We start from the raw sequence: 144,179 nt of genomic DNA, 5'->3' as shown, positions 1-144,179 counted from the left end.
CTGATGATTTATTCCCCATAAGATGGCAAGTGCAGGGCAGAGAAAAGTGTTGAACTTCATTTAAGTGAAACTGAGGAAAGGCCAAATTTGGGGGCATAAAATTTCCACATTCCCATCAGGTAGGGTGATGGGATCCTCCAAAAATAGTTGCCGTATGAATGCAAATACCAATCAGGATATGACTCAAGGAGCTTTCACATATAATCAAAGCATAGACCGTAAACTGACACTGAGAGTAAAGCTCAGTGATAGTGTGTCACTCTATAGGCAACCAATGGAAAGAGCACAAAGTGGGCATAGCATACTCAGTTTCTTAGACCACTGAAAAGGACATATGGCTGCATTCTGAACAAGCTGCTGAAAAATAGAGGAGTCCTCTGACAAGAGGATACTATATAATGCAAAACACACAGCAGCCTAGGATAATAATTTGTCATCTTCTTCCTGAGAAAAATACAGGGCTTAGGGCCAATACATGTGAGTGACACAAAAGACACACTATGAATTCCATACATGTACAAGAAGATATATATTCAACCACACTGCACTTTTCATAAGTCTGTTTGTTATGCAGAACTGAACAACAAGGACAGAAAATTCAATAGAGTGTGAGGGTCACCTGAATTCCCTTTATCATAATCCATAGCCTGTGAATTGTGAGGTTAACAGTCTTTATCTAACCTTTTAGGAGAGACAGCTTGGATAGGTTCCTCCTGTTAAAATACAGACATTTGCACTTAGGTTAGGTCAAGCCCTAATTAACTGTCAAATAAGCAGTCTAATAAATACATAGTAATTTGATCTTTGACCTTCAAATAAACATTTCCTCATTAGTGGTAGCTTGTTTGCTATCTACAACTATTAGCTATGTTTGATAAGCTTGATTATGTAATGTTCAGATGTTGTAGAGGAAAATAACACTGACAAATATTGTTAAGATATTTATTTTACCTGTGTCACTTCCCCCGATCTATAGAATAGTGTATTACATTATATTTTGTAAGTATATACATATATTACAGCAATTGTATTAACATAATGAATTATAACCTTTGTCAATTCTCTCTGCAGAGTCTTAATTTTATGCTATAGCTAAGAAAAAACACCAAGGGATGACTTTGGACAAGGTCTCTGGTTCCCGGTCTGACACATTTTGCCACCCTTGTGATGTAAAAGGGTCACAAACCTCACCTCATACGGCAGTCAGGGATACCTGTAATAAAGGGGAATCTTTGCCTTCTGTAAAGCTATCATAGCCAGCTGTGAGCCACTCCCTACAATGGAGGGTCACCAAATGAAATTAATAGGCAGCTGGTTTAAAACAAACAAAGAGAAGTATTTCTTCACACAATGCACAGTCAACCTGTGAAACTCTTTCCCAGAGGATGTTATGAAGGCCAAGACTATAATAGGGTTCAAAAAAGAGCTAGATAAATTCATGGAGGATAGGTCCATTAATGGCTATTAACCAGAATGGGAAAGGATGGTGACAGCAGATAGATCACTTGATGATTACTTGTTCTGTTTAGTCCCTCTGAAGCACCTGGCATTGGCCACTGTGGGAAGACAGGATACTTGGCTAGATGGACCTTTCATCTGACCCAGTATGGCTGTTCTTATGTTAGGAATGGGAAGGAATGTATCTTGGTCATGTTGGGAATGAAGCTGGAATGCCTTGCATTTCAGCAGTCCTCAGACAGAAAATTGGCCACTTGGGGGTTGTTGCAACTGGCATAGGTTTGGAGCAGCCTTGAGGCCGCTCTAATTCATAGCAGTCATCTATCTCCTTCCTTACTTGCATCTAGGTCAGCCAGATACAAGGAACTGGCCCATTAAAAGTTTATCAGCACTATACCTTATTTATTCCTTGCTCATAACTGCTGTGTTTGAATTTGAGACAAACTTAAAAAAAAAAGAATGTGGATAGCAATAAATCTAGTGCATCAGAACCTTGGAGATGTTTTTATTTACCTGCTGTGACCTATTAAAATTCAGTAACCCCCAGCCAAACAGGCTGTAATATCAGCATCCTCTTTTTATGAACTAAATATAGAGGATATAGTTGATGAATGATCCTCATTTGCCACAAACATAAAATTTAAACACAGGAAAAAAGGAGACAGATTTCACAGACACTTCTGGTTGTGAGCATGTAGCTTGTGCTTTTAATGGGAACCTGGGGAAAACCTGAAAGCAATTTGTTACGCTTTCATGCATATAAAGCATTTGATTTATGTTGCTGGCGAATGTTGCCCACAGGAGAGTCACTCACTGGTGCAACAAGTCTAACAGAGACTCTAAGTGCTTATAAATGACATGCCGGGGGCTAAAGGAGAGCAATGTAGAAGGAAAGCAATTAACAAGAGGGTATGAGGTGGGCATAAGTGAAAGCAGCATCCTCCACTTTCATTCTGAATTCCTCTAAGTCCCTTAGGATTGAAGTTACAGTAACTGAAATCGCTTACCCTCATTGTCTCCCTACCAACCCTGCAAAACACCTGCTGCTTTCCTTTTCCACAGAGTACCAGCTATGCTCACCATGCTGGCATACAGAGGCAGAGAGGCACATCTCCAGGTGGTGGATGGGGAAGTCCATCTTGGGGAAACCCAAAAAGGTTGCTGTGAAGGTTCCTTCCCCACTCTGAACATTAGGCTACAGATGTGGGGACCTGAAAGACCCCCTAAGCTTATTCTTACCAGTTTAGGTTAAAACTTCCCCAAGGCACAAATCCTTCTTGCCTTGGGAACCAGCTTAGGTTAAAAACCTGATACGCTGCCACCACCAAGCTATTTAAACAAAGAACAGGGAAAGAGCCCACTTGGAGACGTCTTCCCTCAAAATATCCCCCCAAGCCCGACACCCCCTTTCCTGGGGAAGGCTTGATGATAATATCCTCACCAATTGGTACAGGTGAACACAGACCCAAACCCTTGGATCTTAAGAACAATGAAAAATCAATCAGGTTCTTAAAAGAAGATTTTTATTTAAAGAAGAGGTAAAAGAATCACCTCTGTAAAATCAGGATGGTAAATACCTTACAGGGTAATCAGATTCAAAACACAGAGAATCCCTCTAGGCAAAACCTTAAATTAAAAAAAGACACAAAAAAAGGAATACACATTCCCTCCAGCACAGTGAATTTCACAAGCCAAAAAACCAAAAGAAAATCTAATGCATTTTCTAGCTAGATTACTTACTAACTTTACAGGAGTTGGAAGGCTTGCATCCTTGATCTGTTCCCTGAAAAGGTATCACACAGACAGACAAAACCCTTTCCCCCCCTCCAGATTTGAAAGTGTCTTGTCCCCTCCTTGGTTATTTTGGGTCAGGTGCCAGCGAGGTTACCTTAGCTTCTTAACCCTTTATAGATGAAAGGATTTTGCCTCTGACCAGGAGGGATTTTGAAGCACTGTATACAGAAAGGTGGTTACCTCCCCTTTATATTTATGACAGTTGTACTGAATATTGCAGAATAAGGTGCCTGGAACCAACAGTATGAAAAGGAAAACTTGGATTTCAAATCCAAGCAGTTTAAGCTCATTAGCTTTGGAAGGCAAACAGAATAGAATGGAACCGCTGATACCTGTTCCTAGCAGGCCAACAGGTTATGACATGGCATAAGCGGGAAATGTCCCTTTACTCCAGACAGTGAAATGGACAAATGAAGCATAGAGATGGGATTGCTATAGCTGTGAATAAGAACAATTATTCACAAAAAGGTTAAGTTGCATGGAAACCCAATCCGGCCAATGATGCAAGCAGTAAAAAAGGCTACCAGTGAAATGACAACAAATGTCAATGAAGTGCTTGAAGTATGAAAAGACCATTTTGATAGAGTGCAGAAACCTTGCAGTTCATCCAGATGCAAGCACTCTACACATACTAGATGAACAAAGCAGCTTGCAAGGCAGAATGGATATCAACACTGAACCACCATCAGAAGAAGAAATAGAAAGAACAGTGAAGCAGCCAAAAATTAGAGAATTGCAGAAATAGCAATGTAACGGGTGAGCTGCTAAAAGCTGGCAGGACAAGTGCTATCAAAATTCTAAGGTATGGGAGTAAGAGGAGGTACCAGATGGCTAGCTAAAGGCAACAGTTGTACCAATCTTGAAAGATTCTGCTGATCCGAATAATTAAAGGGGTATAAGCTTATTGTCAATACTAGGAAAAATCATGATGAAAGTAAGTGTCAACACAATAAGGCAAGTTTAGAGGAAGTAGGTGAGGAACAGTGTGGCTTCAGGCCAGACCAAAGTTGTATTGATCAGATATTCACGCTTTGACAGTTGACGGTAGGTTTACTTACTTCAGCAATAGTTAGTGGGGGGCTCCATTCACTAAATTAATTGGAACATTCTGAGGCCTGATTTGCCACTGCATTTTGGTGGGTTAGTGGGTCTCAAACTTTTCTACACTCTATCCCCATATTACAACAGAAATAATCTAGCCATATGAAAGAGGGAGTGGATCTGACCTTCTGAAACCTGTTCACAACCCCCTAGGGATTGTAACCCCTAGATTGAGAACCTGTAACGTAATGTTGGATTGGTATAACTCCACTGCACACAGTTGATTTACACCAGCATAAAACTAGAATAGTGAAGTTTAAATTAGACCTTAAAAGTTTACTTTTTTTTTCTTTTTAGGTCCCCAAAGTTGTAAGTTGCTAGCTTCAACAATGCTCACCTATGCGATGGTGTCCTCAGCACTGATGCCAGTGTACCCATGCACACATAGATTATAGAGCTCCTACAGTCTGATAATGTCCCATAATGTCCATGTAGTCATTGCATGTCATCCAAGCATTTCTAATACTATAATACCATTAAATAGTGAAGTAATGCTTTCTTGGAACGTGCCATAGTAAAGACATCAGAATATGGTAGCACTTAGTGCCTCAAAATTCAAAGGTACAATAAAGTGCTGGACAAAATACGTCCTACCAGTGGGCATCCAAACACTGATATTTGGAAATAATCCCATTGTTATTAGTCACTTTTCTGTTTTGTGTAGATCTGTCATAGATTAAAAATAGTAGGTATTTTGCCTTTAAAATTAGAAAGGGAGGGAATTTCCTTCTTTGTAGTGCATGAAGGAAATAGAAGAGGGAAGCAGAAAGCTAGGAGTCATCATGGGAGGTATTTGGGGTTGTAATCATGAAGAAAAGAGTCCCTTTATGCTGTGGGATGTTTCTCATTCATTAAAATGGGATTGGGCTGTTGTGGGTTTTAGGAAATGCTATTGTGAGTAGAGTGGGGCAGGAACCAATATTCTCATCCAAGAAAACTGTCAATATTTTGAAATTTTTCTATCCTGAATAAGGACAAAATGTCAAAATCTCAAATATTTTCACAAACCAAAAAAATCTCCCCAAAATTTTCAGTGTGGATCAGCCAAAATGTTTCATTTTGATTTCAACTTTTTTTTTTACTATAATTAAGTTAAATTTCAAGAAGAAAAGTTTCAAGCTGAAAAATTTATTTTGTGATTTAGAAAATGTCAGAACAAAATGCTTCAATAATTCTGAATCTCTTTTCAAAAGTTTTTTGACTTGAAAAATGTAGCAAAAGAAATCCTTTCCTGCTAAACATTTCTGTTTTGGCAAACTGGCACTTTCCAATAGAAAAATATTTGGATGGGGGTTGGACTAGATGACCTTCTGGGGTCCCTTCCAACCCTGATATTCTATGATATTCTATGATTCTTGACCAGTTCCAACTGTGAGCCTAACCAAGCACAGTACTTCACAGTAGCATATACTTGAATTGTACCATCCAGTGTGGGAATCCGGAAGGGAATTTTGCTCTTGATCCTGAAGATGTGGAGGTCTGTGGTCACTCTTACATCCTTCAGAGAGTCAAGATTCATAGAAGTCCAGGACTGGAAGGGACCTCAATAGATCACCTAGTCCAGTTCCCTAGTCTTGAGCCGATTGCTGAGAAAGCTCCATCCCCTGCTCTCATGAATTTGCTTGACCATTTCATCATTCCTGTGGAATGTAATTGGCAAGGGAGGTTGTGGCCCCTGACTCTCTTGGATAGCTTGTTCCTGTGCCATAGCTGATCTTAACAATGAGGACAAATATCTTGAAATTAATCCAGTATACTATGGGAAGCCAAGGTAGAGAGTGGAGCAGTGGCGTACACTTATCTCAGCTATTGATGTTGCTTAGGAGGAGAGTTGCCGTGTTTTGAACCAGTTGGAGGTTTATGAAAGTCAGTCCACTTATTCTCAGCTGCACTCACATGCAATAATTCAGCTAAGTGCTGGAGCTCTCAGATTAAAAATTTGCCAGGTTGGCAGACATAAAACCTAGCCCATTATGCAGGCAAACATGATTTTATCAAAAGGTGAAAAGCCATTCTTGATGAATACCCTACAAAATGAGCTATTGAGAAACTGTCATAGTAAAAAGTAGCCTGCACCTTTTTATCAACTACGGTTGTGAGTAAGGGGAGAGGTTGTGCTTAATGATGTGGAAAGTAGTTCTTAGCCTCTCAGCATCGCTGCCTCGCCTGTCAAAACAACTATTTATTCCCAGGGCTTGAGGTGGACGATATACAGCTGTTCTACAAAAATGCTTTCTAGGCTGGTCGAGGTCGTCAGGGGGGTTATGGAACTTACATGGTAGCTTCAGAAAATAGAATAGTATGGATTTGAACTGAATGGAGCCCAGAAATGGAGGATTTATTTTTCTTCTATCCTTATATACAAACCAGCCATTGCACAAATAAATTATCCAATAAAATTAGCAAGGAATATCTATTCTCTGAGTGTTTTTGTGAAACAAGTTTTTATTTCAAACACAGCTCTAGATTAATACCAACGATTTGGCTATGATTGCAGTGTACTCATCTTTCATCTTTGATGCTGTAATTGTCCTGTGGTACTCTGCAGGATCCTGGCAGTGAAAAAGATGATAAAGGATAAAACCCCTTTCAAAACTCAGTAGCTTACACCTGCTGTGCTGGATGCTGCTCCCATGGAAAAATGTCAAAACTTAAAATGGCTTCGGTGAAACAGGATCACACCTACTGTATTTAACAGATCTGAAAATAAGATTTAAAGAAAAAAATCGCATGCAAAGTAGGCCTTTCATTATGGGATTGTTTTTTTTACAAAAAGGTTGTTGACAACTCAGAAGCTGATGAATGGGAGACTTTAAGAATGAAGTTTAATCTGGATTATGTGATTGTCAAGGTTCCTTCCCCACTCTGAACTCTAGGGTACAGATGTGGGGACCTGCATGAAAGACCCCCTAAGATTATTCTTACCAACTTAGGTTAAAAACTTCCTCAAGGTACAAACTTTGCCTTGTTCTTGAACCCTATGCTGCCACCACCAAGCGTGTTAAACAAAGAACAGGGAAAGAGCCTGCTTGGAAATGTCTTTCCCCCCACAAAATCCTTCCAAACCCTATACCCCCTTTCCTGGGGAAGGCTTGATAAAAATCCTCACCAATTTGCATAGGTGAACACAGACCCAAACCCTTGGATCTTAAGAACAATACAAAACAGTCATGTTCTTAAAAGAAGAATTTTAATTAAAGTAAAAGAATCACCTCTGTAAAATCAGGATGTTAAATACCTTACAGGGTAATCAGATTCAGAACATAGAGAATCCCTCTAGGCAAAATCTTAAGTTACAAACAGACACAAAAATAGGAATATACATTCCATTCAGCACAGCTATTTTACCAGCCATTTAAACAAAACAGAAATCTAACGCATATCTAGCTAGAGTACTTACTAAGTTCTAAGACTCCCTTCCTTTTCTGTTCCCAGCAAAAGCATCACACAGACAGACAGACCCTTTGTTTCCCCCCACCCTCCAACTTTGAAAGTATCTTGTCTCCTCATTGGTCATTTTGGTCAGGTGCCAGCAAGGTTATCCTAGCTTCTTAACCTTTTACAGGTGAAAGAGTTTTGCCTCTGGCCAGGAGGGATTTTATAGTTCTGTATACAGAAAGGTGGTTACCCTTCCCTTTATATTTATGACAGTGATAAAATAGCATCCTCACCAATTTAGTTTCTTTACAAATATATACTGTTGGCCAGATCCTCAGCTGGTGATGATCTGTATAGCCCCACTGACTTGAAAGTGGCTGCATTGGTTGACACCAGCTCAGGATCACCCCTTAGTCTTTAACTAGCAATCACAAAGCTTAACTCAACAATAAATATTTATTATTTTGCAATAAATTCCACAGCATGGTGACTGGGAGAGTTAGTGACTGGAAGAATTAACAGAGAGCTAGGTGGATGTGTGATTAATGGCATGCTTAATGTATACAGAACAAGAGGCGTTATATAAGCAATTGGACTAGGCACTAATGTCCCTAAGCAGCAGGCGATGCAAGGTCCTGTAGACCCACTACTTTAAGAGTAAGTGCTTGCAGGCACATTCCATCGCACCCAAGGGTGTCAAGTTTAGAAAAATGTGGTGGCAGGGAGGAGTTTGTACTTTTCTCAGGCCAGCTAGCATGATGTTCCTGCTAAATCTTCCTGACTAGCAGCACATTTTGTTCTTAGTACCATACGATTAAAAATTAAAACAATTTGTGAACCCTACTGCCTAGATTCTCTCTCTCATAAAACAGGAAATTTTATTTTCAAAATTACTTGTAATCACCTTTTAGACAAAAATTACTGGAGCTTCCATTTGTTGACATGGTGTGCTTGATTATGTAAAATAACATCATGTACAAAATATGAGATGCTGAGAAACGTGAATGAATATGAGAATTTTGAACTGATATGATTTTCAAAATTCTGATGTGTCAGACTGAAAAGAGTAACTCAAAATGAATAGTCTGTGGGCTCACAAATCATAAGGGATACTATTTTAACTTTATTACTTTCATAGCTGTTCAAGTCCTCCTGGATATTTTACCACATTTGTATTTTCTATTACTAACAAATAACTGAAATACTAGTAAAGTAAAAAGCATTATTTTATTCTTAGCATAATACACAAATTAAAGATTGCAGGCTTAAGAACATATTAGATATAAAATATGGGACATCATAGAATAAAATAATAGAAGTGTAGGTCTAGAAGGGACCTTGAGAGGTCATCTAGTCCTGTCCCCTGCACTTAAGGCATGTTTTAGAAAAGGCTGAGGTAATAATGAATTTTACTCTATTCTTTTCTTCCATGACAGATTTCTAAATTGTTGTGACATAACCTTTATTTAAACTAGATACTGCCTTGTGAGTAATTCAAATAACTTTCTTTTTTCATTTCCATAGCCTGATAAGTGCTTGTTAAGCCTCCATTACAAAACTGTGACCTGATTTTAGGTTTCTTTAGTAAATTAAGAATAAATACCGCTTTGGGTAGGATTCAACCTCATTGAAACTGGTGGGCTTAACCACCACCCTTCATTTGGGATAAATGTAAGAAACAGCTAAGTGCTTTTATAGAGACAGATAGCTGAAGCAACAGTAGCCTCCACCCAAAACACAGGCACATGTGTGGAGAAAGAACCTTAAAGTGCCACAAGTACTCCTTTTCTTTTTGCGAATACAGACTAACATGGCTGCTACTCTGAAATGTGTGGAGAAGTTTCTATAGATGTTTTTTGGTGATGGTTTGTGTGTCTGTGACAGTGAGGCAGAAAGACCAGCGAGAAGGATGCAAGGAAACACTTGACACACCCACAGAATCACTGGTAGCTTATTCTTGAGAAAAAGCTAAGAGAGCTTTTGGGCAGAGTATTAGCTACAAAGTGGCTTGGAGCTATGAGCAAAGAAACTCTCTCCTGCTGCGTTCAGGAGACAGGACATTGCTGCAATCTTGTTTATTTAGGAAGAATGTACAAAGATACCTTGCTCCATTATCAATTTCACCTTCTAACTGAAACAATTCACTAGACCCTGAATTTTGGGTAGCTGCTCAGATCAAAAGGGACTTAAAATACATTAAATTAAAGATAAATGCATTAAAACTGAGATGTGCCCAGATACTATGGTAATGGGGGGTGTGCACAGGAATACCTCAGATAGAAATTGAAATTCAGGGCAGGGCTGCTAGCAAAGTTGCTAAGAACACCACATCATTCAGTGAACCTGTATTGAGATTCCAGTGATATTTCTCTGATTTATATTTTGAGGGGGAAACAAATGAAAATCAGAGATCAGACTAAAACCAACTGAACCACAGCTGTTTTCAGATGAGTTTTGTTCTGAGGTGTGTGATTCAGTTCAACATGAAACTCAAAGCAAAATTCAAAGGTAGCAAAAGCTCACCAACTGAAATGGCTAAATCTCAAACTGCACTGAGGCACAGGGTAAATTCCGGCTTATCATATTCAGAAAAATAGGCCTGCTGACTTCAATGGGGTGAAGCATTCAATGGGATTAATTGTATGAGGAACTCAAGCACGATTTAGCCCATACAGTCTATTTTTTTCAAAATGAAAGAGTCATTCTTCTCTCTCTGTTTGGGACCAAAAAAACCAATGATAGCTTTAATCATATCTAACCAAATATGACTCCACTCACATAATGTATGATGGATAAGAGATTCACAGATAGAATAGACTGCTTCAGAAAAGTGTTTTGATTGTTAAAAAACACTTCTTGCTTCATTACCGTAGTTTTACCAGATAAACTACATCAGGGAAGAAAGCCTTTAACCTTTTCAAATTTTAATGACATTTTATTTCTAATGGGAACAGGAAAAAATATGAACCAGACTGTCATTTATAAGAACATTTCAGCCTTTTATTTGCAAGAATGGTGGCCACATTTTTTCTCACAAATAAAATTGCAAAAAGCTATAATGGTAGGGGGAAATCCATGAACTTGAAATTGATTTTTTTTTTTGGAGCAGATGTAAAGGGCTAGATTCACAAAATGGATGCAGGAGGAGCAGCCCTTCTTTTAACTTTTAGGCTAGAGGCAGTGAGAGATTCACATTCAGTTTCCTCCTCTGGCTGATGTGGAGACAGGAGGTGAACTTGGATCTCCCACACTGGAAGAAAATATCTTAGCTCCTGGGCTAGGGCATATTTGGGGTGGGAAAGGGGCTCTCTCAGCCCTGTTGAAGCCTTTCCACTTTGTTACAATAATGAAGTAGTCATTCCTAGTGGTAAATCATAGTCATTCATAATGACAAGGATTAGTCTTTGGGCCAGGGTAAGGGATCGAAAAATGGCTCTACGGTGTGGTGGTTATGATGCTCACTTAAGCAGTAGGAAACCCAAGTTCCTTCAAATCATTATTTAATGTCTCATTTGTTTAGTAACGCAGCCTGCAAGAAGCAGATTACGTCTGTAATCTGGGATAATTCCTAGTTTATGGGTGCACTTAGAGATAACTATTATCTAGAACATGCGAATGCTTTGAGACCTGGTTACCTGACACACCACCATCTAGAACAGCGGTGGCCAACCTGAGCCTGAGAAGGAGCCAGAAATTTACCAATGTACATTGCCAAAGAGCCACAGTAGTACGTTAGCAGCCCTCCATCAGTTTACCCCATCCCGCTCCTAGGACCTTCCGCCCACCGGCAGCCCCGCCGATCAGCGCCTCCTTCTCTCTCCCCGCACCTCCCAATCAGCTGTTTCATGGGTGCAGGAGGCTCTGCATCCCCCGGCAGACTGGAAAGTTGGCACCTGTAGCTCCAGCCCCAGAGTCGGTGCCTATGCAAGGAGCTGCATCTTAACTTCTGAAGAGCCAGATGTGGCTCCAGAGCCACAGGTTGGCCGCCCCTGATCTAGAAGCTGTAGGAGCCTACCTCCTAAGTAGAGGGCACAATCTCCCTATCAAGCCGCACTCTTTACTGGCTTATTATCCATATCTGATTTATTTCAAGATGCTAGTCTGATCAAAGCTATTCTTATGGATCTCATGAGATTACTGAACAGTGCCTTTCATGTAAAAAAATTTTTTTTTAATTCTCTAGAAAAATGACCCCAGTGAACTTGGTTCTGTGTGTTTCATAACCACACAAGTGTTTGGGTAATGTGTATGTTTCTGGTGTTCAGGGGCTAATCACAGCAATTTATGTCAGTCATATAAAGCTGTCTAGAGTGGATTCCAAACACCCTCTGTCCACCCACTCATCATGTAAGTTTACTGTTTGCTGTACACAAGAGTACAAAATAAATGGGAATTAAGTTGGCATTGTAAGGACTGTGGCATCTTTAACAGTTTGAAAGAACAGCGGAATCACTCATTTCCTACACATATCCTGTATACATCAAACAAAGAGGTTCCTGAGAGTTTGTGAATATGGCCACTTGCATGTTCCTTGCTTTTAGTGTGATTGAATGAAGTATTCTAGGGTAAGTCCCTCAAGCGTATTGTTTAGGACATGTCATTCATTGTTGAGTGAAAATATGGGAAGCTGTAAAATTATAGGAGAGTGAAGATTCTATACTCACAGTATTAATCATCCACTAAGGGACCTGATTATAAGCCCAAGGATGTCAACAGCTCCTATTGACTTACAAGGGCTGTACTATAGACAATAGTGCAAATCTTGAGGTAATGGCATTTGGTTACCAATGGCAACTGAAACACTTTTAAGGGTGTAGACTGTTCTTGATGGAAATTAATTGTTGATACATCAGAAAAGAAGGGTGGGATCAGAAAATGGAAGCATAGTTAGAGTGAAGTGACCACTGTCAGCAGCATGGTTGGTTCTAGGGAGTTGGACATAATAAAGAGAGATCACTCTACTATCAATGCAATACTGTAGAATATTTGGTTTGTATACTGCTCAGCATAAGAGTTGAAATGCAACACATTATACCTATTTCAACTAACTCCATCAGTATTCAGGCAATGAGGCATTCTGGCCAAGATCCATTCTTTCTCAAGAGGCCTTGAATCAAAACCCCAATCTGAATATCACTGCAGTTTGGCCGAGAAAATTATATATATATATATATATATATTTTCTCTTCTGTGAATAGTTGTACCTTTCTTTTCTTTTCGGAATTGTCTTTCCTGTCTTCAATTAGTTTAATTAGCTCTTGCAAACTTAAGTAAAATGGGCTTGCAGAGCACCGCAAGAAGGACCACCACTCAATTTAGATCGTTAAGACCCTATCAAACTCATACAGCATAACTGTTTTATGAGGAAAGGATTTTTCACTTAGCTGAGCCTTGTAAAGAATAAACACTTAACAGAGGTTTATTTGCCCAACAGGGGGCTTAAGGGGAAAATTTCAAGTCAGAAATGGAGTAAAATAAACTTATTGGAAATTATAATATCTTTGCATCTCCCGTATCTTAGGTATTACAAATATATAAGAAAATATATCAAGAAATAAAGACCAGGCCCTATTGTTCCTACTTAAATTAGAAAAGATATGCATATTGGCAATTCAGATGGACTAGGAGATACCACACTAGAAAGTCTGACTTCATTTATTATGGGCATCTTGGCAATGGAAGAGATCATAGCACAAAATATACATGAATAAGAGAGGAAGCATAGTCCAACAGATAGGGCACTAGCTTGAAAGTCAGGAAAGGAGAATGCCGCTGCTTAAATCTACCTAAATTAACATATTAGCAGGACCTCAAATAGAGGTTTGAAAAGGTCTTTAAAACCAGAAATTGCTGGCTGTCGGAGAATAACAGAGTTTTCCACTTCCTAGCCACAGATCCTCAGCTATTTCAGTTTTGTCATGTTAAAGGTTTCTAGGGCAGGCCAGGTGTTTGAACATGCTAGTAGCCCATTGAGCAAACCTCTCGCACCTTCTGAAGCTTTCATGGCTTGCATGTATGTTGTCTATGTTACACTTCAGACTTCTGTTTTTCAGGGTTGATTAATTTCATTTTTCAGGGTTAATGTTTAGCAATTCGTGAGTTCTACTTAGATGTCAAAAAATCTCAATGGTTTTCAGATCTCTTTTTGTAGATACATTTGTACTGTTTCAAACAGCACTATGTTAGAATACTATAGGGAGCCTTTAATATAGACCAGCAGGGTTTACCCAGATCCATTAGGTCTAGATCTGTACTACAGACCCATGTGGGTATAACTGTGTTGCTCAGGGGTATGAAAAATCCACAGCCCTGAGCAACTAGTTATACGGACCTCACACCCTGTGTAGACAGTGCTATGTCAACGGGAGAGCTCTCTCATTGACGTAGCTACCGCCTCTCAGGGAGGTGGATTAATGACACTCACAGGAGAAGCTCTGCCATTGGCACAGTGGTGCAGCTGCAGCTCTGAACATGTAGAAAAGCCCCAATATATGCTTTAGAAATCACACCCCTGTAGTCCATATTACTACTCCATGTAGACAAGCCTTAGATACAAACCAGAGACAAGATACATTGCCTAAACAAACAAAGTACACTGGGAAAGGTAAGAAATCAATATGAATGAGTAACCATTTCTGGTGTTTATTCAATACATTTTTTTTTTAGTCAGGGGTGTTCTATTGATTAAAACCTAAAATCAGAAGCCCTAGTTGTACTTTATTGAGCCCTGTGAGATCACAAATGACATCCAGAAGCAGCTTAATGCTCAGTTTAAGAATGTATGTCTATCAAAGAACGATGACTAATGGAGAAAAGTACAACCTTGTGGACAGCTTAAAAATTAAAAACCGCTAATATTAGACTAATATATTTTGCTTACAGGGGAGTGACATATATATTGCATATTGGGGGGAAGAATCATAGAATATCAGGGATGGAAGGGACCTCAGGAAGTCATCTAGTCCAACCCCCTGCTCAAAGCAGGAACAATCCCCAACTAAATCATCACAGCCAGGGCTTTGTAACGCATTCCAGTGTTTCACCACCCTCCTAGTGAAAAAGTTTTTCCTAATATCCAACCTAAACCTCCCCCACTGCAACTTGAGACCATTACTCCTTGTTCTGTCATCAGCTACCACTGAGAACAGTCTAGATCCATCCTCTTTGGAACCCCCTTTCAGGTAGTTGAAAGCAGCTATCAAATCCCCCCTCATTCTTCTCTTCCGCAGACTAAACAATCCCAGTTCCTTCAGCCTCTCTTCATAAGTCATGTGTTCCAGTCCCCTAATCATTTTTGTTGCCCTCCGCTGGACTCTTTCCAATTTTTCCACATCCTTCTTGTAGTGTGGGACTCAAAACTGGACACAGTACTCCAGATGAGGCCTCACCAATGTCGAATAGAGGGGAACGATCACGTCTCTCGATCTGCTGGCAATGCCCCTACATATTCATTCCAAAATGCCATTGGCCTTCTTGGCTACAAGGGCACACTGTTGACTCATATCCAGCTTCTTGTCCACTGTAACCCCTAGGTCCTTTTCTGCAGAACTGCTGCTGAGCCATTCGGTCCCTAGTCTGTAACGGTGTATGGGATTCTTCCGTCCTAAGTGCAGGACTCTGCACTTGTCCTTGTTGAACCTCATCAGATTTCTTTTGGCCCAATCCTCCAATTTGTCTAGGGCCCTCTGTATCCTATCCCTACCCTCCAGCACATCTACCTCTCCTCCCAGTTTAGTGTCATCTGCAAACTTGCTGAGGGTGCAATGCACACCATCCTCCAGATCATTTATGAAGATATTGAACAAAACCAGCCCCAGGACTGACCCTTGGAGCACTCCACTTGATACTGGCTGCCAACTAGACATGGAGCCATTGATCACTACCCTTTGAGCCCGACAGTCTAGCCAACTTTCTATCCACCTTGTAATCCATTCATCCATCCCATACTTCTTTAACTTGCTGGCAAGAATTCTGTGGGAGACCATGTCAAAAGCTTTGCTAAAGTCAAGGAACAACACGTCCACCACTTTCCCCTCATCCACAGAGCCAGTTATCTCGTCATAGAAGGCAATTAGATTAGTCAGGCATGACTTTCCCTTGGTGAATCCATGCTGACTGTTCCTGATCACTTTCCTCTCCTCTAAGTGCTTCAGAATTGATTCCTTGAGGACCTGCTCCATGATTTTTCCAGGGACTGAGGTGAGGCTGACTGGCCTGTAGTTCCCAGGATACTCCTTCTTCCCTTTTTTAAAGATGAGCACTACATTCACCTTTTTCCAGTCGACCGGGACTTCCCCGGATCGCCATCAGTTTTCAAAGATAATGGCCAATGGCTCTGCAATCACATCCACCAACTCCTTTAGCACTCTCAGATGCAGCGCATCCGGCCCCATGGACTTGTGCTTGTCCAGCTTTTCTAAATAGTCCCGAACCACTTCTTTCTCTACAGCATCCTTGCATTGAGAGACATTTTCTTGTGGGAAAATGAGCTGCATACTAATAGCAAAAGAGCATAATTGCATATCAAATTTTCCACTGGAAAAGCTTTTCGGTGAGGAGCAATACTTCAAGACAAGCCATTTGCACAAAACTCCCACTAGCAGTAGCATTTCATTATAATCAATAAGTCAAACATTTATTTAGCAACACTACTGCTGACAATTAGTCTTTTGTCTTTTTCACATCTGCTGCTCGTAGTGAGATACATGTAGTCAGCATGTTTATCCAGATAGTGATTTATTTCCTGGTGCATTTTTGGTTCATTTTGCCGTCTTCATTCAAGGAAAATAAATACATTAATTGTTTCATTGTTAAGTGACCTTGATAACTAGTCTGTTATAAAAACTAAATTAAAAGCACATTTACATTTATCTTAAAATAATCATCAGGAATTCATTATGGGGGTGTGATTTTAAATTCTCTTAACCACAAATAAAAGCAACACTGAAGCCAGACTTGCATGAATAAAGCACCTCATGTTTTGAGTTTGGGCCAGATTCTGTAACCTCCATTCATATTAAGCAGAATATCCCCATTGATTTTAGTGAATAAGAGTGACAGAGTTATGCAGCACTTTATCAGCAGCAATTAGCAGAATATCCCAGTCCTTGATTATATCATGTTATCAAGAATGACCTTTTTAAAATATTCCACTTTGTGTGATCTATCCAGAAATTGTTTTTGTTTTTGCCCAATCTGCACCATACACAAATCAACAGCTTATGATACGTAAATGTCAAACATGATTGACCTTTTCATATCAGCCCGGTAGTGACCATGTGTCATGACCAATAGGTAAGTGGATTTCTTGATAGGTAAGTGTTTGTTTGTTTTTTAAATTCAAGGAACTCAACTGAAAACAATTTTCCTTGCAAAAGCAATGGATAGCATGTAATAAGTGGTTACTGTTCACTGGTTGCCAACAGTTGAAACTATGGTCTAAAACAGGAAATACAATAGGAGGAACAAAGCAGTCATTTTATATATACTGCAAAAATAAACAAATAAATACCAGCCTAATAAATGAACAGCTAGTGCTTTAAATGTTGTGACCATAACAATGAAGTTCCCAGAAGCAGCACTTTTTGTTTACTTAAAGTTTTTTGATCTTATTAATTAGGATGGGCAAATTGATCCAGATAACATAACTCACACAGACTACTTTTGACGTTAAACCAATGGCTACATAAGTTAATTTTATATTCCTCTGTATTCCATGGTTTTGCCCACAACTGAAAGTGCTGAAATACTGCAAAAGAGGTTGTTATTGCATTAATTCTGGTACAACCAGAAGAAGAATGAACTGGGAAAACCTCAGGAAAGCATGACCTCATGAGAGCCAACACAGACTCACAGGTACAGATAAGCATCCAAACCAAATCTGAATTTTTGGGGTTTGTACATCACTAGGACCAAGCCGTCCTATTTGCAGATAGCTACATTTGAAGCATATTGCTCGGTATCCACATAGTACCATAAACTACAACACAAAGGTCTGGTCTGCACTAGGAATTCATAGAATATCAGGGCTGGAAGGGACCTCAGGAGGTCATCTAGTTCAACCCCCTGCTCAAAGCAGGACCAATCCCCAATTAAATCATCCCAGCCAGGGCTTTGTCAAGCCTGACCTTAAAAACTTCTAAGGAAGGAGATTCCACCACCTCCCTAGGTAACCCATTCCAGCGCTTCACCACCCTCCTAGTGAAAAAGTTTTTCCTAATATCCAACCTAAACCTCCCCCACTGCAACTTGAGACCATTACTCCTCGTTCTGTCATCTACACTCTGAGGGGTATGAAAAATCCACACCTCTGAGAGACGTAGCTGTATCGACCTAATCCCCAGAATAGACAGCACTAAGTAGATAGAAAAATTCTTCTGTTGACCTACCCTACCACTTCTTGGGGAGGCGGATTACCTATGACAACAAGAGACTCTCATTAGCATAGGTAGCGTCTACACTGAAGTGCGACAGCGGGGCAGCTGCTCCGGTGCAACTGCACTGCTGTAGTGTTTTATGTTAGACATATCCAAAGCTATATACATTGCTTGAGTCACAATACCAATTATTAAAATTAGCAAAAGCAGATCTGGAAGAGTACATAGCAGTTGTGATTCATGGTGGAAGGAACCTTCTGAAGTTTCCTCATTATATTTCACATACACACACCTCCTCCACAGTCCTTCTGCAAAAAGGTAGCCTGCAGATTAAAGGTTATGGATTCTTTAAAAAATCGTGTAAGTATCAGGAACTCTTTAGGGTAACGTTTTTGTTTATAGACAGATCTGTTAGTTTGGCACAGTGGTACCAGGAGCACTGAAACATTGTGTATGCACTCTCTCTTAGAGGGGCCTCTGAACTTAATTGGGGGTGTTTTGGTCGGGACGCTCTTCAGTGCTGCAATCCAGCCTTGAAGACTGCTACAGCCTTGGGGAAAAAGAAAAGGAGTACTTGTGGCACCTTAGAGACTAACCAATTTATTTGAGCATGAGCTTTCGTGAGCTACAGCTCACTTCATCAGATGTTTACCGTGGAAACTGCAGCAGACTTTATATACACACAGAAATCATGAAACAATACCTCCTCCCACCCCACTGTCCTGCTGGTAATAGCTTATCTAAAGTGATCAACAGGTGGGCCATTTCCAGCACAAATCCAGGTTTTCTCACCCTCCACCCCCCCCCACAAATTCACTCTCCTGCTGGTGCTAGCCCATCCAAAGTGACAACTCTTTACATAATCAAGTCGGGCTATTTCCTGCATAGATCAAGGTTTTCTCACATCCCCCCCACCCCCATACACACACAAACTCACTCTCCTGCTGGTAATAGCTCATCTAAACTGACCATTCTCCAGGTTTAAATCCAAGTTAAACCAGAACATCTGGGGGGGGGGGTAGGAAAAAACAAGAGGACACAGGCTACCTTGCATAATGACTTAGCCACTCCCAGTCTCTATTTAAGCCTAAATTAATAGTATCCAATTTGCAAATGAATTCCAATTCAGCAGTTTCTCGCTGGAGTCTGGATTTGAAGTTTTTTTGTTTTAAGATAGCGACCTTCATGTCTGTGATTGCGTGACCAGAGAGATTGAAGTGTTCTCCGACTGGTTTATGAATGTTATAATTCTTGACATCTGATTTGTGTCCATTTATTCTTTTACGTAGAGACTGTCCAGTTTGACCAATGTACATGGCAGAGGGGCATTGCTGGCACATGATGGCATAGATCACATTGGTGGATGTGCAGGTGAACGAGCCTCTGATAGTGTGGCTGATGTTATTAGGCCCTGTGATGGTGTCCCCTGAATAGATATGTGGGCACAATTGGCAACGGGCTTTGTTGCAAGGATAAGTTCCTGGGTTAGTGGTTCTGTTGTGTGGTATGTGGTTGTTGGTGAGGCTCGTTCACCTGCACATCCACCAATGTGATCTATGCCATCATGTGCCAGCAATGCCCCTCTGCCATGTACATTGGTCAAACTGGACAGTCTCTACGTAAAAGAATAAATGGACACAAATCAGATGTCAAGAATTATAACATTCATAAACCAGTCGGAGAACACTTCAATCTCTCTGGTCACGCAATCACAGACATGAAGGTCGCTATCTTAAAACAAAAAAACTTCAAATCCAGACTCCAGCGAGAAACTGCTGAATTGGAATTCATTTGCAAATTGGATACTATTAATTTAGGCTTAAATAGAGACTGGGAGTGGCTAAGTCATTATGCAAGGTAGCCTGTGTCCTCTTGTTTTTTCCTACCCCCCCCCCCCCCCCAGATGTTCTGGTTTAACTTGGATTTAAACCTGGAGAATGGTCAGTTTAGATGAGCTATTACCAGCAGGAGAGTGAGTTTGTGTGTGTATGGGGGTGGGGGGGATGTGAGAAAACCTTGATCTATGCAGGAAATAGCCCGACTTGATTATGTAAAGAGTTGTCACTTTGGATGGGCTAGCACCAGCAGGAGAGTGAATTTGGGGGGGGGGGGTGGAGGGTGAGAAAACCTGGATTTGTGCTGGAAATGGCCCACCTGTTGATCACTTTAGATAAGCTATTACCAGCAGGACAGTGGGGTGGGAGGAGGTATTGTTTCATGATTTCTGTGTGTATATAAAGTCTGCTGCAGTTTCCACGGTAAACATCTGATGAAGTGAGCTGTAGCTCACGAAAGCTCATGCTCAAATAAATTGGTTAGTCTCTAAGGTGCCACAAGTACTCCTTTTCTTTTTGCGAATACAGACTAACACGGCTGTTCCTCTGAAACCAGCCTTGGGGAAGAAAGACTTCTGCTCCCAGGAGTGAGGGGATTCTGGGTTTGGATGCAGAGGCAGCATGCATTCGGCTGAGACTGTTACCGGTCTCCTGGTCAGGGGAGGGAAGATTGCCTTTTGGAGTCCTGCTACTAGAAAACCAGAAGCTGCTGAAACGGGGAGTCACAGAGGCTATTGCTGGGCTTCACTGGAGCCAGGGCAGAGACTGTTGCTGTGACCAATGGTGCAGGAACCAGGGGGACCAGGAAGCCATGCCCTGCACCCCAACTTTTTAATCTGGGCATAGTTGAGGTGGGGGGAAGAGGCCAGCATTGCCCCCCAAACTGCAAGCCTCAGGCAGGTGCGGCACCAGCGTCAGCTCCCCGGTCGCAAAGCGCAGCCCCTGCCAGCGCCGCTCTGCACCTGCCCGAGGCTTGCAGTCTGGGGGGGCTAACGCTGCCCCCTACTTCCCAAACTATGCCCAAGTCAAAAAGTCAGGGGCATGGTCCCTGGCCTCCCCAGTTCCAGCACTGGTGTTCCCCCCCTCACAGACACTTCTACAAAGGTTCTGGCCTCCTTGGCTGGCATGCAGTGAAGTCTGTGTGAGTAAGCACAACTTTGTTAGGGAGAGTCCCTGCAGGGGATAGTGAAGAGACTTGAAGGATTCTCCTTGAGTCTAAGAAGATAAGTGGTCTTATTATCCAACCAGGATTCAGAGACAGAGTTACTTACCTCGGATTATAACTCCCGTCTTCAGCAGCTTGCAATGATCCCAAGTTAGAATCGCTCCGCCCCTTGCTGCCTTGGCTGGTCTGTATTACTGGACCAATTGAGTGCTGTCCCTGGCTTCAAGATCGTCAAGTTATAAGAGGAGCACATGCTCAGGGATGGAATAACTGGTGGCAGTATAAAAGTCTTATTTACCACTATAAACTGCATTTATTAAGTGCCCCCTGCTGATTTACAGTGGTTGTGACATTTTAATTATTCTCATTTCTTTCTAATTTGTTAAGTAAAGGTGTGTTAATTTTAGTCTAACAGTGTATTCAGGGCCAGCCCTAGACCAAATGGCGCCCCATACAAGAAGTGTCTTTGGCGCCCCACCTTCCATTTGTTAAACTTTTGAATAGCTTATTTTTATTGCATTTGTAGCCCATTTCACGACTTTGATGCACAATTTGCATGCATGATTTAACCCTGTCATATAATACGATAAATTTGCATGCTAGGATCTGTAAATCTGTGAGCCCTGGGCTCCCCAAGCCTGGCACCCCAAGTGGTCACCTGGGTCGCCTGCCCCGAGTGTATTGTCTGTACAGCGTTTATAAGTGGTACTTCTGGTTAGACACATTGCATCCATCAGCTTGGGTTGATTCCTGGAGGCTCCCATGGCACACTACTGTGTATGTGCACAAGGCTCAACCAGGTAGAGGCACCGCTAAGATTAATGTCCTTATAAGTAAAAGGACTGCAGCAGAGGGGTCAATAGAGCTTTCCCACCTATCCAACATCACTACCGGGGTACTCAGGATCTCCTTTACTGTCAACAACTTCAGATACCTGGCACACAGGTGAGTGTTGCCTGCTCCTGACTAACCAGGGAAGGAAAGGGGGGTTACAACACTCAAGAGTAAATGCTCGACTGTGGTCAGGAAAGGAATTTCCTAGCAAGGGCATTCTGCTAATCTCTCCTCACATGAATGACTTCCCATCTGTTCCCCTTACTGCACTGCTTTCTGACCTAGAAAATCTGTTTCCCGACTCTGTCCCTCACCCTTTTCTCTTTCTCCTGTTGTGTCTTCTCTCTCTCCTAATCCCCAGTTCTGACTCACCACTACTTAAGGTTCTCTTTTTGTAGCTCTGCTCCACCACAGCATTGATACTTGAGGTTTTGTGAATGGATGGCTACATAGGGGAGCCAAAAGATGCCAAATCTATGCCAGGTTTCAGAGCAATAGCCGTGTTAGTCTGTATTCGCAAAAAGAAAAGGAGTACTTGTGGCACCTTAGAGACTAACCAATTTATTTGAGCATAAGCTTTCGTGAGCTACAGCTCACTTCATCGGATGCATACTGTGGAAAGTGCAGAAGATCTTTTTATACACACAAAGCATGAAAAAATACCTCCCCCCACCCCACTCTCCTGCTGGTAATAGGACTGAAGGTAAAAAATCCATTACAATCTACATACCACACAGACTATGCTGACAGCTTGCCACATGCCCTCAAAGAAACTGCGGAATCACCTGATCAACATCCTCTACAGCAAACAGGGAAAGATTAAGAATGAGCTCTCAAAAATGGACACTCTCATAAAAAACCAACCTTCCACACAAACTTCCTCGTGGCTGGACTTTACTAAAACTAGACAAGCCATTTACAACACACACTTTGCTTCTCTACAAAAGAAAAAGGACACTAAACTTTCTAAACTACTACATGCCACAAGGGGCCACAGCAATGGTTCCCTCAACCCACCCAGCAATATTGTTAACCTATCCAACTATACTCTCAGCCCAGCAGAAGCAGCTGTCCTATCTCGGGGCCTCTCCTTCTGCCCCTCCACCCCCATGAACATGATACAGTTCTGTGGTGACCTAGAATCCTATTTTCGATGTCTCCGACTCAAGGAATATTTCCAACATACCTCTGAACAACATACTAATCCACAGAGACCTCCCTATCAACACTACAAAAAGAAGGATTCTAGGTGGACTCCTCCTGAAGGTCGAGACAGCAGATTGGACTTCTACATAGAGTGCTTCCGCCGACGTGCACGGGCTGAAATTGTGGAAAAGCAGCATCACTTGCCCCATAACCTCAGCCGTGCGGAACACAATGCCATCCACAGCCTCAGAAACAACTCTGACGTCATAAAAAAGGCTGACAAAGGAGGTGCTGTTGTCATCGTGAATAGGTCGGAATATGAACAAGAGGCTGCTCGGCAGCTCTCCAACACCACTTTCTACAAGCCATTACCCTCTGATCCCACTGAGAGTTACCAAAAGAAACTACAGCATTTGCTCAAGAAACTCCCTGAAAAAGCACAAGATCAAATCCGCACAGACACACCCCTGGAACCCCGAACTGGGATATTGTATCTACTACCCAAGATCCATAAACCTGGAAATCCTGGGCGCCCCATCATCTCAGGCATTAGCACCCTGACAGCAGGATTGTCTGGCTATGTAGACTCCCTCTTCAGGCCCTACGCTACCAGCACTCCCAGCTACCTTCGAGACACCACTGACTTCCTGAGGAAACTACAGTCTATCGGTGATCTTCCTGATAACACCATCCTGGCCACTATGGATGTAGAAGCCCTCTACACCAACATTCCACACAAAGATGGACTACAAGCTGTCAAGAACACTATCCCCAATAATGTCACGGCTAACCTGGCGGCTGAACTTTGTGACTTTATCCTTACCCATAACTATTTTACATTTGGGGACAATGTATACCTTCAGATCAGCGGCACTGCTATGGGTACCCGCATGGCCCCACAGTATGCCAACATTTTTATGGCTGACTTCGAACAACGCTTCCTCAGCTCTCGTCCCCTAACACCCCTACTCTACTTGCGCTATATTGATGACATCTTCATCATCTGGACCCATGGAAAAGAAGCCCTTGAGGAATTCCACCATGATTTCAACAATTTCTATCCCACCATCAACCTCAGCCTGGTCCAGTCCACACAAGAGATCCACTTCCTGGACACTACAGTGCTAATAAACAATAGTCACATAAACACCACCCTATACCGGAAACCTACTGACCGCTATTCCTACCTACATGCCTCCAGCTTTCACCCGGACCACACCACATGATCCATCGTCTACAGCCAAGCTCTGCGATACAACCGCATTTGCTCCAACCCCTCAGACAGAGACAAACACCTACAAGATCTCTATCAAGCATTCTTACAACTACAATACCCACCTGCAGAAGTGAAGAAACAGATTGATAGAGCCAGAAGAGTTCCCAGAAGTCATCTACTACAGGACAGGCCTAACAAAGAAAATAACAGAACGCCACTAGCCGTCACCTTCAGTCCCCAACTAAAACCCCTCCAACGCATTATTAAGGATCTACAACCTATCCTGAAGGATGACACAACACTCTCACAAATCTTGGGAGACAGGCCAGTCCTTGCCTACAGACAGCCCCCCAACCTGAAGCAAATACTCACCAGCAACCACATACCACACAACAGAACCACTAACCCAGGAACCTATCCTTGCAACAAAGCCCGTTGCCAACTGTGCCCACATATCTATTCAGAGGACACCATCACAGGGCCTAATAACATCAGCCACACTATCAGAGGCTCGTTCACCTGCACATCCACCAATGTGATATATGCCATCATGTGCCAGCAATGCCCCTCTGCCATGTACATTGGTCAAACTGGACAGTCTCTACGTAAAAGAATAAATGGACACAAATCAGATGTCAAGAATTATAACATTCATAAACCAGTTGGAGAACACTTCAATCTCTCTGGTCACGCGATTACAGACATGAAAGTTGCAGATATTACAACAAAAAAACCTTCAAATCCAGACTCCAGCGAGAAACTGTTGAATCGGAATTCATTTGCAAATTGGATACAATTAACTTAGGCTTGAATAGAGACTGGGAGTGGCTAAGTCATTATGCAAGGTAACCTATTTCCCCTTGTTTTTTCCTACCCCTCCCAGATGTTCTTGTTAAACCTTGGATTTGTGCTGGAAATGGCCCACCTTGATTATCATACACATTGTAAGGAGAGTGATCACTTTAGATAAGTTATTACGAGCAGGAGAGTGGGGTGGGGGGAGGTATTTTTTCATGCTTTGTGTGTATAAAAAGATCTTCTACACTTTCCACAGTATGCATCCGATGAAGTGAGCTGTAGCTCACGAAAGCTTATGCTCAAATAAATTGGTTAGTCTCTAAGGTGCCACAAGTACTCCTTTTCTTTTTGCAAATCTATGCCCTTACTGTATTGTACCACACCTGCCCCTCTTACTCCATGGTAAAACCCACACAGAAGGGGGTTGGAGAGAAAGAAATCTCCACAAATTTCCCCATTGTTGTGTCCCCCTCCAGTTATTCCATTGAGGAGGCAAAGTTTGCACTATCATGGAGAGAGCCTTGGGGTCTGCCCCCATCCCTGGAAGATCTCCAGGGATCAATAATATGCCTAAACCAACTGCATCAAGGCTTAGGTACTTTTGCACAAGTTTTAACCCCTGGTGACTCTCCTCCCACTAGGTCCCTGGCAGTGTGGCTCCAAAGGAGGGGGTTTTACCAGTGACTGTATCTTGGTTGCTGCTGCCACATGGGCCTGTGGTTGGGGGAGGAGCTTCTCAGCAAATTTAATGTAGCCTCTTGCTCTATCTCCATGAACTGGAGGAGAGATGGTGTACCTCCATCCCCATTCCATCTCACCTGCTCCTCAACCTGTCCCCCACCTCATCCCACCTACTGCCTACTACTCAAGGATTGTTACCATCTGATGGCCCTTTGGTGGACAGTGTGAAATGAATTTGTCTTCTCTCCAGTTCCTAGTATACCATAACACGTAGGTGACTACCACATTAGCACTAAATGGCATGCCCTTGTCAGCAGTCTCAGCAATAGACCTGGTTAGAAAATGGAGAATATAAAGTGACAAATATTTTTGCAAATTTTCATGAAAATTTTCTTACCAGTTCAACTCAGCAGGGAGGCCAAGGATTCATGGAACATCAAAATGGAATGGTCCAAACATCCCTATAGATTTGGTCCTTTTAGGCTAAGAAAGAGTAGTGCTGGCAAAGAATCTGCTCTGGTCTTGCCCACTATGTGAATAAAGAGAGGACTCCAGGGCTGCCAATTTGGCATGTTGCATGAGCACTATATTCCCTATTTGTAAAGAATAAAACATTACCAAGTGAAAAAGTCATTGTGCCCCTTTTAAATTAGGTAAGATCCACAATTTAAGCGTGCACCTAAGAAGGGAATTTCAAAAACCCAGGCTACAAAGGCAAAGATATTATAAACTATAACATTCCTACTCCTGTACATGCACCCCAAGACCAAATGATCTGCTCTCTCCAACTTAAGAGGATAGGATGGCACAAAGAGTATTAGCAGAGAAAGATATAGCTCATCCAGTGCCCACTGAAATCAGAGGAAGCATTTCCATTAACTTCAGTTGGCTTTGGATTGAGTACTCAGAAAACATTCCAACTGGTGTTTTAAATGTTGAAAGAAAACCCAAAACTAAAACTTACATTTTTAGCATACTTCTTTCAGTAACACTTTATTCCATTCATATCATGTTTTATCTAAAAACTGTTCCTTTCGGACCAGTTAGCCTTTAACTGCTTATTTTAATAACATGGGGAAGAAGTAGTAGATTAGTTAATGTTTCTCAAAATTACTGGCATTTTAAAGAAATAGTTCAGTATTTAGTCATTTATATTTTTGTACTGACAATTCTAATTCTGCAAGACTGGAAACCCTCTTTCCATAGTTCAGATTTCATGTTATCACTTCAAATGCTTTGAGAAGAACGTAGAAGGAATTATAGATAGCTTTCTAATGCAGAGATTCATTTCAACAAGTGAAAATTTCCATCTACTTGGGTTTTCATATCGTTGAGCTGAAACGAAATGATAGTGAATACTGAACTCTACAGGCAGGATTGTACAGCAGGAGGAAAAACAAGTCACCCCACTATTTTAGTTGGCTAGACTTCTGAATCTTACTCATGTTTACAAAGCATTCAGCTGCTTATATAAAACCTAAATAGATTATGCAGATAGTCCACAAACATGCAAGCACAGCAAACAGGGTGACCATATTTCCTAAAGTAAAAATGGGAAGGCTCGGGGCTATCCTAAGCCACTCTCCCTACCTGCAGGGCTCATCAGAGATGATCACCCTCCCTGGCCGGCACTGCCCATGGCTGGGGCTGACCCCCAAAACCCTGTGCTGCCCACAACTGGGAATGACCCCCCGCCCCAAGCTCCACACTGCTCATGTCTGGGGCTGAGCACCTGAGCCCCGTGCTGTCCGGGGCTGGGGCTGATCCCCACTGAGATCCGTGCTGCCTGGGGCTGGGGCTGACCTGAGCTCTGTGCCCCCTGCAGCTGGGGCTGGGGCTGAGCACCTGAGCCCAATGTTGCTCACAGCTGGGACTGGGGCTGAGTGCCTAAGCCCCGTGCCACCCTATACATTTGTAATTTTGAATTTGTCCTCCATACATACACCAACAATAATATAACTGATCAGCATGCTATTAGCTTTCTATTGATCTCTTACATGACAACCTACATCCTGTGATGTTAGTGAGTTGGGGTACACTGAACTCATCAGGCGGGCTGAAACTCACAGCCAGATATCAGTGAGCCCCTTGCCTTCTTGCATTGGGATGCCATTAGGATTACAGGGGCCCATTGCATTTCAGTTCAGACAGCACCTGTGTAATCCAGGGACTCTGTGCTTGATTTTAGTGGGGGAAAAACAGTCTTATTTTTGTCCCCACAAATAACTTTGGGTTCAAATGCCAGCATACAGGTAGCTAGATACCTCATTGCTCCTGCAAGTCAAGTACTGTACTTAGCCACCTAGATGCTGATGTCTGCATCAATAATTAGTCACAGGTACAAAACTGCAAACTCAAAAGGGAGACTGGCCTGAGTTCCATTTAAAAATATGGCCCTTTGTTATCACTTCAGATAGTTTTGTTGCTGACTGGAATACAGGCCTATGATATGTGCAAAGACTCAAGGGATAAAAAAGTTAACACAATTTATCAGTTTTTGCTGAAATACTGGAATGATGCCATACATGTCATAGAGCTAGTTATGTGGTCTTCAGATAGCGAGGAAAAACAGATGTTCATGATCCTCTTTTTGGGCTTGGTTCACTACTGAAAGTATGTGTTATTCCAGTTCAATGCCTGTGTATCTCTGTTGAGCCATGGGCCAGCATAACATAAGTGGAGTTTGTTTTATAGCAGCTGAGGATCTAGCCCAGCTTAGTTATTGCTTACACCATTTTTATGGCAGTGTAAGTAGTATCTGCAACTTTGTCTATGCTTGGAAGCAGTTTTAGTATGTTTAGTAGTAATTGTTCTGTATTGTTATTTTATAATATGCACTTTTAATATATGTTAAATCTAATATTTTAAATTATTGTGATAATCTTATCTTGAATCACCCCACGTGGGAATACACAGCATTATAGCCTCTTTGCCTTGCTCTCCTCCTTGGACACACACACCTTCTGGGTTACTCAAACTGCACACTAAAATTAAAAGAACAAACTCTTCCACCCTTTCTTAGCTCAGTCCCCACCAGGTTCTCCACCCTCTCCCAGGCTCTACAGAGCTTTTTCCAAGGACTTCTTTCCAAGTTACTGATCTTCAGGACTTCTTTCCTGGAGTCTTTTCCCTGGTTCAGTTTATTTGCATTGTTTTGTTAAATATTTGAGAGTGTAAATTTTTGTAACTTAAAATTGGTTTGAAAGAAAAACTATCCTTTAGTGACCTTGTTTTGCTGCTTTCTTGTATGAATAAGTCTTCAAGAGATATTAGTTGTGTTGATTAATGGAATTATCCCTTTGTCTTTTTTTTAATTTACTAAAATTAGTTTATTGTGTCCTTCCTTTTGAGGCACAATTTCTACCTGTTTTGCCTGTACTAAAATATTGGCACAAATTGAAGTTTTTATTGTGGATGGAAACCAGGCAGTTTAAAGTTCTCTAGCCGGAGAGAACGTTTAAGATATGGGTTTACTTGAAAACGATAAAGTTTAAGAGCCTGATTCTGACCTCACTTACACCAATGCAAATCTGAAGAAACAGCAGTAAAGTTTGTTTTGATTAACCTCTTAAAGCAAGGACTGCCTTTTATTCTGTCTTTATAGTGCCTCGTCCAATGAGGCCCAGGCTTGATGTAGGCTGTTAGGTGTTATAATACATTATATACAATATATATAATACAATATATAAATAATACATTATAGTTAAGTGTAAACAGAATAAATATAAACACATTAAAATAATAAGTGTAAAACCAGAATAAAAGAGATTAGAACACGGCACTGAAGACTTAGAATATACTTAGAAGGAAACATCTGTCCGATATCTGAGTTTCCTGATATGCTGTACTTTCAGCTCCCCCTCCATTTATTTTAATGGAAATTCTTTCTCTGTTTGCTCCCATGGTAGAAATTCTGGTTGAGAATTTTTACCTGATTTCAGATGGTCAATTAGGTTTTAAGAAAGAAACAAAAGTTGTTTAGTCTACTGGTTTCTGGGACTCCTGGTCCTACAAGAGTCATCAAACAAAGAGACTAATGGAGAAGTCCTGACTCCACTGAGATCAATGACAAACTCCCATTGATACCAGTGGGGCCAGGATTTCACCCCAAGATTATAATGGAGACTACTAGAATATCCACTAGCATCTGTTTGAAATTTTTATTTAAGGGATTTGACGTAGAAAATCAAAGGCCTGCATGTCCTCTCAGAATAGTGTAAAACAGGAGTAATTCTATTACATTAAATGGATTTACATTGGTAATACCAGTATAAACAAACAGTGAATGAAGTCTCCAAAAATTGAGTATCAATGTTGTAGTTTAAGCAGACATTGGCTAGTGTAGGTAGCTCCCTGCCTAGCATTCTGGCTTTGTGGATCACATTCTAAGGTACCTGTCTCTCCCCATTCATTGTAGAGGAAGTCTAGATGCCTAGTTCAGACTTAATGAATCAGAGTGTTTCTGTGATTTTCTAGGCACTTCAAAGTTAGGTTTTGCAATGCTCAGTGTTACAACACTTAAGTAAAATTTGTAGATCTGGGCCATAGTTTAAGGCCAAAAGATTAAGGCCAGTAATTTCTCAATCAAGTCCATAACTTCTGTTTGAGCTAGTGTTGATTTAGCATCCAGTCTTGATTTAAAAGCTTCAAGTGATGGAGAACTCAACCTATTCCTAGGGAAGTTGTTCTAACGATTAATTACCTCACCTGATAAAAACTTGCACCTTACTTTTAGTCTGAAATTGTCTAGCTTCAGCTTCCAACCATTAGATCATTATGCCCTTTTCTACTAGATTAAAGAGTTGACTATTATATCAGACCCTCTTCCCCAGGCCGGTAGATGTAAATTGTGATCAAGCCTCCTCCTAATCTCTTGGTAAGTTAAATGGATGAGGCACCTTTAGTTTCTCACTGTAAGGCATGTTTTCCAGACCTTCTCATTCTTGTAGCTCTTTTCTGAACCCCTTCTAGTATTTCAACATGCTTTAGGAATTAGTGGCAACAGAACTACACACAGTATTCCAGTTATGGTCTCACTAATGCCATTGTAACAGGGTCAGCTCCCACCTCTCATGAGTGCCCCCTTTCTCTGGCCAATTTGCCTGCAATTATAGTCTTTTCACAAGGTGGCATCCACCTTTCATGGGCAGCCCCTCCTTGGTTAGTTGGGTGTGAGCTTGCTTTTAGTTTTTGTTCTTTCAATGGAGTGGCAGCTGCCTCTTGCAGGCAACCCCCCGGCCGATGGTTCTCTCAGCTGGTCTTCAGCAACTCAGCCCTCTAGCTGCATACACTATCCCCCCTTCCAGGGTATACAGTCCCAAGTTCTTATCACAGCCCTGGTATGGGGCTGTAGTTCTTAGGCTTCTTCCCAGAGGCACTGCCTTCTTCCACCACCCAGCTGGGGCCCATCTTGGTACCTGCAGCTGGTGGTGTTTCAGCAGGCGTCCCTGAGCTCAGTTTGCAACCAGACCAGCATGGCCCATCTCAATACCCTCACCTGGTCTGGCCAGGTTCTGTGCTCAGTCCCCTGGGCTCAGCCTGCCCTCGCTGCCCTTTTGATGCTCCTGCTGCTCATCCAGCTAGCCGATCTTTGGCAGCTTTTCCTGGTGAGAGCTCTGCAGTGAGCTGTCTGCAGACCTGCTGCTCATCTTACCAGCCAGACACTCAGGTGTCCTTCATTGAGCTCCACACAGCAACTGAAGACTCTGTTTTGCTGCTTGCCTTTTATCTGGCCCTGCTGGCCCCTATTGGTTGCTCCAGCAGCCCCTCTGATTGGCTTCTCCCTCTGCAGGCACCCTAGGCTATCTGGAGGACTTCTCGATGCTCTATTATGGGGCAGGGTGACACAGGGCCATGAGACCTCCAGCAGGGGGCCTCTGGACCTAGTCCACCCTGCCACAGCCATATACAGAGGTAATGTCATGTCCCTACCCTACTTGTTATTCCCCCTGCTTATACATCCCAGATTACGTTAGCCCTTGTAGCTACAATATCACACAAGGAACTCATATGCAACTGGTTATCTATGACAAGCTCCTAAACCCTTTTCAGTGTCACACGTATTGCTTACACAAGCCCACCTTACAAAGTGATCCAGAATAGTTTATATAACTGAGCTGTCCCAATCACTATTTACTGTTCCTCAATTTTTGCATTAACAGCAAATAGTTACCAGCAATAAATGTATGTTTTCTTCCAGATCATTGATGAAGATATTGAATAGCATTGGGCTAAGAATAGATCCCTACAGGACTCCACTAAAAATATCCCCATTGGATTCTCTTACATTAGAATGATAACTTCTATCTGATATGATCTCTTCAGTTAATCTGTAGGCAGTGCTCAATACTCTCAGCAGCAGAAGTACTGCTTATGGTCTTTACCTATTCCAAACTGTCCAGAAATATCAACCACAACTATGTACATTTTCTAAAAATTTCTGCAGAATCAGTGGTATAGTTATGACAAAGAGACTCCTTGGCAAAGGGCCCCCTGTTCTTTGTAAACAGCTCTCACTTCAGACATGACAAACTCATTACACCAAACACATCTTGCAGGGTATTTATCAATAAGGGATATCATGTGAGGTATCTGAAGAAAGCTCAAAACTTGTCAGGACTCAATCATTGTGAGATGTACATAAGGGTAATATTTAAGGAATAATGTGTTTTTATTGAAAAACTGCTTTATGGACTTGGAGTAGAAATTAATCACCAAGAGGGATGACCCATCCAAGCACGCAAAACTTAAGAGCCTACAAGTCCACTCAGTTCTACTTCTTGTTCAGCCAATCTCTAAGACAAACAAGTGAATTTACATTTACAGGAGATAATGCTGCCCACTTCTTATTTACAATGTGACCAGAAAGTGAGCACAGGCATTCACATGGGATTTTTGTAGCTGGCATTGCAAGGTATCTATGTGCCAGATATGCTAAACATTCCTATGCCCCTTCATGCTTCAGTCACCATTCCAGAGGACATGCTTCCATGCTGATGATGCTCATTAAAAAATAATGTGTTAATTAATTTGCGACTGAATTCTTTGGGGGAGAATTGTATGTCTCCAGTTCCAATTTACCTGCATTCTGACATATGTTTCATGTTATAGTAGTCTTGAATGATGGCTCAGTATATGGTGTTCATTTTAAGAATGCTTTCGCTGCAGATTGGACAAAATGCAAAAAGAAGGTACCAATGTGAGATTTCTAAAGATAGCTATAGCACTCAATCCAAGGTTTAAGAATCTGAAGTGCCTTCCAAAATCTGAGAGGGATGAAGTATGAAGCATGCTTTCAGAAGTCTTAAAAGAGCAACACTCCGATGCAGAAACTACAGAACCTGAACCACCAAAACCTTCTGCTGGTGGCATTTGACTCAGATGATGAAAATGAACATGCATTGGTCCAACTGCTTTGGATTGTTATCGAGCAGAACCCATCATCAGCATGGACGCATGTCTTTTGGAATGGTGATTGAAGCATGAAGGGACATATGACTCTTTAGCACATCTGGCATGTAAATATCTTGCAACACTAACTACAACAATGCCATGCGAATACCTGTTCTTAATTTCAGGTGACATTGTGGACAAGAAGAGGCCAGCATTATCTCCTGCAAATGTAAACAAATTTGTTTATCTGAGTGATTAGTTGAACAAGAAATAGGACTGAGTGGACTTGTAGGCTCTAAAGTTTTACATTGTTTTATTTTTGAATACAGTTATTTTTTGTACATAATTCTACATTTCTGAGTTCAACTTTCATGATAAAAAGATTGCACTACAGTACTTGTATGTGATGAATTGAAAAGTACTATTTCTTTTGTTTCTTTTTTTACAGTGCAAATATTTGTAATCAAAATAATATGCAGTGAGCACTGTATACTTTGTATTTTATAATTGAAATCAATATATTTGAAAATGTGGAAAACATTCAAAATATTTAAATAAATGGCTATTATTGTTTAACAGTGCGATTAACCGCAAGATTAATCACAATTAACTTTTTAAATCCATGATTAATTTTTTAATCGCTTGACTGCCCTAATGATTTTCTTTTGTGTTGTAATCACTTGTTTCCACCACTCTCTCATTTCTAGAAATATCTTTGTTCTTACTTTAATAAGCCTTATTTTGTTTTATTGTAAGTGCTCACAAGTGCTGTGTGGCTGACAAGAGCTGTTGTATATGGTAAAATTGGCAAATTGGGGTATCTTGCACCTTTGGGCGCAGAGGATCTGGAAATTCTGTTAGTAGCTAGTGTCAGGGGCTGGATATCACAGGAGTATGATTCAAAGGGACGTGGGGAATGGGGTGCCCCTACTGCTAACCTGCGAGGCAAAGTTAGGGCTGGCAGAGCCCAGAAGAGAATGCTTGAAGGGGTGGCGGTGTCAGGGAGCTGACAGCCAGCTACTACAAGAAAGACTCCCTCTTGTTACAGGCAGCGGGTAACAAGGTGACTCACAGTCCTGGGTACCCTGACAACCATCAGACTAATGGCCCATTTTCATGGATGACAAAGAGCGGCTTGTGGCAAGTTTTTGTGGTTACCAAGTAATTGAGAGTGATGGATGTTCCATTTCTTTGTCTGGATTTACATATGGCCACCAAAAATAACTTCCTGCCACACTTTTCATTGTGCTTTGATACCATTCATGTATTCCAACCAACACTCTTGTCTGTAAAATGTTTGGTATGACCTCTTTACCTCATGGTAAACAATAATTCTCTACTTACAGCAACATATGTCTAGATAAATAAGGACAAAGACTCTCATTTGCTATGTGATTGGGCTCTCTCAAAAAAGTACACTTTAATCAAAACATAGCCAACATTTTAAAAACAGGCATTCCATCTTTTCTCTCCTGGAGCAACTGATGCTTTATTTGCTGAAATTCTGCAAGCATTTTAGCAATACCACAAAGGAATGTTCCAGACTTGCACAGCTCTTTGTGAGTGTGTACAGTATGGCATGTTTTGAATCTGATTCTAACACTTAGTCTTGACAGGCTTAGGTCATATACAGTTTTGCAAAGTTCACACCTCTGGCCAGCTTGGCAGATAAATCTTACGGTTTTGAAAATGGGTACAGAGCTACCTGCAACTGGGATGCAAATGGGTACAGAGCCACCTGCAACTTATTACACTACAGCCAATTTGGGGACACATACCTATTCCCCCCGTAGGTCCCATCCTCTGTATTCTTCTATGAGATGGGACAGTTTCCCTTCCCTACAGCCCCTTGTGGGTTAATTAGGTAATATTTATACACTTGAAAATGAAGACAGCTCTAGAAGCACTATTATGAAGTTAATACAAAGCTGAATTTACAACATTTTAAATTAAATAACACTTCAATCGTTCTACGGAGTTTTTGCTTCTGTGTTATCACTTCTACAGTGAGTGAGTGAGTGGAAACCTGACCTCACTGAATTCAGTGGCAAAACCCCAAAGATGCAAGGTTTCACCCCATATGTCCACCAAAAAATGGCACATATCATGTTTAAATGTATCAATACTCTAGCATTTGGCTCGCTACTGCCTGTCTTCATTAGTGTCTGAAGAAGATGAGTAAAGAGAAGAGAAAGACACTGCCTCTGAAAATCTCTCTCCTAAGTGTTATTTTCTGTGATAGGGCAGCAGATGTAACATGACTGATGACTGTTTATGATTCCTCCAGTACTGAGAAAACACACACACACACACACTCTAAATCAATATCACACTACAGCACTTACTTACAGTACATTTTAATTATTTCAGTAATTAAACCAGAGAAGTATTAAAATAACATTGAGACTGCAGCATGACTATTGGAATTTTAATGCCTTTGGATATAGAGTCTTGTTAAACAAAGATGGAAAAAAAAAGAGTGAGCTGTGAGAACTCAATGTCTTCAAGTACAAGGCATACAAGTAAAAAGTAACCAAGCATTCTACAGGGTGAAGGCTAAAAATCCACACTTTGTTTTTAAGCTTTGATTTGCTTTTTGTTATGACTAATAATCTATGTTCACTTTCCTTCAGTTTTACATATTCATGTGTTTTTTATCCTTCAGGATTCTTTGGGAATGGAGGTGTACAGTATTTAGAAAAATTCCTTACAGGTCATAAATGTAACGATGAAACCAGCGGTCATGTTCCTCGAGCTAGATGCTCTTCAGTGTATATTTATTTATGATCAGATTCTGAGTCCAAACAATTTCATGCGGACTTATTAAAGCATGACCTACCAATCAAGCCATTGTGTGTAATAAAGTAGCACACATTTTGGTATAGAGCAATGCTTTTTTAACTCTTTCTTTGGGAGGGGGAGAAGAGAGAAACCTTTGTTTGAGGCTATCCAGTCAGACATTTTTATTGCTGCTTTTTTCCTCTGTGTTCAGAGATTTTTAAAAAGAGTATACAACATTGCTTTGACTCACTTTTGTTTCATGTAATGAACAAATAATATGAGGAGGGGGTCTAAACAGGAAACAAGGAAACTAAGGAAACAAGCTCATTTTCTCTCTCTGAAACTCAGAGTTCAGAGTAACTTTTCACATACTATCCAAACATAATGAGAAATCCAAAACCACACAGTTTGATTGTGTGACATTCTATACATTGGGGGAGCATACTGTAACCCCCATATTCCTCATTTTCGTATAGTCAAGATCTTACATATAAAGCATGCCTTGTAAGGTGTCAGGGGAAAGGTTATGATCTGTTGAAAGTCATTTCTCTGTCCATATATGTGTATCATTAATGCATATGAAGTTATGAGAATTGTGTTGTATGGTGGTCACTAAAACATGTGTAAGTTGGGGAATCAGCCAGATATTAGCTCCCCAGAGGCAACAGCAAGGAAAGTAACCAACGCCCAGGTAGGGTATCAAACAACCCATCAACAGCCATTGTCCAGCAAGGGAGCTTCAATGCAATGACTCACCTGCATGAGGCCACACCAGGGGAATTGCTCTGCTTCCCTTGGAGAGACTCAGCAATGCCCCTCAGACATGCCTGAACTTGTGCTCCCCAAGCACATGGACAGAGGGTATAAAACAGTCAGAGTGGACACACACTGGTCCCTTCTCCTGCCCCTCACCTTCACTGCAAGCTGAAGACACTGAGAAGAAGACAGGACTCTAACAAAGGAGATTGTTCCTTAAACGTGGGCCAAACCTGTATATTAAGGACTGTAATATCCAGTGGGGTGAGAAAAACTGCTTAATATAGATGTTGCCCAGTCTAATAGGGTTAAGAGTTTAGACTGCATGCTTATATTTTATTTAATTTTGGTAACCACTCTGACTTTTGCCTATCACTTAAAATCTAACTTGTAGTTATTAAATGTTTGTTTATTCTACCTGAAGCAGTGTGTTTGGTTTGAAGCATGTCAGAGACTCCCCTTGGGGTAACAAGCCTAGGACATATCAGTTTCTTTGTTAAATTGACGAACTCATATAAGCTTGCAGCGTCCAGCAGGCATAACTGGATACTGCAAGACAGAGTCATTCGGTTGCACAATCCAAGGAGCAGCTTACATGCCAGAGGCTGTGTGTGAACAGCCCAGGAGTGGGGGTTCTCACAGCAGAGCAGGGTCAGGCTGGCTCCCAGAGTTGAGGATTGGAGTGGCCTAGCCGATCACTGGTCCAGCTAACACCAGGAGAATGTCACAGTGTGAGGTCATAAGTCCCTCTCATTATTTAGGTGGTCTCACCAATTTTGTTAGCTAGAAAAGGAGCATTTTGTAGAGAACACTCACAGTTACTAGGAGAGCTTTGCAGCTAATGTTGAAATTTAAGTCAGTTGAGATTCTAGGTCTCTTATTAAGTCCAGAGGCAGCAACAATTCCAGCACCCGAGCCTCTCCCTGACTAAGCTAGTAAGATGTGCTGGCTTTGCGTCAGGCAGCAGCAGCTCTTTGCATATCTTTACTGAGACAAGGTGGGTGAGGTAATATCATTTATTGGACCAACATCTGTTAGTGGGAGAGACAAGCTTTCGAGCTTAGGTAATAAAAGATATCACCTCACCTGCCTTGTGTCTTTAATATCCTGGGACCAGCACAGCTACAACACCACTGCATACAATCTTTCTTCATTTTAGTTTATTCAGCTAGTTCAGTTCCATGACTATCTTGAACGACATGGTGACTATAAACAATCAGTTCAATTCACTAACTACAGATAATACTTGCTTTGTTTAATAAATCAGTTCTAAATGCAAAAACATTTTCCTCCAGGGCAGATTGGAAGAGGCCCTGGAGGTTTTTCGCCTTCCTCTGTAGCATGGAGCTCTTGCTGGAGGATTCTCTGCTCCTTGAAGTCTTTAAACCATGATTTGAGGACTTCAGTAAGCTCAGACATAGGCGAGAGGTTTATCGCAGGAGTGGGTGGGTGAGATTCTGTGGTCTGCATTGTGCAGGAGGTCAGACTAGATGATCATAATGGTCCCTTCTGACATTAATATCTATGAACATATCTGTAGAGGTAGATTTGGAAAACCCACATGGTGAGTGAGCTCACTAATAAAAGCTATTACAGCTCACAAGCACAATTAACTAATGTTGATGAATAAATTAAAAGTAGGAAGAGAAATTAGAGCTGCAGTAACAACAAATTAACTGGAGAAGGAAAGGCCACAAGAGCAAAGCAGTGAGAAAGAAGTGTTTAATTATGCTGGAGACTTCTTAATGATATTCTCTCCCAACCTGCCCAATGAAAAGCAAATGCCATCTGGCGTGTGCTGCAGCTGCATCCGCAGAGCCACAGCACACATGCAAATGTGCATGTTAAGCACACAGGTGTTTCAGTTTGTGTTTGCGAAGTAGCCAGTAGAAGACAAATTATTTCAAATCACCCACAGAGAGCAGGGCGTGAGGGGCTTTCATGGTTGCTCTCAGGAATTTTTTTTAAAAAAACCCCACCATTTCCCTAGCTCCCACTTGAGAGTCACTTAGATTTGCTGCCATGCTTCATCAGGACAGTACGACAAGAATTTGATACAGTACAATTTTTGCCTACGACTACAGGTCTCCATGTACACTACTAGGTGTAAGTGTTTTAATTATTCTCTGCGAGAAATATAGTCATTCAAGAATTCATTTAGTGAATGACGATGAAGACACATAAGGCCTTGCTGCAAGAATGTAAAAACAGTATGTGATCATGTACTTAAAGACTATCATAATACATATGCACAATGTATTATGGCCAAACTAAGGTTGCCCAGGCAGCCGTTGGCATTTCCTAACTTTTGAATGCTTGAGTTTGCAACCTTACTGTTCTGTTTACATTTTTTGTGTTCAATTGTGTATTAAGATTAAGCTCAGAAAGGCACAGAGCAAATTCCATCTATTCTGCTGTTGTGATACATACATTTTCTGAGCAACCTACTGAGTTTTAGTTGGGAAAAACCTTCCTATCCACTCAAGTCCAAAACTTCCTAACAAAATGTGGCTTGCTGCTAGGGCTGTCAGAGTAAGCAGAGAAATCAAGCTTCTACTTTTTTAGAATTAAACTGAAGGGAAGAAAAAAAAACATAGGAAGGAAACATAGGGCTTGGATTGAAATAAATGGAAGATGAAAGGGGTTTCTTTCCCACCAGAATAAAATTAGTGAAAACAAATTGCTTGCTCTCTCTCTCTTTGCCCGCATTTTTCTGTCCCCCTAAATTGCCACCGCTTTGAAGCTTATGAAAATAAGTTGTTGGTTTTTTTTAAAAAAAATAGGCAAATATATTTTATATCCCTCTCCTCACAAAATGCATAGTATATGTTTGTGAATATTCACATTATCAGCTCAGCTCTATAACCGGGAGACAACTATAAACAGCAAGTAACAGCACGACCACTGAGGAAATTATACAATGAGATCACTCCATTGGCATTAGTCAGACTCCAAGAATGATTCTTTTCTCTCCTCCCAAGCTCAGTTCTCTTGTACTTCCCACACTAATGTAATGCCCTCCAGATAAGCCCACTCAAATTCCCCTCATGGCCATTTTCCCTAATGGCTATTTTGCTCAGAGGGAAAGTGTTAACCTTTTCCTGCCAGCCACTGAAGAGAGTCCGTCTGTGCCATCGGACTCTGACAAGGGGAAATACTTTTGAATTAACCCTGATTGATTTAGGTGATAACTTTTGTGTGCGTGCAATAATGACTCCATTCCTACCACTGCATTTCAATTTGGCTTAGCTCCTGTAAATTTATATTTCAGGCAACAGTGGCGAGAGAACAGTGTCGTTAGAGATACATGACAGAAATATCCCATCAATTCAATATTGAAAAACTGATTTGGAAAAGGGTTTGAGGGTGTTTTTTTCCCCAAATGTTAGAAGGTACAAGCTAGATCCACAAAGGGGGTTTAGAATCAGAATTTCAATGCCTAATGTTAGGCATCCTGCTGCCCAATGGAAGCCATGGCCCCGGGTTAGGTGCCCAGGGTTCCTGCACAATGCAAAGGCAGAGTAAGGCACCTAAGAATGGGATCTACAAAATCCAGCACACTGGGAGGTAAGCCACCATGGCTAGCCAACAGGAAATGCCAAGATGATGTGTGGGGCCCAAGGCCAACCCTTTAAAGGGGCTTAGGCACCTATAGCCAGGACAGAGGGAGGCACACCTCTCTGCTTTTCAGTCACAGCCTTCAACCGTCTCCTGGAGTTAGGCACTTAAGCCTTTCTCATAAACTTTCCCTTATAACTTTTAACCCACTGGTTAGAGCACTTACGTGGGATGTGGGAGACCTCTCCTGCCTGATGTGGGTTCAAATTGTTGCTCCACATATCTGGAGAATGCCCTAACCTCTGGACTATAGGATAGTGTATTGTGGGGATCTCTCAATCTCTCCAGTAGAAGACTGGACCTGAATTTGAGTCTCCCATATCCCTTGTGAGTGCCCTAAACACTAGTCTATAGAATCATTCTAACTCTCACTAGCCCAATGATGGTATTTTGTACAGGGCTCCAAATCTGTTAGATTGTCTCTGAGCACACCTGCTGGATTGAGTTCCACAGGTGAGGGTATGCTCAATTTAAGGATCCTGTTGGGGCTTAGGTTTGAGTCAGGTGCCCAGGCACCATGATTGAACCATCTGTGCTCATGCACAGTGGTAGATTTTTAAGGGCTGAAGGGACTTAACTGGCAGAAATGTAGGCACTTAGGGAGTTTAGGCACCTACAGGGTTAGGCGGCAGCTGAGCAGGTGTTTTGAGAATCTAAATTTTGGATTTAGGTACCTAAAATAACAGGTGTCTTAATTGCTTTGTGATTCTAGTCCTATAGGCCTATGAAGGGGACCTAGCTCATTATCTAAATGCTTTAATATAGAACATTCCTGCACGTCTCCTCAGCAACAAAGACTACCATGGGCACATCAAACCTGTGCTCACATAGGATACTGAATCAAGTTCAAGGCTCTGCCCTTCAAGGTGCTCAGTGGCCTTGGCCCAGCATACCTAAAAGATCACCTAAAGCTCTGGGATGAAGACTATGGTTGACAGCTTCTACCATTCATCACAAAGGAAGTCAGGGCAGGGATTTCTCAAGGCTATTTTTTCAGGCTGATGGCAGACATCACTGCATCAGTTTGGATGTTTGGGAAAACCAGGAGGGCTAGCAAGGGAACTTTTGAAAATAAAGGCTTTAAATATGTTGTGGCAACAAGTTGATTCTCTGGCAAATTATGCATCTGTAAAACCACAGAGTCCATAAAGCCATAGGAATAATGGGTCACATCACACTTTCCTCTGGCAAAGCTTATATGAGAGGTACAGATGGCCCAGGAAAATCGGGGAGGAGAAAACTCAGAGTTCCTGAGTTAGATCTTGACTACATGGCAGTGTTGTATCATTGGTCTGGAAGTATTTCTTCACACAACACACAGTCAACCTGTGGAACTCTTTGCCAGAGGATGTAGTGAAGGCCAAGACTATAACAGAGTTCAAAATAGAACTACATAAATTCATGGAGGATAGGTCCATCAATCACTATTAGCCAGGATGGGCAGGGATGGTGTCCAGAAGCTGGGAATGAGCGACAGGGAATGGATTACCTGTTCTGTTCATTCCCTCTGGGGCACCTGGCATTGGCCACTGTCAGAAGACAGGATACTGGGCTACATGGACCTTTGGTCTGACCCAGTATGGCTGTTCTTATGTTCTAAGTCACTACCATAAGGGTAAAGCCTGTCTGTGCAGGAGACAGAGCTTTCTTGGGGCCAGTCCCAGAGTGTGGAACAAACTCCTACAGGGCCATCACAAACCACACCACCTTCCACTCGCAAAATTCAAGGTGCACTTCTTTGACCTTGCCTTCTCTAACAAACATACAGCAGCAGCATGTACAGTTTTTTTTAAAGTCAAAAGATAAATCCCACCAAACAAAGCCCTACATTGCACACACAATTCTCCCCGAGGAGAAGATATCAGAAAGAACACACCACATGTGACTGATATTAATCATATGATTTAATGCAATACTGTGAGGATGGTGGTACAAAAACCTATATGGAATACAATTCTCTGAAGGGAGCAGGACAAAGATGCCAAAGCAAGGAGCTGAATGTGCCTGAAGTTTGGAATGTCAAACCTTTGCTTCACAGTGTTCTGTAGATTTATAAAGATGTATATATAGAAGTTCAGCTAGGAAAGCAGCTAACTGAGAAAAGAAAATTTAATAATCTTTACTTTCTTTCCTCCTTTCTTCCAATTTTTTTAAAATATGTGGTTTTGTTTATTTCCCATTGTTTTCATTAGGGTTAAGTTTTCTAGCCACTCAACTTAGAACTCATATAGAAATCAATAGGGTTTCATATATGGAGCAGAGTCAGGGCTTTAGTTGACTGACAGGTATCACTCTCTGCCCCCCCCCCACTGCTTCCTGTCACATCATCTATACTATTCTTATACTTTGTTGGTCCCCATAGTCTAATTTCTCTATGCTTTTTTGCTTCTTTCTACTCTTCTCACTCCCACCTGATTCCACCATTTGGAGATGGGCAATGAACAATGTGTTTCACTCAGCTTATGGTAATGCAGTGTTGCCAGCTCAAGATTTTATCATGAGTCTCATGATATTTTTCTTAAAGCCCCAGCTCCTTGAGTCAAGTGATTACATGAGAATCTCACCTTTCATTTTTTAAAAAGTACATTTGTAACTCATTTGGTTACAGAGAAAAGTTCCAAAATAACCTGAATGCTAAAGGCTAAAAAAAAAAAAAGAAAAATCCAGAAGGCCAATAAAAAGAAAATATCTATATATTTTGAGGACTGACATGATTTTTTGAAAGCTTGGGGTTGATAATACTGATTATCAGTTCTGATGCTTCAGACAGTTGTGAATATCAGTAATTGAAGAACATTGTTATTTAAGGTTATCGATCTAGAGATAATGAGGAAATCAGAGTAGATTGAAATAGTTGTGGCAGGAAAGTGACCTTCATGAGACAAAAGAAAATGTCACACACAGTCAGGCCATACATTGCCTACCATTTTTAATTTGAATAATGTGCTAAATAACAATAACCACTGGGGTCTGATCTCTGTCATGTAATAGGGTATTAACCTTTATAATCTGACCAAGTCAAGTGATGTGGGTGAGGAAAAAAAGTTTAGTTGTCTTCTGCCACCACTTGTATGTAGCACCCATATCACAGCCTCACATGCTCTTTAACTGAGGGGAGGAGGAGCGGGAATCCATGGCAAAGATACACATCTCACTTACTTTCCCAGGACAGTTCTCTTAAGATAGTATTTATGAGAATATAGAAGAAGAAAAAAATCCTTCTCAGATCAATTGATCTTCAAGCAGAGTTCCTTGATAGTGCCTGATGTTTTGTGGAGAAACACTCAGTCTTTGCACAGTCAGAGCTGATGCATGGAATTTTCTACATTGAATTCTTGCACTGCATGAGATAGCATAGCGAAGTTGTTTAAAAATAGAAGCTACTACAACTTCCCATTTGTAAAGTTGAAAGAAATTTTATGCTTTGTGGATAAATTTAAATATACTGTTAGAAAGGCAAAGGGCAACTCCCATTAAAGGCTAGACCTTTTGTGTTTTTCTTTAAAACGTCAAAAGCTTTTGAGTGATCTTTTAAAACAGTAATATTGTAAAACCGACTTTGCTCTTTTATAAATAAGCTAATTATAAGTACTGAAACAAGAGAGTGTAGCCATTGAAAAGAAACGCAGCGTAGCTGCACCTTGCAGATAATGTAACAAACAAAGAGAAGGAAACCATTATTTTTCAGGACAATGACTACTCCACATGGGGCAGACTTTCAAGAGGAAATAGGCAGCTAACTGCCTTTAGTGTGTGTGAAAGTCAATGGGAGCTGCTCTTAGTGTCTTTCACTATCTCTCCCCAGATGTCTATCAGCTTGAGGACACCCAATGTCATAGCAGCTTTATATGAATCAGTAGGTGGTGCTGTGGCAGGGAGGACTGAAGGTTTCTCGATGCTGGGAAGTGCAACATGTGGGGATAGATCCTCAAAAAGTCCCAACTGTTTAAATCAACTCTAATCTATTAGCAAAATCCTACTGTTGTGATTTAAACCACCTCCTCTTCCATAAGTTTCTAACTGCCTTGTGTCTAAAACTAATAAGGATGCAGGGTTCTGTGGAGGCCAGAGATGGGTAAGAGGCAGCAGGGGAGGAGAGTGGAGGCAGGCAGGCACTGTGAGGGTATCAGCCTGGAGGGAGGTGAGGCAGGTTTCAGAGCTCAGCAGAGGAGGCTACAGGAGAGATGGAGAGATTATGAAGTTTCATTTGGTTGAAAGGAGAAGATGCTTGAAATCACTCCATCATCTCCAGTTGCTCAAACAGAACTGAGCACAGGCATACTTGTCTTCACTGCTCTAACGCTTAAGAGGTTTGGAGGCAGAGCCTTGGATTATTATCGGCAGACCGATGGGAAAGAACTAGGCCACTGGTCATTTTCTGATTTCTGCGGTTTATCCAAGGTATCTGCACAACATTATCTTGCACAGGTGCTACTTGAATTATATTGGGTGCAGGGGGGTGGGACGGGATGGGACCAGTACTTAATGGCTGTGAACTCACTTCTGTCTGTGTGGTCATCTGTTTCTGCTAGGCTTTAATTCAGAACATGTCTGAAGACTTCCTGAGTCAGGGTATCTCCAGCCAGCTGGATTTCTACGCTACTACTGAACATACTACACAGGAAGAAACAGTTACTAGCCTTTCTGTAACTGTTGTTCAAGATGTGTTGCACATGTCCATTCCAATGTAGGTGTGTGCACGCCCTGACCACAGTTGCTGGAATTTTTCCCCTTAGTGGTATTTGTGAGGTCAGCTCATAATGCCAGTATAAAAGGTCCTGCCGACCCCATGCTCCTTTAGTTTCTTCTTACCCTCTGACAGAGGGGACAGAGGGCGGGTTTTGGAATGGACATGTGCAACACATCTTGAACAACAACAGTTACAGAAAGGTTAGTAACTGTTTTGTTTTTTCCTTCAAGTGCTTGCACTTGTCTATTCCAATATAGGTGACTCCCAAGCAGTTGAACAGGAAGTGGGATCAGAGTACAAGACTGCATGGCTAAAATTGGCATCGTCTCTCGCCCACTAGGTGATGGCATAGTGTGTTGCAAATGCGTGCACCAACAACCAGGTTACTGCACCACAGATGTCCTGAATAGGGATTTGTGCTAGGTAAGTGTCTAAAGAGGACTGCAATCTTGTGGAATGAGCAGTCAGGTTAGCTGGAGGTGGGATACTAGCAAGTTCATAACATGTCTGGATGCATGCTGTAATCCAGGACAAAATCCTCTGGGCAGAGATGGGAAGGCCTTTCATCCTCTCTGCTATCGCTATGAACAGCTGGGTTGATCTGCAATATGGTTTGGTTCTTTGTATATAGAAAGTTAGAGTGTGTCGAACACTGAAGGAACGTAAATACTGCCCCTCTTGGTTCACATGCTGTTTTGGGGAGAATACTGGCAGAAAGATTCCTGGCTGCAGTGGAATTGCTAAACCACTTTTGGGAGGAACGCCAGGTATGGAAGCAGTTTATTCTTGAAGAAAATCATATATGGAGGCTCTTATGTGAGGGAATGGATCTCCAAAACCCTTCTGGCTAAGGTGATGGTCACTAAGAAAGCCATTTTCCAGGAGATGTGAACCAATGAGCACATTGCTAGTGGCTCAAACGGGGGACCTGTAAACTTTGACAGGATCAGGTTTAGATCCCAGGGAGGAATTGGGTCTCTTACTTGGGGGTATAACCTCTCCAGACCTTTAAGAAAACGGATAACCATTTCATGTGAAAAGACAGACTGGTTGTCGACCTTGGGGTGGAAGGCCGAAATTGTCGCTAGATAGACCTTGACTGAAGAAAGGGCTGTTGTTTCAAAAAGCAGAAGGTACTCCAATATGAGTTGCAATGAGGACTGCATAGGTGGAATTCCACATTGGGAGGACCAGATGGAAAATTGTTTCAATTTTGCAAGGTAAGTGATCCTGGTGGAGGGTTTTCTACTGCCTAGCAGGATTTTATGGACTTGATCCAAGCAGCTTGCTCCTCAGGATTCAGCCATGGAGCTTCCAGGCCATCAGATGAAGAGAGCTGAGGTTTGGGTGGAGCAGCCAACCATGGTCTCAGGTGATCAGATCTGGGTGTAGCAGAAGCAGGAGGAGGGTATCCATTGAGAGGTGGAAGAAGGTGACGAACCGATGTTGCCTGGGCCATGCCGGGACTACAAGAATGACCCCTGCCCGGTCCTCCTTGATCTTCATCAGGACCTTGTGTATCATTGGGATAGGTGGAAAGGCGTAATACAGGTGATTTGTCCATGATAGCGGGAAGGAGTCTATAAGAGACCCTGGGCTGTGACCCCTTGCAGGGAGCAGAAATGGTGACATTTTCTGTTGTTGCGGGAGAAAACAGATCTATAAGGGGAGTCCCCCACTGTTGGAAAATGACTATTGTCATGTCCGGTTGAAGGCATCACTCGTGGTGAGAGGAAAAAGACCTGCTGAGGCGATCCGCCAGCTGGTTATGTACTCCCTGGAGGTATGATGCTTCTAGATGGTTTGAATGTGTTATGCAGAACTCCCACAGTTGGATTGCTTCCTGACATGGGTGGCAGGGTGAGCTCTGCTCTGCCTGTTGATGTAAAAAAAGGGCTGTGCAAGGGGTACTCCTGCTCAGACCACCTGGTGGTTCAGCCACCACATCAGTGAACCCAGGACTTGAGCGGGAATCATGAACACCAAGTCCAGATGATGCTGCAAAGGTGAGTATACCATGGCCAGCCAGGCTTGAAGAGGTCTGAGATGTAGCCTTACGTGTTGCACTACATAAGTGCATGATGCCAAGTGGCCCAGAAGACTCAGACATTTCTGAGCTGTTGCGTCCGGATGGGTCTAGAGGGACCTTATCAGGACCGTGATTGCTCAAAACTGATCTTCCAGAAGCAAGGCCCTTGCCTGTATGGAGTCAAGAACTGCCCTGATAAACTCTATCCTTTGCACTGGGATAAGGATGGATTTCTGGGTGTTTATCAGTAGGACTGGTGCCCAGAAGGTCGATTGGATGATGTGGATGTTGGATTCCAGCTGAGCTCTGGACCGACCTCTGACTAGTCAGTTGTCAAGGTATGGGAAGATGAACTCCCCTTTTTCTGAGGAAAGCCTCCACCACAGCCATACATTTGGTAAAAGGTGGTGGGGTCGCTGATAGGCCAAACAGAAGCACTGTGAACTGGTAATTACTTGGTTCAGGAAAAATCTTAGGAACTTTCTGTTGCCTTGGGAGGTGTGTGTGTGTGGGGGGAGAAATCAATATGTAGAAGGATGTGTCCTTTAAAATTGAGGGAGGCATACCAATCCCCTGGATCCAAGGAGGGAATGATGGAAGCCAAGGAGACCATGGGGAACATTAAGTTCTTCAGATAGGGGTTGAGATGATGCAGGTCTAGGATAGTTATGAGACCACCCTTAGCTTTTAGGAAGAAACAGGACCAGAACCCCTTTCCTCTTAAGTGATGCAGAAGCTCTTCTACAGCTCCCACTAAAAAGGAGGGACTGGCAAACACACACAATCTGGCGCTCTAACCCTTTGGGTGGGGCAGAGCGGGCTGTAGCCTAAGCCTCCTGGTTAAGGCAGCCATCAAACACATGTAGTCTACAGCCCTAGCCCCTGGGCCGGGGCAGAGCAGGGAGCAAGCTTTAGCCTCAGTTTGTAGGCTAAGGCAGTCAGCAAACACACAGTCTAGGGGTTCAGGCAGGGGGGAGCACCACCACAATCTAGGGGCTTCAGCAGGGGTGAGCACCAACAGAGTCTAGCTTGATGGACGGTAGACTCACACAGGCCTCCTGGCCTAGGATGGGGAGTCTGCCACCCCAGGGGTAGGGGAATGTGAGCCCACCCGACTCCACCGCATCCCACCCCAGGGCCCTAACAGTGGTGGAGTGATCCGCCACTGGGTCAGCAGGGGATCCAGCTGCAAAACACTGACCTAGAGTCAGTTAGCGAAGTAGCTGGACAGTCGTCGGCTGCCCCTGGGCTACTTCCTACCTCCCTGGGGTTTGGTACCTCTATGATCCACAGGCCCTCTGGATACACAGCAGATGGCAGTCCCGGCAACTCCTCTTCAGGGCCAGTCTCCTCCGGGGTAGGGTACTGCAGAGCCCAGATTCAGCTCCAAGGTGCCGTAGCACAGTGGAGGCGTTGTTCTCCTTCCCTGGCTCCTCCTCAACTCAGCTGCAAAGTCCTCCCTTTATACTTTCTGTCCCCACCGGTACTTTTGGCGAGGGGGACAGGGCGGGTTCAGCTCCGTCCATCAGAGGGAGTATATTGGTCCCTCATGCTATAGTCCGGAGGGAGACCACTCTATTTCATTACACATTGATTAAAAAAAAAACAAACAACTCACTGGGAAGATTGTCTGAGCAACAAGAGAAGTTTCAGCCACCATCATGGGCAGTAAGAAGGAACTGAAGGACTGTGGGGTCAGCAGGCCCCTTTATACTGGTACTATGAGTATGTGGCACCAGAGGGCGCTGGAGCCATCCCAACAGATACCACTAGGGGAATGGACATGTGCAAGTGTAACGTCAACAGACCCTGGTTGTCGGTGGGCAAGATCGAACAGGGAGCCTCTGGAGCTTAGTACATGAGCCTCTACAGCATGAGCTAAAAGCCAACTGGCTGTTAGCTAAGGCTGTAGAGGAAACTCATTAAACTCTCTCTCTAAGTGGTCTTGGTGCCACTAGATGGGACAGAACACCACACCCACGGGGTGTGTTGGTTACACAAGCACTCAAAGAACAAAGTTATTCTGACAGAATCTAACAACAACTGTTAGGATATAGATATTCAGGCCTGTCTGTAAAGGCCTAGATGCTAAGAATTTAGGTGTGTTCTTATCACTTGGCTAGTTATAGAGGTATAAAAGAAAGAATCAAAATCACTGTCTGCCAGTGTAAGAGCCTTCCCTTACTGTGGCAGACTGAGGCCCTGTTCCTAGGCTAAGGCCTTTGGTTAAGCAGCAGAGGCAGCCATAAGCTGGGAAAGGAACGGTCAAATCCTCACATTCCAAACTAGTCACTTTGAAATAAGGTGCTATTGGGCTGTTAGGAATACAATCCTGTCCTGATAATGCCTATCACCTCCAGAGAAAGGGAAGTGCCTAGAAGATGTAAAAGGAAACTTAGTTTGATAGCATCCTGTCTGGCAAGAACTCACTTATCAATAGCCGGGATGTGAAATCCTCACTTCTGTATTGTTTTGTCATTATAATTCCCACTTTGCTATTGTTTGTCTGTATAATCTCTGTCTGGTTCTGTGATTGTTTCTGTCTGCTGTATAATTAATTTTGCTGGGTGTAAACTAATTAAGGTGGTGGGATATAATTGGTTATATAATCATGTTACAATATGTTAGGATTGGTTAGTTAAATTTCAGGAAAATGATTGATTAAGGTATAGCTAAGCAGAACTCAAGTTTTACTATATAGTCTGCAGTCAATCAGGAAGTGTGTGGGTGAGGGAATGGGAACAGGGATGGGGAAATTGGAATCATGTTTGGCTAAAGGGGGAAATGGGAACAGGGAATGGGGGTAAGGAAATTGGAATCATGTTTGACTAAGGGCAGGAATAGGAACAGGGACACAGGTGTAAGGCTCTGTGGTGTCAGAGCTGGGAAGGGGGACACTAAAGAAGGAAACTAGAATCATGCTTGCTGGAAGTTCACCCCAATAAACATCAAATTGTTTGCACCTTTGGACTTTGGGTATTGTTGCTCTCTGTTCATGCGAGAAGGACCGGGGAAATAAGTGGGTGAAGGAATAAGCCCCCTAACAACAACAACAACAGAAGCAGTGCGCACAGGAATCCCTAACACCTCCATCTCAATGCACTGCCAACTTGTCATGGGCATGCACCTGAAACATAAGGGCATATCTCAAGGTTGGGTAAAGGGAGGTGCCTTACTTACCTCATATGTGATTCTCTGGGCCACATCAGCCCTGTGGTCCAAACCTGGGGTATACAATCAGCTGCACCTCCTAACAAATCCACCCCAGTGTGAACAGTCCGTGTGAAAAACAGTCCAAGCAAAAAAACAGAAAGATAGTTTCATAGCCTGAAAGGGGCCAGGCTGAACCACCGCCCCCCATACAAAGGAGAGGAATCTGTCTTTCAGATTCCCCAGGAACTCTCAGCTCCCACCAAGCCAAAACTTACTCCTGGGAGTTTCAAGAAAATAAACAAACCAGCCCATTTTTTCTCAGGTGGTTCTCTCAAGCCATTCTTCTGGACATTCTGGCTCTGCTTGTTTCAGAGTACCAGCTCAGCCAATTGGCCTGAGCGCCTCCCTTTTAAGGGCCTGCCCCAGATGTGACAAGCTACACAGGTGCAGTGGGTTGGGGCTGATTGTGACCACAAGGGTTCTTCAACCCCTTCTTGTGGCTTCTGTGGGTGGTGGTTGTTTGCCATCACAGACGCCAACTTTCCAAAGTGCTGGGGGGGTCGACCCCAAGCTCTGCCCCAGGCCCCAACTCCATTCCTTACCCCAACGCCCCACCGCTGCCCCACCTCTTCCCACCCCCTGCTCTATCCATGCCCTGCCTCTTCCCACCCAGTTCTGCCCTCTCTCCCAACCACACCACATCCTTGCTCCTCCCACCTCCCTTTCAGCATGCTACAAAACATCTGATTGCTGTGGGCAGGCGGTGTGGGAGGCACTGATCTGCAGGGCCTTCTGGCAGGTGGGAGGCACTGGAGGAGGAGATGATAGGGAGGCTGCCGATGGGTGCTCAGCACCCACTATTTTTTCCCTGTGAGTGCTCCAGCCCCAGAGCACCCACGGAGTCGGCGCCTATGTTTGCCCTACCCAGGGAGGAAAAGGATAGTTAAAGGCATTGAACTGGAACTCAGAGGGATTTGTGTTGAATCTCTGGCTCTACCACAGCTTTTCCATTAGAACCAGTTGAAAATTTTCACACATTTGGTCAAAAATGGCATTTTTAATAATAAAACTTCAAACTTGTCAAACTTTTTAAAATTTTCATTTTTTGCCAAATTTTCAGTGACATTTTTATCACTATTTACATTTTTATCAGTGTTGTTTTCAAAAGTTATTTTGATTAACAGAAAACATCTAATGATTTTAACATAGCTGAGTAAAAATTTAATAAAAGCAGTGATTACAAATATTGCAAAACCAAAAAAGCCTAAAAAAACAAAAACAAAAAAAGATTTCTAACCCCATGGAATGGAAACAACTTTGACATTTCAAAGATTTTACAAAATTACTTCCCTGTTTTTCAACCAATTTACTTCATGTGTTATACTTTGGATATGAGTTGCCTCAGTTCCTCACCCCTAAAAATGGAGATAATAATACTTCATTTATCTGTGCTGTCTATTAAAATTAGAAGCTCCTTGAGGAAGATACTTACTTCATGTCTGAACTGATTCTAGTACTCTGGGTTTTCAGTCTCAGCTAGGGTCACTTGGTGTTACTGGAATGCAAATTAGAAATAATAGTAGTGTGAGGGGTTATGATGGCTTGGCATTCACGTTGTAGTGATTTCAAGATGCACTATATGGTTGCATTATGAAAGCAGTAAGCAAGTAGTCACTCCAGGGATTAAAGTGTTTTTTCATTCAGTCCAGGGGTCTTATTTGGGGAGAATGGAAGGGGGAAGGAAGCTCTGTCCACCAAGTAAGGCTCACATACATGAGACACCATTCGCTGTAGAATGTGCAGGTGTTCAGAATATGATCATGCATGGTCTCTGGGCAACTTGTGCTTGGTTTCCTCATCAGTGAGGCCTGTGTACCATGAACTTGGCTCCCATTGGAAGGTGTTCAGATTCCCAGCCAGGCTTGTTGGGCTTTACTCCGTCTTGACTGAGGGTAGAAAAAATGGCTCCATAGCCCTGTTACACTCATTGTTGGTGCCAAAATGAGCCATCACTAGCAGTTGCTTGCATATCTTCATACCACGATCCTCCGGCTCCTTACTTTCACAGCTCGAAGCATGTGTTAACAACATTGACTTTTAAAGTTATCATTGGCATCTGCGTTAGCATCCATTGAAATGAAATGAAATGTGATCTCCCTTCTTAGGGATACTCTTTCAGGTTCTGCAAACGCAGGTAGACATCTCTGCATCAGTTAGCCTTTAAAACCTGTCACAACTATATCTCAGTAACTATAACAACTCGAGACTTTTTTAAATTAAATTTTAGATTTTGAAGGACATGATGGCAGCACTGAAAGAAGTGGGGTCACACAGTACAGTCACGTACCTGCTCAGTCAGAGCCTTACATTCAGCAAACTCACAAAGTAATAACTTCATTGTTTTGTTCTTCTCCTGACATCCTCCTTAAACATCCTCTACTGTTCTCAGTTGTGTGATAGTACTTTGACTCACTCTCTCCTGCTTTATTCAATTAGCAGTAGATACTATGATCAAGTTCTGCTTTCCTTCATGTAACCCTTCTGCCTATCAGACTTGGCAGCAACAAGGGCCGGGTTCAGTATCTAGGGGTTCCATTCCAATAACACCATGCAAAACCGGCTCGAGCCCCCACCCAGTGACCTGGGACAAATATATACCACCCCCACTGGGCGCCTCCAAGAGGCAATACTTCCCCTCTTGCAAGCACAGAGTCTGAGTGTAGCAAAAGCCTTTTAATAACAGAGAGAAACAATGTGGCATTATGTTGGGGAAACACCACCAACAGGATTCATAACACAACCCATGAGCAAAAAACCCACCCCAAGCAAATTTGGTTCTTGAGTCCCACAAAGTCACCCAAAGTCCCAAAAGTCCAACAACCCAAAAGTCTCTGTCCCTGGTCAGTGCAGCACCAGAGTTCGAAAGTTTATCTGCAGAGTTTTAGCTCCCAACCTGGGTGGAGATGTGAGGGTGGGGGGTTAAAGGGCACCTTACATGGTCCAAAGCCAATTACCCCACCTCTCCGTGGGGCTCCGCTCCGCCAGCCATCCCACAAATCGCTCTGCTCTGCCAGCCACCCCCATGAGCTGCTCCAGCTGTCCCACAAACTACTATGCTCCAAGAGCCACTCTGCTCTGCTCGCCATCCCATGAGCCACTCCAGCCAACCCACAAACTGCTCCGCAATATATCTTCAGGCTCCCCCACTACTTAACACAACACTCAGTGATTTCAACTCTTGGTAAGTTTAGCTCTTTTATGATTTCAGCTTGTAGTAGGGGAGCCCCAGTACTGGTACACCATTGGCCCAAAGTGAATTCAACTCAGCAACCTGTAACTCGACTGCTAATAGAATCAAAATTAACTCTGATATTCCACAGTAGTGAGAAAAGAAAGTGCAATTAGCATGTGGGGCCCATACCACCAGATATCAATACCTATTCCCAACTTCTCTCTCCATTTACTGAGTTTTGGAACCCATGTCCCTTGCCTAGCGAGTACTACTTAGTTGATGGCGAGTCCCTCCATCATAACAAAAGGCCAAGTACAGTTCCACTGTCCTTGATTCACATAATCAGGATAATAACAATTTATTCTTCCTGCCGCAATAACAGAGAAACTGGGGGTCCCCAGCAGCCAAAGTGACCATTTGGGCAGCTATGGGCTCATGCTAGGTGGGGTGGGTGTGCCTATGCAAATGAGATCAGCCCCTGAAGTTCTTTTCCACAACTTGCCACAACTCACCACCAGATGTCAGGGTGGAGCTCATCCATAACTGTCCCACAAAATCGGTGCCCACACATGCTTCCAAAGCAGAGCTAAGGTGGTGCATGTGTATTCTGATCCCTTAGCACTCTCCACCTCACTAGGAATACAAATAATGGGTTAGGGAAGGATAGCTGCAATTTTCAAGCCAGGCTACATACATGGACAAATGTGCAGATCTTCTGTACCAGTCTTCTGTAGCTCCTTTCGTGAGGGCTTGTGCTTCAGGTTTTGTGTGGCTTAAGTCAGGTCATTAAAGAGAGTATATAAACTATGCTTTTATACTTGACGTTTGAGATGAGTCTGAGCCAAACCCAAGGATCTCTTCCCCTTAACTTTAGTGTATTAGAACTCTGGATTCAAATGCTTGCAATTTGAGCCTTCAAACATTTTCACTTTATACTCTGTTGTGTGGAATATTTTGTTTAGAATTTGAAAAGAAGGGTAATCTAATTGTTAAAGCTAAGATGTGGCTTTTTCACTGTCTTATTGTATGACCTTGAGCAAGTCACTGGGGCCCCATCCTGTAAGCTATTCCATGTTGGCAGACCTTCTGCTTGTTTGGCACCTATGCTCCAAGTGGCACTCTGTGGGAGCAGGGCCATGAGTGTCTGTAGGAATTTGCCTAAGGCTGACAGTTTCAAAGCAGTGTAGGAGCTTTAGTCACCTCCTCCTCCCCCACTCTTCACACACATAGCTTGCATTAATTTTAAAGATCTGGGGGTGTCATTTTAATGGAAGATGGGTGTGGCCAAAGTCCCTGCACTGCATTGCAAACATCAGCTTATACTTCTTTGTTTTACCAATTTAGATTCTTCATAAAACCCTCATGAAGCTGAATTAGTATTTATAAGTCACTGAGATTTTTGGTTAAAAGGTGCTATTGAGCTGCAAATTATCAATACTCCCTCCACCCCATTTTCCCAACCTATTAAGCAACTTTTCCATCTAGAAGAAGACATGGAATTGGAGAAAATCTCGCATAAACTTCACATTAGGTTTTAAAGGAATTCATTATAGACTTTCCATTGAGATTAGAATGACTATAAAGTGTAGAAGAAATGGAAAGTCTGTAACAAAGCTTTCCCCTAGCAAGTGAGATCGTTTTCCTATTGCAGTTAAATTAATCCAATACTATATAGTGATTTTTTTTAGTCGTTTCAAAGCGATAAACCAGAGATAACCAATGTAATTTTCACATGCACTGAAATTCACTCACCAAATGTGAAGAAAAATAGGAATGGAGCAACAGAAGTCCATATGAGTTTGTTTTAAATATGAGGCAATCAAAAAATGTAAAGTGGAATTTAACTGATTCTTACTTTGCTAATGAGCATACTCAATAATTTTAGTAAAAATAGTGGCCTTACCTCACTTCTCAGCAAAGATTTTATAGAATAATGTTGTGCAGTTAGATGGTTAAGTATCAGTACAACATAGACGGCAATACATTTAGTAGTGAATAAATAAATGGAGGTTACTTGTAACTTGAGCTCTTTGAGATAGACTCAGGTTACTCACCCTCATGGAATTGGCATAATCTTTCCTACCTGTTGTTTGGAGACAGGCTAGTTCAATTTGCCAGCAACTGGAAGTTGATAGCGTCAGATAAACAGATTCTTGAAATTATAGACAAGGGGTATTCAATCCAATCTGAGAGTTTACCCTCTTCAAATACCTCCCCACCTTCCCTAATCAGTGGTCCCTCCCAGAAGAGAGTTTTAATATCAGAGGTTCAGTCTTTACTTCTGCCATATCCAGAGAGCAGGTTCTCAGAGATTTGTGGGGTCAGTGGTTTATTCAAGATACTTCTTTGTACAAAAGATGGTGGGTTTTCATCCTATCTTTGATCTAAGGAAGCTAAATACTTTTATGTGACAGTTCCAGTTTTAAATGTTGATCCTAGCTTCCATTGTATCCTCCCTTTCTACCATGGATCCAAAATAGGTGGCCATGCATTTATTAGTTAATACATTAAATTTCACTTGTAAAAATAAATAGTCAGGGTGATCCAGTGGATAGGACCCAGCCTGAGACTCAGAAGATGTCTATTTCCCTCTCTGCCACTGAGCTGCTGTATGACCTGGGTAAGTCAGTGTGGCTCTGTTTACTCTCCTGCTCTTTGTCAGTCTTACTTATTTAGACTTTAAACTCTTTAGGGCAGGGACCGTCTTTTACTATGTGTCTGAACAATGCCTAGGACAGATGGACCCTAATGTAATACAAATAAGAAAGAGCATTTCTGGCATGCAGTCTGATGTATTTGTGTGTGTTTGTTCACTTCAGTCCTGATCAGAGCCATGTGAACAGACCTCATGTGGCTCTGTTTGCAAGATGGGCCCTTATTTGACCATTTACAAACCACAATGACGTGTAATTAGACTTCCAGACATTAGTACAAATCGGTGAGGCTTTGCCGTAGTTGGGTGTTTGTCAATTTACCAGTATTTGGGCCAGATTCCTTGCTCTGTTATGGCAACTTCAGTGGTGTTTCATTGGTATAAGCAGTAGGGAATCAGACTCACTTTTTAATCTAATTCAGATAAACACCATTAACTAAACTACAGGTGTAAGTGGCAAGAGAAGGCCTGAAAACTGAAGATGGCTGGAAAGGAATCATTGCTTGATGCTACTGTTTGGAAAGGAATAGATTCCCATGAGGGTATCCATCCACTAGGGAATTTGGCAACCATCTTAACAGCAGGCAAGAAAAAGAATCCCCCAGCAGATACGTTTGTTTGCTTCTGTTTCTAAATCAAGCTGCTTGAGGAAAATAAAGATAGCTGTAAACTGGAGCCTTAAAGACAGTCCTTGAAAGCTGCTTTTAGAAAACATAAAAAAGCCTTGAAAAAATACCTTTAGAAAAACAAAGAAGAGCCTTCAAATTACACTTTTAGAGGCTCAGCTCCACAGTATTGGTTAGAGTAGAGGGAATACACTGGAAAAGAAAGTGTTTTGAACTTGACAGAAGGTAGAAAGGGCACAATGAGAGAGAAAATCAAAGGAGGGGTCCAACTCAAGGTGACAGAAATGACAAGAGAGATCTGGTGCAAATGATTGCATGAGAAATACTGTGAGGAAGCAAGGGAGAATAATAAAGAAAAGGAGAAAAAAGAGAGCAATTCACTACTGCAATCAAGTTGAAATGAATGATTAGGGGCGAGAAGAAAATGAAAAGTATAATTAAATTTATCCCTGAATTCTAAGACCTTCATTTCCATAGGCCTAAGCAGCAACTAAGTACTAGACATAAGGCCAAATTCATCCCTGGTGCAACTCCATTGTCTTCAGCAGAATGACACCTGCTTACATTGAGGTTAAATTTGTCCTGCAGTATCAAACATCAACTCTTGGAGAAGAGGAGTCAGAGTGGGTTCTCTGTCTCCTGGATCATCAACAGCAAAAAGTGATTCTGCAGGTCAAATTTTGCTCTCAGAGGCATTTGTGTAAACCTTGGAACAGAAAGATATTGAGGTTAGGAAGGCATTACTGAAGGCATAATCTAAAGACAGTGGAGTTGCATAGGTGTAGATGGGGGCATAATTTGGCCTGCAGAATTTCTAAACTTGGTGATGAACTGAGTTAAACAGAATCCAGCTTGACTGTCAGATCTCAGGGAAGGAGGGGAGTGGAGTGGAGGAAGAAGCAGGACATATAACACATACTACTTACAAATGGAGCAAGGTTAGCATGGGAATCTCACAACGAATATGGAGCCCCACAATGCCCTTCTAATAGAGGCCCTTCCTAGGACAGAAAGGCACTTTAATGATATTTACTAAATGGAAAAAATGAATTTTGTATGTAACCCTTCTGCCCGTCAGAGTTGGCAGCAACAAGGGCCGGGTTCAATATCTAGGGGATCCATTCCAATAACACAATGCAAAACCGGCTCGAGCCCCCACCCAGTGACCTGGGACAAACATATACCACCCCCGCTGGGCGCCTCCAAGAGGCAATACTTCCCCTCTCGCAAGCACATAGTCTGAGTGTAGCAAAAGCCTTTTAATAACAGAGAGAAACAATGTGGCATTATGTTGGGGAAACACCACCAACAGGATTCATAACACAACCCATGAGCAAAAAAAAACCCACCCCAAGCAAATTGGGGCATGCCCTTTTCCCTTTGGTTCTTGAGTCCAGCAACCCCAAATCACCCAAAGTCCCAAGAGTCCCAAAAGTCCAATGCCCCAAAAGTCTGTCCCTGGTCAGGGCAGCCCCAGAGTTCGAAAGTTTATCTGTAGAGCTTACCCCATCCCATTTCCACCCAGGTTGGGAGGTAAAGAGGCACCTTACATGATCTGAAGCTGACCGCTCCATAGCAGCGCTCCGCTCTGCCAGCCGCCCCACGAACTCCTTTGCTCAGCTCCACAGCCCACAAGCAGCTCCTGCCATCCACAAACTGCTCCATGTCGAACTGCTTCACCAGCTGTCCCGCAAACTGCTCCACAATATATCTTCAGGCTCCCCCACTACTTAACACAACACTCAGTGATTTCAGCTCTTAGGTGAATTCAGCTTGTAGTAGGGGAGCCCCAGTGCTGGTGCACTGTCAGCCCAAAGTGAGCTCAGCAGCCTATAACCAGACTTCTAATGAAATCAAAATTAGTTCTGATATTCCACAGTGGAGAGAGGAGGAAGTGCAATTGGCATGTAAGGCCCTCACCAAGGGGCCCATGCCACCAAGTATTAACACTTATCCCCAGCCTCTCTCCATTCACACAGTTTTGGAACCCATGACCCTTGCCTAGCGAGTGCTATTTAGTTGATGGTGAATCCCTCCATCATAACAAAAGGCCACGTACAGTTCCAAGCACAGTTCCCATAATCAGGGTAATAACAATTTATTCTTCCTGCCCCAATAACAGAGACATTGGGGATCCCACAGCAGCCAAAGTGACCATTTGGGCACCTATGGTCTCATTCTAGGCGTGGTGGGGGTGCCTATGCAAATGAGATTGGCCCCTGAAGTTCTTTTCCACAACTTGCCACACCTCACCACCAGATGTCAGGGTGGAGCTCATCCTGACACTGCTTACATCTAGGCTAGCTCCCCTGGTGTGGTTGAAGGTGTTCTGTGCCACACTGCTGGGGCATTCTGGCTATGAAACTAGCTGATCAACCCAACATAAGGAGGAGATTCTGGTGGAGCAGAAGTGGCACAGAAGCTCCTATGCAGCACCCCTTCGCTGTTGCCAGCATGTGTGGATGGAAGAAACGGGAATAGGTGGAATATCCCTACAATAATTAGGGATTATTATTATAAATTCTGCTATTTTAGCCTCTTAGGGATATTACTGGTGGTGCAAATTAGAGCTGCATTCAAGTTACTCTATCTTATGCCTGGGGACCATTCTGCATAGAGCAGCCCCAGGATGATGGTCATGCAAAAATTATCTTTATAAGAACATAAGAAAGGCCATACTAGGTCAGATCAATGGTCCATCTAGCCTCGTATCCTGTTTTGACAATGGCTGGTGCCAGATGCTTCCGAGGAAGTGAACAGAACAGGGAAATTATGAATGATCCATCCCTCTGTCATCCAGCTTCTGGCAATCAGAGGGTTAGGGACACCCAGTAGCATCCTTGACCAGCTTGGCTAATAGCCATTGGTGCACCTATCCACCATGAACTTATCTAATTCTTTTTGAACCCAGTTATACTTTTGGCCTTCGTAACATCCACTGGTAACACGGTGACTGCGTGTTGTGTGAAGTACTTCCTTTTGTTCGTTTTAAACCTGCTGCTTATTAATGTGATCAGGTGACTGCTAGTTCCTGTGTTATGTGAAGGGCCAAATACCACTTCCCTATTCACTTTCTCCACACCATTCATTATTTTATAGTCTTTCATATCCTCCCTAATCCTTTTTTTCCTCAATTGAATAGTCCCAGTCTTTTTAATCATTCCTCCTATGGAAGCTGTTCCATTAATAATTTTTGTTGCTCTTTTCAAATTCTAATATATTTTTTTGAGGTGGGGTGACCAGAACTGCATGCAATATTCCAAGTGTGGGCCATGGAACACTGAGAGCATGTTTACAGTGAACAATCCACAATGACACCAAGATCTCTTTCTATTTCTCTTTTCATTTGGTAACAGCTAATTTAGACTCCATCATTTTGTATGAATAATTGGAATTATTTTTTCCAATGTGCTATACTTTTCACTTCTCAACATTGACTTTAATCTGCCATTTTGTTGCCTAGTCATCCACTTTAGTGAGAGCCCGCTGTAATTCTTCATAATCAGCTTTGGACTTGACTATTTGGAGTAATTTTGTATTGTCTGTAAATTTTGCTTCCTCACTATTCAGCCCCTTGTCCAGATCATTTATGACTATGTTGAATGGTACACATCCTTGGGAAACCCCATTATTCACCTCTCTGCGTTGTGCTACCTCTCACCCCACCAATTATCCCAGTTTACTATTTTGTCATGGTGAAGGATCTGGTCCATTGTTTCAAATTTAAAATTTGTACTTAACGCAAATGAATTTGTTACTGTATGGTGAATTTTACTGCAGTACCAGGAGGCATAACAAGTTTCCCCACGGTACATCAAGATCTTAATGGGGGGGGGGGGGGGGAGAGAGAGAGAGAGAAGCTGTAATTCAGAAGAAGGAAAAATACTGCCATCTCCTGGAAGAAACTAAACCTGCAGCTCTTTGAATTATTACTCTGCCTGTAGTGGCGGCTCAACCTTTCTAGACTACTGTATCCCTTTCAGGAGATTGATTTGTCTTGCGTACCCCCAAGTTTCTCCTCCCTTAAAAACTACTTGCTTACAAAATCAGACATAAAAATGCACAAGTGTCACAGCACGCTATTACTGAAAAATTGCACTTTCTTATTTTTACCATATAATTATAAATTAAATCAATTAGAAAATAAATATTGTACTTGCATTTTAGTGTGTAGTATATACAGCAGTATAAACAAATCATTGTCTGTATGAAATTTTAGTTTATACTGACTTCACTAGTGCTTTTTATGTAGCCTGTTGTAAAATTAGGCAAATATCTAGATGAATTGATTTACCCCCTGGAAGACCTCTGCGCACAGGGGGTATGTGTACCCCTGGTTGAGAACCACTGGCCTATAATTTATCTCCCAATAATTTGTATTAGAAGAATAAGCCGTACTCTTTCTTGCTTTTAGAAAGCAATAAAGATATAATGGTGCTGAAATGAAAAGAAACAGTAAGGTCGTTTGGTAATGCACTTTTCCTCTATAACCAGTTACAAACTGGCTGAAATTTAACCAGACAAGTAGGCATGTTTGTTTCATTTGGCTATGCATCTGCTAACATAGAGTCTTGTCCAAATCGTATCTAATTCCATCTGTACCTTCACCATTGCTAAACGCTAGATTCACTTGGTTGTCTACCAACTATAAGGGCACTGAAACAACACAGAAGCTGTGGTGGAGAATCAACCTTTATTTGCATCTACCACAGTTATGGTGAAAGGCTTAAAAATGCTATTGCAAATGATCGAGTGGAGCTTGTGATTTCTACTACTGGTGCCCTAACTGCTATCCTTCAAGACTTGCGGGGCATCAGTGAACAGCAAGACTGGAATGAGGGAGAGGGTGTTTAGAAGCCACACCACCACCACCGCATTAACACTATCTCTGCTGTAGAGCTGTTCCTCAAAGTCCGCTTCCAGAACAGTAGCTGTCTAAGAAAAGAAAAGTGTCTCCTACAACCTGGCTTGCTTGAGGTTGATACAGTTAATAACAGCATATGAAATGACAAAGTGCATCATTCAGAAAAGTGCATTGTTGCCCTGGATTTGAAGGGTGTGCATACCCCAGAATGTGATCGAGCTAATTGCAAGCACATTATGTGCATTCAGCCATCCTGAAGTAATGAAATAGAACACCAGGTAGTTAAGGGTTAATTTGGAGATAGGCTTTCAGAAGCAAGGTCATATCTAGTTGCAGTTTCTGCTAATCAGAATGGGAGGAGGGGACAGGCAAGTAAACAACTCAGACTGAAAATCTTGGTGGTTGGAAAACCTTCAGTCTAGAGGCCTTTGATATTAAAGGTTTACTGAAAGTTAGAAAAGTGATGATATAGTAGGGAGTATTATGACTTGTTTTGTAGAAGTTAGTTATAAAAGGTTAGCTACAGTATGCTTTGGAGCAGTCCTTGAAAGCCAACTTGAGAGAGGTTTTTCCTGACACCCTTTCTCCCCAGTGGGTGAGCAACTGGGCACTGCGAACCTGCTGAAAATTACTCAATACCATTCCAGATGTTAGGTTTAGAACTTTATATCCCAGATATTTACCTATTGCCCCCAACTCCCCCAGCAGTGGCACATTTGGACACTGATGGGTGGGGGAGATTCGGGGTTTATGTTTGAAGGAAGGACATTCAGACAGAATTTGTTTTAGATACAGGTGCCACTTACTCCTTGATGAGCATCCAGAGTAAGAACCTGTTTGGCCCTCTGGCCAAAACAAATAAAACAAAGTGTTCCCTTTTGCAGAAATATTTTGTATTAGGTGTGGAAGAGGAGAAATAAAGAGCAATTTGGCTTAATAAATTTGGGAGGAGAGGGAATTTTGGGAAATAATGTTTTAAGAGAATTCAGAGTGTTAGCGGATTTTGCTAACAGGGTTCTATGGGAAATGCCTTCTGGCATATCCTAGGAACCAGTGGAGATTTTAGCAAGCTACCAGATAGCAGCCCTTAAGGCATCTGAAGAATTGGAGTGGCCCATGTGTACTCCGGAAACTTTTGCAATTTCAGAGAAACACCGGGAGGTGTGGGCCAAGAATAAAATAGAATGTGATAAAATTGAGGCAGAAATCCTAGTTACAGGCCTGGTTAAGGCTGAGTCCCCACTCTGGCACTTTGAGTGCAGAAGGTGGGGCCCCACAAGTATTTTAAAAATGAATACTGGACACTCCAGGCTTGTATTCAACTTCCAAGGCTACAGTTTATTATTTTTTTTTTAAACCTTGGATGGGTAGATGCTGCCACCACCCAAGTGCAAAAACCCCTTTGAGACGCACTTGGGAATTTCTTCCTGTGGGGTACCCTCAAGCCCTTTCACCCCCCCTCCAGGGAAGAGCTGAGAAAGAAAAACAAAGGAAATCAGATGTTGCCACCAGCTAATTAAACAACATGTGCATAAATCTTTTAGGACACAAAAAAATTAATTGTTTTTTTAAAAAAGGTAAATTTTATTAAAACAAAATGAAAGAAAATACATTAGAAAACTTAGACCATTACTATATTTTAAAAAGAACCACTTACAAGGATTAAGCATTAAAATAACTTTTTTGAGGTTCAGTTTAAAGGTTACAAGCAAAAACATTTGGGGTTATCACAGAGGAATTTACACGCCATAAAGAAATAAAAGAAATAAACCTAATAGTGTTTTTCTAGACGTTTCCTGATTTACTTACATATTTGGGGTTTTAAATGAGTCCTTTTTAGGTATGATTTGATGATTTTTCATACCTGGCCCAAGCTTTCTACAGTATAGTTCTGCCCTGTTCCCTCTCTCCCCGAGAACACTGAAAGACAAAGGGGAGGTTTTTACCCAATTTTTAAAAGTTTTAGCCTTCCCATTGGCTTTTTTGGTTAGGTGCCCACTCCCTTCCTTTTACCTATGTAGGGACACTTTTTAACCCTTTACAGGTAAAGCAAATAGAGAACAACTGGGTGTTCATAAAAGGGAGCTACCCCCCCCCTTCATTTATTACTGGCCCTGACCCCCCACCCCAGAAGCAGTATGAGTATCCGAAGGAGGCAGAAGCCAGTCTGAAAGAAACAACTGATAGGCTTTTAAGCCAAGGGGTTTTAGTCAAGACCCAATAATGCTGCTCTCTGGCCAGTCCTAAAAAGTGATGGCAAAACCTGGAGGCTGATAGTTAATTTTCACCCCCTTGATCAGATGATACCACTGATGGCCCCCACAGTGGCTAAGTATTAGGTGGTGATGGCCTCCACTGAGGGGAGGAGGGCAGGCAGGGGGCACAGTGGTTTTCAGTTTTTGATTTGGCCAATGCTTTCTTTGCTATCCTTTTACATCAGGACAGCTATTACAAATTTGCTTTACCTTTCAAATGAAGCAGTTGTGTTTTGCCAGCGTCCACCTGTAATCAAGATGTGGGATGGGATGCATGAAAGTGACTGTGATTTTTTTTATATGGATAACATCCTAATTTGTATTTAGACCAGAGGTGAGAGTTTGGAAGTTTTGGATAGGGTATTACAAAAGATTCAAAAAACTGGGTTTAAAGTAAGCCCAAAGAAAGCCCAGTTGTGTTCCCAGCAGGTAAATTATTTTGGAGTGATTTTGGTCCAGAAAGGGCATTCTCCTGATCAACAGAGTGGTGCTGGTTCCTAAATTACCAGCTCCCACAGAGGTTACAGCTTTCTGGGAATGGTTAATTTCTCCCAAGGATTTTTAAAGATGACAGCCCCACTGCATGAATTGTTAAAGAGGGGGTGGAATTGAACTGGGGCCCTCTGCAGCAGGAAGCCATGATCAAGTTAAAGCAGACCTTAGTTTAGGCTCCAGCTTTAGTACCCAGGTGTGACCACCATTTGTGCTACTGCTGGCAACTACAGAAAGGAGATTGGGAGCAGTGCTAAATCAGAACCATGGAACAGGCCTTGGTCCTGTGGTTTAAGCCTCCAAAATTATAAATGAAATAGAGAGGGGGTTTACTCCCTGTGAAAAAGGAAGTTTTGGCACTAGTTTGGGTTTTGCAGCACTGGGAATATCTGGTGGGATTGTGCCCTTTGTTACTGAAAACTGCCCACTCCTCAGTGAAATATGTGAGTACTGGCAAGATTAGTAATGGTCATATCTTCAGCCCCAGCAAGCCTTAAGCAAATTAGAGCTGATGAATTTGCTGAGCCCCAAGCGGGTGCTCAGAGTACAGTTAAGAGTTAGAGCCCCTCCCAGGGGAAAAGAGCGAGGCGAAAGAGGGACTTAGGCCCAAATGGCCTAAGTCCAGGTTAATAAGTTAGTTAACTGTTTAAGTTCTGTTTAAATGTATACCTCTCCCTATAGAAGGAGGGCAGACATTTTGTTTTGCTTTGTTTTAGAATATTAATTATGTGGATGCTGGAAGACCTTGGAGATGATGCATTCCTGTGTGCTGTTTTGGCTGGCATTTGGATTGCAGGGCTACGCCTCGGATGGTATGAATCCAGAACTTGGTGTGCCCCCAGCATGGGAAAACTTCCTGTGGATGACCGTGCCGTGCAAAGTGAATGATGCAGTGGAAATTGATGTCGCCCCGGTGACCAGAAAAGTCTCAAGCAGTGCTGTCAATGCCTCCTGGAAGTGGTCAGATGTCAGTGGGACAGAAGTGATCCCACCCATGACTCCTCTCCAGATCCATAATGAAGGGCTATCTGCTTTGGAGGACAGAAAAAAAAAAAAAAAGCAATACTGCTTTGGGACTGTAAATTGGTGACAAATGTTAGTTTAAATTTTAGTTTTTTTCCACCTGTAAACCCCGTTGTGTTCATTTATGAATTGATATCCCCAACTGGACAGCATCAGGAGAAGAGACAATTCATTTTAGGCTGAAACACACCCTTTTATAGCCAAACATTGGGTAGAAAAGTTTGGGGGGAGGCAAGATTACAGATAAGGATACCAGGAGGGGAATGGGAAGCTCTTTTGCCTTGCACTTGGGAGGCCCTAGGTCCTCAGGAAATTTATAAAAGGGATAAAGGATGTCTGGATAATAGCATGGTTACATGGTGTTTTGGTAAAATGATTAAAAGGTGTAGAAGTGTGAATTCTGTAACCACCTGAATTGATTTGATTGGAGCATGTCTGGTTGAAATCAATGGGAAGACGCATATAGAGACGAAGGTAAACAGTAAGGTGAATTATGGTGTGTGGATGTACAGTAGACAATGAAACAGTATGAATGAGGAGGTGGTTGTGAATAATATGAATGCAATGGCTCAACACCTAAAAGATTTAGCAATGCCCCGAGGGTATTTTTAGATCAGCTAAGCTGCATACAGGATGGGGTGACACAGGTTTTAGAGAAATGGGCGCAATCCCAAGAAAAGGACCACCTCCACCTCTTGCAAGCTGTTGGTGCCCTCCACAGTAATGTTTCCTTGGCTCTGACATGCATGCAAATGCAGATGTAGGTTACTGACATGTAAAGAACATGATTTGAGATGGTATGAGTGGGATACACAACATTGGAAATTAGGAACCTGTTTAGAAGAATTTGGGATTGAATATGAATGTACCACAAATACCTTGCAGGTACAAGATGTATGTTTACAATAGAGAGAATATGCCTGTATTTATTGAAATGAATTTGATTGTTGTAAAATGTTAACTAAGCATTCCTATTTAAGGAATTATTGGTAAGTTGCTAGGCAGGAGGCACGCACAGTCATGGTTACCATCCACCACGCTTCTAATTAGATTAAGAGACTGAGAGGGTTAGCAGCGATTTGGAACAAAATTAGTGGGAGATGTTATTGAGATGGTCCCCCACAGAACTGGGGATTTAATTTGGCCTTACATTTAATTGTGGTGAGGTTCTAATGTTTCAGGTGGCATTGGTTGTTGTGCTTCTAGTACGGATATGCTGGATTTGGAGGAAGATTGATCAGTTGCAAAACCAGCGGTTCTATAGACCATGTACATGAAGTCTGGTCCTTAACAAGGCAAGTCAGGAGTGAAACCGGAGAGTGCCAGCGAGAAGATTGTGTCTCGGTCAAGAGCCTTGAGACTAATGCTGGACCTTCAAAAGTAACCCACTGAACTTTTTTTTTTATATATGTATCTAAAGGCCTTTATTAAAAATGTGGCCTTTAAGGAGGGGAATGTTGCACTGTATTTGAGGGGTGTGTATACCCCAGAATGTGATCAAGCTAATTGTAAACTTATTACATGCATTCAGCCATGCTAAAATAATGAAATAAAACACCACATAGTTAAAGGTTAACTTGGAGACAGGCTTTCAGAAGCAAGATCGTATCTAGCTGGCAGTTTTCTGCTAATCAGAATGGGAGGAAGTGACAGACAAGAAAAACAACTGAGACTGAAAACCTTGGTGGCTGGAAAACCTTGAGTCTAGAGGCCTTTGATATTAAAAGTTTACTGAAAGTTAGAAAAGTGATGATGATATAGTAGGGAGTATTATGACCTATGTGTTTTGTATAAGTTAGTTACAAAAGATTAGCTCATAGAGAGTACTTCGGAACAGTCCTCAGAAGCCAACTTGAGACGTTTTTTCCTGACACCCTTTCTCCCCAGTGGGTGAGCAACTGGCCACTGAGAACCTGCTGTTACTCAATACCTTTCCAGATGTTAGGTAACTATCTGGGATGTTCTAAACCTATTGCTTTTGTGTGCTTAAATCTAATAAACTGCAGTTTTAGATAGAGCATACTTACATGCATGATCTTATCAGACAGAATTGCTGTGTTCCTGTTGATTTATTACTAACACCACCTAGAATGAAATAGTTAAATTGCCCCTCTTGGGGGTTCTGAAGACCCCAGGTAACAGCATGACTATCCCACGGCTAATTAAATAGCCTTTATCCAGCCCCAAATTGTCTTCATGGTTGCTGATTTAGGGAAGGTGCATGAGTGTTGTAGCCTATGCAGCTACAGAGGCTTCTTGCAATTTCAGCAGGGAACTTCGCCTTTAGAAGTAGCCACCTAGTGGTCTCAACATGGGATTGAAGTCTTTCCAGGCTGAATGATGTCATTCAGTCAGGGATGAAATTTTAATGATGTCATATAGCTCAGAAATTGAACTAAGCCAGAAAGAAGAGAGAGCACCTATACCTCCAGTTAAGACCCAGCAAGGCAATCTTCTGACACAGAGCTAGGGTTTTTTCTCCTCAGTGTGAAGTGTGTCATCTTGTGTCTAGAAGAGGTCAGCCTGCTACAAAGACACAATACCCACACTTGTTGGTGTTCACGGTAAAGAGGTGTTCTACAAGACTAGGACCCCACTGGCCCAAATCTGTGAGGTTAGAACATTTTAGATATTTTCACCCTATTAAAGTTCCCAGAGGAAATAAAGATCTATGGTGATGAGTGAAAAATACATGTGTAAATATTTCACCACACCACCATACCCCAGCTGTTACCTGCTAGTCTATCTCTAGTGCATTATACTACATACTGATACATTGTCCAGCATTTCTTACACAGAATACAGCATTATTATTTCCCACAGGGCTTGTCTATAGGGGGAAAATGGCCTTGAATAGATATTCCACAATAGCTCCTCATAGGGACCCTCTTATTCTGCTCTAAGAAAGCCTTTGTGCAACTTAACTGAATCCATTTTAGTGACAAATAAGAGAGTGTCCACACGGGGAGTTGAGGAATAGCCACTGTGTTTTAAATTCATACTCTAGCTTATTTCACAATAGACAAGCCCATAATGTAGCATGGTACATTTCTTTCACAAAATGAAAAACACATTTGCCAAAGGTTGACCAACCGTGGCAACAGGTCTCCTTGTAAAGTTAAAGGGTTGTATAGCTACAGTACACCATAAAGATATTGGTGTGACAGATTCCAGTTAACGATTTTGATCTATTGCTATAACCTGAATACCTAGTAGATAGAAAGAATGCAGCAAAAATGAAAAAAAAAAATAACCCACAAAACAACAACAACCCACAAGCAAAACTCCATATCTCAGCTATATCCATCTTGTTCTACTTAGGTTTTATTGGTTTGTTAGCTGTTCTGGATTTATACAAAAAGTAACTTAAAACAGACTAAGGTTGAAAAATCAAGCGCTCAAAAGTTAGAAATTGCCAGAATTAAGTTTGCCTGTACAACCTGAATGTGGCCCTCTTGTGTGTAGGCATTAGGATAAAGGATGGGATTTTCAGAAACATCTAAGTGACTTAAGAGCACAAGTCCCATTGAAAGTGCGTGGCAAATAAGACCTGGGGCCATCCATCGAACAAGGATCAAAAGAAATACTGCATAGCTACCAGCTTGTAAAGGGGATAGATTGATAGGACTGTAAAGAATTGTGCTCTCTGTGTGGTGCAATATTCATTCATATTTTTTTTTATATTTTCATTCAGCCATAGGTGAAATTCAGGGTCTTAGTGACTATTTTAAAAATCTTACATTGTCTGGAACCTAGTTATTTAAGAGAGATTCCTTTTGTACTACTGCAATGGGCATCTCAGCTGTCAGTGCCTAGAACTCAGCTTTAGGGCAATCTCAGCTAAAGAAATTTGGAATTTACTGGCCTTCAGACCCCAAGTTTGCAGAGCATCAGATGAAGTTTTCATGTTGTCCTGCGTGGCATCTATTTAAAGATAAATAACAATTTAGCTTATCTGAGAAATGTAAGTTCATTAAGTAGTACATTTTATGTTAAAATAAAATATACCAGCCAATTTTGAATTAAACACTGTTAAGTTTATTTCCCAAAATAAAATTCACGCTGATCTTTTAATAATCATCAAGTTACCAAAACCCACATGTTTATAAATAATTAACTTTATTTCTGAATAACTGTCAGCCTTAATCCTGCAACTCAATCTACTCAAGCGGACTCTTAAACCTGGAGAGAGTCCTCCTGGAACCACAGGGCTCTTAAATAATGGGCACAATTGCAGAATTGGGGCGTAGGCCATTATCCTTTCTAGGCACTTGCCATTTGGTTTTATCTGGTATAAGGATTTCATTACCTACATAAATGCAACTTTATGGATTTAACTCTTCCACTGATTTCAGTACAAGTAGCTCAGAGAAGAGGTGCGGAATCAGACTAGTTTACACATACAAATATGTAACATCAGTAATCCATTAATACTGAACACCATATCTCTTCTTCAGCTCTTCAACAGAATTATCCTCCAATCCGGACTGGTTCATGTGACTGAACAATACATGTGCAGCTGTAAGAGATAAAAATTAACATGACCTTCCATTTTTAGACTTTCAGACACACTATTTTTTTTAAATGTGTGATTTTAAGGTGACAAACTGTTATAGAACATAAATATGTCCTATCTGAAAACTGTCAATACATTTAATATGTCATTTGGATTCGATAGAAGAAGAAATCTCAATAGTAATTAGTTAAAACTCAATATTCTGTCTATAAGAAACTGAAAACAAAACAAAAATCCACAAATGGCAACAGCCAGCATTTTTGTTTTGGTGCTTTATACAATGAATAAAGGTCCTTTTACAGCAAGTGGTTAGGCAAAAAAACCCATAATTCCTCAAACAGGTGCATATTCCTGATGACAAAAACAGAAAAACAAACAAGACATAAGCTATCTTGTCTTATGCTATTAAAAACAGAAGGTAAAAAGTTTGTGCCAGATGTCAGACAAAATTGGCATAAAAATAAAGTTGTTTATTCAAATTTATAAGCTGTAATGAAGAAATATATACTGAAGTAAAAAAGCTGAAAAAGCTAATAGTTTCAAAACATGAAAATGACTTTTACAAGGAAACTATTTGTCCAAGAGGCTCAGGTTTGTTTTCTATTATAATGAAAGAGTGGTAGGTGTAGTGAAGCTCAGCTATGTTCAGTAATTTCCAAATTGATTTTTTAAAATGTCCATTTATCAGCAGTAGATGTCATAGGGCACCAAATGGCTTGTGTGCACACAACTGGTGGTCTCAGTCTAGGTCTGAAATAGACAAATATTCAAATGAAAAAAACACACCTCAATGGGCTGAATGAAAGGAGGGTCAAGGCACAAAGAGTAAAACTCCTGTGAACTAACTGTGGTGGTCCTTCAAGAACAGTGCTGACGCATACAGGCAGAACAATTTTGAGAAGCTTGCACTGTCTCTGCTTAAATGTGTTCTGTGGCTAAACAGAAGATGATTTCTCACTCCTAGAGACTGACTAGCACACACATGAACACTAATTAAAAATAAAATCAACTAAAAAAAATAGAAGTCAGAAAACAATTACAATGTAGACTAATGATCAAAAGATGCTAAGAGGGATCCAACAGAATCTGATTCACGTAACAAGTGTGAAAACCAATATTAAAAAAAAAATTTACTAACAAGAGTATTAGGGCAAAATTCTCAAGGTGGGTTAAAGCCTTTTACACAACTCAAGTGGTGCAGAGGAATCATAATGTAGCTGCAAATGCCCAGCAGAGATGTTCCAGAAGTACAGGAACTCTGTTGGAGTATGTGTGCTTTCACAGGCCCTGCGCAACACATCCCACCGCAGAACCTAGAGGGACTAAAATGGTGGGGAACAGAGATGCGTCAGGGGCAGGGAGGAGCTCTATCATGGCAATTATCCATTGGCAGGGTATATTATATTAGTGACTCTTTTCCAATGGCACGAGTTAAAACTGCCACGAAGCAGCTCTAAGTTGTATCAGAGCTGGGGCCAGCCATGCAAATCAGGGAGCTGTTTCAGCCCACCAAACTTCTCCTGTGCCAAGACAGAATCAAGCCTTTAGTGCCTTGATATTACAGTGATGGGTAAAATGCAAAGGTGGCAGCACTCAGTACTGCAATTAGAGCCTGAGTTTGACTCTACAACATTTTGAACATTTTCTTCCCAAATTTGATTTTGTGAGAATCAGATATGAATGACATCATGCATTTTGCTACTACATTGTGCTCAATTACAACTGCAGCTACTAGCGTTTGTACACAACATTGCTATTGAAAAAGGTAGTTATAACCAGCATGTCTTTTTTGGCTGTTAGTTTGAGTTTTAAGAAGATCCTAAAAACTGAAAGTTTCTGAGAAGCACATTTAAAACAGCTGATTTGATCAAGCATTCATATGTCATTTAAAATCATCTAGATGGAATTTCAAGTAATCTATAACAAATCATTTACATTTCAAAGACAATCAAAATGTTGTTCTAAAATATATGCTTTAGGAATTATTTTGGGGAAGTTTCATGGCCTGTGTTACACTGAAGGTCAGACTAGATGATCACAGTGGTTCCTTCTGGGCTTAAAATCTATGAAGAATAATTTGTTTCAGGGAGGGTCCTTCACACCCCGCACAGTACCCCAAGGATTTGTCCCCATTTCTTCCTTTATTTTCCCCACTTACAAAAGCCCTATATAAACTGATCTCCCAGCCAAGAAGGATATGATTTGCCTGAAACCTGTCAGATCCACAACTGCTCAGGCAAGAATGGTCACTACAAAGTGGTGGAAAATTTCCCTTCTCAGAGTGGTTGAGTTCACTGCTTTTAGACTGATCCACATATCTTCCCCTCCACTCCCCATCAACCTCTCAAAAAAGAATCAAACTGGAAACCTTTTTAGAAACATGTAGTTAAAGCAGCCTCTGAAGTGTAAATAAATATTGGCTGTAAACTGAATGGATACTGAAGTATCTGACTGAAATGAGACGTATACCAAGATCCAAGTTTGAAAAAAAAAAAAAAGATTTGGCATTACTTTCTACTTACTTTTTTTCTCCAAGTCTGACATAAACATGACTGCCATGTCAAATCTTTTTAATTCAGATAGCCTCTGGAGAATTTCAAGGATGAGCGATGGTTTCTCTTTCCTAAAATAGCAAATTATTAAATATATATGAAAATAACTACCTCTGATTAGAAAGATCCAATAGATACAAGCAGGATTACGGAATTCAGGAAATTCAAGCTACAGAAACAGATGAAATCAAACAAACAAACAGTTTGTATGCAAATATTTTTAGTACTAGCGAACAAAGGTAAAAAAAAAATATACAGAAAGAAGGAGGAAAGTTGACAAGGCGACATTAAATCATGCACTAGTTATTGCTATTCTAAATATCAAATCATACTTTTCAGTGCCCAAAAGGTTGGTGCTTATGGTGCATGTTTCTTTTTGAACCTTTCCATAACCACAGCACCTTTCTGAGTTGTTATTCTTAGCTCATGATAATGGAGAGAGAAATCATATTCCTCGTTTTCAACCAAAAATGGAAACAACAGATAATATCACTTAAAAACACCATCTCTGGCTTTCCTAAGGAAACACATGCTCATACAAACTATGTCAGCTAAAATGCCTTAGTACTAAGAAATCCATTTGATGTGCCACTTTAGACATCTACAGATCATGATCTATTGATTAGTGTATGCAAATCCAGAGGGTTTCAGGAGGAAAATAAGGAGAGATTTTAATGGGTAGTAATTTGTTTGTGAGGATGTACAGACATCAGATTGTATGGTTGCTGTCATTTTCAGCAGTATGGAAAAATCTCTTTTTTTTTTTTTTTTTTTTTTTGACAATGAGAGCATATTTGACCACCTTCCTTCCTCTTTCACTACCAATGACTACAAATTATCTTTTTGATTTATACCTCAAGTTCCCCTCCTTTTAAAAACTGGTTTTAACTTTCTGCTCTCAACAAATTCACTCTCTAGCAGCCATGCAAGTAGTAACACGGAATGAAGGACATGCCTCTTCAGGTGTGGTGATTCACCCTCATGATTTGTTGCTGTTGGGACAATACTTGCTTCTGGCCTATATCTGGCCCCTTTAATTTACACTTGCTACTCTGCATCATAAAAAAAATATAACATATTTTTAGAGCTCAGATTAATTTAGAGGAGTGGCACATTGTTCATAATGAGCAGAATGAACTTTTTAGCCTCAAGTAATGCAGCGCTGAAATATCTCAAAAATAACTGCCAAGTGCTTTTTATTTTCTTAATATTAAGACTTCTATTCCCATACACATGCTCGCTACTTTTCAGTGTTCTGTTACAGAATACAAGCATATAATTAAAGGGGGAAAAATAAAAACCAAGACACTGAAGGCATCACAATGAAGATAGCATAAAATAATGAAATTTCTTAGTTCTTTGCTCGTCTTTGACCTACATTTTATTGTTTTAAAAATGAATTCTGAGCTCAAGGAATATGCTATCTTTCCAATAGAAACAAATCACTTCACATAGGCTATCAAGTAGTTAGTCAGTGGCCAGTAATGACACAATCTGAATTTAAACCAATGCCTTAACGCAAAAGGCTTTTTATTTCATTACCAATTTTCTCCTAGCTGGTCCTTCTGAAATACTCTTCTTTTCTGAAAATTAATTTCTTGAGGAATACATTTAAATAACTACATCCTGATAAGCCAGTGTTATATACTATAGACTACATATTCGGTATACTAAACAGAAAAAGCCTCTGTTGGATGCAAACAATATAAAACCCTAGGATAATTAGTGAGGAACTGAACTTACTCAATGTAAAAGTCTTGCAGAATTTTCAAAATCTGGTTAAATACATCTGGATCTAAGGATTTTTGGAACAGCTTTGGATAAAGCGAAGGCTCTATTTGCTTTGGAAGAATAAAAAACACTGTTATTTACAGACAAAAAATATTATTCAATTGTGAAAACTGAAACTAATCATTTTAAGTTCTCCTACCGGGATCCATTCCCTTCCACATATTTTTATAATGCCTACCAACATCATGGGCACTCCTGGAAATAAGTTAAAAAAAGCTACAAGAATAGGTTTTGGCCTATTATGCATATAGCCTTCTACATTCTGTTGAAAAGATAGCTGTAGTTACAAGGAAATATATTTTTCTTCTTAGAGCTCATTTTATTTTATTTACTTGTACATTTTTGCAAGTGATTGTTAAAGGTTTTTTAAAAAATGTACATTAACCTTTGGTAACAAGGGAGGAACTAAAATTACCTTTTTTCCTTCAAAACTATTGAATTAAAATATAGATTAAAGTAGGTTGAGGCACTTTAAAATACCTATACAGCCTATAAAGGGATAAGAATGCTGGGACAAGAATGCTACAGCTCCAATCCGGTAAAAAACACGTGAGTAACTGGAGTTCAATGTGGATACAAAATGTGTGTTTACATAATTTGGGCCTAAGTTAGAAGGAAGGGATTAAAAAAAAATGAGGACACCATTCATAGACTTATACTGTAAATGTCAAATAAAACAAAATCGAGCACAGAATGAAAATTATTTTCACATGGAGTCAAAGCTCCTTGGTATCATGGGAAAGGGGTTTAAATGAAAATAAAGATACTGCCATTTGTGAACTGTTAAATCATTCTAGACACTAAATTTCCCAATCCACCACCATAAAAGGACACTATTTCTTTAAGCACAGTTGTAGTCACAGAATACGACTCTTACCTTTAGGTACATGTACATCTTATCTGGGCAGCCTTTCAATTTTCTGAAATCAGATTCAAGCTGGAATGAATTTGCAGGGATTGCAGGAACATCAGATGTAGACGCAGGAAGTAATGTTTTTTCTTGTTCTAGATGATTTTTCAGACTGGATGATTGAAGTGTAGCTGATGGCATCTCTTTCATATTGGTTGGGGATCTACAAATATTTGTTTAATTGTACATTTTAAAATAAAAATTCTGTCCATTTCATAAAGGAGTCTTAGTTGGAGCTATTGGGTACCATCTCTTTTGCAAATCTGAGCCTTAATAAATATCCTCACTTTCAAGATTTTAGTAATAGTTTGTATAAAAAGCAATTATTTTCTTCAGACAAAAATATTCCTAAGCTTTGAAATAAAAGCAAAAGAACATATTTAAATTGAGCTAATTAAATGTTTGTTAAAATATGATTTGACTGGTCAATGTAAATGATTTTCCAGTCCTGTAAAGAAGTATGTGCTACATATTTATTATATTTCCATAAATAACTGTTTTTAGTGCACGAAATGCTTCTACCATTCAATATATATCAGCATTACATAAATTCTTTCCTCCACAGCTGCAAGAATAAGAAAATAAGTTTTCTTTGGAATTTCATAATGCAAAACAATAAGCATGTCAAATGTGAAAACATTTTCAACAGTGATTACAGTGCAGCCATTTGTTCTCCTATAATTTATTTGTCATTTCAATCAGTATATTTTTAGTGGTTAGAACATGGCCGTAAAAATGTACTTTTGCCCTAAAAACACTATAAATTGAATCCATTCAGTTGTTCAGGGGAGGAAAAAAAACAACTAAATTTTTCCAGACCATTTTCCAGTTAGTAAAAATATGTTAAAGGCAAAGAATACCATATTAATATTCTCCAACAGTTCAAAGAGCCTGGGAAATTGGCTTAAACAGCCAATCAAGGATTCCCAGCACCTGGGTGTAGGGAGCTATCTCCACTGGTTCCAGATCACCCAGCCCAGCACTCACCCAGTTTAGGAGTCATCCCAGGGATGATTCCAGCCAATGTAATAACCCTATCACAGGCTCGCTGGCCTTTTAAGGGGAGTTGGGCTCAGCCTAGTCTGGAAAGGTCAGCTACCCTCTTCCTCCAGCTGATCCTGATCAGCTAGGGAGCAGATGGCCCTGTTTAATTATTAGTCCCAACTGGGAAGGGTTATGGAATGACCTCAAAGGGTTGCAAGAGCTTGGTTGGGGGAGGCAATCAGTTTAGTGTCTAGAATGATTCAGGTTGATTCCGCTAGTAGGCTCTGGAGAAGGGTAGCTCCCAGACAAACACCCTGGTGGACTGAGGGTTTCAGGAAGGAGACTGGCTCCTATGACTGACCCTGGGAGGAAGGCGGCTCCCAGAGGGGAAATGCCCTGAGAGTCAGTGCTCTGTGGAGAGTGGGAAAGGCCTGAGAGCTTAGGCCAAGAAGGGTGAAAAACCTTTCTGTTTATAAAAACAACAAGGAGTCTGGTGGCACATTAAAGACTAACAGATTTATTTGGGCATAAGCTTTTGTGGGTAAAAGCCCCACTTCTTCAGATGCATGGAGAGAAAATTACAAGATGCAGACATAAATATACTGACGCATGAAAGGAAGGGAGTTACCTCACAAGTGGAGAACCAGTGTTGACAGGGCCAATTTGATCAGGGTGGATGTAGCCCACTCCCAATAATAGATGAGGAGATGTCAATTCCAGGAGAGGCAAAGCTTCTTTTATAATGAGCCAGCCACCCCGAGTCCCTATTCAAGCCCAAATTAATGGTGTTAAATTTGCAAATGAATTTTGGTTCTACTGTTTCTCTTTGAAGTCTGTTTCTGAAGTTTTTTTTGTTCAAGTATAGCTACTTTCAAATCTGCTATAGACTGTCCAGGAAGATTGAAGTGTTCTCCTACTGGCTTTTGTATGTTGCCATTCCTGATGTCCGATTTGTGTCCATTTATTCTTTTACATAAGGACTGTACAGTTTGGCCAATGTACTAACCCAGGAATCAATCCCTATAGCAAACCTCGTTGCCTACTCTGTCCCCATATCTACTCTGGCAACACCATCAGAGGACCCAACCACATCAGCCACACCATCAGAGGCTCATTCACCTGCACGTCTACTAATGTTATATATGCCATCATATGCCAGCAATGCCCCTCAATGAGAAACAGCAGAACTAAAATTCATTTGCAAATTTAACACCATTAATTTGGGCTTGAATAGGGACTGGGAGGGGCTGGCTCATTACAAAAGCAGCTTTTCCACTCCTGGAACTGACACCTCCTTATCTATTATTGGGAGTGGACTGCATCCACCCTGATCAAATTGGCCTGTCAACACTGGTTCTCCACTTGTGAGGTAACTTCCTTCTCTTCATGTGTCAGTATATTTATGTCTGCATCTGTAATTTTCACTCCATGCATCTGAAGAAGTGGGGTTTTTATGTTAGTCTTTAAGGTGCCACCGGACTCCTTGTTGTTTTTGTGGATCCAAACGGCTCCCCCAGTACCTTTCTGTTTATGTTGCACTTGGGATTACTGTTTAAATTTGTTACCAGTACCTTGCTGGGTGGGGCTGATGGAGACTACTCCTTGGGAGAAAACTGAGACATGGTGAATAGTGCCGTGGTGGGCCAAAAGGGGGGTAAGGTGGATTCTGACCCTGCCACAGGCTCCTTGGGAGCTCTTACCAGTCAACAGAACTTGGAGCAGACATGAGGCTCCTGGCTGCCTCCACAACTGGAGAAGCGGTGGCAAAATCCTTTAATACCATCTTTGTTGCTTCCCGTCCCCAGGTGTCCAGAGCAGACCTCTAGCACTCCTAAGAACCTGAGAATCTTGCACTAAAATTCCCAACTGACTTTCTATAATTGAGGTAAGATGTAATGCATAGGAAATGTAGCATATTTTATACATCAAAATTACATAACTTCCCTCAGATATTTGGAATACCTGAGCAAAACAATCTAAGTTAACAACTTGTCCACCTGTTTCTAAAAGGCTCATATTTGTTTCAGAAGTTTCTCTCCTTCACACACACACACACACACACATTCTGTGAACCTGTGTTTCCAAAGTAAATCTTCAAACAAGGTGTATATAGCTAAAAGACTATTTAATAAAAACAATACAGTAGTTAAGTTTTCAAATTTCAATTACAACTACATTTAAGCAAGATTTTTTGGTGCAATATTCAAAGCACGTAATAATCTGAGAAGGATTATATACCCAGTCCCGTTTGCCTATCAAATCTGAGAACACCAAAGAGTTTATTATACTCACTGGAAGGCTGGTATATCACTGATTTCTTCTATTTTCAACTGTTTTGCTCTAGGAGTATCAGATGTAGTTAAGAGGTCATCTTGATTTAGATTCTTAGTTGTTTCTACGCTTGTAGAATTAATCCAATTACTGACTAGAGTAGTAGTATTAGGCACATCAACATTCTGCATCTCATCACCAACTTCTTCAATGAATATTCTTCTCAAAGGCTTCTAAATAGAACAAACCACTAAGGTTAGTGGGATACTCTACTTTATTCTTTGTAAAGACTATTGTTTACAATGGACTAGAACCCCAGGGCCACTATGTTAGTGTGTGCTGGTGTCCAGTGCAGATACTTTACAATAAAAATATACAGACGGTTTACATATTTATTATAAATTTGTGACTTCAAAATTCATCATAAAATTAAAAATATTCTCTTTCATTTGCCTCTTTTCCCTGCTACCATTTTACTTTATTCGTATGTATTATGGGGCATTCTCACCTCAAAGTCATTCCATTTCTATATTTTGTTTTCCCAGACAAGTAAAAAACAAACAAAAAACAAACAACCCTCCTCTCCCCCACACAAAAAACATACCTCTTCTGAGAGGCTCTTTAATCTTTCAATTTAGGATCTATGATATTTGGCCATCACTGGTCAACCAAATTTTGTATCCAAAGAAAGACATGCAATGAGATTTGACTAGCTTTATTTTGCATAAATAACTACAAATAGGTCTGTGGTCACAGAATTTAAAATCCAGCCATACTATTCACTAAATGACATCCTGAAGCAGTGAATTCCATAGTGTGCCTACCCATTGTTACTGAAATAATTTGTTTCATTTGTTCCAGTTTTGCTAATAATTACTTTGATCCCTGCCTGATCTCCAACAATTGCAGACATCATATTACAGGCCCTCCACAGGATCTCAGGGTCTTTTACCAACCACCCAAATGAAGGGTGAATTCCATCCACTGAATGTAATCTTTTGGGAGAAGAGTGTGTTATGCACATTTGCAAGGCTATATACAATTATTAGTAATGGGACTCTGAAGTTCAAACAGCTAATTAATCTGTTAAAGGGAAGAACAGAAGAATGCAAAAGATTCTGGGGCAGATTCTCTGTCATGACTGAGATCTACTTAACACAGTGAAGAGGCCTTCAGGGAACCAGTTATGACTTACCAGTCCCCAGCTCTGGCCCAGCCCCACCTTAGGTTAGAACAGTGTGAGTTGCTCTAACAGCTATGCTAACTAGCAACAATCTCCAAAGAACAGTCCTCTATCTTGGGGTAGGCAGAGTGCAATCAATTATGGACACAACCCATCCTGTCTTGTGTCAGGAGAGGCATAGGGTCTCCACTGGGGAGATACAAGTGGTTTCTGTTCTCTTTGTACTGCAAGATCAATGAAAAGGGAGCAGAGTAGGACAGTAAATTTGTAAGTGTCAGTAAATGCCTAACCTTAATAGAACCATGAAGGACAAATGAATCTATATTTAGTACCTCCAGTTAGTGCAGCTTTTAAGCTGAAAATTAGCATGTCAAGAATGCTACAGCTGATATAACCAAGTGTAATTTAACATTATAGAGGATATATTCTATTACATTTGTATTATACAATATCTATTAATTGGATGAAATAAATCCAATACTTATTTTTAAAATTTAAAGTAAAAGACATTATTTTCTACCTAACTTTAGTCTGTTACCAATTTTGGTTTAATACTACAATGAAAGGAATCAAGAAACAAAACTGTTTGGAAGTTAATTAAATTAAGAAAAAATGTATTTGTCAAACATTAGTGTGCTTTGCACTGTACAAAACACAGTAAATACTCTGTGTCCCAGGGAATTTACCTTATAGTTATAAGGAACAGAAAAAAATTAAAATTATGAATAGTGTAAGTCTAATGCATGCAGAAATCTGTATCTGCAAACTGCATTTATTATCTTAATATATATTTAAATAAGGCATTTTTACACTAAAAGTGTGCATGCCAAATATCAGTTTACATTTACAACACAACAGGTAAGAAAGGAATTAAATGTTTAACTGCACGCCCCTCTATATTTTCAAAATGTTTCCCCCTTCTTCCCCACTTACAGTTGATCTAAGATGTAAGGGTTTATCAATGGGCTGCACCAGGTTTCGTATTTCTGTTTCTTCTGCGGATGGTTCAGGACATTCCTGGTAAGTCCACAGCCCTTTCTCAACTAATTCCTTAAAGATAATTGTTCAGATAATTAAAATTAAAGGTTAGTTATGAAATTCATTACATTTATACATCTAATCTAAGCACAGAAATATTCTGTTAATAAACTGCAACATATAGTCACAAACATACATACATTCTGTATTTTGGTTAGTTCATTTATTGCTTGTTTATTGCCAGGTTCCAACTTCAAAACTGTTTCAAAATCTAAGTGAATAAAAAATATGAGAAAAAAAAGGTATAAGTTTCAAGTTGAAGCATTTCTGGTCTTTTTCTTTCTTTTTTTTAATTAAACTATCTGTTTTTTCCAAAGGTAACTGCCTCCAAAATAATTAGTTTACAAGTAAATTAGGGCTGTCAGGCGATTAAAAAAAATTAATCTTGATTAATCGCACTGTTAAACAATAATAGACTACTATTTATTTAATATTTTTGGATGTTTTCTATATTTTCAAATACATTGATTTCAATTACAATATGATACAAAGTGTACCTCGCTCACTTTATTTTCATTATAAACATTTGCAATGTAAAAACCAAAATAGTATTTTTTAATTCACCTAATACAAGTACTGTAGTGCAATCTCTTTATCACGCAAGTTGAACTTACAAAGGTAGAATTATGTACAAAAAAATAACTGCATTCAAAAATAAAACAATGTAAAACTTTAGAGCATACAAGTCCACTGAGTCCTACTTCTGCAAATGTGTTTTTCTGAGCGATTGGCTGGAGACGATGCGGCTCGCTTCTTGCTTACAATGTCACCTGAAAGTGAGAATAGGCATTCGCCTGGCACTGTTGTAGCCTGCGTTGCAAGATATTTACGTGCCGGATGTGTTGAAGATTCATATGTCCCTTCATGCTTCAACCACCATTCCAGAGGGCATGTGTCCATGCTGATGATGGGTTCAGCTTGATAACGAACCAAAGCAGAGCAGAACGCATGCTCATTCTCATCATCTGAGTCAGATGCCACCAGCAGAAGACTAATTTTCTTTTTTGGTGGTTCAGGTTCTGTAGTTTCCGCATCTGAGCGTCGCTCTTTTAAGACTTCTGAAGCCATGCTCCACACTTCATCCGCCTCAGATTGCAGATGGCACTTCAGAATCTTAAACCTTGGGTGGAGTGCTGTAGCTAATTTTAGAAATCTCACATCGGTACCTTCTTTGTGTTTTGTCAAATCTACTGTTAAAATGTTCTTAAAACAACATGTGGTGAGTCACCATCCAAGACTGCTATAACATGAAATATATGGCAGAATGCAGGTAAAACAGAACAGGAGACACAGAACTCCTTGGGGGAGAATTGTGTCACAAATTTAATTAACAGATTTTTTTAACGAGCCTTATCAGCATGGAAGCATGTCTTCTGGAATGGTAGCTGAAGCATGGAGGGGCATACAAATGTTTAGAATATCTGGCACATAAATACCTTGCAATGCCAGCTACAAAAGTGCCATGCGAATGCCTGTTGTCACTTTCAGGTAATATTGTAAATAAGAAGCAGGCAGCATTATCTCCCGTAAATGTAAACAAACTTGCTTCTCTTAGCGACTGGATGAACAAGGAGGAGGACTGAGTGGACTTGTAGGCTCTAAAGTTTTATACTGTTTTGTTTTTGAGTGCAATTATGTAACAAAAAAAATAAATCTATATTTGTAAGTTACACTTTCACGATAAAGAGATTGCACTACAGTATTTATACGAGGTGAACTGAAAAACACTTTCTTTTGTTTATCATTTTTACAGAGCAAATATTTGTGATAAAAAATAATATAAAGTAAGCACTGCACATTTCATATTCTATGTTGTAATAGAAATGAATAAATTTGAAAATGTAGAAAAACATCCAAAAATATTTAATACATTTCAGCTGGCATCCTATTGTTTAACAGTGTAATTAATCGTGATTAACTTTTTTGAGTTTATCACGTGAGTTAACTGTGATCGATCAACAGCCCTAAAATAAAATATAAAAATTAACTCCATTTAACTTGGAAAAATATAAAGCTAGACTATTTCCTAGTAGCTAATAATATATAATATAAGAAATGTTTTATAACTAGGTGGGAAAAACACATTTTATGTTAAAATAAGACTTATTATGAAAGCACCAGTCACAGTTCCATATTTAAGATTGATTGGCAAGTTACATTTAAATAGGAACTACAAATACATAATTAGGGCACCCAAACAGCCATAACTCTCTCCTGTAGTGATACCACAAGGCAGCAGGGCTGAGAAAAAAAAAACATGTCTTTAAAAAAATTAATTTTTACCTAAAATGGAACTATAAACACTAAAATGCTTTAATTATAACTATGTGGTTATTGCACGGTGTCAGTACAGAGGATTAAGGTTGTTTAGGTGCCTTAACTCTGCATTTCCATACCTTTAACATGTCTGGATTTCTTTTAAATTTAATCTTAATCTGAATTTCCTAGTTTTATCATGTTTCTTTCTCTAACAGTTACACTTTTCCTGTGACATATTTTCCCCTAAATTACTATTCTCAAACTAGACTCCATCTTAATGTAGTTTCTGGTTAGAGATAATACTAAAAATACATGCTGAAGCTTAAAAATTAGGTTGGTTTAATGACCATTACTGTATCAGTCTTCATCTCTCCCACTCTTCCAATATTCATGTCCCATGCTGTTGAGTCCTAGTTCCTTGCACGTATTGTTTACGTGTGTGTATATATGTGTGTGTGTGTATATGAGAATGTGATAAAAAGACCAAATGTCAATTGTTGATAAAATTTATCACTAACTCTATATGAAAAATAAATTGATGCAGCTTCATTTAGAAAATGTGACGACAAAAATACTGATGAAAAATAAGTATTATAACTTGCAGAATATAAAAAAAAATGTTTTTCATTATGTTTCATATAAATCCAAACCTAGAACCCTTCTACAACACTCTTTAAATAATACATTCCATTGCAATCTTTAGCGAGATAAAATTATCTGTTCAAATGAATAAGGGGTGGTAGGTGAAATAAATCTTCAATTTGGCCTACCAACACAAAAAATTAGAGATTTGACATTCATGGTACCAAAAAATTGGTCTTCCTAGAAGTCGTGCCCCAATATACTGGAAATGCCAATAAATTGGTTTAATTGTTTATTGGGTGTTTAAAGAATCAGGACTAAATAAATCTACATATGGTACCTAACCCATCACAAACATTTACTTGCATTCAAAGTCTCACCTTGCATAGCTTCTTTTAGCTTTCCTAGTGCTGATCTGGCAGTCCCTCTTCTGGCAAAAGCTTTAGAATAGGAAACATCTAGTAGTACAGCTTGTGTGCAGTCTGTTTCTGCCTCTTCATATCTCAGCAGAAAATAAATTTTAAAAGATTATTATACTAATCATGTAATGAAAACACAGTTTCAATATTAAAAATAAAAATAGTTTCTCCAAGGTATAAACATTTGGACCAAAGGTTTAATATCCGGATGCCTAAAATTAAATCCTTAAATCCATATCTAGTCACAAATAGAAGTGGCCTAGTTTTCAGAAGTGTTGAGCATCCCCAGCTCCCATTAAGTCAATGGGAGGCTCAGGAGCTCAGTACACCTTTGATACTTAATCACTCAATAAAAGAGGCCTGACTTTCAATCTAAGGGTTTAAACTTTAGGCACCTAGGTTTGAAAATTTTAGGCTTAGTTTTTCTTACATCCAGTGATATCACAGATCTAAATTCCCAGCTTCTGTCTACAGTATTTATTTCTAGACTTTTTTTTTTTAATAAACACACAACAAACTACAGAGTTTTTAGAAAGCAATATTTTTCCAAATAAGTGTAATCTAGCAGATTTATTAAAATTTTCTATATTATATACTTTAATATATTGGTTGTATACCTGAATTTTGTGACAGCCACACAGAACACATACTACATGGAAAAAGCCTTTACAAATGGTAGAAACATTTGTCTCATTTGATTGTAAAATTAAATTCCAGAGACAAGCATGTGCATCTATTGTTACTGGGATTTTTTGGTTTACTCAAACAGCAAAAACAAAAACCCAACTACCTTCCTACATCCATAACTGAAAAGAGTTTGTATAATTAAAAATATTTGTTTTATAGACTGCTTATAACCATTCCTTCAGAAGTTTGAAATTTGAATCAATTTCTTTAGCAAAATTAGCTCCCTTACATCCTATATGAGACATCTAGCAACTTTCACCACTATTCATCACTATTACCAGCAGGAGAGTGAGGGTGAGAAAACCTGGATTTGTGCTGGAAATGGCCCACCTTGATTATCATACACATTGTAAGGAGAGTGATCACTTTAGATAAGCTATTACCAGCAGGAGAGTGGGGTGGAAGGAGGTATTGTTTCATGGTCTCTGTGTATATAATGTCTTCTGCAGTTTCCACAGTATGCATCCGATGAAGTGAGCTGTAGCTCACGAAAGCTTATGCTTAAATAAATTGGTTAGTCTCTAAGGTGCCACAAGTACTCTTTTTCTTTTTGCGAATACAGACTAACACGGCTGTTACTCTGAAACCTTTTTATCTTTTTGTCATACATAAACAGTATTGATCCAGGTCCTTTGAAGAGGTGAGTACAGTTGCACAGAACTTTAAAAGTAAGAAAAATAGGACTGGTCAAATTGTGAGACAATGATTCAAGTTTCATTGTAGTTTCAACCAAACCCCATTTTTCTCTCTTTCAAAATGTTTTCATTAAAAATTAATCACAAGACGACATATGCATATATTAACGGAGACATTGAAAAGAACTGAACATTTGTTTGAATATATTTTACACTGAATTCTAAGAAGAAGATAGAATGAATGGCAGTAATGGTTTGAATTTAAATGAAACGGATGTATCATTTTTTGTTCCCAATTTACAAAGAATAGAGAAGTATACACTTAACTCCACTTACTTTTGAATCTTTAGATAGGCCATAGCTCTGTTAGCTGGCAGAAGTGCATTGGTGCCATCTGCTGCTATACCACGTGTATAACATTCAATTGCTGCTTCATATTTTCCCTCTTTGAAATATCCATTTCCCTGATATATTTGAATGGAAAAATTGTATAATATTAAGGAAGTTCTGACAAACACTATACACCGGTGAGCATTTAAAAATACTAACAAGGTGAGTCACATTAATAAGTGATGCGCTTTAAAGTTTGCTAGGTTTGAGAAGTACTTTACTACATTAAATGGGAGACATTTTGTAGCCAGATGTCTACTTAGTTTTCATATTTAGAAATAACACACTGGAAAAACTGTCAAACATGGATTAACTTTTTAACCTTACCACTACTCAAATATTCTTCACAAAATTAATTTCTCACAACAGACCAGCGCCATTGTGTGAGATGATTATATTTAACAGAATACACACACACACTCACACATATATATAAACAATAGAAAAATATATTTATTTTTCTATTGTTTATACGTGTGTATATATATATATATATATATATATATATATATATATATATATATATATATGTGTGTGTGTATATATGAGAATGTGATAAAAAGACCAAATGTCAATTGTTGATAAAATTTATCACTAACTCTATATGAAAAATAAATTGATGCAGCTTTATTTAGAAAATGTGACAACAAAAATACTGATGAAAAATAAGTATTATAACTTGCAGAATTTAAAAAAAAATGTTTTTCATTATGTTTCATATAGAAAGTTATTTAAAAAGAGTATAAACTTTTTCTTTTTTAAATGTCTGATGGGAGATTCCACTGACTCAGCCCTATTAAAAAAAGGACTCAATCATTGCTCAGATAAGGGTAGCAGTGTGCAGTTTATTCATCAGATCCCTGCTCTTTGGAAGAAGACTAGAAGATAATAATTTAGGAATAAAATAAAATCTAGAATCACAAATAATGCATGTGGCAAAACATTCTAATGCATTATGGTAGAAATCTACATCTATGATGCTTTTTTTTTTTTCCAGATAGTTATAGGACATCAGCTATAGAAAAGCTTACGGAGTTACTTCAAGATTATATGACTCCATATGACCCAACTATAACCTATAGTACCACCTGTTCCAGAATAAGTGAGAAGGAAGAAAACTTATAAGCACAGAGGAAAAACAAAAGCACACAGATTTCAGAGTAAGGAATCCTTAAAAATAGTCTATGACGGGGTGGCCAACCTGTGGCTCCGGAGCCATATGCAGCTTCTTCAGAGGTTAATATGAGGCTCCTTGCATGGGTGCCAACTCTGGGGCTGGAGCTACAGGTGCTAACTTTCCAATGTGCTACAGGGTGCTCACTGCTCAAACCCTAGCTCTGCCCCAGCCACACTCCACTCCTTCCCCCAAGGCTCCCGCCCCTTCCCCTGAGTCTGCTGCACCCTTGCTCCTCTTCCTCCACCGCCCCCACCCCGAGCCTCCTGCACACCACAAAATAGCTGATCGTGGCAGGTGGGAGGCGCAGGGATGGAGGGTTAGGTGCTGATCGGCTGTGCTGCTGGCGGGTGGGAGACACTGGAGGTAGTAGGGGGAGCTGACGGGGGGCTGTGGATATGTTACTGTGGCCCTTTGGCAACGCACACTGGTAAATTCTGGCTCCTTCTCAGGCTCAGGTTTCCCACCCTGGTCTATGACTTAGCTGTAAGAAAAGCCAAGAGATCCTCTTTCTCTATGTAGGCCCTCTAACTCATCATCTTCAGATCACAAAATGCTTTGTCAATGCACAATTCCTCCCCCTGACTATAGAAGTCTGTATCTCTAGTTATTATGGCTATTCTGAAAAAAATATACCTGGCACCACTGTTGCCTTGAAAAATGATGAAAAAGAGGCCATTTTAAAAAAGGCTCCTAATTATTTTATTCGGAGACAATCCTCCTTCCACCCTCTCACCCCACAATAAAACTAGAAGAAAAACCTAGAAGAAAAGAAAGTTAAGAGCCTCATTTCTGCGTATGACTCCAGCAACACAAGAAAGGCAGCATTTGCTGCAAGAGATAGAAGACAGGCAATTACTGCCTTTGTTTTTATCCAATTCTGCCTTCTTGCTGGAAGGAGAGGATAGTACAGTGGATAAGGGAGTCATTGTGGAGATTTTTTCTAGATGGCTCCAAAGAAGATATTCTCCATTTTCCTTCTTGGAGACCCTGAAAATGGCAGCAAGGAGGCACATCTTTAGTACTTTACAACCCAGCAAACAAAAAAAAGCCAAGTTCTATTCCAGGGCCAAATCTGCAGCTGCCTCCTAGTCTATGTACTTTAATGTTTCACCTCACCCTTAATCACTCCCCAAATTGCCTGAATATCCATGTGTTTCCCTTGTATTTATTGATTCATCCTCACAATTCCCCTATAAGTTACGGAAGTATTAACTCCATTTTACAGATAGGGAACGGAGTCACAGTAAAATTAAGTGACTTGTCCAAAGGCATTCTGTGGCAGAGCCAGGGACTGAACCCAGCTCTCTTACAGCTTACTTCAGTTCCTCAATTTCAAGATCAAAACTTCAAAGGTTCACACACGCTGTTTTTCTCCAACTCTTCCATCTGCACCAGTGACCCCATCTTTTATCGCCTGATCCCCACTCTGACTTCCTCCTCTACCATTCTCCTCAATCTCTCTCTTTCCTCAAGTTCCTTCCCCTCACAAGCATAAGCCTGCTATGGTCTCCCTCATCCTAAAACACTCACTCTTGACCCTAACCTATCTTTCCATTTACCATTAGCCCTCAGCTTCTAAACTCGTTGCTTTAAGTTCCTCTCTTTCAACTCCATCCTAGTTCTCTCTCCAATCTACCTCCATACAATTATCAAAGTTTCTAAAGAACTCATAACAGTAGTTGAAGGACCTCTACTCCATCTTCATCCTCCTTGATCAGTTGGCTGCTTTTTTAACAGCTGATCATATCCTGCTTCATGAAAGTGTTATTCCTTGCCTTCCTTTAGCATCTCCTTTGGTGGAAACACCTCATTCCTCCTGCTACAAAGATCCACTCTTTGACCATTTCTCTTCTTCCTCTGCATTCTCTGTCTGGATATTTTAAGCGCTCATATGATTTCACCTATGCTATTTATGTCAATTAGTAACAAGTGTACATCTACACTTCTGTCTCCATCCACCCTTGCCACTCAGTCCCTTTCTTTGACATCTCTTCATGGAAGTCTACTATCAACTTAAACTCAACTTGAGCAAAATGAAACTTATCTTCCCTCTAAACCCTCTTCACTCTGTCACTGTTGACATCACCATGATCCTGAGAGTTATGTAGGCCCAGAACCTTGGCGCCATCTTCAACTCTGCCCTCTCTCTAGCCCTCACAAAGCCTGGTCATGTCCAAATTTTCTTCCTCCCATACTATTTCCAAGATCTGGCTTTTTCTTGTTCTCCACACTACTACAACCCTCTTCTTGGAACCTTGCCACCTATCTTCCCTACTGCCATCTTCTTCTTGCTGAGCTTCCCAGCATCCAATGCGGCCACTCCATTTGAAATGATGCTCTAAAATCTTCCTCCTGGTCCATTCCAATTATGTCTCCCTTCCCTCTTTGACTATCTCCTCTCAGGCAATCCAGGGCCCATCCACATGGAGAACCCCCTGCTCATCCCCACCCTCATGCTGTAGTTATGCCCTCATGCCACCCAAAACTCCTGCTTGTGGTGGGATGGGCCTGCCACTACTACCTTTGATGACCCTCGTCCCCGTATTCAGGCAGAATGGCTCTGCCCTGAATGAATGAGGAGTCAGCCCCCTTCCAACACCAGTCTAGCACATGATGGAACCATGCCTACAAATCCCTCAGCAATTCACAGAGTCCCCTGATGAGGTGGTGAAGGTAAGGCCCCTCAAAGCAGCAGGTTTCAGTATTAACCACCCTGTAAGATGAATGGGTAAATTCACAGCTCTTGGAACTATCATTTCAGACTGCAGGCAAACTCAGGCAGACATCACTCCATCAACACCACAATGTTTACATTCACAAGGCTTTCTTAATAACCTTGAGGGCTAGAAGCAGGGTTTTTTTTTTTTTTTAAGTCAAGGCTACAATTCAGACATTATTGTGGGACTCCAGGAGCCATGTCCCTAGGGTCATGTCCAGAGTGAATATGCCCTAATCCAGCCCTGTCTCCACTAACTCCTTCTTCAAGTATCATCAGATTAAAGTTTCTTGTCCTCACAATCCTCAGATTTCCATCCCTTTTTATTTATCTGCTCTTGTACATTATTGCATAACGCACTGCCCCTTCAATGATCCCATCCTTAATAACCTAATTATTAACTCCCCCAACACCTTCTTCCAAATCACCCCTTCAAGCGTGGAGGACCTTCCCCAAACTAGTCCAGAAAACTACTACTCTGTCCTCCAAATCCCACATCAAGACCCAGTTAGTGTGTCTTGTCAATAAGAAAATGCAAACTTATAATAAATAGGTAGGTAGTGGCCCCTACAGTTTATTTGAATCTATTTTATTTCTTTGTTTATCACAATCAACTAACTGGGCACCACATGTTCCTGTCAGGGTTACCCACAACCTCCCGCATTCCCTGTTTGTTGTAACCACTTTGCCTCATTTCATCTTAGGCCCCAAATTTGCAACGGGGACTCCACTTGGGCACACTGGGGTCAACCTATGTGTAATACATCGCAGAATCAGGTTCTTAGATTGTAAGGTTTTTGGAGCGGGAATACACTTTTCCTATGTATTAGTATATTGCCTCACATAAAGCTTAATGACATCTATCCCATTTGGGGTCTTCTGGTGCTACTTTAATACAAAAGCCACTCAACCATAATAAACAATGGGCACTAGCCAGATAAAATCCCACCTCACACCCTTAAAAAATACACACTTTGTACAGATGAACAAAGGAATGAAGTACAAAGATAAAAAAAGATACTATGTACTTTTGTTGTTCATACTTGCACAGTAAAATTATAGTATACTGTTACATATCTTGAGTAAATGTTTTGTTCATTTTCCCCTCATGTGTAAAGGTTATGTGATTTACCAAATCTTTCTCCGCAATAGCCTTCTGCTTGAGCTGCAGCTCTTCTATTTGCTTTTTTTCTTCTTCTGTTAATTCAAGCTTCTTTCCGACTTCTTCAGCTTCATTTTGTTGTGAATTTTCTTTTGATGTTAGAGCCTGGGATATATAGCATCAGCAATATTATTCAATTCATTTTCTCGCGCGCTCTCTCTCTCACACACACCTTGTCTACATGGTGGCTTTGTCCACACCAGTCAGGAGTGTAAATTCTAATGTGCACTAACATGTCACTCACTAAGTTGACTAGGTATCTTTTAGTGTATGCCAGCAGGATGCACACAGGCCATTTAGTGTGCAACATGCTGGCACACATTAGAATTTACGTCCCTTCTGGTGTGGACTAAGGCACCATGTAGACAAGTCTACAGACACACACAAAATCTTCTTCAACTGGAATACATCACAATTTGTAGTCTAATCAAAACTATCTTGGAAAGCATTTTATTTATTTTTAAGGAAGCTACTTTGTTATAACTTGGTTGCATACAATTTCTCACTGTTAGAAATAAAAACATTTAAAAGGGACTAGCTCTTTAAAAGGGACTAGAGCTCTTCATTGTGTTGAAGTGTCTACCTACCACATGCTTCCATCACAGCATCTCTGTGAAGCACAACTTTGATTTTTGTTAAAATATTTAGCAGAGGGCAGTAAAATTCCTATTCTGATGTTCCAGTTTCTGAAGCACAGTTGTCGCTTATTCCCAGCACAGTCTGTACAACATCAGCTCCATCTGGCAAATCATTTTCAAGTTCATTACAATGTTTAAAGGGTGAAGATTGGTTTTAAAAGTAACTTTTCCAAATGCTTCCAAAATAACAGGTGTATATTTTTGGACTCCGAAAAACTTGTATTTATCACAACTCATTATAATGTACATTCTCTCAGTACACTGCTTGCGTGGTGGACCTACCATAGACTTTAATCCACAGATTTTTGATCTCCTGCCATGATTACACCCACTCACCACGCTTCCAAACTACAAAAATTAGTCTGAGGCATAAGTAGAGTGCACTCAAGCATACGTTCAGCCAGAATTACTTTGTAGCTAACAGAACATGTAAAGTTCATCCACTTATATACAGTGCTACTATGTGACTTGTGCTGGACTGATCAGAAATATTTAAAAAAAAACCAAACCAACAAAAAACACAAAAAGAAAGATATCAAAAACAGGTTAGAAACATGACATAGTCAGAAGATTGGTATCCTCTATTTTTTCCATCAAGATTTATATGTGTTAGTCCACTGTAGGTCAATGAGCTACCATTTCATTGATCAATGCTCATAAATTTGCAAGAAGTAGACTAAAAACTTCCTTAAAATCCTGGGGGGAAATATGCCATGTACTAAAACCATAAATATAAAATTAACAAAGGGTTTTTTTGACATCACGAATCAAGTTAAATATAAAAAAGGTGTTTATTAGACTTTTAGCAACGATTCATCTCTCTTACCTGATCGATTTTCTGGAGTTCATTTTTTGCTTCAAAGTTATCTGGATCCAGTTCTAAAACCTTTTCATAATCTAAACAGTAGACAGGACATCAAAATTACATATTTTTATATAACAACATTACAGGTGAGAAATTAGAAACTAGCATATTTAAGTATTACCAAAATGTGAACTAACAGCTTCTATCAAGTCATTTTGTGGTACTACAAAAAAACCTAGCTAGCTGGCTTAAGATGTCACACAGTTTACTATTCTAAGCCATTAAAAATCCTATTATTTCATATACTACTTGTAGCTACTCTTCTTATTTAGACTTACTATCCCTTTTCAACTTGCCAGATAAACTCAATCTGGCATCCCATTTGATTTCTTCTTGAAAATGGAAATCAAGAGTCCTTTATCAACAGGGATAAAAACAAAACAAATATCTACAAAAAGAAGCTTTAGTGTAGTAAGTGTATAAAATAGTTTGCATGTACAATAAGAATTGTTTAAAAAACCAAAACGACTAACCTTCTTTGGCCCCCTCAAGATTTTGCAAAGCAAAGCGAGCCGCTCCTCTCCTGGAATAAGCCTTTATATAATTCTTATTTAGTGCAAGTGCTAAATTGCAGTCAGATTCGGCAACAGAAAACCTATAACAATACTGGAAATTATTTATTTTGAATACAATTTAGATTAAAGAGAAACATTTACCCAAAGTATGACAAAACATTAGAGAGTCCATTTTGGGGGGATTCAGTGACATTAACCCGCTAAATAAAGATGATGCTAGAGGGGCGGTATTCGGCATTAGTTGTTGACAGGAACTCTGACTCTTCCTCAAAGTATTTTCAGCACTATTCTGATGGTAATCCCCTTTGGGAGTAAAAGGGCAAACAACAAACAACTGGGACTTTTCCTGACATCTGGAGGAGGCTAGAGCAATACCTGCTGCCCAGACTGAATTCCCAATAAACTGCCTGGATCATGCCCAGAAATGAGGTTTAGATCTCAGTTGAGGTACTTGATAAAAGGAGCAGTAAGGGCTTGTCTTCATGAACACTTAGTTCACAACAAGCTGGGGTGTAAATCAACCCCAGACTAAACTGTTGTGCACTAAGTGTCTGTGCAGACACTGCTGCTGTGCACTAAATGTTGCCTAGTGAGCTTTAACCTAGCCTGCTTTGAAATGGGAGCAGACTGAAGTACGCTAGGGCAGCGCTACTCAAAGTGGTGGTCCACGGACTGGTGCCGGACCGCGACCCATTGGCTGACGGTCCGTGGTGCCTGGGACCCGAGGCAGCGCATTCTGCTCGCACCGGCTCCGCTCCGCTCCCCACGCACAGCCCCGACTCATGCTGGCTCAACCCTAGCTGCTGCAGCACCAGCTGCCAGCGATTCTGCTGCGGCTGTTGCCATTGCCCCCTGCCGCGGAGAGGGAGAGGCGCTGCACGAGCTGCAGTGTGTGTAATGTAGGTGTGTGTTTCCTGCACGTTATGCCATCCATTCACGCTGCCCCTCCAACCAGCCCTGAGCAGACAAAGCCCATGGACACACTAATGAGGAGAAGACTCATTCATCTCTGGCAATTTCTGGGGCTTGGCTGCCATCCCCTCTCTTTCCTCACCCCTCCACCCACTCCAAAAAAAAAAAAAAAGTAGCCCCTTGATGCTGGAAGACAGTTGAGCGCAGGTTTGGGGAGAGGAGGATTAATTATTATTGTTGGTGGTGTTGCTCTGTGAAATCTGACAGCATCCGCACTGATCAGCGGAGCTGGTGGAGGAAAAAGACACTGCAGCAGGTTGTCAGGTGGGAGTGGATAAGCCCCCTAAAAAATGTCTGCCAACTTTTATTATATTCATTATATTGTTTCCGATATAAATTAATATTACTGCAAATGTTCAAATAATATTTTCTTGGATCGTAAATGAATAATAGTCATTTTATACGATCCGCACAGACGCACAGCCTTTCAGTCGGTCTTCAATGTATTTAAATAGGAACATCTCCGCGAGTACGCCACACTAACATTCTTCACTGTATTAATTGGAATGGCAGTTTTTCTGATCTGATGTGCTACATGCCTATGCGAATACGATAATAATATGGCACAAATATGGTACCAGTCCCTGGCAAATATGGTATTGGTCCCTGGCACACTGGAAGAAGAATTGCTGGTCTGCCACATCAGATAGTTTGAGAAGCACTGTGCTAGGGAATTTAGCGTGTATGCTGCCACATACTAGAAATTACCATGTGCGCTTTAATCTATTCCCAAACAGGGCAGATTAAAACATACTGGGAAACAGCTAATGTGCAGCAGCAGGGTCCACATGGACACTTGGTGTGCGGCAGGCTAGTTACACCCCAGCTTGCTGCCATCTAAGTGTTTGTATAGATGATCCCTAAGAAACAAATATTTTTTCCTTTTCTTTTTTACGATGCACTCCAATATAATAGGTGTGCAGGGTCTCTAGACACCACAGTGCCTCAGCAGTAGGGCGAAAAGCAATCTCCCTCTGCCAAAAATGGGAAGCCTTGGAAGCACTGTGAAAATTTGAGGCTATATTAGAGGGCAAAAAAGTGTCTTCACTCAAATACTCTACAACAGGGAGGTTGGGACTTCCAGTCTGAAGCTGTGGAGGCAGATTGAAACTGATAACTTCAGAAAAAGACACTTTCAATCCTGGCAAATCAAATTCTACCTCCAAAGCTGCAAGCTGGCTGAAAATGCACATAAACAGACCTGTGGATCTTAGCATGACAAGCAATATATTTATGACTACAATTCAAAGCAAAATAGTATTCCAAAGAAAAAAATTGGATAACAACTCTTACTTTTTAATTCTAAAGAAAGCAGATGCTCTATTTGTGGGGAGGACAGGATTGTACGGATCAGCATTCATCCCCTTTGTGTAGCATTTTATTGCTTCATCATACTTTCCTTGCTGAAAGTACATATTGCCCTGTTTAAAAACAAAAACACCAGCAGCTTGTTGTCAATTTGTCACAGTACAGTGTTTTGCTGAAGTAACATTTTGTACTCACTTCAGTCTCTTAATTTGGTGGTGCAAAGAGAACAAGCATTTTATACTTTGGGTTAAACATTCCAGTTTAAAGTCTCCAAGCACTGCTATCATTAGTCTGTACTTACAAAACATGTATAAAATGTTTCTCACCTTCCTACAGTCAATAATTTTTATTATCCTTGTAATAAAAATTGTTTATTTTGTCCTAAACTATTATTTCAAGGTCATCCAGCTTGTTAAGACTAAATTTAATACAGACCACTGCTGCTTGAATTTCCGTAATTATTAAAATATCTTCATAGGTTACCAGTGAAAATCCAATCAAATATCACAGTATTTTAGCTTTCCAAGAAGGTTTATGATATCATGCCATAGTACCTTTTGTATTTTCCTTTTATGTTACAAGTTATTCTGAGGCTTGCCCAAGAATATTGGCTTGCCCAAGTATAATTTGGAAAAGAGATGGGGAAAAAGAACTTATTGTTTTGGAATTGTTTCCACGGTTATGGAAGCAGCTTTCTATTTGCATTCAGAAAAGTCAGTCTGAGTTAGATTTTAAAGCAACATTTAAGACACAATTGACACCACTTTGAATGCAGACGCACCCTGAGAGTTGTGTATATTTTCTACATTAATGTGTTTTCTGCCAAAAATACTCCAATAATAATTTACGTAGCATGTTAAAACAAAATTTGCTACAAAAATAATAGTAGTACAGGAAATAAGCCAATGTAAAATCTTGTGATGAATATTTGTCCAGTCCATCAGTCAAGATGAACTGTCCCAATCTATAATGGGAGAACAAAGTGTCCCACAAATAAAAACAGTGATCATAAGGTTAACTTATAAATGAGAGAGACTAAGATAATACAGGACAGTGTATAAGAGAAATTCAGAAGTAATGGTTCTTATTTTTTCAGATGGTTGGATCTAGGACAGTTGTGGGAACACAATCTCTAGGAAGGAAGACAACAGACCCATCACACTTTTTTACTCTTAACAGCCTGCTGCCGCCTCACAAGATTACCAAATCTGCAAGCTACAGATCCCAGGGATCAGTTGCTGTACGAGGCACCAGACTCATACAGGTAAGCTGGAAGCTCAGAATTGAGAGACAGTGAATCAAAAACTTATACTTCATAAAAGAAACGGAAAGGTCAGGAGATCGACAACAGGATATGAAGACTTTCAAGTCCAGCCAAGGTTGATAGTGACAAAGAGTTAGTACCATCTGAATTCTGTGCAGTCATATATAGTGAGTTGGTGTTCCCACCTCAAATCCTGAGGAGCAGATACACAAATGGAGAAAAAAAAAGATTCCCATCAGAACTGGCACCCTTCTTCGAAGTCAACAGAAGATAAAACCTATGGACAAAGATTGAACTACTCTCTCACTCCTAGATTTAGCTACTTTAGGTCCAGGATGAGAAATGCTGGCAAGGTGGTGGAGGAAGGGGAGACAGAACAGTATTTCTATAGCTGTGCTATATCTAAGATAGGGAGGTTCAGTCTCAACAACCTAGCCCCTTTAACAAGCAGAAAGTTGACTTAAATGCTGTGCGAAGATCAGAAGGGAATCTTCTCACTCAGAAGAATATAAGGAATCGTGGGCCTTGGCAAAATGAAGACGACATACATCCTAGCTGAAATTGGAGGGGAGAGAGAAAAGAATGGTTACTTAACCTACAGCAGCTGAGGTTCTTTGAGATTGTGTTGTCCACTCAGATTCTGCTTCTGGTGTGCATGTGTCCCATGCATGTGAGATCAGATCCTTTCAGCCGCATCCATTGGGACCATATCTGTGCCTTAGATACCTTTGTGATGTTCCCACCCACCCAAGGACATCAAAAGGCAGAATGGGCTCAATGATCCCTCAAAGGAAACCTGATATTGCTTGTCAGCTTTTTTGGAATTAGGTGCCATTGGTGCTTGGGTCTACTACAAGATTTTAGCTGTTCTAACAAGCCTTCATTAATGGGCATGGTAAGGCTACTTGAAGACATGAAAGAGTGCAGGATACCTAGTAGTTTGTGTGGATTTTCCTATACTACCTCTACCAGAATTTCTAACATATCTGCTGTGTGCCTTAAAAGCTCTCAGAAGATCCTGAAATCATCTATCTAACTAGGAGAAGAACTGAAGAGAAGGAATTGCTGTTTAGAATAAGTGTTCTTCCTTCTCCAGCTGCTATTCTTCATTGTCATGGTCTTGTTGTCGCAGACTGTGAGACTGTACTAACTGACCCTGCTGAGTAAATCTATGGGGTCTTGTAGGAGAGAGAGATATAACTACAGAGCAGAAGAGTGAGGATAAGGGCAGCACAAGGTGTCCTGGAATTACACAGGAGTGGAGGCCATAGGGGTGAAGCCACAAAGAATGTTCTCCTCAAGTTTCCTGATGTCTATGCCTATAATGGCACTCTCTAGAATCTATCTGACCAGTAAGGTTTATACGAGGAAGAGTGAGGTGTATGTGGAAATATCTTCCTGCTATACTCTGAAGGGCAAGAAGAAAATGAATATGCTTCCTTTAATGGGGGAAGCTATCTTGTCAGGTGTTCTAGGGTCCCCCACAACCAAGTGACAGAATTTAACAGGTGAGTTCATCACTACCATAGCCACATCAGAAGTCGGCACTGAGGCAGAAGCACCTCTGCTAAGTGACGCAGATAGCAGGGGTGACTCCAGTAGCCTGGTGACCATTAGACAAATGGGTACCTAAAACGTCACTGCTGGGAACATCTGCACTGTGGAGATGAAGTCTTAGTCATGGGCACCGAGGCTCAAGTGTAGATGTTTCAATGGCAGTACTGAGGGAAATGAAGACCATGGTTTCAGATGGTGCCATGAGTTCCTGGTGACTAACTGTACCAAGGCATCAGAGGAACCCAGTCTGGGTTACCAACTGCCTTTTGCCTGAGGGGCATCATATCTTGAGTCATGGTAAGTCTTTTGTCTGTCTTTATTGGGCACCAGGATGGGTGACCATATGTGTGCTTGATCCTGGAGCGGCACTGCTTCCAACCGCTTTCAGACAATGACTGGGTAGAGGAGTTCTTGTCTGTCCTGTCAGACTCGGTAATTTTAGATTAAGAAAGTGCCTAGGAGCTTGGTGTAGAGCCACAGCTCAGCAGAGTGCTCATTCAAATAGACTGAGGAAGCAGGACTTTTTAGCCTTGGGCTGTGAAGAGGCCCTCATTAGTGCTCTAAAAGTAGAGCTTCAGATGAGCCTCAGTGGCTTTGTGCATGCTCTTGGAATAGGAACAGACTGAACACTTATCAGGATTCTGTCCCTCACCAAGGCAGAAGAAACACCAAGACTGTCCATCATTAAACAACATAGCTGCCTTTCAAGAAGGACGAGTTTTAAATCCCAGGGATTTAGTTTTAGCCATATCAACTAAGTACCAGGTAAACTCCAAATCTAATCTAATTTTTTTTTAAGCCAAATGGTGTAACAAAGTAACTATTAACTAACTACACTAATAAACAATGCTAATTATCCTGACAACTAACAGGTCAGTGCACGGAGTATGTGGACACTGCAACAGTTCTCTCTTGCTGTCAGGAGCAGTAAGAAAGAAGTGAGGGATAACTGGGCCCATTGCTCCCTTTATGTCCTTTCCGGGGGCAAGGGAGTATGAGTGTGGAGAGGGTGGTGCAGTTCAAGTGTATGTAGGGCATGAGCATGGTCCCAACAGACACTGCTGTCTAAAAGAATCTGTTATGGGCACATGCTCACCAGAAGTGGAATCCATGTGGACAATGACTTGAAGCAACAGCCAATGTTCAAATGTCTGCATCATTTTTTTTTTTTAAGGGTCATTTAATGCTGCAATAACCTTTTCTTTCTCAGCAAGAGCTTTTTCTGCATCTATATGAATTCCATCTTCTTCAGAGTCCGATTCTGGAGATAAGGAATCATGGGTACTATCTTCTTTGTCCAGTTCTTCAAGTATTTTGTCCTAAAAACACAAAATAAATTCAAGTGTATAATGTTCATTATAATCCACGACTCCATACAAATAATAACTAGATATCGATAAAGGACAAACTAGACACAGGATTTTTAAAAATACATCTTTCAATTATTACAAATACTACTGGCAGTACTTTGTTTTGTCTTTATTTAACTAAGGTTGCGATCTTGCTCAGCCACAGGGGTTCACTTGTGCAGATCTCTATACAGCATTGAGGCCTAAGAATGTATAGACTTATAATTTTGTAAACTGATTTTGAAATATTCACAAAGGTAATAAAACAACTTCCTGACAACAACACACTAAAAATAGTAAAACTAAGTTATTCTATTTGGGTTCTTATAAAATGCTCATTGTTATTACAGAAATTTAAACACTGATAATGGTGCTATGGTTGGTGCTTAGTAACAGCTGTACATTCAGTATAAAATTGCATAAATTTGAAAATATACACCATAAAATGTTTGAAATACAGAACTATTTTCTGTGACTAGAACACAGCCATACTCCATGAAGTTCACAAAAAACCCTGAACTATCTGAATGTCCACTCTACATCAGGCATTTTAGATTCCTATTCAGGTTTCTCTAAATCAAGAAAGAATTTAAGCACATGCTTTAGTGCTTTCCTGAATTCAGGCCTTAATGAATTGTACAGCTTTTTGCAACAGGGATTGCAATGTATGTTTGGAGACCACTCAATTTGTAATCCGTAATCCAAACCGTAACATTTAAAATGATTAACAGTGGTTATCGTTTTTTCATTATCATTTTTAAAAATGTGTATGTGGCACAATAAGTCATGATTAAATGAAAAGCTTTCACACGCAGTTTTGATTACAAAATCGTGATTTGTTTCACAGTATTACAGTGTATTCACTGCACCTAGTTTTAGTTTATCTCAGTTTACAATTTTGTACTTGGAAAAATTATTTCATATACAAACAAGAGGTCTCTCTGCACTTACCATGTTTCATTTAGTATCTGTACAGCCATGCTAAACGCACCACACAGCAAAGAAAAAGTTCATTCTTACAGGGAAATATTTGTCATCCCAAAAGCCCACTCCACACCCAATGCTTATTCAAACATTTTAATTGCTGATAACATGCTAAACCTCACATAGATTCTACCCTTTTCTGAAATGTCAATAGAAGTGGGATGCGCTTAGTATTTTAATACTCATTCTACTGAGTATTTTAGTTTTCAGATCAGATTAAAGTTTTAAAAGACCTTAAATACTGGACTCCCATCAGACGAAAGTTAAGCAGTTATATTTAAATATATTTTAAGCATATATCTACCTCAAAGCTACAGAAACATTAAAAAATTGTAATCAAAGTTAATTTTTAAAAATAGCCATCCTCAAATCTCCAGTTTCTGTAAGCTGTTACCTCCTTGGGTAAACCTAACTGTGTAGCATTAGTCAGACATATCCAATGAGAAACCTGAGACTAAAATTCGTAAGAGGCATCCTATTGGTATCCTGAAGGTTTCCATTCCTTTTAAACACGATGCTGCTTTCACTTCAGGAACCTAGTTAAGAGACACTACACTAGTAAGACTTCAGCTCCAAAACTTTCACAGGTTAAATGTGTTTGATTCCAAATAATTAACAGAATGTATGCAGCCTTTACACAACAGCTTAATTCAATACAATTCTTGCATTGGTCTGGATGCTTACAATGTCAATAGCAGCAGAAGCAGCATGAGCTCATGAACTCAGTGTTTGGCAGGTACTTTAAGAAACTATTTTCCGAATATTTTGTTTTAAAAACATGTTAATCACAAAGCTTATTCACACATAATAGTAATAAACTGGGATGCCAAAAATGTTTTAAAAATATGTATACCACCTTCTTTAACCAATACCTCCATAAAAACTTACAATAAAAATGTTAAATATTCACCTCACATGCTCTTCTCCTTCTACTCTTGTCAAGGTTCCTCCCCCACTCTGAACTCTAGGGTACAGATGTGGGGACCTGCATGAAAACATCCTAAGCTTACTTTTACCAGCTTAGGTTAAAACTTCCCCAAGGTACAAATTAATTTTATCCTTTGTCCTTGGAATAACCACTGCCACCACCAACTCTAACTGCGTTTACTGGGAAACGTAGTTTGGACACGTCTTACCCTCCAAAATCCTCCCAACCCTTGCACCCCACTTCCTGGGAAAGATTTGGTAAAAATCCTCACCAATTTGCATAGGTGACCACAGACCCAAACCCTTGGATCTGAGAACAATGAAAAAGCATTCAGTTTTCTTACAAGAAAACTTTTAATAGAAATAGAAGTAAATAGGAGTAAAGGAATCACCCCTGTAAAATCAGGATGGTAGGTACCTTACAGGGTAATTAACTTCAAAACAGAGAATCCCTCTAGGCAAAACCTTAAGTTACAAAAAAGACACACAGACAGAAATAGTCATTCTATTCAGCACAATTCTTTTCTCAGCCATTTAAAGAAATCATAATCTAAATGCATACCTAGCTAGATTACTTACTAAAAGTTCTAAGACTCCATTCCTGTTCTATCCCCGGCAAAGCAGCATACCAACAGACACAGACCCTTTGTTTCTCTCCCTCCTCCCAGCTTTTGAAAGTATCTTGTCTCCTCATTGGTCATTTTGGTCAGGTGCCAGCGAGGTTATCTTTAGCTTCTTAACCCTTTACAGGTGAGAGGATTTTTCCTCTGGCCAGGAGGGATTTTAAAGGGGTTTACCCTTCCCTTTACATTTATGACAACTCTGAACTACTACTTGCAGAATTATTTTACATTTAAAATAAAACACTATTTTTAAAACCATTTTTTCTTAATGCCAAAAATTTATGATATGAGCCTGAGCAGGGCGTAATTACTGTGGAATAATTCATACCTAATGTATTTAAAATAAATTATAGTATCCTATTTCACATCTTTTCAAGGACCAGAATGTAAGCTGTTTGGGGCAGGGGTGTTATTTTCTGTTTTTCAATACCTAGTGCAATTGGGAACCAACCTAGCAGGACTCTAGGCACTAATGAAATATAACATTAAGCAATAGTATCAATTAGGCATGACACATGAGATAAGTATACCATATAACTGGAATAACGTACCACATCAAGCTTTCCCCATGCTTCATAGTCATAAGATTTTATCTTGTTTTTTTTGTTTTCCTCAGTTGTTTTCTTAGAAGGTACTTTAGCTTTGCTCTTCTTCTTTTTCCTATATGCCTCATTTCGAATTGGTGGTAAATTCTAGGTAGAACAACAGTTATTTCAATGTAGTTTTAACTTAGAGAAATAGTTATGAGATTTTTTTTTCAGATGAGATAGGATAACATTTACAGTAAAATACTTTTAATTTTTAAAACAAAGGATGATTGAAAACTGCATGTCTTAAAGATGAAGGCAGATTTAAGGCAGTACAGCTTTTGTTACTATCAACACATGACGGGCGTTCTCTTCTGAGAGTCTGTAAACTTTAATGCTCACAAGTATTTTGGAAAATGAAAATCTTTGTAAATAAATGTAAATGAAAGTGCATAAGACCTTATAGTGTCACAATTCTGAGGTAAGATAGGCTCAAGTTTTGTTTAGATTAGGTTTCCCTAAATCCAAAACATTTTGAAGAAAACTGTTTGTCACCCGGCTTTCTTGTAGGTCCACTCAAATAATGTTCATGCTGATGCTGCTCCACAAGCTGACAAAGATTTTCCTTATGGATAATATAAATCTAACAGGAAGTTTTAAATGCAATATAAAAAATACAAACATTAAGATGTTTACCATGGTTGAACCTCTTTGTGATTATGTAAAACAAGATTCAGTTAATTTTTTGGATTTGAATTTCGGACATAAATAGATGTATAATATTTTGGATAAAAAGGAAAGAAGAGCAAAAAAATCTGTAACATGCATGTTTGACTGGGAAACGTGCTGATTCTGTAAGTCTCCATGTGTTTTCTTTCCTCTGAAACACAAAACATTTTAAAAGCCAGTGGCACATTTCATACGAATATTAATTATCCATTTGAGTGCAGAGGGTGAAACTGTCCTCACTGACATCAATGGGAGTTATGCCATTTATTTCAATGGATCCAGGATTCTACACAAAGTTACACTGCACAGAAAGAAACCATACACCTCCACATATTGTAGTGGCTGTTAAATTCTTTTACAGTTTTATACTGAAGCATCAGTTTACTTGTAGAGGGCCAAATCCTATTTGCCTTACTTATGCAGGGAGCCCTGTGATATCAACAGGACTTCTCAGAAGAGTACATCAATGAGGATTTCATTATCATCATGTTCCTATTACACCTCTGGTGTTTAGGGCAGTGATGAAGCTCCTCCTGTCTGTTTCTGGCAAGTCTTTCAACGGTTCCCCAGCTGTGCCCCAGGTTTTTCAAGTCGGCTTCCATGTTGTTTTCAGGAGGACTCGTTTTTGCTTGCCTTCAGGTGTCCATCTTATTGCTATTCTGGTGATAGAATCAGTTTCCATCCAAAGCACATGACTAATCCATCTCCAGCACCTCCTGGCAATGATGGTGCTCAGATCCTCTTGGCTGCACTGTGTCAACAGATCTTGGTTTGAGATTGTACTGGACGAAAAGATATGTAGGACTTTTCTGAGGCTGGTTGTATGGAAAGAAGACAGTTTGGACATGTCATACTTTCTCATTCTCCAGCATTCTGCACTATAAAGTAGTGTTGAAAGTACGCAGCTCTGATAAATCTTAAGGTTGGTTTTGGTGTTGTATTTTGATGATTTGCAGACAGTATTTAAGCTCCTGAAGGTGTTCCTGGCTTTACTGATTTTGTTCCGGATATCCTGGCTTGTTCCAACATCCTGGCTGATGGTGCTGCCAAAGTATGTGAATGTTTCTACATTGGTGAGAACATAATCCTCTATCCATATAGGTAATGGTGAGGCAATATTAAAGGTCATGATATTTGTCTTATTGCAGTAGATTTTTAGTCCAATTTGCTGGCTGAATGCATTGAGTTGAGTGGTTTTTTCTTGTATATAGTGTTGAGTATGTGACAGGAGAGCGACATCATCTGTGAAGTTCAGGTCTTCAAGGGATGAGAAGTGTCCATTTAATGCCTCTTGGAATGTCTTCTGTTGTAGGCCGCATTACCCAATCGATAGCAATGTGGAAGGGGATTGCAGACATGACACACCCCTGACGTACTCCTGTTTTGACTTCAAAACTGAGCTCACTGTGATCAGCACTACACGTAAAGTTGAAATAGAAGCTTTTGATTATGTTGATTGTACGGAAAGGATTCCGTATGCCCGCAGAATGCGCCATAGGCTGGTCCTGTAAATGCTATCAAAAGCCTTCTCAAAGTCTATGAAATTTATGCAGAGTTGCCGTTGCCATTCTAAGCACTGTTCTATTATGTTTTGTAGAGTGAAGATCTAGTCTGTGCATCTATGCCCTTTCCGAAAACCAGCTTGCTCTTTTCTGAAAACACTATCAATTGCCTCTGATATTCGCTGGACTATAATCTTACACAATACTTTGCTTGGTACAGATAAAAGTGTGATACCACGCCAGTTATTACAATCACTGAGAGTTCCTTTCTTTCGTATCTTCACTATAACCCCATTGCTCCACTCATTTGGCACTTTTTCCCTTTCCCACACTGATGTAAATAGAGGAGCCAGGATACATGCTGCTTATTTAGGATTTACCTTGGACAATTCTGCATTCAAGTTATCCTTGCCAGGAGCTTTCCCATTTTTTAAGGATTTGATGGCTTGAATGATCTCTTCCTTAGTTGAGGTGTCTGTGTTGATATCAAGATCTTCTGCCTCCTGCATGTTTGCTTCCTCTTTAGGTGGCTCCCTGTTCATCAATTCTTTGAAATGCTCTGTCCAGCGTATTTCTTGTTCTTTTTCTGTTGTGAGTAGGTGTCCTTTTTTGTTCCTGATAAGAGTGTTTGTTGGTGTCTGCCATTTACCACTGATAAGCCACGTCATTTTGCAGATGGTTCCTTTTTCACCACAAGCAGCTGCATCCTCTGCTTCTGTTGCCAGATTATCAATATAATGCTATTTGTCTGCTTTCACAAATTGACCTTCCAGTGTACCTTGCTATACTGCTTGTGGTATTTGTCCTTTAGCTTCTGGGATTTTGTGTCTAAAACTTTTTTCTTCAGGGCTCATCTGGTTTCTATGACATTCCACGTGCTGGGTAAAATCCACTCCTTCCTTCTCTTCTGCCTGTAGCCTAGACAGGCATCACTACTCTGTTTATAAATTGCTATAACTTTGTCCCTCTTAGAATCATAGAATCATAGAATATCAGGGTTGGAAGGGACCCCAGAAGGTCATCTAGTCCAACCCCCTGCTCAAAGCAGGACCAATTCCCAGTTAAATCATCCCAGCCAGGGCTTTGTCAAGCCTGACCTTAAAAACCTCTAAGGAAGGAGATTCTACCACCTCCCTAGGTAACGCATTCCAGTGTTTCACCACCCTCTTAGTGAAAAAGTTTTTCCTAATATCCAATCTAAACCTCCCCCACTGCAACTTGAGACCATTACTCCTCGTTCTGTCATCTGCTACCATTGAGAACAGTCTAGAGCCATCCTCTTTGGAACCCCCTTTCAGGTAGTTGAAAGCAGCTATCAAATCCCCCCTCATTCTTCTCTTCTGCAGGCTAAACAATCCCAGCTCCCTCAGCCTCTCCTCATAACTCATGTGTTCCAGTCCCCTAATCATTTTTGTTGCCCTTCGCTGGACTCTCTCCAATTTATCCACATCCTTCTTGAAGTGTGGGGCCCAAAACTGGACACAGTACTCCAGATGAGGCCTCACCAATGTCGAATAGAGGGGAACGATCACGTCCCTCGATCTGCTCGCTATGCCCCTACTTATACATCCCAAAATGCCATTGGCCTTCTTGGCAACAAGGGCACACTGCTGACTCATATCCAGCTTCTCGTCCACTGTCACCCCTAGGTCCTTTTCTGCAGAACTGCTGCCTAGCCATTCGGTCCCTAGTCTGTAGCTGTGCATTGGGTTCTTCCGTCCTAAGTGCAGGACCCTGCACTTATCCTTATTGAACCTCATCAGATTCCTTTTGGCCCAATCTTCCAATTGGTCTAGGTCCTTCTGTATCCTATCCCTCCCCTCCAGCGTATCTACCACTCCTCCCAGTTTAGTATCATCCGCAAACTTGCTGAGAGTGCAATCCACACCATCCTCCAGATCATTTATGAAGATATTGAATAAAACCGGCCCCAGGACCGACCCTTGGGGCACTCCACTTGATACCGGCTGCCAACTAGACATGGAGCCATTGATCACTACCCGTTGAGCCCGACAATTTAGCCAGCTTTCTACCCACCTTATAGTGCATTCATCCAGCCCATACTTCCTTAACTTGCTGACAAGAATACTATGGGAGACCGTGTCAAAAGCTTTGCTAAAGTCAAGAAACAATACATCCACTGCTTTCCCTTCATCCACAGAACCAGTAATCTCATCATAAAAGGCGATTAGATTAGTCAGGCATGACCTTCCCTTGGTGAATCCATGCTGGCTGTTCCTGATCACTTTCCTCTCATGCAAGTGCTTCAGGATTGATTCTTTGAGGACCTGCTCCATGATTTTTCCAGGGACTGAGGTGAGGCTGATTGGCCTGTAGTTCCCAGGATCTTCCTTCTTCCCTTTTTTAAAGATTGGCACTACATTAGCCTTTTTCCAGTCATCCGGGACTTCCCCGGTTCGCCACGAGTTTTCAAAGATAATGGCCAGTGGCTCTGCAATCACAGCCGCCAATTCCTTCAGCACTCTCGGATGCAACTCGTCCGGCCCCATGGACTTGTGCACGTCCAGCTTTTCTAAATAGTCCCTAACCGCCTCTATCTCCACAGAGGGCTGGCCATCTCTTCCGCATTTTGTGATGCCCAGCGCAGCAGTCTGGGAGCTGACCTTGTTAGTGAAAACAGAGGCAAAAAAAGCATTGAGTACATTAGCTTTTTCCACATCCTCTGTCACTAGGTTGCCTCCCTCATTCAGTAAGGGGCCCACACATTCCTTGGCTTTCTTCTTGTTGCCAACATACCTTCTTCTTGCTGATCTCCTCATCTGCATTCCCCTCCTCTTTATTAAGGTCTGCAAGTGCTTGAAACCTGTACTTTAACTGCAGAATGGAGGCTTTCTGTGCTTTAGGGACTTTAGCTTGTCAATATCATAATGTCTATGTCCCTTGTTCGGTGGACCCACACTTCTCAGTTTTAGCTTGATGGAGGCTGTCACAAGGTGATGGTCGCTGCCAACATATGCACTCCTTCTCACTTTCACATCTGTCAGTGAGCGTCCCCATTTGCCATTGATCATGATATGGTCAATCTGGTTCTTATCTCTGCCATTTGGAGAACACCATGTCAGCTTGTGAATTTCATGATGTTCAAATAGGTTCAAATAGTTCATTCATATTACAGAAATCAACAAGCCTTTCTCTGTTTTCATTCATGGTGCCATACCCATGTCTTCCCATTGCTCTGTCATTGTTTGTATCGTCCTTACTGACCTTGCCATTCAGGTCTCCCGTGATGATAGTTAGGTCATGACATGGTACTCTCTCTAACTCCGTCTGTAGTTTTTTGTGACACCTTAGACACTAACAAATTTATTAGAGCATAAGCTTTCGTGGGCTGTAGCCCACTTCATTGGATGCATAGAATGGAACATATAGTAAGAAGATTATACACACACACACACACACACACACACACACACACACACACACAGTGATAGACCTAGGCCAGTTGGGTACAGCAGAGTAGCCATATTGGGATCCAGGAAGTGGGCGGGCTTTGCCCGCCCACTGCTAAAGGATCCCCCCAGCATAAGGGGGGGTCCACAGGACCTGGAAAACCAAATAATTACGGGGGACAACTAATGAACAACAGGGACAGGAGTGCGGTCAAAGGGTCAAACGAAGGGAACCGGACGGGGACACCGAGCAGAGAACCCCGGACAGCGCCCACTGCTCCTCAAAGGCATCAAGGGAGTCAGTGGACGCTGCCCAGAGGAACTCTGCCCGGAAATGTGAACGGACAGAGGATTGGAAATAGGCCCCACAGTCACAGGAGACTCCATCGGCCAACCTCCTCACCCTGGTTTTATAGATGGCCACTTTAGCCAGGGCCAGGAGGGGGCTGACCAGGGTCCCATGACTTAGTGGGGCCACGGACAGCCTGTAGTGCAAGGTAGAATTTGGCCCAGCATAAATAAATTCTTTAAACATACAGCAGGGTAGCATTGCATGTACTTTGATCATACATGTTGCTGGTGAGGAAAAAAAAGGGGGGTGTTTAGGAGATACTGATCCTTAGTCTTTATGAAATATCCTTGAGGAGCAGCAGTAATGTATCCCTAGAACATTAAAATGAGAATCACTTTGGATCTTAATCTGTGCAAAGAAAAACAAAATTAAATGATAAATTATTAAACAAATACCACCATTTTTTATTAATAGCTGTGTTAATATTGAGATTGGACTCTTGAATTTACCTCTTCTGGGGCACCACTCTGTTTCATCAATTCAGAATCCATCTGCTTAATATCTTTTTCCCAGCTTTCTAATTCTCTCACAAAATCATGCAGCTCTTCAGCATTTTGCTTCATTTGCAGCTGTAGCTCTAGTGCTTTATTTGGTGAAGTCATTGTTACCTGTTGAATTTGGAGAAAAACAGGTTTTTGATGAGAATCAAAAGCAATTATTGAAGAAAACTAGTTTCTGCAAAATGAAAAAAAAATCATGCCTGAACTCGACTGAATTACTTTGCATGGATGACTGAATCTTCCCACCAGTATGAGCAAAGACATCGTAGGAAAAAGTAAGGAGATGAGAAGAGAACAAGTTACTAAAATGAAGGAAAGTTATAACTTTTCTGACATACTGAAACATCTGAAAAGAAACAAGTCTTGTTTTTCGTTATTGTGGATAAGGTGTATCACCTCTTTAAGGAGCAAGTCAAGGAAGTATCCAGAAGGTGACAACTATGTGATCTTGTATTAAAGGAAATATGCTTCAATAATTTTTCAAAATGTTGTAATCACACAATCTTGTGTGAAAAAACAAGGAAATTGGCTTCTTAAAGTTAACATTTAACAAAAAATCTGCAACTATAAAAAGTACTCATTCTATAGATCAGAGGTAGGCAAACTACGGCCTGGGGGCCACATCCGGCCCTTCAGATGTTTTAATCCAGCCTTCGAGCTCCTGCCAGGAAGCAGGGTCTGGCTTCGGCGCTCCAGCCAGGGATCAGGGTCGGGGGCTTGCCCTGCTCTGCGCGTCCCATGGCTCCGTGCGGCTCCCAGAAGCAGGTGTGTGTCCCCACTCCAGCTCCTATGTGTAGTGGCAGCCAGGAGCTCCGCACACTGCCTCTGCCCCAAGCGTGGTCCCCTCAACTCCCATTGACTGGGAACCGAGCCAGTGGGAGATGAGCCAGTGGGAGATGCAGGGATGGGGCCTCTCTCCACTATTCCAGTCACTATTTTGTATATTACCATTATGTCCCCTGTTATTTTTATACTTTCTCAATTAGATACTACTAATCTCTTTACTCTTGCCACACCTTAAAGTTTTCAGAGTCCTAGACTCCTATTTCTTGTATATCTGTTTTGAGACAGGATGACCAGAATTTAACATTAGATAGCCTTACCTAAAATAAAGATAATATTTTCATGATCACTAACCCACATTCTTTATACAGTGTAACTTTTTGCTTGTTTTTGACTACTGCTGCACACTGAACAGATGCTCTCCTTGAACTATCCTGAATGATGCCATGGTCATTTTACTAAATTGTTGCAATGAATTTAGAACGTAGGAATTGCAGCATTGGATCAGACCAGTGGTCTCGTATCCTGCCTCCAAAGTGGCTGGCAACAGATGCTTCAGAGGAACTGCAAGAAACCCAGTAATAGACAGATGTGGGATAATATGTCTTCCATGAAGGTCTCATCCTAATCTGTAAAAATTAGAGAGATTGTTTCAAACCTTTACAAATGAAGTTTTATATCCCTACTTATTTTTTTGGTAACCATTAACTATTATAACTCTGGCTATTCTTACTATCTATATAAATGTCTTTGAATCCTGCTAATTTCTTGGCCTCACTGACATCCTGTTACAATGAGTTCTATAATCTAATTATGTGTTATTTGAAAAAAATATTAGTATTGAATTTGGCTCTCTTCTGTTTCTCATATTCTTGCTATTCTATAGCCTGTTCCTTATGCTTCCGAACATCTTGTTTGTTTTTTTGCAAATGAGCAGAGGTCTTCATTGAGTTGAGCACACCAATGCTCAGGTCCCTTTCCAGCACTGATCCTGATAATTTAGAACCCTGTAAACGGCATGTTTAAGAGTTTGGAGGATAGGGACCTAAGCAAAGACCTTGGAATTCCATTGCATACTAAAGTCTCTCTATTCATACCTCTCAACCTGTGGAGGACAATAAGAGATATTAATTAGAGAAGCCTTTAACCAGGTGAACAAGGTAAGGATCCTTTCTGAACAAATTATGATATTTTGGCATAGGATTCCACAAGCATGTGATAAAAAGACATGCTGTTAAAATTAACATATACAGTTACATACATAAGGAAAGTGGGGAGGAAAGGATGGTCTATGGTAGACCAATCACTGGATTGGGAGTATCATAGACTTTAACGTCAGAAGGGACCATCCTGATCTTCAGTCTGACCTCCTGCACGTTGCAGGACACAGAACCTCACCCATCTACTGAGTTACTCTGGCTGAGTTACTGAAATTCTCAAATCATGGTTTAAAGACTTGAAGTTACAGAGAGTTCACCATTTACACTAGTTCAAACCTGCAACTGACCTGTACCCCATGCTGCAGATGAGCCAGGGGAAAATTCCCAACCTCAAATATGGCAATCAGTTAGACTCTGAGCATATGGGCAAGACCCATCAGGCAGATACCTGGAAAGAATTATCTGTAGTAACTCAGAGCCCACCTCATCTAGTGTCCCATCTCCAGCCATTGGGGATTTTTGCTATTAGCAGTTGCCCATTGGCCACACACCATTGTAGGCAGTCCTCTCATACCAGCCCCTCCATAAACTTATCAAGCTCAGTCTTGAAATCAGTTAGGTTTTTTTCCCCCACTGCTCCCCTTGGAAGGCTGTTCCAGAACTTCAATCCTCTGATGGTTAGAAACCTTTGCCTAATTTCAAGCCTAAACTTGTTGATGGCGAGTTTATATCCATTTGTTCTTGTGTCCACATTGGCCCTTAATTAAAATAACTCCTCTCCCTCCGTTATCTAGTCAGGACACCTAGATTCAATTCACAGCTCTGCCACAGACTTCCTGTGCAATCTTGGGCAATTCACTTACACCCCGATCCACAAAGGCACTTGAGTGCCTAAACCTAAATTCAGGCACTTAAAATTCAGCTTTAGGCACCTAAAACCCAGTTTTAAACTGCACCATGATTCACAAAACTCCCACCAAACCCCACAGGCACCTAAACTTACTTGGTGCATAAGTTTACAGGTTACCTCTGCATTTTAATTCCTGCCTCTGGGCACTTACACTGCTGCCTCACTCCAGGCATCTGGATGCCTAACGCCAGAGTGATGCACAAACTGGGAGAAGATAGGTATTCATTTGCCTATCTTGTGTGCAGAGCCCAATCTGGTAGGTGGACTGTGGGTACCTATCAGATCAGGTCCCATTCAAAATCTGCTCAAAGGAGGAGTTGTCTTCCAATATTTAGCGCAGTGGTCACCTGGGATGTGGACGATTCAGGTTCAATTCCCCCCTCTGCCTGATTGGCAGGAAGGATTTGAAATCTCACGAAAGGGCTCTAATCACTGAGCAATGGGATATTTTGATGTGAGGTGTGATGCTGTATGCAAGCCACATACTAAAGGATATAAAAGGCAGCTGTATTGTCTCCATTTTATCTTCAATCCTGCTTCTTGCCTCTGGAGTAAGTTCTATGCAAACTGAAGTTCTGAACAAAGGACTGAATGACCCAGCCAAGCTTTGGATGTGTTCCAGGCAGGAATGTAAATATCGTTTTAAAAAGTACCCGTTTAAATAATAAAAATTGTATCATTTAACCGGTTAACCAATTGGGACCTCACAATGCTTACAATGGCACGTCTCCCCTCTCCCTTGTCCTAGACAGATGGGGAAGGACAGCTGAGCTCATACCAGGGGTGACACAACAGGCATAGCCAGGAGAGCTTAGGGCAGTAGAGAGGGCCCAGCACCCGCTTGCACCCTCAGTACCCAGGAAAAGGGAGAGGAGCCCCAGGTACTTAGTTTGTGCTGACGTGGCCTCCACAGATGCTCCATACCACCCCAGCAGCGGCTTCCTTTCCCTTCAATAATCAGCTGAAACTGCAGCACCAACCAGCGCGCCATCCCCTCCGCAGCCAAACCCCTTCCAGTGGCACAGGCAGGAGGCCAGGGACTACTTTATCTCCCAACGGGGCCTGCAGCCCCTGCGCCCCCACCCTAAATGTGCTCCCCCTGCCTGGCTGGCCATTCCCTGCGAAGCCCCCGGACTGGTAGTTTGCTCATCCTGCCTCCCTGCGCTGCCAGGCATTTCCTGGCCTAGCGAGTAGTATCCTTCCGCCAGGGTCGTCACCCCTGGGTCTGTGCAAGTATTTCTCCTCAGGTCTGTGGGGCTGGAGGGACTTTTTTTTAATATCGTTAATATCGACTCGGCCCCTTTAAGAAGGGGCTGGGCTCCCAGTGATCTCTTGTGATGCCCGCTCCTTCCTGGTGCCATAATTCACCTCTTGCAGTGTCCCAAAATGGCATCTCTACTGCAGAAGAACCTGTTGGAGATCTGCACACAGGCCCTGCCCTCAGTAAGGACTTCTACCAGCTGATCGGAAGGAGGTGGATGAACGGTAAGACTAATACGTATTGGTATACCGTTTAACAGTTTAATATTTTACATCCATAGTTCCACAGGGTCTTTCAAGCCAGCAAACTTACCAATATTGCTAAGAACCTGATATATGGACTATGAATTCTTAAGTATGTATCTGACTACTTGGACCATTTAGCAACTCTCTTCTTGTTCTTTTCCTTTTCTAATAAACCTTTAGTTTTAGATACTAAAAGATTGCCTGGCAACATGGTATTGTGGGTAAGATCCAAACTAAAATTGGTCTGGTAATGGCCCTTTGCGATTCAGAAGAACATTTTGTATAGTGAGCAGTTTTTTAAAATAACTCCTCATCTTATTGGAATGCAATAAAGGGAGCTGTGTGATTTCTTTTTTCAGCTTCTTGATAACCAGTGTGGGGAATCAGAACACTTTGATTGGGGAGTCTAATGTCAGTGTTAACCACCAGTTCTGAGAGCATCTGCTCTCCTTTTCGCAGCCTGCCCCAACTTTGGCATTTTCAGTGAGGACTACCATAGGCACCCCGGGTCACATAAAGCACCCTCAATCTGCCCTGTGGTAGTTGCTCAGCTTTGGATAAATACTTAATCATTTGGAGCAGGGAGGCTGGACCTGAGGTCTCCTGGGGTGCCCTAACAACCAGTTTACAGAGTCAGTTCATTTTCTCTGTGGCCCAATGACTATTTAAGCATTGATTCGAAGTGGAGCAGCATCAACAGAGAAGACTAAGAGCACTCCTCTGATTACTCCAAGAGATGGGTTCCTGACTATAGATCGCTAACAGAGACAGGTGCCTCCTCACTGCCCAAACTGAGGCACCTACCCCTTTGAGAACAACTGAGCTTAGGACACACACACCCCTGGCTATTTTATGCAAGCTTCACTTTCCTAGCATGCTGGCTTTGTAGCTCAGTGGCTTTCAACTTTTTCTAAACAACCGTACCCCCTTCAGGAGTCTGATTTGTCTTGTATACCCCAAGTTTCAACTCACTTAAAAACTACTTGCTTACAAAATCAGACAGAAAAATACAAAATTGTCACAGCACGCTACTACTGAAAAATTGCATACTTTCTCATTTTTATCATATAATTATAAAATAAATCAACTGGAATATAAATATAATACTTATATTTCAGTGCATAGTATACAGAGCAGTATAAACAAGTCATTTACTTTGTAGTTACATCACTAGTGCTTTTTATGTAGCCTCTTGAAAAAATAGTCAAATTTCTAGATGAGTTGATGTAACCCCATGGAAGACCTCTGCATACCCTGGGAGGTACATGTACCCCTGGTTGACAAGCACTGGTGTAGATCACAGTTTAAGGTGCCTAACTCTCCCATGCATAGTAGCGGCATCTCAGTAGCTGACTCAGGCTCAGTGGATCCCAGGGTTGTTCCCAGGATGCTCGGCGTTGCAACGCCTAAGCAGGGCCGGTGCAAGGATATTTTGCGCCCTAGGCGAAACTTCCACCTTGCGCCCCATGCCCCTCCTTTCCCCAGAGCATCGCTTATTAAAATCTTTCAAAAATGAATACTGCATAATGTGGCATTGTTCATTAGAATTAATACACGCTCGGCTTGAAAATTTATTAATTTCACTATTTAGTCTACATATTTAATCAAAATAAATGAATAACCTGACAGTGTTGACATTATTATTGTTTTCACTTTGCACAAAATAGCATGGATCTTAAAATAAATCACATACATTAAACACAATATACTGTCACAGACTAACACGTTATAATTTAGAATTTATTTTTCCACGCCTTCAGTTTAGCAAATTTAGAAACAAGTTCCTCCAAGTCAATGCTACAAGCAATGTCATGTTCTATTGACAAGGTAGATAGCCCAACAAGTCTTTGTTGCAACACTGATGTTCTCACGTATGTTTTTATCAACTTGAGCTTCGAGAAGCTTCGCTCACCACTGGCCACAGAAACTGGGAGAGTCAAGAGGATGCGAAGAGCAGTAACTGTGTTGGGGACACTATCTGTCAGCTTATTTTTCCAAAGGAAGTTCAATACATGTTGTGGTGATGCACTTTTTGGACTCGTCTTGTAATAGCTTGCAATTCATTGCACAAGTCAAAGGCATCAATATCTTTGGATTCACCATGTTGCAAAGCTTGCTCCAGATTCAAGCAATGTTCCATAATTTGCTTTGGTCTTGTATTTTGCAAACTGTAAACATCATATAGGAAGCCAAATACTGAACTAATTTGCTGCATCAATGTTAATCTTTCTTCAACCGAATGTATTGTTGTGTCGATGACTGCAAAGTAAAAGTTCACTTTGAATTTTTCTTTTGGATTATAAATAGGTTTGTCATCTGCTTCATATGTGAACTGCTTCCTCTTTTTTCTAATACAGATTGTATCTGGTTCAAAAAGTGCCAGTACATCCAACTCCTCCGCAAGTTCACCTGCATCTACCAATGTTTTCTCAAAGTCTATGTCAATTCTGTGGCCTACAAGAAACTTCTTGATTTCTCCAAGTTGATTAATGGCATCACTTACGTTAAATTCTTTCGCCTGAAGTTGTTTGCGAATCATGTTGATCTCAAACAATATGTCATACCACACAACAAGAGAAACAAGAAACTTGAAACTAGAAATGGCTTTTGCAAGATCCTTTGCATCAACTTGTGACATATTGCCAGATGATCCAGTTAGAGTAGTGTTATCATAGATCTCTAGCAGAGCATCATAGATGTCACCAAGCTGATAGCGAAGAGGTTTCAAGGCATCAATTCGACTTTCCCATCTTGTTTCACTCAATGGTTTAACTGTGAGATTAGATACGTGGTGTGTTAGAACTTCCCAGTGATGTGTAGAAGCGGAGGAATACACATAAACATGCTATACTAAATCAAAGAAGGCGGTTGCCTCCAAACAACACTTTGCAGCATCACTAACAACCACATTCAATTAATGTGCACTGCAAGGAATGAAAAAGGCTAGTGGATTAATATCCAAAATTATTTGTTGGACACCATTTTCTTTCCCTTTCATATTGCTCCCATTGTCGTAGCCTTGACCACGCAAGTTTTCTATAGGCAGTGACATCTCTTCTAACTGATGAAGAATAGTTTCTGTCATACCAGCTCCAGTTGTCTCCGTAAGCGACACCAATCCCAAGAAGTGTTCCTTTATGCATACTGATTCAGTCTCATTCTCTGTCTCTGAAGTAGGCCTATCCACAAACCGAACGTTCATGGTCATTTGTTCAACATGGCCTGCATCTGGTGTACAATCTAGAATGACTGAAAAGTATTTTGCAGCACGAGCAGATGCTAGGATTTTTTGTTTGATGGCATTGGATAGAAGCTGAATAAGTTCATTCTGTATGCCTTTCCCTAGGTAATGTACATGCATCTCCTTGTCCTTAATCCTGCGAAGACGCTCATCCAGGGGTCAGTCCTGGGGCCGGTTTTGTTCAATATCTTCATAAATGATCTGGAGGATAGTGTGGATTGCACTCTCAGCAAATTTGCGGATGATACTAAACTAGGAGGAGTGGTAGATAAGCTGAAGGGCAGGGATAGGATACAGAGGGACCTAGACAAATTGGAGGATTGGGCCAAAAGAAATCTGATGAGGTTCAATAAGGATAAGTGCAGGGTCTTGCACTTAGGACGGAAGAATCCAATGCACCGCTACAGACTAGGGAACGAATGGCTAGGCAGCAGTTCTGCGGAAAAGGACCTAGGGGAGACAGTGGACGAGAAGTTGGATATGAGTCAACAGTGTGCCCTTGTTGCCAAGGCCAATGGCATTTTGGGATGTACAAGTAGGGGCATAGCGAGCAGATCGAGGGACGTGATCGTCTCCCTCTATTCGGCATTGGTGAGGCCTCATCTGGAGTACTGTGTCCAGTTTTGGGCCCCATACTACAAGAAGGATGTGGAAAAATTGGAGAGAGTCCAGCGAAGGGCAACAAAAATGATTAGGGGTCTGGAACACATGACTTATGAGGAGAGGCTGAGGGAACTGGGATTGTTTAGTCTGCAGAAGAGAAGAATGAGGGGGGATTTGATAGCTGCTTTCAACTACCTGAGAGGTGGTTCCAGAGAGGATGGCTCTAGACTATTCTCAGTGGTAGAAGAAGACAGGACAAGGAGTAATGGTCTCAAGTTGCAGTGGGGGAGGTTTAGGTTGGATATTAGGAAAAACTTTTTCACTAGGAGGGTGGTGAAACACTGGAATACGTTACCCAGGGAGGTGGTAGAATCTCCTTCCTTAGAAGTTTTTAAGGTCAAGCTTGACAAAGCCCTGGCTGGGATGATTTAATTGGGGATTGGTCCTGCTTTGAGCAGGGGGTTGGACTACATGACCTCCTGAGGTCCCTTCCAACCTTGATATTCTATGATTCTATGAAGCGGGTCAAACAAAGCTAGATATTCCACAAATTTGAGGACGTTCCCATTACCACAAGTGTGCAGGTTGTTTTGTGTTCCCTGAAAGGCCAGGTTTTGTATACCAAGAACTCTGACCAAAGCAATCAGATGTTTTAGTATTTGCTGCCAATACTTTTCTTCTTGCTTAAAGAAGCACAAATGTTCTTCATCAATTGTTCTCTCATATTTCAATCACAGTTCAAGTTCCTTCCATGTTTAAACATTTATCAAATATTGACTGCTTTTCTTGTGCTCTGAAAGAATTGCAGACATGTTTTTCCAATCCCTTGAGCCTTTTCCAGAAAGAGATGATGTGCCAATAGTACAACTGGCAAACAACTTGCAGCAGAAGCAAAAGCAGAATCATTTGATGTGGAATACTGCAGCCACTGATGGTGCATTTCTTCTCCATTAACAAGCCTACGTTTGAAATGAATTGTCGAGAATTTTCTTTGCTTACTATCTTTGGGAAATCGAACTGCTGAACTTGTTCCAGCTCATGTTCCACCAAAATTTGTCTGACTTGATCATCGCATTTGGCCCAAGTAGCAGGATCTCTAAAGCTCAAATTCAAACAAGTGACATTTTCGCTTTCACGTTCTTCCAAGTTTTGATCCTCATGTGTTTCATATGATTCGTCTGCAATATTCAGATTATGTTCTTCAAACTCTTCTTTAACTTGTGAAACTGTCATCCCGACCTCCATCTCTGCTTGATCCTTTGGCATTGGACTACCTTCATCTCTGGCCAGTGGACGTTGATACCTCAGAAACGAACCTTCTTGCTTTCTTTCTTCTTTTTGCTTATCAGCCTTCTGCTTACAAAACTGTGCCCCAGACAATTTTTCTCTATCTGCCATGAGGCTGTTTCAACTGAAACTGAAAAAATTGAAATTTTATTCCTATCAGTTCTTTTGCTTGTTCACTGTTAAAAGTAAAGGATAGAGAACATGTCACTTACCAACTATGAGTCACTCTTTGAATTTCATCAACGGGTTAGGTGGGGAAGAGAAGCACACTGGGTTCAGTCAGTGATGGTTCGAGTTTGGCCAGGAGGAGAAGGGAAGCAGAATGGGTTTGGGTCAGCGGGGGATTGGGTTTGGCTAGGGAGCGAAAGGGAAGCAGACCAGGTTGAGTCAGTGGGGTATCAGGTTAGGCGGGGAAGGGAAGCAGACTGGGTTCGGTCAGTGGGGGTTCGGGTTTGGCTGGAGAGTGCAAGGGGAGTAGACTGGGTTTGGTCACCTGGAGAATCGGGTTTGGCTGGGGAGGGAGGATAGGGTGCAATCTGGGTTTGGCTGGGTGGCGGCGTAGGATTCAAAGAGCCATAAGGTGAAATGGGCGCTCTCCTCTCCAGTCCCTGACATGCAGCAGCGGGCCAAGTGCACTTGCAACAGGGCAATGGGAGCGTGTCGCCTGCTTTGCCTTCACAAGTCCGTCCTGTGTCCTGGCTGAGGAGTTGAATGCTGGGCTCTTGCTCCGGCAGCAGGGGCGTGGGGCAGGCAGGATAATGTATCTACCAACACAGCAATCTGTAGAATTATCGATTCACAATCAAAGGACTTCACTGGATTTCTAAATGGCAGCAGTCGGAGATCAATTCATTGGGAACATGGTTTTTATCACCTGCCTACAGTCTGCAATCTAATCAAAGGACTTCACTAACCACTGGCTTTCTAAAAGGCAAGAGAGCAATTCATTGGGAGCGTGGTTCTTTTACGTCCTCCCTACCGTCTGCAATCTGCTGCCAGCCTTTTGATTGATATATGGTCCTACTTTTGGGGACCACTTTTTGGCACCCCCAAATCTTGGCCCCCTAGGCAGCTGCCTAGTTTGCCTAGTGGTTGCACCAGCCATGCACGTAAGTGCCTTTGTTGACCCCAGGCCTTACTCTCTCCCGGCCTCAGTTCCCCATCTACGGACTGGGCCAGCAGCGCTGTTCACAGCCCATTGGTGCCCCCAGGGGGCGCAGGCGCTGCCCTGAGGAGGACGGGGAAAGGGACAGGCAGAGGCGGGTCAGGCCAGGGTCCCTGGCGCCTCACATGCCCCCAGCCGTTGCAGCCGCTCTCTGGCGGTGCGGAAGCAAACGTGACTGCTCGGGCTCATCCCGCGACAGGTGCCCCCTCTCCCCCGGCCAGGAGACCAGGGACCCAGCCGCCCCGCCCCCGGACAGGTAGAAACCGCCGCCCCGCGCTCTCCAGACCCCACCTTGAGCCGGTTCCCGCCTCCTCCTGCCGCCGCTTCCCAGAGTGCACCGCGGCTGGGGCTGGAAACAGAGTCACCCGCGCTCCGCCTGACGGGGCCTTGGCCCAGCTGCCGCCCGCCCCGCCCCGCGCAGCGCCGCCCGCCCCGCCCCGCCCCGCGCAGCGCCGCCCCGCGCCCACTCACCCCGAGCGACCGTTCCCGCTGGTGTCATGGCTGCCAGCGCCGCCCCTCGGCTCGCAGCACGTGGGGCGCAGCCGCCCCGGTGATTGGCGGGGCAGGGCCGGAGTTGACCTTTGCCCGGGAACCGCCGCTGCCGGGGGCATGTCTCCAACCCGCCTGTGAGCGCCCGGGGAGCCGGGCCCATGGATCGCAGCGAGCCGCCGCCGCCGGAGGTGGCCGAGGGGGAGGATTTCGGTTACCGGCTCTTCCCGGAGCGGCGCAGCGAGGCCAAGCCGCCGCGCAGCTTCCTGGCCACCAGCCTCTTCACCTTCAACCACAAGTGCCGGGTGATGCTGAAGATCGCCCTGGACACAAGTAGGCACCGAGGGGGGCTCCCGAGCCCTGGGGGCGCGGCGGGGTCGGCTCTGAGCGCGGGGGTTGAGGGGCCTGCCAGGCCGGGGGCGCGGAGCTTCTCGCCCAGGGGCCGGGTGTCGTGTGAGAAGCGGCTGCCCGGTGCTGCCAGTAGCAGTTACTGATACTAGAGCTGCTCGCTGACCTAATGTGCCAGGGGGCCGCGGGGAGCGAACTGGGGCCAGTGGCAGTTACGGATCCGTAAGGCTGTTCTTATTTGCTGACTTGTCCGAATTTGCTGAAACTTGACCGTGGTGTGGGATGGAAGCAAAGTCTTCAGCTTCCAGAGGACCCTGCCTGGTGTCCCTAAGTGTCAATTACTTCTTAATGGGATGAGGGCATTTAAACATCATGCGTTTTGCGGCTTCATTTCCTGCGCTAACACAACATAGCAAGTGCAGTACCTGAAACACGGATGTCCTTGCTAAAGCTATTAGCATGTACTTATACATATTTTGAATGAGTATTTGTTCTTAAAATATACATTAAATATCACAGTGACAGGCATCTGCACACTTACAAAGGTAAACGATGAAGTGCTAAGACAGGGATGGGCAAACTTTTTGGCCCGAGGGCCACATCTGGGTATGGAAATTGTATGGCAAGCCATAAATGCTCACAAAATTGGGTTGGGTGCAGGAGGGGGTGAGGGCTCTGGCTGGGGGTGCGGACTCTGGGGTGGAGCCAGAAATGAGGAGTTCAGGGTACAGGACGGGAGTCTCCAGGCTGGGGCAGGGAGTTGGGATGTGGGGGGACGGACGGACAGGGTGAGGGCTCTGGCTGGAGATGCGGGCTCTGGGGTGGGACTGGGGATGAGGGATTTGAGGTGTAGGAGGGTTGGCTCCAGGCTGAGACCGAGGGGTTTGGAGGGCAGGAGGGGGATCGGGTGGGGACTGGGACACGGGGGGGTGGAGGGGGTTAGGGCTCTGGCTGGGGGTGCAAGCTGTGGGGTGGGGCCATAAATGAGGAGTTCAGAGTGTGGGAGGGGACTCTGGGCTGGGGCAGGGGAGTTAAGGGCTCCGGCTGGGGATGAGGGGTTTGGGGTGCAGAGGGGGCTCCGGGCTGGGATCGAGGAGTTTGGAGGGCGGGAGGAGGATCAGGGCAGGAGCTTGGGACGCAGGAGGGGCTCAAAGGTACAGGCTCCGGGCAATGCTTCTCTCAACTAGCTCCTAGAAGCAGTGGCATATCCCTCCTCCAGCTCTTACCAGAGGTGTGGCCAGGCCTCGGAGTACCACATCAGGGGGCGGGGCGGGGGGGTGCTCACCTCAGGTGGCTCCCCATCCCTGCTGCTCCTGGCGGAGGTGTGGCCAGGCAGCTCTGCAAGCAGGCATGTGCCAGGCTGTCTCTGTCTGAAGGCACCACCTCCTGCAGCTCCCATTGGCCGCAGTTCCTGGCCATGGGCTGGGAGCCACAGAGTCAGTACTTGGGGTCGGGGGATGGAGACAGCGTGCCTGGAGAACTGCCTGGCCGTGCCTCCGCCAGCAATAGCAGGGACAGGGAGCTGCCGGAGGGGAGCCCCCCATCTGGAACCCTGCACCCCAACTCCTTGCCCCAAACTCCCTCCCAGAGTGTGCCCCACAGCCCCTCCCACACTCCAGCCCCCTGCTGGCCCCACACCAACCGCACTATAAATCGGACTTTCCGTGCAGATCAGAGATGCCGGTTTACAGAGCTTGCTGGTTGACGAAGTGCTGGATAAAAGAGCTTTTACTGTATTGATTTTGGCAGTGCAGTGGGCAGTGCGGGGGGGGTGGATATTTGGAGCTTTTGGCATCTGTGAAGATACTGTAGGAATTGGTTTAATTGTGAGTAACTGGATGTTTCTGTTAAAGTGACCACCTCTAAAAAGCCCCTTCATTGTTCTTGGGCTTTTGTCTTGCTATGTAACTTTCCTTGTTCATCTTCCATATCTGCACTAATTCTGGTTAATTAATTAAGAAAATAACCTTCCAGAAGTGGCTGCTATATGTTCTTTTTACCCAGAAGGCCCTTTTCTGTAGATTGAGGGCATATACTAATTCTACACTTAGTCTCCATTATTATACACTGAGGCTGGGTGTACACTACATTAACAGTATCAGAAAGGGACTTTTCTTATTGTCGTAGTAAATCCACCTCTCTGAGAGGCCACAGCTAGGTTGACCAAAGTTTTAGGTGGAGGTCTGGCCTGACACTACATTACGCTAAGTTCTGTACAGAATTCAGAAGTGGCCTCTACACAAGCATTTGCTATTTAAACTATGTCTGTGTGCCCTGCAGTGAATTGAGCATTGTGTGGCTTTGAATGTCATTTTTAATTAATCTGAACTAGGACAATTGTAAATTGACTTCTCATCCAGTGCTTTTCCAAAGAAAGTCATGCTGCTCTTACTTTAAGATGCAGTGTCAATTCATCACCATATAATGATAATTGCATAAATCTCACTTCGTAATTATCTTTTATGTAATAAATAACTGAACTGTACTTGCTGTACAAAATTTTGTGTAGAGAAATTGATTGCAGCATTGTTTTTCTAGGTCCTTATGCTCAACTTCTTCTTGATGCTATGAAGCAGTCTGGCTGGTAGGTCAACCTCTGACTTGTGTGTTCTATATTGACTTCTGGTATGATGGGATAGCCTAATTTTGGCAATTAATTGGTCTTTGATTATAAGCAGTAAATATTCCCAATGGCCTGTGATGGGATGTTAGATGGAGTGGGATCTGAGTTACTACAGAGAATTCTTTCCTGGGCATCTGGCTGGTGAATCTTGCCCACATGCTCAGGGTTTAGCTGATCGCCATATTTGGGGTTGGGAAGGAAATTTCCTCCAGGGCAGATTGGTAGAAGCCCTGGGGGTTTTTCGCCTTCCTCTACAGCGTGGGACACGGGTCACTTGCTGGAGGATTGTCTGCACCTTGAAGTCTTTAAACCATGATTTGAGGACCTCGATAGCTCAGACATAGGTTAGGGGTTTGTTACAGGAGTGGGTGGGTGAGATTCTGTGACCTGCGTTGTGCAGGAGGTCAGACTAGATGATCATAATGGTCCCTTCTGACCTTAAAGTCTATGAATCTATAGTGAATGGATTTTCCTTAGCAATCTTATTTAAAATTTCCCTCTAACATCATACTTCTTGACCTTTCAGCACTGTTCATAAAGATCGGCACTTTGCCTGTGAAGACTGTGATGGGTGTGTCAGTGGAGGTTTTGATGCTGCAACATCACAGGTGGGCATTGATGTTGACTATTTTAATACCCTACAAAGTGAAAAAGATTACAAGAACATGTATTTATAATCAAAATCAGATTTTTAAATGTTGGAAGTTTGATTTAAATACATAAAAGAAAGTTAACTTTAAAATTTGGTAGATCCATGCTTATCCTTAGCTACTGACGCTTCTTTGTAAAGTGCTTTGAGCTGTGTTAATGAAAAGCACTATGTACGCGTTATTATTTGGAGATAACACCACTAATCTTAGTACACAGCAGGTTGAAGCCATGGTTAATGGAGAAAAATAGTGGGATCCTCAAAGTTCTCAGTGATGCAGATGACCTGCCTGGGATCTTTGAGGGATTGTAGGATAACTATAAAATGAAAGAATTAGGGTTATCTTAAATTTGTTTAAGGAAATATATGTGTTGTAAAGAAAGGCCCATACTAGCAAGTAGAAGGAAGGCCTTGAAAATAATGAGTTACAGGCCAGAAGAAATTAACTAAGGGAGGATGTCTGATTCAAAGAATAATAAAATAAAAGAGAGCTTCTGAAAAGAAGGCCTCTGATCAATGGGGTGACTGCAGATTAGTTTTAAATAAGAAAGAGAATCTGTCTTAAAATGAGCCAGCACGGCCCTAACAACCCCACGTACCAGTGTTACCTAAAAATTAGGGCCTATGTAAACCCAGATGCAAAGGAAAACCCATTTGGTCAGCAAGAAGGAGGGGAAGAGATTGTAAATCTTATCTGGATTAAGACTGGAAATAAGGGTGCACAATCTCAAGTTGTTTTTTAGCTGATGTCAGTAATTGGCAATGACATCTCTTGATTGTTAAAGGGTATAAAATGTAAATTCTTAAAGGGTTCAATGCTAATACTTGCCTGACCATGGTGGAGCCAACCAATATGATGGAATACATCCAATATTCAAGGAGCTGACAGAGGCGATATCTGAGCCATTAGAAAAAAAATGGAAGAGATTATAGAGGACTGGAAGGGGGCAAATACACAGTAGAACCTCAGAGTTACGAACACCTTGGGAATAGAGGTTGTTCGTAACTCTGAACAAAATGTTATGGTTGTTCTTTCAAAAGTTTACAACTGAACATTACTTAATACAGCTTAGAAACTTTACTATGCAGAAGAAAAATGCCGCTTTTAACCATCTTAATTTAAATGAAACAAGCACAACGTTTCTTTACTTGCTAAATCTTTTTTTAAACTTTCCTTTTTTTCTTTAGTAGTTTACGTTTACAGTACTGTACTATATTTGATTTCTATGTTTGTTTTTTGGTTTTTTGGTCTCTGCTGCTGCCTGATTGTGTACTTCCAGTTCCCAGTGAGGTGTGTGGGTGACTGGTCAGTTTGTAACTCTGAGATTCTATTGTAGTGCCAATCTATACAAAGGAAAATAAGGACAACATGGGGAATTACAGACTAGTCAGCTTAAGTTCAGTACTCGGAAAGATAATGGAGCAAATCAAGTAATCAATTTGCAAATACCTAAACGATAATAAGATGATGAGTAACAATCAACATGGGTTTGTCAAGAACAAATTGTGTCAAACCAACCTAATAGCTTTCTTTGACAGGGTGAGTAGTGGGGAAGCGGTAGATGCGGTATACCCTGACTTTATAATGCTTTTGATACTGTCCCGTGTGACCTCATAAACAAACTAGGGAAATACAACCTAGATCGGGCGGGCAAACTTTGTGGCCCGAGGGCCACATTTGGGTATGGAAATTGTATGGCGGGCCATGAATGCTCACAAAATTGGAGTTGGGGTGCAGAAAGGGGTGAGGACTCTGGCTGGGGGTGTGGACTCTGAGCTGGGGCCAGAAATGAGGAGTTCAGGGTACAGGACGGGGCAGCTCCTGGCTGGGGTAGGGGGTTGGGTGGGGGGAAACAGGGATGGTGGCTCTGGCTGGAGGTGCGGGCTCTGGGGTGGGGTTGAGGGATTTGAAGTGCAGGAGGGTGCTCCAGGCTGGGACTGAGGGGTTCGGAGGGCAGGAGGGGGATCAGGACTGGGGTTGGGACATGGGGGAGAGGGGTTAGGGCTCTGGGATGGGGCCATAAATAAGGAGTTCAGGGTGCGGGAGGGGGCTCCAGGCTGGGGCAGAGGGGGTGAGGGCTCTGGCTGGGGGTGTAGGATCTGGGGTGGAGCAGAGGATAAGGGGTTTGGGATGCAGGAGGGGGCTCTGGGCTGGGATCGAGGGCTTCTGAGGGCAGGAGGGGGATCAGAGCATGGGCTTGGGGTGTGGGAGGGGCTCAAGGGTGCAGGCTCTGGGAGGTGCTTATCTCAAGCATCTCCTGGAAGCAGCGGCATGTCCTCTCTCCAGCTCCTACGCAGAGGAACGTCAGGGTGACTCTGCACACTGCCCTGTCCTCAGGTGCCGTCCCTGCAGCTCCCATTGGCTGCAGTTCCCGGCCAATGGGAACTACAGGGGCGGTGCTTGGCGCAGGGGAAGCGCGCAGAGCTCCCTGGCTGCCCCAAATGTAGGAGCTGGAGGAGGGACATGCTGCTGCTTCCGGGACACACTTGCGCAGAACGCTGCGACACGCATGTGCAGAACGGAACCCATCTCCGTCTGGTGCGTGGGTGTGGGGCAAGCCCCAGACCCCGCTCGCCAGCAGGAGCTTGAGGGCAAGATGAAATTGGCTGGCAGGTTGGATGTGGCCCGCGGGCCGTAGTTTGCCCACCCCGACCTAGGTGGAGCTATTATAAGGTGGGTGCATAACTGGTTGGAAAACAGTTCCAAGACAGTAGTTAGCAGTGTTTCACAGTCAAGCTGGAAGGGCATATCGAGTGCAGTCCCACGGGGATTGTTCCTGGGTCTGCCTCTGTTCAATATCTTCATAAATGATTTAGATAATGACGTAGAGAGTACACTTATAAAGTTTATGGTATTCCACTTAAGAAGGAACAGTCAGTTCGACACATAAGAAATGGGAAATGACTGTCTAGGAAGGAGTACTGCAGAAAAGTGGATTAAATATGAGTCAAAAGTGTAACACTGTTGCAAAAGAAGAAAACATCATTCTGGGATTTGTCAGCAAGAGTATTTTAAGCAGACATGAGAAGTAATTCTTCCACTCTATTCTGTGCTGATAAGGCCTCAACTGGAGTGTTGTGTCCAGTTCTGATGTCACATTTCAGGAAAGATGTGGACAAATTGGAGAATGTCCAGAGGAGCACAACAAAAATGATTAAAGGTCTAGAAAATATGACCTATGAATGAAGAATGAAAAAACTGTGTTTGTTTAGTCTGGAGAAGAGCAGTCTGGGGGCGTTGGTTATAACAGTTTTCAAGTACATAAAAGGTTGTTCCTAACTGTCAGGATAGTTAAGCACTGGAACAAATTGCCTAGGAAGGTTATGCAATATCCATCATTGTAGGTTTTTAAAAACAGGTTAGATGAATATCTGTCAGGAATGATCTAGTTTTTACTTAGTCCTGCTTTAAGTATAGGGAACTGGACTAAATCTACTGAGGTCTCTTCCAGTCATACACATGTATGATTTAATGATTATGGGTCTAAGAACCCCTGGGTTTAGCCCATTTGTAAGTATCTTGATCAAATGCTTGTAAAATGTTGTTTTTTGTTTTTTGGTTTTTTTTTTTACTGTGGGGATGTAGTAAAGGGCTTATTAGTTAGGCTTTTAGGTATGTTTAGAACAATTGTATAAATACTATTTGACCTTTGAATTTAATAAAGGAATTATGGTTAAATTAGTATTGTAGTGATTGCGTAAATAATTCCAACAGGATCGGGAGTAAAGCCAGTAATACTGTTCAAAGCTAGTATACTCTTGCAAGGAAAATTCCTTTAACTTTCTGCTAAAGACTTCCTATATTTTTGTTCTACAGATTGTTCTATGCCAGAACAATATTCATCAACAATCCCATATGAACCGAGTAGTTACGCATGAACTGATTCATGCTTTTGATCACTGTCGTGCACATGTTGACTGGTTCAGCAATGTCAAACATTTAGCCTGTTCAGAGGTAAGTCAATGTGCTTGTCACACACAAGTAGGCTTCTTACTTGAGTCTGAGTGTTACTGGTGGCTATTAGAGGTTTTGGTGCTGAGCCAAACATTCTGTTCTATCCAAACATAATTCAGTATAACTCCTTCTTCATCCTCCTCCCCCACCCACCTTTTGTTGGTTCAATCTAGAGATCAGATTTGTTCAAAGTACAAGTTGAAATACTATGTTTTGGAGTTTAACAAACAAATGTAATACATCATACATATTTATCTGCTTCTGATATGTAAAGAAGTGAACATTATCATGTTTCAATAGCTACAGAATAAAAACATGTAGATGATAGTACAGTATTTATAAAGTTCCTTTTTCTACAAATACTGATATTTTGTATAATCTTCATAGTAGTATATTAGAGTTCAAAAGTAAAGTTAATAACAGAAGTGACTTTTTCTGTAAAAATATTTACTTATTATTTCATTGACTGTAGCCTTAATAATCATAAACCTCTGTTCATGACACTCTAATCCTTTCCTGGAGAGTGGTTATTACCAGATTGAGTGGCACATAGCTGCTTGTGTAGCATGGAGAACTTGATGGATTATGAAACGAAACTAAGCTACTTACACAGGTTACTAATAGTTCATTTTGGAATATGAACCAGAATTATATGAATATATTTCCATGTAAATGTCATCTTTCTCATTTTGATAAAGTAGAAAATTTCCTCACTGTAACAAAAAAAATTATGCCAATAAAGATAATGTAAATATATAGAGTTAAATGGTGTCTGTGTCATTTTAGTTTAAAACATTTAGGAGTACTTTTCAAGAACTGTAAAGAATGATATCTGGAGTTGATAGCAGAAACTTACAGGTTTCATTGTAAAACTGCAGATTCAGTATTCTGTCCTAATGAGAGAAGTAATATAATGAATTTGCTACCAAAAAGTCAGATTTTATACAGGTACATGAAATTGTATATCATGTTTGCATTTGTTTTACCTGGAGAAGATGCACTTTAAGTGGCAGTCAGCTGTGATTTCTTTGTAATTCTTCTTAGAAATGAATTTGGTTTAGTATCTAGTAGCCACATATACAATATCATTAAAGCCCCTCTGGAATTCAGAAATTTCATTATCTACCTACCTGCTTTTTGTCTCTAAAGGAGTAATAGGGTGCCATTGTGCTGAATGTAAAAAATTAGAACTTAAGATTTAACACAAGATTGGGCTCAAACTTTTCTGGGAATTGCTTGCTTGTACTTTTTGGCCCGTTTTTTGTGTCTAAACAACTTTTGCCCTTTCAATCTTTTAAATTCACCAGTACAAATACTAGCTTCCTCTTATGAAACAATGATTTATTTTTTTTCTACACATGATTTTAATTTTTTTTTTTTTTCTTAAATAAACTACTGGAGCAGTGTTTCCCATCCCAGAAGGTAGGCTATACCAAGGAAGCCCCAGACTAGTCTGGAGGAGGGAGAGAAAGTGCGAGGAAGAGAAATGTGCATGACTCTGTCTGTACTTCTCTTAATGAAGCTGTGTTCCTGCTACTGTGGAAAATGCAGCAGGTGGTTCTTTGAAAGCCACTTGCCTGCCTGCCTTGCTCTTACAGTAGTCCCTAATGCAGATGGCAACAGGAGCATCTCACAGGGTTTTCAAGTTCAAGCAGTGGCTCAGAGATCTATTTTTTTCTTCTCTACTCCCTGATCACTCATTTCATCTGCAAGAGCATGTATGACGTGGCCCTCCGGAGTCACCAATGGATATTCCCTCCAGAACAATATGTAGCCTTTATATAGGAGTGGGGAGGTACTATGAAAAGAAAAAAGCAAAAGTACAGGAAAGAGCAAAATCAGGGGAAAAGATGGTGGTCAATGAACCATGCCCTGGCATAGCTGACACCAAGAAGGCAAAGAAGGGTTCAGTGTTCCCCAGTTAAGCACAAAGAGGGAGAATCCACCAGAAGAATACTGGAAACTACTTCATTATATTAAGACTTACTGTAATGCTCTGACTTTTCCATTTATTTTCTGTGGTCTTTTGTTTTCATGATAGATTCGAGCTGCTAATCTCAGTGGAGACTGCTCACTCATAAATGAAATGACCAGATTTAAATTTGGATTAAAACAGCACCATCAGGTAAAGAAGACTGTGCCTTGTAAATACTGCTTACTTATGTTAAGGAACAGTACAGTATGGCTTTGGACTTTATTATCGTAGTCCATCAAGCAATACACCAACTCCCATTAAATTCCTAGCCACAATCTTACCACAGGAAAAACAGTAGATGATGGGAAATCATTGTAAATTTTGTATAATTTTATATTGCCCACCTACCCATCCATATCCGACTTTCGCCTGCCACTTCCCAAAACCTAAATTTTCCCCTCTAGCTCTCTCACCTTCAGTCCTTTTCATAGATTCATAGACTTTAAGGTCAGAAGGGACCATTATGATCATCTAGTCTGACCTCCTGCACAACGCAGGTCACAGAATCTCACCCACCCACTCCTGTAACAAACCCCTAACCTATGTCTGAGCTATCGAGGTCCTCAAATCATGGTTTAAAGACTTCAAGGTGCAGACAATCCTCCAGCAAGTGACCCGTGTCCCACGCTGTAGAGGAAGGCGAAAAACCCCCAGGGCTTCTACCAATCTGCCCTGGAGGAAATTTCCTTCCCAACCCCAAATATGGCGATCAGCTAAACCCTGAGCATGTGGGCAAGATTCACCAGCCAGATGCCCAGGAAAGAATTCTCTGTAGTAACTCAGATCCCACTCCATCTAACATCCCATCACAGGCCATTGGGAATATTTACTGCTTATAATCAAAGACCAATTAATTGCCAAAATTAGGCTATCCCATCATACCAGAAGTCAATATAGAACACACAAGTCAGAGGTTGACCTACCAGCCAGACTGCTTCATAGCATCAAGAAGAAGTTGAATTTCCTTTCTGCCTCTCCTAGCTTCCCCTTCCTCAAGTCATCCCTACCTCTCTGTTTTTCTAAATTGCCTCCATACCACTGCCCCACACTCCCCAGCTCTCCCACCCATCTCCCTCCGCTCACCCCTGTATCTGAGGTGTTGGCTGTCATTCTTGTCAATTTCATGGTTCCATCTGGAACTGAAGCCAGGGTGAGTTGGGGCTCCTGCACCGACGAGTGGGGAGCTGAGAGCTGTGGGGAGGGGGGCGCACCGGGCTCCTGGTGGGGAGCCAAGAGCGCAGGGAGCTGATAGCCCAGGTGGGGAGCCGGTAGCTGATGGGGGGGGGCAGCCAGGCTCTTGGTGGGGAGCTGCGTGCGGAGCTGAAAGTCTGGGCTCTTGTGCCCCCCCCCCCCCACACACACACACACACTGCCCTTCTAAAGTAAATGGAAGCGCTCCTTGTGAGGATGCACACCGCTGACAGGAGGAGGATTGTGTGGACATTAACCACCACAGTAGTTACTGCGGTGGCTGTAAGTCAACCTAACATAGGTTGACTTACGTTTTTAATACAGATATGCCCCCAGTGTCTCCTCACTCCATTGCCCTCTTCACAGTTTCTCCTTGTACCTGGCTCCTCTCCTCCCTTATATCTGTCTCCTAAGGAGGAGGGAGAGAAGAAACTGCTGCTGGATGGAAACCTGATTTGGTAGTGACTCCTCTTTGTCCCCCTGCTTCTATTGCTCCCAGGCCCTTTCAGGGGAGGGGCATAGGTGGGCCGGGATGGAGCTGAGCTGGCTGCAGCCTCTCCTGCCTTGTCAGAAGGATAAAACGGCTCCTTCTGGCAGTAGGCTCCAGTGAGACTCCTACTCTGTGCAGGAGCTAAATGGCAGCTGGCAGGAAGAGGAGAGCTGGCTGAATGCTGCTTCACGAAGCAGCAGCCTGTCTGTTCTCTGTCCCTTCTGCTATCCTTGCTCCTTCCCTTTCTAGCCAGCCAAATGTTCAGGAGACAAATACGTTGTTGATTCCCTCCATCCTACCTTGAAAGCTGCCAGAGACAGGTTGTCCCTATAATTAAGCCTGGATTCTGTTGTCCCACTCTTTGCCTAGTCATGCACACCTGTGCAAAGTTATAGCATTCTCATTTGGTATCATTTTACATTCACTGGCCATTGGTGTGGAATGCTACTGGGTCTCTACTCCAGTCCCTATGAATGCCCTGAGCCATGGAGTCCTGACCACCCCGTGATTGTGCAAGAGGCTTCTCTTGCTCAGAGGTTGGGAACATACCAGGGATTTGCTCCCTTCCCTCAGCTACCTTTGCATCTTCTCTGTCCATTTTCTACCAGCATTTGTTTTCCTCTATCATTCTAATTTGGGTAGGGAGCATCTGGCCCTGAAAACAGATTCCAGAGCTGTGCCATTGAAGATGGAAGGGCTCTAAATGAAGGATAAAACTGAAAGGAGAAGAACCTTCAAAATCAAGCTTTTAACATATCTTTTAAGACACTTTCCAAAGGGTTACATTTTTTTTTTAGAAGAAAAATTCCCGCAAAAAATAAGATTTTTGCATTGGTAGAATCAATGCATTTTTTAAAAAAAGCTAAATTAGGAGCTTGTGGTTTTTCCAGCTCGAACTACTGCTTAATAAATTAATTACAATGGGTAGTCAGTAAGAACAGAATAAGAGTGACTAGGGTTGACCAGAAGTGTCTTCTGAATTGGATTTTTTCTGAAGCTTTAGTTTTTGTTTCCTATGTATGGAAAGACTCAAAAGCCAGTTCAGAATATAAATTTAGTATAGAGTCAGACATGCAGCCCCTTAGTCAGGAAAGGCTCCCCAAGACTTCAGTGGGACTTTTACTTAAGTACAGATTACAGGACTGAACTTGAATAAATCTATTCCTGGCTGATCTAGAGCAGCAATTACTGACAGTGGCTTGGGGATCTTGTGTATCCTTTTCTTCTTTTTAGAGGAAAAGCCCAATAGGTAGCAGTTGCTACAGAAAGGTGGGATCAGGGAAAGTAACCACAGGAGGGGAGAGTGATGGCAGAGGAGTCAAGCCCTCTAGATCTTCTATTTGATGATAGTTGAAAAAGGCTAAGTGACACATGGCTGTTCAACTTGGAGCAGGTTTTCTCTTGTGTGAATGTCTAAGTTGTACACTTTTTTTTTTTTTTTTTTTTTTACATAAAGCCAGAGTTTTAAACTGCATTTGAATTATTGCTACTCAAAGAAAAATAGCATTTCTTCTTATTACATGAAGATTTAGGTGCATAATGAAAATTAAATAGTTAATTTTAGATTAAAGAAAAATACATTTAAATGATCACAAGTTTGTTTTTGAGATCTGTCTATTTGGAATGGTGTCAGTTTTCTGTGATACATAATTAACTGTAACCTTAATGTTGACACACATGCAATAGGAACTAACATTTAGATAGATCTGTACAAAATGGTTTGTAACTTGTGACCTCAAATCGTAGCTACAATTTTTTCCCCCCATTTCTTTCAGACCTGTGTACGAGACCGAGCCATTCGCTCCATTTTGGCTGTTAGAAAAGTAAGCAAAGAAACAGCAGAAAAAGCTGTGGATGGAGTTTTTGACTCCTGTTTTAATGATCATGAACCATTCGGAAGAGTCCCACACAGTAGATCAGATGCCAAGTATGCTTACAGAAACTTTCAGAACCGGGATCGATATTATGCAAATTTGTAAAGGTGACTGTTAATCATTAGCAGTGTTGTCAAACTGAAAACTTAGGAAGGTGCTGGTGGAGAGAGGAAATTCTGACAAGTAAACTACAATTTTGTATGGAAAGCTTACATAAAAGCCAAGTTCCACTGATGAGTTAGAAATAATCTGAGTAAATGAACAAGAGCTGTAAACCATGTATTTCCTCACCTGTTTTTCAGTGTTTCTTTTGACATATCAGATGTTTAATCCACTCATTTCAATTAATGTGTAAATCTGCTCAGTCCAATTAAGAATTATTTTCAAAATGTCTTTTATCTTTCCTGAATAAAGTGATTTAAGATGTTCAGATTTTTACAAATTATGTGTTGTGTAGATATGTCTGTATAGGATATTGAAAACTGAGCATTCCTTTTTCAAAGTGGGTACCTAAAGTCAGGATCTTAAATCCACATATGGGCACTTAAGGCTAGGTCCACAAAGGGATTTAGGTGCTTAACTGCTGCTTCAGGTGCCTAAGTCCAATATTTAGATCCTCAAAACCTCTGTTGAGCTGCTGCCAAACCCTGTAGGTGACTACATTTCCTAGGCACCTACATTTTTGCTGGTAGGCAGCAGTGTCTATCCCCAAATTTTGACACTCAACACCTAAGCCCTGGCAGGATTCACAAATTAGGCATTCCCCTGCCTAACTCGCTGATGCAGTGGTAGTGCTCAGAGGCCACCTTAGGCGATGCCTACCAGATTAGGCTCCATACAAAACAGTAGTGGTGGTGTGATTCCACCGAGTTAGGTGCTGCAACACGGAGCCTAAGTCTCCTTTGTGAATCTTCCCTTTCGGGCTTGTCTACATGGTACGTTAGTGTAGAACCAGTAAGCGTGTAAATTCTAGTGTGTACCAGCATGTTGCACACAGTCTGGACCCTGCTGCGTGCACTAAAAGTTACCTAGAGCACATTGACAGAGACCTACTTGAAACATGACTATGTCAACACGCAGCAGGGTCCACATGCATCAGTTAGTACACAACTCACTTGTGCATGCTAGAATTTACACCCTATCTGGTGGGCAATAATGTGCCATGTAGACAAACTCTTAAACTCCTTTGACAATCCAAGCCCTAAATAAATGACTAGATTTTCAAATGAGCACAGAAGCTCCCCTTGACTTCAGTGGGAACTTCTAGGCATTCAGTTTTTGCACATTTAACCACGTATTTAACTTAAGCTTAGGCTCCCACTTCTAAAAATCTTAGCCAGTCTGTTTTATGCTGTTAGTGGTTGTTTAAAAATAGTGACTTTTTCTTTTAAATGTTTAAAGAGGGACAATGAGATACCCTTTCATCTAAGGTGGCTACTTACAAATATACAGTTTTGGCCCTTCTCCCATGCAGGGTGCTCCATGCCGTGACTTGTGGGGCTCTTCTCAGATAAACTCCTACATCTGCCCATATTAAATTACTGAATCGTAACCTAAAGGTTGTCGTACACTTTTAAAACTTCTTATGGCATAACTGTGTCAGTCAGGGGTATGAAAACCCCCATATCCCCTAGAGACATAGCTATGCCAGCAAAACCACCAATGTAGACACTGCAATGCCAACAGAAGATTGTTTCTGTTGGAAGAGCTAACATCATTGGGGGACAAGATGTTTCTGCACCAGCAGAAAAACTCCTCCTCTCACTGTGTGCTGCTTCTGCGCTAGGGGGTTCTGGTGGCATAGTTGTGCTGCTACAGGCTCTGCCTTGTCGACATAGCTAAGCCTTAAGTCACAAACAGCATCATGTAAAGGGTGTCAGAAAGATAAGGTCTAAAACAAATATTAAGTAAACTGGTTACCTGTACTGCTTTTCTTAGCATTATTTGAATTTCAATTGCTTAACTATAAAAAAAAACCTTGAGTTGGTTTTTCTTTAGAGTTTTATTAACTATCCTTAACAACATCAACTAATAGCATAGGATATAAGGTAAAAGTAGTAATGGACTATGATTTTGCTAACACTGGCTAGAAAATTGATTAATACAGTACATCCAGGTTTTCAGAATCAACACAACCACAATGAAAAACAACAATGATACTCAATTACTGTCTTGGGAAGGTGACTTTGGTTAGAGTTTGACTCAGTCCCTCAGAATACGAACTCACTTTTGCCAATTGGTTATCAACTGGGAGGTGTTACCACAGAGGAACCACCACCCAAGTTAAAACAAGACAGTTTGGTCAATTACTTGCACCCTACTCCCCTCCTCTGCTCAGGTCTCCTTCCCAACAGATCTATAGTAGTCAGCTCTTAACCTGCTTCCACATAAATTATATTAGCCCCAGGATCTTATTAACACTCCTGACTAAAACTCCTACTTTCATATGTGATCTTCTTTTACATTTGTATACACTTAGACCTTGAAAGCCAGTGTGAAATCATTAACTGAAGTTAGGCTTGGCTAAATTCAATTTTTATTTTATTTTTATAATTTTGATGGATAACATGCTTGTTAAGCATTTTTTTATTTTTATCAATTTAAATTTTCACAGCTGTGGGAAATTGGGTTAATTTTTTTTTCCTGTTTTTTATTTAAATTTTCACAATTGCAGAAAATTGTGGGTGGGTCACACTTATTTGGTGACACTGAGATTTAAAAAATTAAAGCTTTGTAACGTTAAAACAAATGTCAACATCATATGTCAAAACATACAAAGTAAATAGTCTTAAATCAAACTCTAATAATTTCGAGCAGAATCTTCTTTCTTGGCCTTTCTGTAAATTCAGTCATCAATGGAAATATTGTCAGTTTGTACAAGTATGATGAAATCAACATTTATTGACATTTACCAATACAAATCTAATCCTTTTCAAACCTAACTATAATAGACATATGCTGACTGCTTCACAATCTTAGTCAGAAACAGTAACTTGTTCAATTTCAAACTTGTTCAATTTTACAACAATTTTGGTTGGAACCTCATACTGTTACAAAACAAGGACAAATACTGCCGTGCCGCTAAAAGTTGTGCAGTGTAGCTGCTGTTTGTCGGCTCTCCTGCCAACAAAAAACTTCCACCCCCAATGAGCACTGTTTGTGTTTTCCCTGCCGACAGTGTGCTGTTTACACTGGCACTTCTTGCGGCAAAACTTCTGTCGTTCAGGATAACACCTCTGAAAGACAAAAGTTTTGTTGTTCAATTGCCAGAGTAGACAAAGCCTAACTCTGTGACCCTCTTTAAAGCACGTTCACAAGCATGGATGTGCCCTTAATTAAGTACCCAGTTTCAGGAAGTAGTCAGTTGAGTAATTTGGGTTGTCACCAAGAGAAAGTGTGTGTTACTTATCAACAGACCTTTGCTCAGCTGTCAGTTTTCAGCTCAGTCACTGTTCACAGCAGGAGTTGATGCTGCAAATACAGGCGGAGCAAAGGATGGACCTGACTATAGTCTTGTCCTGATGTGCTAGCAGGCAATCTGAATTCCTGGAAAATAAGACAGTTAAATGCGTCTATCCAAGATAGCCGATGACATTGAGTACTTAGGTGGCCAGCTCAGTCTTCTCTCTTCCAGGTGTCTTCAGCTTTCAGGAAGTGATGCGTTGAAGGAGCTGTTTTATCCCATTCCAGTTGAGTGGTCCAGCTTGGCTCCTCTGGTTGGAGTGCTGCTGTGGACCAATTAGATGATAACTCATACTTCTGCCAAATATTTGAAATTTTCAGTCAAAATGAGAGTTGTCCTCTCACTGTCTAATCAGGGAATGTAGGCATCACCTTTGAGCTTTTGCAACTGGGGCTGAAAATTTTCCAGTCTCTTCATACAAAACATCTTGTCATACCAGCTTGTATAAGACAAGTTAAGCCATAGCTGTTGGTACAACCATCTTGGGATAAACATTGAGCATGGGCTGGGTTGCTCTAGTCAGTAATTTATTTCTGCAATTCGCTTTGCTGTGGTGCATCCCTTGGCCAGCTTCATAGGCTATGCTTGTTCAAGGTGCAGTTTCTCCATCAGCACTCTACTAGCTGGTGAAATGTGAAGTTTAAAGTTCATATAATTTATAAAGTTCCAGTGCATTCTTTGATGCTTTTTAAACTTGTTTTAAACAGTCCATTATGCAATGCAAAGTCACTTCAAGAACTGCTGTTCTCCAGCAGGCTGGAACAGATGTATAAATCTTCCATTTCTGTGCTCCTTGTTTTAATAATTCTAGGAACCTTTTTATGCATAACTGAGCTGGATCTCTACATTATTGACCAAATATTTTTGATTATTCCACTCTCATTGTGTCCTTATAAGATGCTATTTGGTTTCAGTCCTTTTTATTTATTGCTTTTTTCAGCACATGTGTATTTCACCAATTTATAGCATAAACATGCTTGATTGCAAATATTAGTGTTGCTTCTTCACTTTATCGCTACACTAAAATAACTCAATATGAATGCAACCTGCTACTTTCCTTAACAGGATTGCCCAAGAGGTAAACCCTGTCATTAAAGTTCGCAATATTTTGCCCCAACCTGTTTTTTGTTCTGTACAAGTGTGATAAGAAGCTGCCCTACATTCTATCACTTATAGCCAACTTCCATTTTAAAACATAACTTTTATTTAATCACAATAGTTGATTCAATCTGGTTCCCTATTCACCTGTCCCCACTATTTTATCTGGCAATATAATATAGTATCTTAATATTTGATAGTGTGACAGGGTCAGGCTGGATGGCTACAGGAGAGTAATCCTATTGGGATCTGGGAAGTGGGCGGGCGAAGCCCGTCCACTGCTAAAGAATCCCCCCCCAGCCTAAGAGGGGGATCCACAGGACCTGGATACCAAATAAATCCGGGGGACAACTAATGAAATAACAGGGACGGGAGTGTGGTCAAAGGGTCAAACGAAGGGAACAGGATGGGGACACCGAGCAGAGAACCCCAGACAGCGCCCACTGCTCCTCAAAGGCATCAAGGGAATCAGTGGATGCTGCCCAGAGGAACTCTGCCCGGATACGTGAACGAACCGAGGATAAGAAATAGGCCCCACAGTCACAGGAGACTCCATTGGCCAACCTCCTCACTCTGGTTTTATAGATGGCCATTTTAGGTAGGGCCAGGAGGAGGTTGACCAGGAGATCCTGTGACTTTGTGGGGCCACGGATAGGGAGTGCATAAATAAGAAGGGGAGGGGAAAAGTGCAACCAAAAACATAATAAAATATTTGTGAGGAGCCGGAATAGGGGCTGCAGCCTGGCACACTCCCAATATATGTGTGCCAGGGTTTCCCTCACGCTGCAAAAGGGGCAGGTGTCTGGGATGGAGGTGAACCGCGCCAAGAACACACCCGTGCTCACGGCTCTGTGAAGGAGCCGCCAACTGATATCCCCAGCGGGCCTCGGGACCAAGGTAGAATAGAGGTTGGCCCACCGGGGCTCCTCAACCTCCAAAGGTGGCAGGAGGTCCTGCCATTTTGTATCGGGGCGGGACACAAGGGTGAAGGCGTGAAGGGTGTGGAGCACGAGCGTGTATAAATGTTTCCTTGGCGCGGTTTGGAAGCAGACCGGCTGCATCTTGTGCAGCCAGCTCACAGTAAACGGGTGAGAGGGTCGGTTGGGTCCACGGGGTAGGGGCCCAATTAAAAGGTCCGGTGGGCCTGGGGTAGAGGGTGGGCGGGGCGTGCCCTCGAGCAGGACCCGGTCGAGGTAAGCTCGAGCAGCGGGCGGCAAAGCGGCCTTCACCTCCTGAAGTACACACCGGGGGTGCGAGGTCTGGAGAGCCCCATGCGCCGAGCGAGTGTCACGGGATCCAGCCAGTCTCCCCGGTCGTAGTCCAAGAGGTCTCCGACTCTCGTGACTTCTGCCAGGATCAAGCTCTGGCACACCGAGCGGGACTGCACTTAGGATGGAAGAATCCAATGCACCGCTACAGACTAGGGACCGAATGGCTAGGCAGCAGTTCTGCGGAAAAGGACCTAGGGGTGACAGTGGACGAGAAGCTGGATATGAGTCAACAGTGTGCCCTTGTTGCCAAGAAGGCCAATGGCATTTTGGGATGTATAAGTAGGGGCATAGCGAGCAGATCGAGGGACGTGATCGTTCCCCTCTATTCGACACTGGTGAGGCCTCATCTGGAGTACTGTGTCCAGTTTTGGGCCCCACACTACAAGAAGGATGTGGATAAATTGGAGAGAGTCCAGCGAAGGGCAACAAAAATGATTAGGGGTCTGGAACACATGACTTATGAGGAGAGGGTGAGGGAGCTGGGATTGTTTAGCCTGCAGAAGAGAAGAATGAGGGGGGATTTGATAGCTGCTTTCAACTACCTGAAAGGGGGTTCCAAAGAGGATGGCTCTAGACTGTTCTCAATGGTAGCAGATGACAGAACGAGGAGTAATGGTCTCAAGTTGCAGTGGGGGAGGTTTAGATTGGATATTAGGAAAAACTTTTTCACTAAGAGGGTGGTGAAACACTGGAATGCGTTACCTAGGGAGGTGGTAGAATCTCCTTCCTTAGAGGTTTTTAAGGTCAGGCTTGACAAAGCCCTGGCTGGGATGATTTAACTGGGAATTGGTCCTGCTTCGAGCAGGGGGTTGGACTAGATGACCTTCAGGGGTCCCTTCCAACCCTGATATTCTATGATTCTATGACTCCACCACCTGCACACGGAGCTACAGGAGAGTAAATTTTTTTTGAAGCAAAAAAGGTGTTTTTATTTGCATAACACACTTACAAAGCAAAAACAACAGCATATGCAATGTGTAACACAGCAACCAATCACAATTGTTTTCTCATTAACTTCAGGCGAGGGACGTGTTCAGGCTTGCCTGGGCCCAGAGCAGGGGGCTTCCTCGACTCTTGTGGTCTTCCACCCTTCCAAGTTACCTGGTGGCCCAGAGCGAGGGGGCTTCATCGACTCTCAAGTCTGCCACCCCTCGAGTTACCTGGCGCCATGCCCAGTGTCACCAACAATTCCCTCCTTTGAAAGCACCCAACAAAAGGGGCAGGCTGTGGGATGGACAATCGGGGGGGGGGGGCACGTGCGCCCACGTGTGAAAGGACCCCTTTAAGGTGGTGTCCGCAGCAGCAATGGCTGGGGCTGGGGTCCCTTACTCTCTCCCCCAATCAAAGGGTCAAACAAAGGGACCCGGACAGGGACACTGAGCAGAGAACCTCGGACAGCGCCCACCGCTCCTCAAAAGCATCAAGGGAGTCGGTGGACGCCGCCCAGAGGAACTTCGCCCGGATACGTGAACAGACCGAGGATCGGAAAACGGCCCCACAGTCACAGGAAACTCCATCGGCCAACCTCCTCTCTCCGGTTTTATAGATGGCCGTTTTAGCCAGGGCCAGAAGGAGGTTAACTAGGAGATCCTGCGACTTTGTGAGGCCATGGATGGGGAGTGCATAAATAAAATGTGAGGGGAAAAATGCAACCAGAAACGTAATAGAAGATTTGTGAGGAGCCGGAACAGGGGCTGCAGCCTGGCGCACTCCAAATATACATGCGCCAGGGTTTCCCTCACACCGCAAAAGGGACAAGTATCTGGGATGGGGGTGAGCCGCACCCAGTACATGCCCATGCTCACAGCTCCGTGAAGGAGCCGCCAACTGATGCCCCCGACGGGCCTCAGAACCAAGGTGGAATATAGGCTGGCCCACCGGGGCTGCTCACCCTCTAAAGGTGGCAGAAGATCTCGCCACTTTGTGTCGGGGCAGGACACTAGGGTGAGGGCGTGAAGGGTATGGAGCACGAGCGTGTATAGATGTTTCCTTGGCGCGGTTTGGAAGCATATCGCAGCCGGCTCGCAGTAAAGAGGCGAGAGGGTCGATTGGGTCTACGGGGCAGGGGTCCAATTAAAAGGTCCGGCGGGCCTGGGGTAGAGGGTGGGCGGGGCGTGCCCTCGAGCAGGAGCCGGTCGAGGTAAGCTCGAGCAGCGGGCGGCAAAGCGGCCTTCACCTCCTGAAGTACGCGCCGGGGGGTGCGAGGTCTGGAGAGCCCCATGCGCTGAGCGAGCGTCAGGGGATCCAGCCAGTCTCCCCACTCGTAGTCCAGGAGGTCTCCGACTCTCGTGACTTCTGCCAGGATCAAGCTCTGGCGCACCGAGCGGAACTCCGCCACCTGCACACGGAGCTACAGGAGAGTAATAGAAGGCAGATATATTAGCTCCAGGTTAAGTAGGTCGCTTTTCCCTGGGTAAGGTAACAGGGAAGGTTCCAGAACAATCAGGAACCTTCTGGAGACAATTAAGAAGGTCGGATGGGGCCGGATCACTGCATCCGAGAGTGCTAAAGGAGTTGGCGGATGTGATTGCAGAGCCATTGGCCATTATCTTTGAAAACTCATGGTGATCGGGGGAAGTCCCAGACGACTGGAAAAAGGCTAATGTAGTGCCCATCTTTTAAAAAGGGAAGGAGGAGGAACCTGGGAACTACAGGCCATTCAGTCTCACCTCAGTCCCTGGAAAAATCATGGAGCAGGTCCTCAAGGAATCAATTCTGAAGCACTTAGAGGAGAGGAAAGTGATCAGGAACAGTCAGCATGTATTCACCAAGGGCAAGTCATGCCTGACTAATCTAATTGCCTTCTATGACGAGATAACTGGTTCTGTGGATGAAGGGAAAGCAGTGGACGTGTTGTTCCTTGACTTTAGCAAAGCTTTTGACACGGTCTCCCACAGTATTCTTGCCAGCAAGTTAAAGAAGTATGGGCTGGATGAATGGACTATAAGGTGGATAGAAAGCTGGCTAGATTGTCAGGCTCAACGGGTAGTGATCAATGGCTCCATGTCTAGTTGGCAGCTGGTATCAAGTGGAGTGCCCCAAGGGTTGGTCCTGGGGCCGGTTCTGTTCAATATCTTCATAAATGATTTGGAGGATGGTGTGGATTCCACCCTCAGCAAGTTTGCGGATGACACTAAACTGGAAGGAGAGGTAGATACGCTGGAGTGTAGGGATAGGACACAGAGGGCCCTAAACAAATTGGAGGATTGGGCCAAAAGAAATCTGATGAGGTTCAACAAGGACAAGTGCAGAGTCCTGCACTTAGGACGGAAGAATCCCATGCACCGCTACAGACTAGGGACCGAATGGCTCGGCAGCAGTTCTGCAGAGAAGGACCTAGGGGTGACAGTGGACGAGAAGCTGGATATGAGTCAACAATGTGCCCTTGTTGCCAAGAAGGCCAATGGCATTTTGGGCTGTATAAGTAGGGGCACTGCCAGCAGATCGAGGGACGTGATCGTTCCCCTCTATTCGACACTGGTGAGGCCTCATCTGGAGTACTGTGTCCAGTTTTGGGCCCCACACTACAAGAAGGATGTGGAAAAATCGGAAAGAGTCCAGCAGAGGGCAACAAAAATGATTAGGGGACTGGAACACATGACTTATGAGGAGAGGCTGAGGGAACTGGGATTGTTTAGTCTGCGGAAGAGAAGAATGAGGGGGGAATTGATAGCTGCTTTCAACTACCTGAAAGGGGGTTCCAAAGAGGATGGCTCTAGACTGTTCTCAGTGGTAGCAGATGACAGAACAAGGAGTAATGGTCTCAAGTTGCAGTGGGGGAGGTTTAGGTTGGATATTAGGAAAAACATTTTTTCACAATGAGGGTGGTGAAACACTGGAATGCGTTACCTAGGGAGGTGGTGGAATCTCCTTCCTTAGAAGTTTTTAAGGTCAGGCTTGACAAAGCCCTGGCTGGGATGATTTAATTGGGGATCGGTCCTGCTTTGAGAAGAGGGTTGGACTAGATGACCTCCTGAGGTCCCTTCCAACCCTGATATTCTATGATTCTATGATTCTAAGACAGGCTGATTAGAACATCTACAGCCAATCAAGAAGCTGCTAGAATCAAATAAGGCAGGCTAATCAGGGCACCTGGGTTTAAAAAGGAGTTCAGTTTGTGGTATGTGTGTGAGGAGCTGGGAACAAGAGGCACTAGGAGCTGAGAGTGAGAACGCGGACTGTTGGAGGACTGAGGAGTACAAGCATTATCAGACACCAGGAGGAAGGTCCTACAGTGAGAATAAAGAAGGTGTTGGGAGGAGGCCATGGGGAAAAAGCCCAGGGAGTTGTAGCTTTCGCACAACTGTTCCAGGAGGCACTCTAGACAACTGCATTCCACAGGCCCCTGGGCTGGAACCCGGAGTAGGGGGCGGGCCCGGGTTCCCCCCAGATCCCCCCAACTCCTGGTCAGACACAGGAGGAGTCGACCTGGACTGTGGTGGTTTCAGAAAAACGGCCAAGCTGAGGGCTGCCGTAAAGCTCCAAGGCGAGCAAATCTGCCAATAAGCGCAAGACCCACCAAGGTAGAGGAGGAACTTTGTCACAATAGCTATATTCTAATTCATTATTTCACACATGGGGGCGGGGGGGAAAGAAGTCTCATTAGCTATGTCAACAGTACACTTGTGAAAGGCTGCTGAAACTATGAGTTTCCTTATGCTATTTGGAAAGTGAAGAAACCTTGCCATTAAGAGTTGCTTTTTTTTATTCTCTGAGCTCCCTGTCCTGTCTTTTCTAAAAAGCCTTGATTCCAAGGCAGTTCTTAAGTAGTAATAACTCTCAATTTTGGGGCCTTAACCATTAGAAGGGGGTGTTGTATTTACTCCCTTTGGGCCACTGGCCAATTGTGATCTGTTAGGTCTTCTTCCTGGCTTTCAAGGCCTGTGTGGGATAAGCTCAGACTACGTAAGACCTCAATTCAGGAAAGCATCAATGGGAGTCAAGCATATGTTTAAGTGCTGTCCTGAATCAGGGCCTGAAAGATCACTTCTCTGTACTCCCACAGCTAGTGGCACTATTGCTTGATAGTAGGAGACCTGTGAGCAGCAGCTACAGAATTTTCGCAGGATCTGGACCTAGCCATGGAACTTTCTGTCACAAGATGTGAAAAAAACCACAGGCTTCACAGTATTTAAAACTAAATTGAAAACATCTCTGCAAACTAGTTTTCTTGCAGTAAATATGACACACACACAAAGTAATAACCTCTTAAATTTAAAGATAGCATTTTTTTTCAACCACAAGAGAGATGCCATCACTGTAGTCTATGTGGACCATCATACCTTGAGCCCAGTGATGAGCTGCCAGAAGCTCAAGAACCGGTTCCTTCACTCGCTCCGGGTCTTCGGCGGCACTCAAGGCCCCGCCGCCGAAATACCGCCAAAGACCCGGAGCGAGTGAAGGACCCGCCACCGAAGTCCCGCCGAAGGCTCGGAGTGCCGCCGGGTCAGTAAAAATT

The 144,179-nt window shown here is 42.0% G+C and overlaps 3 protein-coding genes across 9 annotated transcripts; 1 reads left to right on the top strand and 2 right to left on the bottom strand.

Annotated features, from left to right (window-relative positions):
* Positions 1 to 69,361: 69,361 nt before the first annotated feature.
* Positions 69,362 to 119,854, bottom strand: RPAP3 (RNA polymerase II associated protein 3). 7 transcript variants are annotated; one of them, XM_073327966.1, is made up of 18 exons: positions 119,767 to 119,854; positions 118,343 to 118,910; positions 108,590 to 108,748; positions 102,172 to 102,312; positions 98,934 to 99,056; positions 94,902 to 95,029; positions 92,595 to 92,716; positions 92,083 to 92,153; positions 90,589 to 90,723; positions 85,510 to 85,637; positions 83,813 to 83,934; positions 80,732 to 80,802; positions 80,487 to 80,603; positions 78,392 to 78,603; positions 75,083 to 75,278; positions 74,158 to 74,255; positions 72,385 to 72,485; positions 69,362 to 69,865 (listed from the first exon to the last, which is right to left on the bottom strand). In XM_073327966.1, the coding sequence occupies exons 3-18, from the start codon at positions 108,740 to 108,742 to the stop codon at positions 69,774 to 69,776; spliced, it is 2,010 nt and encodes a 669-aa protein (XP_073184067.1). In that variant the 5' UTR covers positions 108,743 to 108,748; positions 118,343 to 118,910; positions 119,767 to 119,854; the 3' UTR covers positions 69,362 to 69,773. The 7 variants fall into 7 exon arrangements, 6 of the variants coding, with proteins under 6 accessions (XP_073184067.1, XP_073184068.1, XP_073184069.1 ...); XM_073327967.1 differs by lacking the exon at positions 119,767 to 119,854 and adding an exon at positions 119,587 to 119,723; XM_073327968.1 differs by lacking the exon at positions 118,343 to 118,910 and having other exon boundaries at positions 119,767 to 119,835.
* Positions 111,656 to 118,241, bottom strand: LOC140910007 (zinc finger MYM-type protein 1-like). Its single transcript, XM_073340146.1, has 3 exons — positions 117,709 to 118,241; positions 115,977 to 116,376; positions 111,656 to 115,706 (listed from the first exon to the last, which is right to left on the bottom strand). The coding sequence occupies exons 1-3, from the start codon at positions 118,239 to 118,241 to the stop codon at positions 115,005 to 115,007; spliced, it is 1,635 nt and encodes a 544-aa protein (XP_073196247.1). The 3' UTR covers positions 111,656 to 115,004.
* Positions 119,794 to 133,331, top strand: ATP23 (ATP23 metallopeptidase and ATP synthase assembly factor homolog). The gene is made up of 6 exons (XM_073327970.1): positions 119,794 to 120,117; positions 122,671 to 122,716; positions 123,282 to 123,363; positions 127,222 to 127,359; positions 129,401 to 129,484; positions 132,791 to 133,331. The coding sequence occupies exons 1-6, from the start codon at positions 119,946 to 119,948 to the stop codon at positions 132,992 to 132,994; spliced, it is 726 nt and encodes a 241-aa protein (XP_073184071.1). The 5' UTR covers positions 119,794 to 119,945; the 3' UTR covers positions 132,995 to 133,331.
* The last annotated feature ends 10,848 nt before the right edge of the window (positions 133,332 to 144,179 follow it).

This window comes from Lepidochelys kempii, chromosome 1, assembly GCF_965140265.1.
Source record: "Lepidochelys kempii isolate rLepKem1 chromosome 1, rLepKem1.hap2, whole genome shotgun sequence".
Taxonomy (NCBI): domain Eukaryota; kingdom Metazoa; phylum Chordata; order Testudines; family Cheloniidae; genus Lepidochelys; species Lepidochelys kempii.
The sequence above is the reverse complement of the archived record's forward strand: the minus strand, read 5'-3'. Positions and strand labels throughout refer to the sequence as shown.

Excerpts from the sequence above, each read along its gene's own strand:
- RPAP3 (XM_073327964.1), bottom strand. Across the intron at positions 99,057-102,171 it reads CATGGGGAAAGCTTGATGTG|GACAAAATACTTGAAGAACT; the intron begins GTACGTTATTCC and ends TTGTGTTTTTAG. Across the intron at positions 83,935-85,509 it reads GCCTATCTAAAGATTCAAAA|ATATGAAGAGGCAGAAACAG; the intron begins GTAAGTGGAGTT and ends TTTTCTGCTGAG.
- LOC140910007 (XM_073340146.1), bottom strand. The coding sequence starts at position 118,241 with ATGGCAGATAGAGAAAAATTGTCTGGGGCACAGTTTTGTAAGCAGAAG. Across the intron at positions 116,377-117,708 it reads CTGCAAGTTGTTTGCCAGTT|GATTAAGGACAAGGAGATGC; the intron begins GTACTATTGGCA and ends GCGTCTTCGCAG. Across the intron at positions 115,707-115,976 it reads TGAAAGGGAAAGAAAATGGT|CTTGGTGACATCTATGATGC; the intron begins GTCCAACAAATA and ends CTTCGCTATCAG.
- ATP23 (XM_073327970.1), top strand. The coding sequence starts at position 119,946 with ATGGATCGCAGCGAGCCGCCGCCGCCGGAGGTGGCCGAGGGGGAGGAT. Across the intron at positions 123,364-127,221 it reads TTGATGCTGCAACATCACAG|ATTGTTCTATGCCAGAACAA; the intron begins GTGGGCATTGAT and ends TTTGTTCTACAG. Across the intron at positions 127,360-129,400 it reads AACATTTAGCCTGTTCAGAG|ATTCGAGCTGCTAATCTCAG; the intron begins GTAAGTCAATGT and ends TTTTCATGATAG.